This window comes from Setaria italica, chromosome IX, assembly GCF_000263155.2.
Source record: "Setaria italica strain Yugu1 chromosome IX, Setaria_italica_v2.0, whole genome shotgun sequence".
Lineage (NCBI taxonomy): Eukaryota > Viridiplantae > Streptophyta > Magnoliopsida > Poales > Poaceae > Setaria > Setaria italica.
Window position 1 is genome coordinate 8,403,120 of NC_028458.1, and position 104,004 is coordinate 8,507,123.

At 45.1% G+C, this 104,004-nt stretch overlaps 8 protein-coding genes and 1 pseudogene across 10 annotated transcripts; 7 read left to right on the forward strand and 2 right to left on the reverse strand.

The window, feature by feature from the left end:
• The first annotated feature begins 4,701 nt into the window (after window positions 1–4,701).
• Window positions 4,702–5,217, forward strand: LOC101773638. Its single transcript, XM_004982069.2, has one exon. The coding sequence runs from the start codon at window positions 4,783–4,785 to the stop codon at window positions 5,215–5,217; it is 435 nt and encodes a 144-aa protein (XP_004982126.1). The 5' UTR covers window positions 4,702–4,782.
• Window positions 5,218–13,351: 8,134 nt separating this feature from the next.
• Window positions 13,352–15,921, reverse strand: LOC101774043 (costars family protein). Its single transcript, XM_004982070.4, has 2 exons — window positions 15,699–15,921; window positions 13,352–13,751 (listed from the first exon to the last, which is right to left on the reverse strand). Exons 1-2 carry the CDS (start codon window positions 15,777–15,779, stop codon window positions 13,569–13,571), a joined length of 264 nt encoding a protein of 87 aa, XP_004982127.1. The 5' UTR covers window positions 15,780–15,921; the 3' UTR covers window positions 13,352–13,568.
• Window positions 15,922–20,579: 4,658 nt separating this feature from the next.
• LOC101774452 (tetratricopeptide repeat protein 38) lies at window positions 20,580–25,534 on the forward strand. Its single transcript, XM_012843165.2, has 13 exons — window positions 20,580–20,955; window positions 21,074–21,172; window positions 21,294–21,395; window positions 21,843–21,986; window positions 22,784–22,878; window positions 22,972–23,101; window positions 23,170–23,274; window positions 23,436–23,542; window positions 23,624–23,675; window positions 24,009–24,098; window positions 24,178–24,262; window positions 24,353–24,417; window positions 25,235–25,534. Exons 1-13 carry the CDS (start codon window positions 20,692–20,694, stop codon window positions 25,322–25,324), a joined length of 1,428 nt encoding a protein of 475 aa, XP_012698619.1. The 5' UTR covers window positions 20,580–20,691; the 3' UTR covers window positions 25,325–25,534.
• Window positions 25,535–26,474: 940 nt separating this feature from the next.
• On the reverse strand, window positions 26,475–31,699 carry LOC101774847 (polygalacturonate 4-alpha-galacturonosyltransferase-like). Its single transcript, XM_004982072.4, has 8 exons — window positions 31,524–31,699; window positions 29,734–29,765; window positions 29,590–29,650; window positions 29,450–29,493; window positions 28,910–29,247; window positions 28,479–28,836; window positions 27,779–28,366; window positions 26,475–27,115 (listed from the first exon to the last, which is right to left on the reverse strand). Exons 1-8 carry the CDS (start codon window positions 31,594–31,596, stop codon window positions 26,840–26,842), a joined length of 1,770 nt encoding a protein of 589 aa, XP_004982129.3. The 5' UTR covers window positions 31,597–31,699; the 3' UTR covers window positions 26,475–26,839.
• Window positions 31,700–41,769: 10,070 nt separating this feature from the next.
• On the forward strand, window positions 41,770–45,773 carry LOC111258419. Its single transcript, XM_022829642.1, has 6 exons — window positions 41,770–42,023; window positions 42,457–42,832; window positions 43,358–43,456; window positions 43,667–43,864; window positions 44,350–45,075; window positions 45,708–45,773. The coding sequence occupies exons 1-6, from the start codon at window positions 41,770–41,772 to the stop codon at window positions 45,771–45,773; spliced, it is 1,719 nt and encodes a 572-aa protein (XP_022685377.1).
• A 2,879-nt stretch (window positions 45,774–48,652) lies between these two features.
• LOC101775251 lies at window positions 48,653–56,860 on the forward strand. Its single transcript, XM_004982073.3, has 6 exons — window positions 48,653–51,989; window positions 52,356–52,454; window positions 52,551–52,877; window positions 54,260–55,045; window positions 55,618–55,815; window positions 56,420–56,860. Exons 1-5 carry the CDS (start codon window positions 48,750–48,752, stop codon window positions 55,813–55,815), a joined length of 4,650 nt encoding a protein of 1,549 aa, XP_004982130.3. The 5' UTR covers window positions 48,653–48,749; the 3' UTR covers window positions 56,420–56,860.
• A 461-nt stretch (window positions 56,861–57,321) lies between these two features.
• LOC101776335 (putative disease resistance RPP13-like protein 1) lies at window positions 57,322–63,428 on the forward strand. The gene is made up of 3 exons (XM_022823530.1): window positions 57,322–58,575; window positions 61,014–63,192; window positions 63,289–63,428. Exons 1-3 carry the CDS (start codon window positions 57,490–57,492, stop codon window positions 63,291–63,293), a joined length of 3,270 nt encoding a protein of 1,089 aa, XP_022679265.1. The 5' UTR covers window positions 57,322–57,489; the 3' UTR covers window positions 63,294–63,428.
• LOC101775654 lies at window positions 63,289–68,814 on the forward strand (annotated as a pseudogene).
• A 9,475-nt stretch (window positions 68,815–78,289) lies between these two features.
• On the forward strand, window positions 78,290–85,288 carry LOC101777828 (putative disease resistance RPP13-like protein 1). 3 transcript variants are annotated; one of them, XM_022823528.1, is made up of 6 exons: window positions 78,290–79,596; window positions 81,953–84,164; window positions 84,263–84,401; window positions 84,495–84,569; window positions 84,654–84,825; window positions 84,918–85,288. In XM_022823528.1, the coding sequence occupies exons 1-3, from the start codon at window positions 78,517–78,519 to the stop codon at window positions 84,265–84,267; spliced, it is 3,297 nt and encodes a 1,098-aa protein (XP_022679263.1). In that variant the 5' UTR covers window positions 78,290–78,516; the 3' UTR covers window positions 84,268–84,401; window positions 84,495–84,569; window positions 84,654–84,825; window positions 84,918–85,288. The 3 variants fall into 3 exon arrangements, with proteins under 3 accessions (XP_022679263.1, XP_022679264.1, XP_004982137.1); XM_022823529.1 differs by having other exon boundaries at window positions 84,928–85,288; XM_004982080.3 differs by having other exon boundaries at window positions 84,654–85,288.
• Window positions 85,289–104,004: the final 18,716 nt, after the last annotated feature.

Below are 104,004 nucleotides of genomic sequence, written 5' to 3' on the forward strand. Positions count from 1 at the left end.
GATGGATTAATTAGCCTTAATAGATTCGTCTCACGAATTAGACTCCATCTGTGCAATTAGTTTTGTAATTAAACTATGTTTAGTCCTCCTAATTAGCATCCGAACATCCGATATGACATGTGCTAAAGTTTAGCATGGGGTATCCAAACACCCCCTAACATCGATCAAAACACAGCCAAGAGTGCAGTTTATCCTATGCAATGTGCAGGGCTCAACATACAAGACATTATGCAAAGTTTCCAATGCCCTATCAAATCTTTCCCATGCGCATACCTTGGTTTGCCACTACATATCAGAGCCTTGAGAAGGATAGATGTACAACCACTCATTGATAAAGTTGCTGCCAGATTGCCAATATGGAAGGGGAGACTGATGAATAAATCTAAAAGAGTAGTACTGCTCAACAAAGTGCTTTCATCCATACCAGTATATTTCTTATCAGTAATTCCCCTAAAGAGGTGGGCAATAAAGAAGATTGACAAGGTGAGGAGAAATTTTCTATGGAAGGGGGAACTTGAAGCAAACGGGGGTCATTGCTTAGTAAAATGGATAAATGTACAGAAGCCAAAAGACTATGGAGGGTTGGGCACATTGGAACCTGAAAAATTTGGCAGAGCTCTCAGGCTTAGATGGATTTGGCAACAATGGGTTGATCCAAACCGACCTTGGGAAGGAAGTGAAGCACCAGTAAATGAAGTAGATCTTCAGCTTTTCAGAGCAAGTACACAGATGCATATTGGTAATGGCCAAAGGGCTGAGTTTTGGAATGCATATGGCTAAATGGACAGGCCCCAAGAGATATAGCTCCCAATCTGTTCAAGTTGGCTTGGAGAAAACACAAAAAAGTTGAGGAAGAACTAACAGCCAACAATTGGACTAGAGGTCTGTGGAGAATATCCACACACAATGAAATTGCTGAATTCATACATTTATGGAAATCGCTGTAGGACATCAACTTATCTGACCAACCTGATGAGATAGTTTGGAGATGGACACAAGATGGGACCTATACAGCAAAGTCAGCTTATAGAATTCAGTTTCAGGGATCCTACTGCAAGTTTCAGCCACAAACAATTTGGAGAGCACAAGCTGAAGGGATACATAGACTATTCACATGGCTGCTCCTCCAAAGAAAAGTATTAACTGCAGACAAACTTCAACTCAGGAACTGGCCATATAATCCGGTCTGTTCTCTCTGCCAAGGAACCCCTGAAACAGCCACACACATGTGTCTCCATTGCTCCTATACTATGCAAGTATGGCAACACGTTCATTCCTGGGCACCAAACCTAGTGACACTACCAGAACCGCATGAAGGAATCCAAAAATGGTGGAGGAGGTCCATGCAATCGACCCCTAAAGACAAAAGGAGAACGGCAGCAGCATTACTGATGTATACGTGTTGGAACGTCTGGAACGAAAGCAATCGTAGAATTTTCCAAGGCAAATTGGCTTCCCCATTCGTGGTATTCAGTTTCATTAAGGAAGAAATCAGACAAAGAGCTTGTGGCGCGCCAGTGATTACTTAGTTTCCATGTTAAGTGGCTCATGCAATCCGAGTTGTGAGTTTGATCTTTTCATGTAATAAAATTATTGTAAAATTGTACTTCCTTTCTCTACTTATATGATATGGCAGAGCTCCTGCCCTTTAACGTTCAAAAAAAAACCATCGATCGAAAGGAGCCTCATTAGTAAAAGAACGAATGCATTGACTATGACTATTGTCTCTTGGACTGGACTGACCTTTTGCTTGACTCTAGCAATCTCATTGTTCTCTCTCTTTTTCGAAATGGTAAATTAAAGTGAAACTTCAAGAGTTCTTGAGTTTTTCTTCGTACATCCTTGAACTCTTAGCACAGATCACTGTCCATTCTCCTCAACCTGCTGAGTTATCTACCTGGTGAATTCATTCTGATGCTTTTACCAGCAGTCTTGAACAGGACAGTGTATATCTTTCCCTGCGCCTCCCATTCTCATGCCAGCAGAAATGAAGAGAATTGGAAATGGCAAGGAACACGCTCCGATCCATTCCCTAAAAGCACATATTGTATCCTTCTCTCCATGCGCCCCCAGTTCATTGCTCTGTGTTTACTTCACCTACTGCTATTTGACACTTGGATATTTATAGGGCAAGACTACACCAATAGGAACAGGCACTATAGGTGCCATTATGCTAAAGTAGGTGATTGATGTATCGATGATCAAGGCGACAATAGATGTTAGTGAGAAAATTAATTATAGATAACGATTATTCCTTATAAAAGTGTAAGGAAATGGAGAAAGGCATGGAACAAGAAAGAAAACTCTCTGGAGGAAAAACACGTAGAACAGTGCCTAGTCGATGGCCCACAGCCATAACTTCCGAGTTGCCTCTTTCATGTCTCACGACAAATGCATCTTATACCAGCATCGAGTCAATTTTCAACAGAACCATATGTAAGCAAGGCAATTTCTTAAGTGTTTATCACAATTTCAGACATCACATAGTAACAGTCTTCAGGAAACGCCAAATGGTTTATGAGAATTTAGGCACCACAAGTTACAAGCCTTAGGGACCCGCGATGCTGTGCACTTCAAGATGCAGCAACCATGGGAGGAGGCAAGAGGGTAATCTCCACATTTTCATGAACGCTCTGCTTAAGCAGCTCGCCATCGTAGGTCAACTGTTCCTTTTCTTGGCGCCCTGAAAGGTTCCAAGTAGTGCTTCAAATATGATTGCACACCATTCATCATTGAAGAGGACACTGAACTCGACATGCAAATGGAACCTCAACAGTTCAGTAACGCAGCTTTGTTATCCTCTTGTAGATGTTCACAAGGCATAGGACAGGTTAGATAAAAAATTATAACATGTATAAGTTTCCATGATCTCTTTAACATCGTAAATCTATCTTATGTAGTAAACTAAGCATAACCATTGATGACCCTTCAAACAACAAGTTACTTACAGTTCGTCAAACTCAAATAAGCCCTAACTCTTTTAGCAAAGAAGATATGCAGTAAGTCAAAGATGTCTGTTTGGGCATTAAATCAGCAACAGCGACACTTGAAGGATTCCTCCTATGTAGCTGTTGCCTGAATAGGTGAAGCCAGGATTCATTGCCAGTACTTGTGCAATCCTAATTAATAGTAATAAGCAGTAGACAGGCCTGGCAGATGATTAATTTGAAAATTTTAGGAAAAAAAATTGTTGTAGTGCAAACCATTTCTTACAACTATAAGCCGCTTTGGTAGTGTATATCTTTCCCTATACTCCCATCCTCATGCCAGTAGAAACAGAAAAGTGAATGTGGCAAAAAACACTGTCCACATTAAAAAGAAACAAATTAACACCTGCTCACTTGCTCTCTGTTTATTTCACCTATTTTTATACTTGGTTGTTTATAAGACACAACCTGATAAAATGAGAATAGATATAAGTATTGTAGGTGCCATTATGCTGAAGTAGGTGATGTATTGATCAGGGTGACAACATATGCTGTTGGGAGAAGTAATTGTAGATAAGAATCCCAAGCAAAAAATTAAGGTAACTGGGAAAGTAATGGAACTAAAAAGATAAATTTCTGGAGAAAAAGGACGTCTAAAATGTTACTGCACAACCATATGCGAGCAAGCCAATTTTTTAAGCATCACAGCTTCATACATCACACAATAGCAGTCTTCTGGGAATACCAAATGGTTCATGAAAATATAGGCACAACAGTACAAGCATATCAACGATACGGAATAGGGGACTGGTGGTTCTGCGCGCCTCAAGCAGCTGCAACCGCGGGGGGGTGCGGGTGCAATAGGGTTATCTCACATTGTCATGAACACCCTGCAGAAGCAGCTCGCCATCATAGGTCAGATTTTTCCTCTTCTTGGCGGACCTCAAGGTGCCAACCAGTGCTTCAAAAATGTTTGCGCAGTGGTGATCATTGAAGAGTACACCAAACTTGACCTGCAAACCATAATAGTTCAGTAATGCAGTATTGATGTCCTCTATACAAGTTCACAAGGTATAGAGCAGTAAAGATGAAAAAACTAACATCGATAGTTTCTTATAGACTCCGTAACATCATAATGTCTCTATGTCTTATGTAAGCTACCAGTAATTTTTAACAGAAGCATGTCGTCGAGACAGAACTTTTATGAGGTATAATGAACTGTTGTTAGTGGTTTTATTCAGCATAAGGTATAAGAATTAGGGTGCTCAGATTTTCATCATCTTTATGTTTTCAGTGGAACTCTGCAGGTTATTTGTCAACACAGCTTCATTCTTTGGTGGCTAGAACGGCGACTTGCTGCCCAATGTAACTATTATGCAGATGTAGCAAATTATCAGTTTCTTTTGTTCCAAGATACATGCACAAAATTCTAATGTCTTTTTTTATAAGGAATTCTAATGTCTTTCGAGTACATGTACTGGTGCAATAGTGCGGATGTGTGATTTAGCATGCTTCTTGCTCTATTTTGATGTGTTTATTATATCTTAAATTTTAATTTAACTTGCTCGTTTCCAGAGTCAGCAGGTTCTGAAAGATGGTCATGAAGAGAAAAGGTCAATTTTGCAGTTCAGCACTCCGGACTTGATTCTTCAATACGTGTAAGCACGCCACGATGGTCCTTGTCAAATTCAGCACCCTTTTCCAATAAAATCAAACAAGACGGCCCGCCGTCTCGCACCTCTTCTCTGCATCAGCTGCCTATGTATATGTGCTGCAGCTCCATCTCCCATCACACAAACACTTTCATCACTCTCAAGAGCACCTACACAGTTCCCTACTCCATTTGCAAAGAACAATGGCGTCCCGGGCCATCGAGAGCCACCGTGCTGGTGCCGAGGTCGTCTCCGGCGGAGACGCCGCCTGCAGGAAGAAGTCCGTCGAGCTGCTGGAGGAGCTCGGCCTCCCCAAGGGCCTCCTTCCAATGGAGGACATCCAGGAGTTCGGGTACAACCGCGACACAGGGTTCATGTGGCTGGTGCAGCGGAAGAAGAAGGTCGAGCATACGTTCAAGAAGATCAAGCAGACCGTGTCTTACGCCGCCGAGGTGACGGCCTTTGCCGAGAAAGGCAAGCTGAGGAAGATCACCGGCGTGAAGACCAAGGAGCTGATGCTCTGGCTCAGCGTAGTGGAGGTGTACGTCCCTGATTCCTCGCCAGAGAAGGTCACCTTCATGACCGGCACCGGCCTCTCCGACAGCTTCGATGCTGCTGCATTTGCGCTTGGAGAATAGAGATGATGGCAAGTGCACCGGAGCGTGCTTAAAGCTGAAAAATGCTTCATGTCCCTGCATCTATCTCATGTACAGTATGTACTCCTTATGCTACACTACTGTACTTGTTTATTTGGTTCTGTAATCTGTTCGTTCTAGTGATTTGGATCACATATACTGCTAATCAACTACTCCCTCCGTTCCAAATTTTAGATCGTTTTAACTTTTTAGTTCATAGATATTATTATACATCTAGATATAATGTATAGATATTATTATACATCTAGATATAGTATATGTGTAGGTACATAATAATATATATGAATCTAGAAAAATCAAAATGATCTACAATTTGAAACGGAAGGAGTACTTACATGAGATTGAATCGAATTTGGTTCCGACAGCATTTGAGCACGACGACGGCAAGTCGGCAACTGCTTATATATGATGGTAGAGGCAGTTAGGAAAAAAAAAAGTTTGCAGTGATTAACTCTTCAATTGTATGCTCATGCTGTAATGCATGTATATCTCCCTGCAAATAAGATGACAATGAAGCCAAGACAGCTACAGGATGATAAAGCGTTAAAGACACAGGGCCCAATGCAAGCTGCTGCCATTTCCGGTGCTGTGAGGGTGTCATCGTCCGGCGAAGTTTAAGATGTAGAGAGCCGGCGACGAGGATTGAGGACAAGGTGACGCCGCCGGCAGAGCTTTGACTTCTATATGCCTCTCTCGTTGAATAGTTGTCACACCTTGAAATTTTCAAATTTTAGTATGTGAATAAAATGAATAATTAAAGAATGATTTTCTTATAATTTTAAAATTTTTCCAACATTTATTTTTCTTTACATGAAATTTAGTATAGGAAAAATAATTATTTGCTTTTCTAAATTAAATAATGTTGTTCTATGTCTGTGCATTCATGCCGATGCATCTTGGTATTTTTTGAGTGTAAAAGTTTCAAAAATTGCATTTAGACGATGTCTAGACCCTTCTGAGAAAATTTCTAGCTTTTCTAGAATTTATTCTCCTTTTCCTAGAGCTAAATCTAATGTTTGGGTGGTTATAGAATCCTTTTCTCAAGCTCCAAGTATTTTATTTGGACTCTCCATGTTCCAAACTATCTCTGGGATTTTTTCTGGAATTTTTGAGATTTTCGGAGTATTTTTTTGACTTGAAATGAATTAACATTTTTCTGTGCACGCGAGAAATGATTTCTGGAAAATAAAAACCCTTTCCTATCGTTTTGGGCTGAGCCCATGGGCTCGACCCACATCAGGCCCGCTCCCACCCACGAAAGCGCATCGGGGCCGTGCTGCCTCCCCGGCCTAGTCAGCCATGGCACCGCCGGCCTCTCTCCCTCGGCGTGCGTGTGCCCCTAGGTCTCCACGCCTATTTAAGGGCGAGCGCCGTGCGCCCTGCCTCCGTTGCTGCCTACGTCGCCTAGCCCCGTCCTCATTTAGCGAATCTTTGTAAAGGCCTCGTAGCGTTCCTATGCAATCACACCTCAGAAGTGTGGTATGGTGCCTGATCAGCACCGCATGGTTGGGTCTAAAGTTCTTTTGAACTTTTACGCAACTTGTGGGTAAAGATGTGCGACCTCTGCGGAGTGTAAAACTGATCGATCAGCCGTGCTCGCGGTCAAGAGCAGCCTGAACCCTCACACGATAATTGAACTTGAAGATGGACTTAAATCGTGGTTATGGTTGTGCCATATACCTATGGCTTATATTTATGTTTCTATTAACTGTGGGTTGGTATATACTTATACCTTAGTAATTAGGTGCTAATAAAATTTGACCAACTAAAAATACTTAATGCAGTCAACCAGCCAGCATTTCCTTGTTTAAGTCTTGCATTCATATTCTCCTCACATTTACTGAGTACGATATGTGCTCACCCTTGTTATAACCAACGTTACTCAGAAGAAGAAGCTGGTATCTAGTTTGTAGTGAAGATGGTGCTGAGTTTTAGGCGTACACAGCCCAAGTGATCTGCCTATGAAGTTTGGAGGCTACATTTCCAGGATTAAGCCTGATGGTTTCATAAATCTTTATTGTGTTTTTTTACGTGATATTGTTGCTGTTATTCGCTTATAATATCATTGTGTGTATGAAACTTGATCCTAGCATGCATATAGGCGGTCCTTGATTTTATCCATAAAACTGGGTGTAACAATAGTCAAAGTGCCAGCATCCGACGATATTTCCCTTCCGTCTTCCGCTGCGACTCTGCGAGCAGATGCAGAGCGGAGGGTGGGGGTGCGGTTTCTCTTCCGGCTGAAACGGCCGGCGGCGATGGTGGCCGGCGGCGTAAAGGTCGGAGGATCAGCCACCGGGGGTAAGAGAGACTGCCGAACTAGGAGCCGCACGAAAAATTAGTATCCGAGATTAGAGGTCTATTTGTAAATAATTGGATCGCGATTAATAGTCGCGATCCAAATCAGGTGGGTTTTGCAAAAAATAGTTCCGGGCGTGGGACATGGCGCACGGCGAGGTTACCGGCAACCTCCGCGAGCCCGCAGCCGCTCCGCCTCACCCCGTCGCACTCCAAGAATCCCGCGGTCCTCCTAGGCTTCAGACCGACCGCCGTCGTGGGCGGCCGCGGCCGCGGTGCGGGGCGGAGCCCAACAAGACGCGCGCGCTCGGGCACGGCAGTGATGAACCCCAAACCGAAGCAGCTTCATGCATTTCGGATGACAAAATTGCGCTGGTGACTGCTTCATTCTTTGTTTACAGTCAGAGAGTATCTGTTGCCTACCATGAAGCCTGTTTCAGACCTCCAATGAATCATACCATGGGAAATTGGAGGTGATAGCTTGGAAACCTCAAGTGCCTCTACATGTACCGTAGCAGTGCTTGACTTCAGGGAATGAACCAATACTAGTAAGGTTTTTTAAGAAAAGGGTGATGCATGAATGATACCACAAACACAAGAAAACTTAGTGAACCTAGCAATTATATTAGCCGAGTGAAGAGCAGATGAGAATTGAGAAAGTGGAAAAAGAAAACAACTAGTACTGGTTGTATTTGTGAAGTTAACATGATCGAAACGAGGCTCTGTAGTAAAAAAAAAAACGTATGCATTGACTATGACTGGACTGACCTTTAAACTCGTTGTTCTTTTTCCTTTTTTTTCAGAAATGGTCAAACAAAGTGACATTTCAAGAGCTCGAGTTGTTCTTGATACATCCTAAGTCTTGACGCAGATCACTGCCCATTCTCCTCAATCTGCTGAGTTATCTTCCTCAGAAGAAAGCTCCCGAATGGAGAGCCTCCTCCTGTCTGCAGTCCTGGATGGAGCTGATCACTGGATCCATAAATTTCTTCACCAGCCAATTCTCCAGGCAATTCTCCAGTCCGTAAATGCTGGATATGGAGGATCCCTCCGGTGAGTCCTGCTCCAAGCAGAGATCATTGATGACGAGGCCCTGGGATGCATCGATCCTGAGACACACCCAAGGTTTTTGCAAATGGCCATGGAAATAGCCAGGATGCAGAATGATTCCCTCAATGGCTATTGAAAGTGACGATCGATGAAGCCATTCTAGCTAGTTTTAAGCAGCCAGACATCTTTTCCTCTTTAACTGGATTGGGAAATTAGCAAAATTGAACATCTTCGATTAGCAAGAGTGACTTGGCGTAGTTCTCTTCTGCGCTGCGTTGTTCCATGGTACTCTGCTGTTGGGAATGTCCGGTCAGTGCTTGAAGCAAGTGCATCATCTACTGCATCTTTGTGGTATCCTGTACGTAACAATCAGTGGACAGGCTCACCAGATGATTTCATCAGGTAGAAAAATTAATAAGCTTCAGTGTGTACAGGAGATATCTAACTTCTTAGAATGCATTCTAGTGCAAAACGTTTCTTTCCTGCGTCCTTGCACGAGGCAGCGTATATCTTTCCCTGTGCCTCCCATCTTCATGCCAGTAGAAACGAAGAGAATTGGAAATGGCAAGGAACACTCTCCAATCCATTCCCTAAAACCACAAATTATATCTTTCTCTCCATGCACCCCCAGTTCATTGCTCTGTTTACTTCACACCTGGATATTTATAGGGAAAGACTAGACCAATAGGTACAGGTACTTATAGGTGCCATTCTGCTAAAGTAGGTGATCGATCTATTGGTGATCAAGGCGACAATAGATGTTACTGAGAAAAGTAATTGTAGATAAGATAAGGATTGTTTCCTTATAAAAGTGCAAGGAAATGGAGAAAGGAATGGAACTAGAAAGAAAACTCTCTGGGGGAAAAAACACGTAGAACGGTGCAGAGTCAATGGCCCACCGCCATAACCTTCGAGTTGCTTCTTTCATGTCTTATGGCAGATGCATTTTATACCAGCATTCAGTTAATTTGCATCACGATCATATGCAAGCAAGGCAATTTCGTAAGTGTTTATCACAATTCTAGACATCACACAATAACAATCTTCAGGGAACGCCAAATGGTTTATAAGAATCTAGACACCACAAGTTACAAGCATTAGGACCTGCGGTGCTGTGCACTTCAAGACGCAGCAACCGTGGGAGGAGGCAAGAGGGTAATCTCCACATTGTCATGAACACCCGCCCGGCTCAAGCAGTTCTCTATCGTAGGTCAAATTTTCCTTTTCTTGGAAGCCTGAAAGGTGCCAAGTAGTGCTTCGAATATGTTTGCACACCATTCATCATTGAAGAGGACACTGAACTCGACCTGCAAATGGAACGAGAATAGTTCAGTAACGCAGCTTTGTTATCCTCTTGTAGATGTTCGAAAGGCGTAGGACAGGTTAGATAAAAAGTTTTAACATGGATAAGTTTCCATGATCTCTGTAACATCATAAATCTATCTTATGTAGTACACTAAGCATAACCATTGGTGACTCTTCAAAACAAGTTGCTTATATTCGTCGAACTCAAAGAAGCCCTGACTCTTTTAAAGAAGAACTTCAGTAAGTCAAAGATGCCTGTTTGCACATTAAATCAGCAACAACGATACTTGGAGGATTCCTCCTATGCAGTTGTTTTCTGAACAGGTGCAGCCAGGATTCATCTGCCAGTGCTTCTGCAATCCTAACAAATATGTAACAATCAGTGGACAGGCCCGCCAGATGATTAATTCGAAAATTTCAGAAAAAAAGGATCATTGTAGTGCAAACCATTTCTTACCACTATAAGCCACTTTGGCAGTGTACATCTTGCCCTCTACGGCTCTACCTCCCATCCTCATGCCAGTAGAAACAAAGAAAAGTGGAAGTGGGGTAAAAACACTGTCTGCGTTCCCCCAAAGAACCAAATTATCACCTGCATTGTTGCTTGTTGTTTTTGGTTCTGTTCGTTCTAGTGATTTGGATCACATGTACTGCTAATGAACTAGAAGGGATTGAATCAAACTTGGTTCTAGCAGCATTCGAGCACGACGACAGTAACTGCTCATTATGATGGTAGAGGCAGTCATCAGGAAAAAGAGTTTACAGTGATAATTCTTCAAATTGTACGCTCACGTATTTCTCCCTGCAAAGAAAGATAAGAATAAGATGACCAAGTGCCGAAGACACAGGCCCAACGCAAGCTGCTGCCATTTTCCCGCCGGTGAGGAGGGGCTCAGGGCGGCGGGTGCTGTTCGTCGAGAGTGTCGTCGTCCGGCGAAGTCTAAAGCTATATGCAGCCGGCGACGAGGACTGAGGACAACTTGACGCCAAGGACAGAGCGTTGACTTCTCCATGCCTCAGCCTCTCTCGTTGAAAGTCGAAGTGCCAGCATCCGACGACCCCCTATCGTCTTCCCCGACGAACAGATGCAGAGCGGAGGGCCGGTGCCTGATCTCAGCGATGGCCGGGGTGTGGTTTGCGCTTCCGGCCGGGACGGAAGGCGGCGGCGGCGGCCGGAGGATGAGCCGACGGGGGCCACACGAACTATCTGAGACGGGGGCTACATGTAAATAATTGGATCGCAACTAATAATCGGGATCCAACTAGGGAGTATTCTATAAATAATCGGATGGGGGTATTCTATAAATATTTGGATCCAAATTAGGGTGGTTTTTGCAAAAAATACCTCCGGGCATGGGGGCATGGCGCACGGCGAGGTCACCGGCAACCTCCGCGAGCGCGCCGCCGCCCCGTCTCGCTCCGTCCCACCCCAAGCATCCTGCGGTCCGCGTAGGCTTCAGGCCGACTGCCGCCCGGCGGCGGTGCGCGGCGGAGCGCAACAAGACGCGCGCGCTCTGCCACGGCAGGGATGGAAACCGCCTGCCGCGTCCGGCAAGAACAGGCCGCGGATTTCACCTCCAGGTATTCATCCTCATCCATAACCTGAGCTCCAATAGTTCCTGGTTCGCGGAGGCGGTGGCGGGCGAGCCGCGCGAGCGAGGGCGGAAGGCGGAACCCGGCCGAAGAGCGCGTTGCCGTTGAGGCCCAGGTACTGGAGCGCGGCGAGGTCGCCGAAGGAGCCCGGGATGGAGCCGTTGAAGTAGCTGCCGCCGAGGTGGCGGTACGGAGGCCGGAGTCGCGCGGGCCGAACGGCGGCAGCGGTCCGGAGAGGTTGTTGTTGGAGAGGTTGAGGGTGGCGGAGCGCGGGCATGAGGCGAGCGACGGCGGGACGCGGCCGGACAGGGAGGAGGCGCCCGAGCGCGTTACTGAGGATCTTACAGGATACTTACTGAAGATCTTCAGAAAAAACAAGTTGCTTACACGATACGTTCGTGGAGATCAAAGAGCCCCAAACTTCTTTTAGCAAAGATCGTCAAAAGATGTCTGTTTGCACATAAATCATCAAGCTAGTAAAGAAAAAAGAAAGACAAAATTCCATCTAGAAGATAGCTTAATTATTCCTTCTACGACACTGGAAAATTTTTACTCCCCTATATGACACCATGTATATCTTTTATGCCACCTTTAACACTTGCGTTAGTTTTGGCTGTTAACGGTGTTAACATACATCTAAAAAGACTTTTTTACCCCTCGTGGCTCTTTGCATCAGTATTGAGTATGATACTGTGCATTTTGATTAATCCACATACTTTAATGCCGATTTGGATTTATGGGCGTTTGAGGTCAAGGAACTGCGTTGACTCATTTTTATGTATTAGCATGTAATGAAAAAAACATTAATCCTTTAGTCATATGCTGGCCCATAACAGTGCCAATTTCTGGTGCATCTGATTCCTCTCGAACCCAGTATACCCGAGGATGCGATTGTCCGGAGCCGGAGCCGAACCTGGGCAACCTCGCTCCTCACGTGGACGTGGTCACGCCCATGGGCGGCGACATGTAGAGCGGCGCGTTCAAGAGGTGGAGCTCGAGCAACGGGGCTGCGGCGGCTGCCTGCTGCCGCCGCCAGCGCGTGCAGCCCGAGCGCCAGCGGCCCGCCGATGTGGCTACCCCCGCGGCCGGAGCGCCGGTGCGGCTACCCGTGTGGCCGGAGCGCCCGCTTGCCGCCTGCCCGCGTACGCCCGCCGCCCGTCCTCCCGTGCACGCGCCGCTCGCTCGCGCGCGCGCGCGCCTACATGCCTGCGCTGCGCGCCCTCGCCGCCCATCCTCCCGCGCACGGCCGCACATGCACCGCTCTCGCGCGCGCTCCTGCCGCCCGTCCTCCCCGCAGCGGCTGTGTTGTGGCTGGAGTCGGATGGGGAAGGAGAAGCGCATGAGAGAGAAGAGACTGCGAGGATGCGGAAGGATAAGTTCCAATAAGCAAGGGTATTTTGGTCCACATGGTAACAATCTGACTGGCATACACGAGCGAAAAACGATTCAGGCTGACAGAATCGACGGCAGGGTCGTAGGAGGCACGGTAAAATGAATTCGATGTCAAATAGGAAAGATTGAAATTTTGAATGTCAAATAGGGAAATAAGCTACCTTTCGATGTCAAATAGGGAATTCTCTCGAAAAGAAAAGTGGAAGTGGTGAAAATGTCAAATAGGGAATTCTCTCGAAAAGAAAAGTAGAAGTGGTGAAAATCAGCCTGCATTCCTCAGCAACAAATTATCACTCCTCACTCTCTGTTTATTTCACCTATTTATAAACTTGGTTATTATAAGACATGTCCTGATCATAGGTGTTATTATTCTGAAGTAGGTGATGTATGGATCAGGGTGACAATATATGCTGGTGAGAGAAGTAACTGTAGTCTGTAGATAAGGATCGCAAGAAAAATATTAAGGAAAATGGTAAGGTAATGGAACTAAAACGGTAATTTTCTGGAGAAAGAAAAGTCATCTAGAATGTTACAGCACAGCCATAAGCAAGCAAGCCAATTTTTTAAGCGTCACAACTTCATACATCACACAATATAGCAGTCTTCTGGAAATACCAAATGGTTCATGAAAATATAGGCACAACAGTACAAGCATATCAACGATACAGAATAGGGGAATGGTGGTTCTGTGCGCCTCAAGCGGCAGCAACTGCAGGAGGGGGCAATAGGGTTATCTCCACATTGTCATGAACACCCTGCAGAAGCAGCTCGCCATCATAGGTCAGAATTTTCCTCTTCTTGGCGGCCCTCAAGGTGCCAACTAGTGCTTCAAAAATGTTTGCACATCGATCGTCGTTGAAGAGTACACCGAATTTGACCTGCAAAGCGTAATAAGTTCAGTAATGCAGTATTGATGTCCTCGGTACAAGTTCACAAGGTATAGAACAGTAAAGATGAAAACAATTACAATATTGTGTGTTATAAGGCTAACAATTACAATATTGCTTACAGACTCTTCAAAAGTGGAACTCTGTTAGCAAAAGGTCTGCAATAAGCAAGTCATAGCATCCTCACCTGCCACTGCCAGTAGTGTTCTCATTTAAGAATGTCATACAGCGCAAGCATAAAATGTGCAGAACTACAGAAGCTACAGTACATGGATAGTGCTAGGGACTACAGCAATGTACTATACCAGGTTATTTCTGTTTCTTTTCATCATAGCTTTTGGCTAGAGTTAGGGACTAAGATCAAATGTCAAAATATTTTAAGATGATTAGTAGGGCAATGGACCAATGTAATGAGCCAAGATTAGGATTTGGAAAGTTTGAATTAGTCACAGCAAACATGAAAACAACCAGCCTAATCTTAAGTGGTAAAAAACTAAACCTTGGAGTCACTGAGGGGGTGTTTGGATACATGCTGCTAAAGTTTAGCACCTGTCACATTGGATGTTTGGATGCTAATTAGAAGTATTAAACATAGGCTAATTACAAAACTAATTGTACAGATGGAGTCTAATTCGCGAGACGAATCTATTAAGTCTAATTAGCCCATGATTTGACAATATGGTGCTATAGTAACCATTTACTAAGGATGGATTAATTAGGCTTAATAGATTCGTCTCGCGAATTAGCACAAGGTTCTGCAATTAATTTTATAATTAGCTCATGTTTAATCCTTCTAATTAGCATCCGAACATCCGATGTGACACTGCTAAAGTTTAGCACCTAGTATCAAACACCCCCTGAATAGGAAACGAAGGAGAATCATGGTGACAAGCCGTTCTAAGCTATCATATGCACTTTATAGCCTCACGTGTTTAAGACACAACCTGGAAACGAATGGCTAGGAAAAATAATACAGAAGATTATTAGAAGGTAACAGACGATCACACAAACTGAATATTAATTTCCTCTTAATTAAGCAAACAAAAATAAAAAAGTAACCAAAATAACCAAGATGAAAGAATTCTGTTGAATTTGTTTTGAGTATTTTCAAATAAACAGGGATCCATAGTAGTTAACAAAACAAAGATTTGCAATATGAAAGAACTCTGTAAGCAATAAGTATGACTACAGTCCTTGATCAGTTACACTCTTCTTTGCACAATCACAGTGGGCACCTTCATTGAGAATGACATTTACGGATACAGCCTAACATTTAACTAGAGCAATTAGGAAACGGTAAACAGATGTTTCCATTTGTTCGAGCTTCTTTAAAATTTCAAAAATTAATCGGTTCACTGGAATACGGGATAATGTATGAATTGAATAGCTTACGGTAATCCCTGCAGAAGTGACATGCAAAGCCACCCCAAATTTAAAAGGAGTAGAATTCTAGAAATGTTGTATTTCAATTTTAATATCATTGATGCACTAGTTGACTAGGTAATTGCCAGAGGTGCACAGATTTGGGGGGATCTGTACTGGGGAAAATCAGCTTTGGCAGCGACTGGTACTGCACACATCAGTTCGAGCATCCAGCTTTTGGCAAAATAAGCATACCCTTATTTGAACAAGACCCTGCTGCAAATTCGCATCAGCAGTGCCGAAGGATGATCTCTCAAATTCCATCAAATCGACAACGCCATCTCTAGGACTCGACTAGATCGCAGCCGCCGATCAAGATTTTGGGGGAACTTCCGCAGCTTCACGCCAGGTAGGTCTGCGCGCACCATCAAACTGCACATTGTCCTAATCATCGAGAAGAGAGGAGGTATCCCGGCGCAGCCCATGCCAGAGATGGCAGCACAGAAGAAGGAAATGCGGCGGAGCAGATGGCTCAGATCTGCCTGGAGAGGGGGGCGCCAGACGGACAAGGGGTACCTTGTAGGAGCCGTCGGGTTGCTGCTGGCCGAGCCTCTGGATCTCCTCCTTGAGCTTCCCGACCTCCTCCTCGACGTTCATGGCGCCTCGCGCTGTCGGTCACTCTCACTCTCGATCTCCGGCCCTGTCCGTGCGTGGCGCGAGTTCTTGGATCTTGTCCGCGGCCGCTGGCACCTGGCAGGATATTTCAGATGCAGAGGAGCCTGCGGTAGTTATAGTTGGAGTGGCACCAACTGTCGGGCGTGGACCGTTTGATCAGGAACTGGACGTGCGAGATGGAGGCTGACTGGTCGCTACCCTCGCTTGAGCTGCTTGCGGATCAACCGGTGAACTGTGAATTTTGTGATGGGATATTCTGTGAGGTACACAGCGTCGCTTTCACCAACACTGATTCTCAAATCAACCAACCTTTTTTTTAAGGAACCGCTTAAGGGGGTTTGTTTCTTTAGTGGCTCCTAAAATTTCTGTCACGTCGAATGTTTAGATACTAATTAGAAGTATTAAATATAGATTAATTATAAAACTAATTGCACAGATAGAGACTAATTTGCAAGATGAATCTATTAAGCCTAATTAATCCATGATTTGACAATGTGATGCTACAATAAACATGTGCTAATGATGGATTAATTAGGCTTAATAGATTCGTCTCGTGAATTAGCCTCCATATGTGTAATTAGTTTTATAATTAGCTCGTATTTAGTCCTCCTAATTAGTCTCCAAATATTCGATGTGACATGAATTTTAGTCGGGACTAAAGATCCAAACACCCCCTAAGATAGTGCGTGTTTCGTTGATGTAGTAGAAAAATACAAGACTACAACCCTGGCTACAACCCTGGAAGGCCATAGGCAGGAAAAGGAAAAAGAAAAGAAAAAAAATTCGCCGGTTGGATTGGAACGTCAACACAGGTAACTACTCAACTTAAATCCATCACACCCGACCGGTTAGATTGGGATGTCAACACAGCCTTACCACTCCACTCGCCAAGGCAACAGAATCGAAACCTTTACCACGGTACCCACCAACATTCACGCTCATATATTCATCGAAACCTCTAGGCGTGGCTCTACGTCGACAGGGAACCGGTAGAAACAGACTGTACCGCACCGAGAAGGCCACTGCCATGCGGGATCCTCCATTGTAATGTTGCTGCAACACCACACTCCACTTGACAGAGTGATACCACCGAATCCGGACCTCTCGCAGGCTACCTCGCAGTCGCCACCGCGATAATACAACGCGCGGGAGCCTCGCCACATTCGTCGTTGGACTCCACCTCGCTCTCATCGCCTTGAAGAAAACACCGCGTACGGGGGGCCTCGCCACGCCCGCCACAGTACTCCACGTCACGGATCCGTTTCTTTTGTCGCCGTCAGAGTGGTGAGCAACGTTGCCCCGCTCCCCAAAATCTCCATCTATCAACCAAGCCACCGCCGCAGGTCGACTTCACCTCGTTGCTTCACCCGCGCAAAAACCTCCACCGCCATGTCACCATGCTAGAGAAGTCGTTTACACCGTTTTCCGACGATGTACCGCACCTGATAGTCCAGCCAAGCTGAGCAACCCGCCGCGATCCGCTGCAAGCCTAGTTGTCCCACAATACCGTTGCCGCAAGCACCGTCCTCTGACGCAGTCCCACGCCGCACTGACCGTTGCAAAGCAACACCAGCCGTCGCGGTCCGTTGCAAGCAGCCAAAATCGACAACCATGCAACAACCCCTGGCCACAGTTCACCATAACTGCGATCACCTCCACGTGGCCTCAGCAACACCCATCCAACTTGCCACGTGGCGGAATTGCCGCCACCAACTGCGGCCGTCCATGACCAATGGACCAGCAATGCCACAAACCGAGATGGGTGTCTAAATGCCTCCAAGGAGCGCATGATGCCAATGACGCCGCCGTCGCTCATCCAAGATCTGGACAGGTTTTTCACCCAGAGGACCTGTGCAGTAGGGTTGTAGCTCAGACATGATGCCTCCAATGGGGATAACGACGCCCTAGGGCCCCGCCATCATCTCCACTAGCAAGAAACGCCAACGAGGGATTTCGTCCGGAGCATTCCAACCCCTCATTGCACGCTCACGGCTCGGCACTCCCGGACCACATTCACGGTAGCCCATTTGGGACGGCGTCGCTGCCGTGCCTCCACACACCACGCCGTCGTACCCCACTTCTCGCACGCGGCCACTGCCGCACCGCCTCACCATCATGCGTCGTCGGGCATCTCCTCGGGGCGTCGCCACCTTACACATGTGCCTTGTCGTGCGCAGCCTCCTCCACGCCTGTCGTTGTCAAGATCAGCGGATCAAGACTTAGACTAGTAAATTTTTTTTATGCGCGTGAGCCTCAGATGGTTGCACGGGAGACACGGATTAGACTGGTTCGGGCAAAGGAAGCCCTACGTCCAGTATCGAGGATGCTCGTGTTGCCCGTGCGGGGGTTCTGTAGTAGGGGGTTACAGATGGGCGAGAGAGGGACTGGTCCCAGGTCTCTTCGGTTTTCGTGTTCTTAGGAAGAGTATTGGTGTCCTATGGTGTACGGGAGGGGAAGCTGGTTTTGTTCGATCCCGATCTGCCGATCCCCTCCTCCGGCTCTAGGTTCCTCCTTTTATATCGCAAGGGGCCGGCCGGAGTTACAATTGGGATCGGGTAAAAGGTAAAGAGTAAGATGGTAAAAAGTCAGGCAGGGAGGAGGAGGGAGAGCCTAGGCGCCCGATGTCCTGCCGACCCTAAACGCGTGCCGTCATGCATGCCGGGATGGGTGGTCGCCAGACGCCAAGTGTCGCTGCTCCCGTAGGTAGCTACTTCGGTGTTCGTAGGTACCAGGTTAGATCATGATGAGGCGGTTTCATCGTCACCCCGCCGTCCGTTAGGGAGGACGGTGGATACCGCTGCTTCGGCGATGGCTTGTAGAGAGGGGGAGCTTCACTCCTGTACTGCCGTTTGCACGGGGCCCGAGGGCGTGCAGGACCCGAGGACGGGGCCGCTCCCTCCTTTGCTCCGGTCGCCGCAGGTCATGAGTACCCTGCGACGAACAGAAACCGGCCGCCGGCACTGTAGCTCGCACAGGACGGTCGTGCACGAGTACTTGCACCGGGTTGCGTGAGGGGCGCGGTCGCCCTGCGCTCTGCCAACTCTGCGGTGCATTTATGGTGAGGCCGACGGGGGGACCCACAGGATTTGTCTTGTTTACGCGGATCATATCCGAGGGGGATTCTGACCCCGTGGACCTCAGCGCGCCCGACTCCTTCGCTCGGGGTCGGGCGAGGCGGAACTTTCGCGGTACAGGGTCGGGCGCTCCCGACCCCAGGGTTACGGTCGGGCGCTCCCGATCCTGATGCCTGGGTCTGGCGAGGCGGAGATTTGATCATGCTTTGGTGGGCCTGGGCCTTCATGTTTGTTTCTTTAAGCAGCGTATTAGGGGGTCGTTTATATTTCCCCCCAACAACGCCGCGCGAGCCCCCACCAGCGATCAGCCGCCTCCCTCTCCCCTCACCGCCTCTGCAACTCCTCAACCGAGGAGAGGTGACCCGTTGACGCCCGCAGCACCACCTCGGTGCTGCCAGCGCGCCCCTGCACCAGGTGTCCCTGCTGCGCCTCCGTGGCGTCACTGGCATGCCTTGCATAGGCCACCCCGACCGCAACACCACGTCGCCGCCATTGAAGACACAGAAGCTGTCGTGTAGAAGTGCCTCATTGACCGCCATGGAGCACCAGTCCAAATCTGGCCGGCCGTCTAGCCACACGCAACCGGCACGTCTCGCCTCCAACCACCACAGTCCAACAGCTCGCACCCGCGGCTTGACCACCTCCCCAATCCATGTGTCCGTATCCTCCGTCACTTCGCCGCTGCTGCCGCTGGAAAAAATGTCGCGCCGTCACAGGCAACCGCTTCCAGCTTCGCCATGATGTCTTTGCTCGCTACTCGCCAGCCGCGCCCTAGGCCTCCCTTCTCCTGATGGCGGGTCCCCGTGGCCGCGCTCCCATGCCAGCACTCGCCCATCACCGACCATCGCCCCCAACGCCTGGGAGTAGTCTGTCGGCGGATCTGGCCGCGGGGATGCTGGATCCGCACCCGTCGGCGCCGGATCCGACCATCCTTGCCGGCACCACCACGGGCCGCCCCTCCAACGACCGAGGCGGCCACGCCCACTTGGACGCGAAGGAGGAGAAGGCCGCTCCACCACCGCCGTCCTTGCGGGCCGCTCGGACTTCCGGCGGCCGGCTCGAGCGGTGGTGCAGTGAAGGGTAGGGCGGAGGGAGGGAGTAGGAGGCGGGCGGCGGCCTCGCCTACACGGGAGCGACGCGTGGGGTAAGCTGAATTATATAAATCAATCAAACTAAATCTACTCTGCAGATCAGAGGAAAATTCAGTAAAGGCAAGTACTATCTGTCTATAACTACATGATTATACATGGTCCAAAATAGTTCTTGAATCAACGATCGAACTCAAAACAGTTGTTTTAATGATCAAATCAAAGAGTTCTTTCAACTAGCAGGGCTACAGAGTTTCGACTGCACATTTCCTGATGCCATGAATAAACTGAAAAGATCTTCAGTTCTTCTAAACTGAAGCAAAAAGAGGACACGACTATCTTGGTTCCAATCCGATCCCACCCCTCCAAATCCGCCACCTCAGCTCGTCCTCGGATCGTCCCCAACCTCCGCGTGCCGCCGCGTCGGCACCCACGAGGCGCCTCGCCATCGAAAAAACCCCCACATGTCGCAGGGCGTGTCGCACTCACTGACGTGATGGGCCTCACGCACGCAAACGCTAGGTGTGGCCCACCTGTCATCCACCACCGAACAAACAGACGCTGACAGACGAACAACCCCCGTGTCAACGCGATAGCAACTGGCAAGCAGAGCACATCAGCAGCCGCGAGACCCCTTCCCACTCCCGACGCCCGCAGGGAACGCGACGCGACCCACCGACCAAGCAAGCGACCGAACAGCGACGCCGCCGGAAAGCGAGCGAGGCGACCGGGATGGCGGCGGCGGCGGTGGAGGGGGAGGTGAGGCGGGACATGTGGGGGCAGGAGTACCGGACGTCCTCCGCGGAGTGCGCGGCGGCGCTCGACGCCTACTACGCGGCCTTCCTGTCCTTCGGCCGCGGCCGCGTGGCGGCCGCCCTCCGCGCCGTCGCGGCCGACCCGAGCTGCGCCCTCGCCGCCGCGCACGCCGCGCACGCCGTCGCGCCCAGGGACCCCGCGGGGGCCGCCGCCTTCCTCGCCGCCGCCGCGGACAACCTCGTGAGCTGCCGTCCTACTTTTACGATTACCTTGCCCCGCGCCCCCTTTCGTTCCGTGATGATCCTGCTGCCTTAAACCTGTGGTGTGTATGTGTATGTGCTTGCTCATCTGCTTCCAGGGAAATGCGACGGATTACGAGAGGGCCGTGTTCGGGACGCTCTCCGCGATGGTGGGCGAGCAGAGGAAAGAGGAGGTGGCACTGCAGAGGCACTTCGAGGTTGCGATGGCTTTTATTTCTAGTTGATTCAGGCTTTGGATAATGGAAGCGTGTGATATTGGATTCTTTTGGTACTAGCGGACCAGTTGGTTAATTTCTGGTATGCGGTTGTCTGTGACAGTTGCTCAAGAATTTCCCCAGGGATATCCTGTCTCTCAAGAGAGCGCAGCACCTCTGCTTCTATTTAGGAAATCCGGATTTATCCCTGAAATTTGTCGAACAAGTAAGTTATACCAGATTACAGTGTATTTATGTGCTTAAGTAGTTAAATTCTTTGTATTCGACCCAAGAAAGTTGAAATTCATTCCAAAAAAAGAAAATCACCTTGGGTACATTCGTTAATTCACTTTAAGGAATTTCAAGTATGGTAGTTTTGGATGGAACATAAAATCAAATTTCGCTGAAAGAAGTCCAGTGCCAATTGTTCCCTGACAGCATGATGACCCACTGACCCAGAGCATGGAACTCAAATAGCATTGCATTCCTCTTCGCTCTGTTTTCTTTGGAACCTTTTCTTTTTGTTTGTGCCTGTGCCAAATGGTATAATGAAAAAACTTCGAATGCATCTGTTACCAAATAATTCATCAACTCAGCTCCTCTTAAAAAACACTGTAGCAATAGACTGTTTTCAATTTTTCATTAGATTTATATGATACTTGTTACTGATCAGGTTTTGCCAGAGAATCAAGATCAGAACTACATATATGGTATGCTCGCCTTCCCTTTGCTAGAGCTTGGAAAGATGGATGAAGCTGAGAGAGCTGCTCGAAAAGGCTTGGCTATAAACAAGAATGACGTCTGGTCGCAGCATAATGTATGTTCATTATCAGGTTATAGTTTCAGTAGTTCTTTTATCTTGTCTCTAACTATAACTTTAAATGCTTCCCGTGTTGGATCCATTCAGTAGAAATATGATGAAAGAATAACAATTGGATGGGTTTCTGTGCAGGATCTAGTACTAGCAATTGCAATTTGTGTTTTTTTTTCAGGAAATGCAAATTTTGATTTAGCTGGCCCATAAGTGTATGTAGGTTTGTGTTTTCAGAAACTTCTAATACTCCTGAAAATAAAAAGGTTATCATGAGCATGCTGGTCCCACTCATCAATGCATGGACATATGGAATTTAGATCATTGGTTGTTTAGCACAGTGTAACCGGTACCCACCAATAACTGAAGGCAAGCAGCAGCTGGCATGTAGAGCTTGGGATAGCAGACAATAGACATGCCTCTGGGAAATCTGAACCATGTTGCATTAGGGGGCATATAACTAAACAATTAGATTTTGTCTTAGTCAATTGGTTGAATCAGGTCCGTGCATGAGAAATCCTTATGGTTCGCTAATTGTGGGCCTACATCTCCCCACCTGCTTCTTCATTTGATTCGTCCGTTGCTTCAGAAGCCGGATACTATTTATCCTTTGTGAAGAGAGCATGATGATTGTTTCATTGCTATATGGGATAGCTCTTGCTGAGTTATGCAGGCACTCTGTGGCTTCTTTCCAGTTAGAAAAATTGTATCTTAACAATGTACTGTTCCACTTAGCTGATATGTGCACATTTCCAATAACAAAAAGTTCCACTAAAACAAACATTTTAGTTTTCTTCGTGCAGTTGTGCCACGTTTTTCAGCAGGAATGTCGCTTCAGAGAAGCTACTGAGTTCATGGAATCATGTTCTCCATCATGGATTGCATGCACATCATTTTTGTATGTAGTTTTCCACACAATTTGTGTTGTATTGTTATAATTCAAAGGTCATGCTCATGGTTTCTTAGAAAACATCATTTTCTTCTCTTACAGGCTTACTCACAACTGGTGGCATGTCGCTGTTTGTTACTTGGAAGCTGAATCCCCTTTACAGAAAGTCCTAGATGTATATGATCAAAATATCATGAAGGAACTTGAGAAAAGTGACTGTGAGGCCGCGGAGGTATTTTTGCTAGTTATTTTTCCTTAGACACAGATGTTGGGACACTGAATAGCTTATCATGCATTCAGGTGTATTTGAATGCTCTAGGGTTGCTGCTACGGTTGTATGTGCGTGGTCATGTACATCCTGCTAAAGAGAGGTTAACAACATTTCTCGATGCACTAAAGGATGAGGTACTGACATTTCTCTCAACACATTTGAAACACCTGCGGTAGGTTGGCACATAGACTACATAGTTAACTACACTAATTAGCTACCTATTCCTATTTTACTGATCTGAACTAAAGCTGTATGAAGCTCATTCTTCTAAATGACAGTTTGAACTTTTTTTCAGTCTATATGGCATGTGGAATGGCTCCTTGATTTGCTTATTTTATGGGCGCTATCAATTACGGGCGAGTTAAAAAGTGCACAAAATATGTTGGAATCTTTGAAGTCAAGGTCAGATATGGTCTTTTCTTTTAAAGGAACATAATTAGGTTCCATTATAGTTATTAATGCTGCAAATCTACCTGATTGCAGGGTCAGTTCGATGGACAAAGATAGGCAGCAAGTGATGCAGAAGGCCCTCCAGGTATGCTAATTTTTCTGTACACGTTCAAGTACAACGAGAGACACATCATATGTACTGAGTATTTACTCACCCTAGTAGTAAGCATTAACAGTATGGTGTGATTTATCTTATTTCTGCCTAAATATCACTGCACACAAATTATGCTCCATGGCATACATGCAAACTAATTTTCTGATGAGCTGCATTCCTATAGCTTGTTGTTTTTGTAATTTTCTTTGCTCATTTATTTACTTCCTTGCCTATTACAGCACTGCACAAATAAAAATTATGTCACAAATCTTCTCCAAGAACATTGATAAATGTTGCTTTTTTTTGTTACTTTCTTTCACATAGCTAGCGGAGGCTGTTTATCAATTTGGAAATGAAGAGCACAAGACGGTCTTTGACACTCTGGGTCCAGACTTTGATGCGCTTGGTTATAAGGTTGGAACCCTTTAGGACTTTAACACAAGTAAATATAAATTTGTTTATGTTTGCTAAAGGTAACAAATGGTGCAATCAGATGATCGGTGCATCAGATGAACAAGTGGATGTCTTTAATGAAGTTTGGTACGTTGTTCTAATAAGTGCTGGAGAGACTTCGAAAGGTATGTGGTCTTCTTTAGTCACTAAATTGAACTATACCTCTTTATGTTCCTCCCTGTGTTAGGAGCTAATGCAGTTTTAATGTTACACAGCAATTGATGTGCTTGGCAAACAAATAAGGAAACGAGATGGGGCACCCTTCCTGTGGCGTTTGCTGGTAACATTGCTTCCACGATTGTGTTCTTTTCATTCTGATATATTGGCCAGTGTTTCCTAACGGAAAAACTCTGAAGTATTTCTGAACTGAGCTGGTAAATATTTGAGTTTTTTTGGCTGATAATCTGTGGGATCACTTTGCAGAAAGACAAGGCATAGATAACAACAGTTTGTAGATTTAAGATAAATTTATTTTGTGCACTACAGGCTGAATTTTTGCATCAATCTTACTGTTTCTTTAGATATCACAGACGTTCTCTTGGCATATAAGCAGATGTTAAGATGTAAAATTCTGAATTTGAGTTTTATTTACCAGCCTAATAAAGATGACAGCTCTAAACTGGCCAACTGGTACAAATATTGAAATGCTTGGTCCACACATAAAGCATCGTTATTGTGAGTTATTGAAGATCCTAGCAAAATTGGGAACCTTAAGATAGGGAAGCTTCTGAGTTCTTGTAGCACCTTTCTGAAAAATGTACTTTTGTTGACAATTTTAAGCCTGGTTTTTCCCCACAGTTAGATTTACATAATGGACCAAATAAATTAATAATATTATGATATTATTGAGGCACACATGGAGTAGTGTAGGAAGATCTTTTTTTTTGTGTGTGCTTGTATGTCTCGAATTATAGAAACTGGACACTACTTTGACCATGACACTAGGATTATCATAGAGATTGCGATCCTGACAGCTGGCTTCACAGTTTATTCAGTCCATTTTTTCATCACTGGTTTTCATGAGATACTTGGATTCCATTTGTACTCCGTTTTAAGTCAAATCTATTAAAGTTTGATTTTGTTTCATTTTTTCCCAGGCGAAAGCATACTCATTGGATGGAAGAGGCGCAGATGCTTCGGTGGCATCCGAAAAGGCCGATGCTCTACAAGCTGCTTACTCCTATTAGGATCAGATATGATGTTGAATAGCCAGCTTCTGGAGGCCATGTGACTGTTGGTGCATAGTGTGCCAGTGTGCATCATAGGAAGTATAGTCAGTATACAACAATACTACATAAAATCAGCAGTTTATGGACGCTTGAGCATGTACATTGCACTAATATGCGCATACCTGGAAGCTTTATGTTCAATAAATTAATGGGTTATAGATATGGTTTTGTGCATTCCTCTGCAAATGTTTATCTTGCACAGGGTCATGCACGTAATAAGGAGATCTGATCGTGCGTTGGTGTCCAAAAAACCCAGCCTGACGAACCAGTTCTCAATATAATCGATATAACCCAAAGAAAAATAAAATCTAATCAATATGTTCCTAATAACATAAATAATCAAAAAGAAGTTTCTGGAAGAAACTCTTGACCAATATTTAGCTGGCATAATCAAGTTCGACATGATACGAGTTAAATTGCTAATCTGCTGTCACAAGGAAAAAAAACGACTAGCTTACGTACTACCTTATATGATACCCAGACTATGGGCGTGTTTGGTAGGGATCTAAATTCTCATAGAAACGTTTCGTATCTAGATTCTCTTCGAAAATGTTTTGTTTTGTATCCAGATTCTCTTCGAAAATATTTCTTGTATGAATCAGAATCACTTTTGTAGAATTGTTTCGCTAACTGGCTAGATTCAGATTCACAGTTAAAAACAATATATTTATATAAAAAATTATAGAAATTGATATATTTTAAAAAAAATATTGATTTTTTTACTGAAGAACGTTTAAATTGCGACCCATTTTAACTTGTTGCGCTTAAAAAGGACTAATAGAAATGTTTATAGATTAGACGGGAGGTAGGACAACAAGAATTGGAATCACAAGAAACTACCTGGGTGGTGATTCTGATCCATAGTAGAAAAAAGCAGAACTACCTGGGTGGTGATTCTGATCCATAGTAGAAAAAAGCAGAAACACTAGAAACGTTTCTAGCTGGAACCAATTTCTTCTGTGACCGTTTGGCAGCATTTCTAGTGATTCAAAGAAGAATCGGAACTGATTCAGCCAGCCAAACGGGGCCTATGTACCCACTGGAGCATCTCATATTAATTATTCAACTAGACTAATAATTCATATAAAATTCATGCACCAACAAGATGGCATATTTAACACCTTGTGGCAATAGAATGCTGCCATGAATGTTGAAAGGAACACTTGATACTACAGTTCAAATGAAATCATAACCACTCAAATTCAGACAGATTGCATTTATCTGCTGATGCACAAAGCTCATTTTTCTTCTTTTCATGACGAAAAGTGAAGGAATTTAAACAAGAACCAATAATGGCCTAGGGGAGAAGGCACCACAAATGGGTGACGGAACTACATACACAGGATACCTAACAATCCTAATAACACGAATAAAGAACATATTGTAGAGTTATACTACTAACAGGGGACTTCATTTGTAGCCCCATCTAAATCCAATGTTCATCACAGAAGAATACTTTACTTTAGCTGGTGTCTATTGGCTGATCTTGCATCCATGAATATAGGGATGCTCATAATTGATGTACTTTGTCCAGTAAGGTCGGTACTTTGTCATTGCGATCTCCAGCCAAGGCTTCATGTTCCCATTGTAGTGGATGACCGCGGCATTGTCTATTTCTGAGCGTTCAATGGTTGGGTTGTATCCTAGGCCAAGCACATGCCATGATTTGTCCAGAGGGTGTGTCAGCTTGTAGAAAGTTAGAAGACCTGGTGGCAGTGTCCCCAATTTCCAGAGCAGCCTGTTTTCATTCTGTAAAAAGAAAAAGGGAAGTAGTGTGAAATACAGTTGTGGAATTCGGTGAATGTACACAACGAACTGCGCATCTCAGCCAGTATATTTATGTTTTCATTATTTTTAGAAGCCCTGCATCTGTTAGGGGTTGTTTGGTTGAGGAATGGGGTGGTCCATCATCATCTCACTTCTCAAAATTCTTGTTTGGTTTGAGGAAAGGAATGGGTTGATCCATCACCACCTCATTCCTCGTATGCACATAATTAGTACAAACATGATGAATGGGGTCATCCCACCAAAATTATGGGATCAAATTGTGATGGGCAATCCTATTGATGAGGTGATTCCTCAAACCAAACACCACATTAATGAACTAATTGATGTACTAGCAGCTGAAAATGGTATGCAAAATTTAACTGCAGTTTCCTTCGACAAAGCACAGGTCATGAACTCATAAATCAATTAATTATTTACTGATGAGTATAAAATGCAATCATGCTCATGATAAAATATTCGCATGTTGCTTTGTGCATACGATTTGTTTATGTATGCATGATTATGGGAAAGATCACTTGGTGGATATCTGAAACACCAGGCTCCATACAGGCAAGCTGGAGCAGAAAATGCAATATTCAAAAGAAAAGCGAGTATGAAAGCAAGTAAACCTTATTAGCAACTCACCATGTTCTGCCATTTGTGGTAAATTCCAGTAATATCTTTCCTCTTCCATTCTTCCAGATCAAACATGTTCATTCCATAAGCCCAACCGCAAGCATTAGGATCGAAATTCTGAGAAATATTTGGATTTGAGAAGTTGAGGTACTTGTCAAATCGGTGAAAGCTCTCTCCACATGTTTCCACCGCCCCATTAACATTTCCATTAAGATCGACCTCCCAGAGTCCAGTCAGGTCCCTCTGGACAACTATGTCATCATCTAGGAAAAGGATTTTATTCAACTTGGGATAGACTTGAGGGAGGTAAAATCTTAGATGGTTGAGCATGGAAAGATATTTTGGGTTTCGATACTTCAGATTAGAGGAACCAGCAGAGAGTGTTTTCGGACGATCAGCCTTGAAATAGTACTCTTTCATAGCCGCAGACTCAAGCTGCTTCAGAACAGGACAGTAAGAGGAATTTAGCCATTTAAAGTCATCGACATTTTCAACATGGATTGTTGCATCCCCAGGTGGATTCAGCAAAAACCACATGTTCATAGCCCCAAAGTTCAGTTTGTCAGTAACAAGATGAAATACATGTTTTTCAGGCTCCTGCAAATTTATAGCAAAATCAGAAATGCTATATTGCTATATAATTGGGTCATTCAATGATACACATAATGAAGAAATTGCGCTTTCAATTTGAAGATCAGATTGTCCTAACCTTCGCATTCATGATGGTTGAGTTGACCACAACTGATGCTGCCAAAACATTGTCTGAGAAAAGAGCATAATGATAAAGATCTGGATTTTCCAAGTTTTCGCTGTTAGGGAACTTTCTTTTCTCTGGAGAGAGAAGGTAATAGTCTATTGTTAAGCGCATGGAAAGACAATGGATGCCATTTGGGATTGTCTTAGCTGCCAACTGGCTAAGGAAGGTGCTCTGCTTCTTTAAGCTCCGGACCTGTTCATCAGCTGACAGAAGCATCGCTCTTAAACGATGGGTAATAGCCTTGCAATCGTACAATAAATCCCTTGCTTTTGACAAAACTTGACTCATTGCTTTGATTCTCTCCGAAGCACTGCAAATTAGAGAAGAGAGAAATCAGTAGAGAGAGAAATATTTGGCAAAAGAACAGCTCAAGCCGGCACCACCTCTTAGGAAGTTCAGCGTCAGCAGTAGCTTCCCCAAGGGAGCGCTGGCTTTCCTTGAGCCTTGCGAGTAATTCCTGATAAAGATCAAGCTTGTCCCTGGATTTGGCAAGAACAGAATATATTCTGGCCATGATCATTTGATCTCGCATCTGACGAACCCTTGAGTCTGCCTTCTCATTTTCATTTTCACGTCTCCATATGCTATATTTTCCCAGAACAGCAGAATCAACAGCTTTCGAGCGTTCGATACCCGTGTTCTCAAGTTTCACTAGGGCTTCATCATCCTGCTGCACTACTTCCATTTTCTTCCTCACACCAGTTCTTCTATCCCTTAATTTCTACAATAGGGAAGTATCAAAATTGTCAGAGATAAATGGAGACAAGATTCTATTTCAGAATAAGCTGTGATAGTGTGATTCATGAAAAAATAACACAAGAAGGAAATTGACTGCTGATGAAAATGATGAAGTAAGCACAAATAAAATCACCCCAACTAATATTGCAATTTACACAGATAAGTACTGAAGGGGAAGATGTTACCCTGCGTGTTATTTCTTCTGGCCTTCCCAGGAGATGAAGGTCGTCTGCGTTAAAAAATTAAAGCCCCAAGTTATATGCGCTGGCCTTAGTAGATAAACTCACTTGCAACAAACAAATGGCATCAATACTCAGTTACCCACCCATTTGACTTGAGGAGAAATTTTGCAGTTCAAAGTTGTGTTTCCTACTCCAGTCGGATACCTACCATCACAGAAGCCTGACAATATAATCACATATATCTTGACACAGAAGAAAGAAACAAGGCAGGATAATATTTTACTAGCCTGTCTTCCATGATGAAGTTGATCCACTCGAGCTGCACAAAGCATAAACAATTGCATTAGCATGAGTTGAGAAAACAGATTCAACAATCAACAAAAAACCTAGAAGATATTCAAGGTTCAAGCCATAGTTCTCATGCCTTTATTGTAAATCTTCCAGTAACTTATTACTTCATGTCATTTCTTCTTAAATATGTGAACAAGTCAGAATGCTAACCAAACACTAAAATGGTTCCAACCGAAATAATGGTCCTACCAAAATAAAATGGGTGAAAGCAAACTGTTAACATCAGCAACAGAACACAGCATTATTGTTTCCAACAATTCAAAAGAGGCTCAAACTTTAGACTAAGGGTTGAGCAGTTTAGTGAAGGCTTTGCTGTTATTATCATCTAAACGGGCAAGGATAGCATTCTAATCTGAAGTACAGTTGGCACTTTCCAAAATGAAAGTGCCAAGTGTAGCATATCTAGTAGTGCCCTGTATGAGTTTTATTTACATGTCTGAGCAAACTGACAGTAAAGAGTTTCTTTGACAGCCAATTGGTCATACAAGAGTCAAACGAGTAAATGAAAATCCTTAACTTTGTTGGCATCTGCCATTGAGATGCAGCATCATAACTTAAACTGTGTGAAAATAGAGTACACACTTATTGACTACAAGAAAAGTGTATGTCTGAATTGTTTGCGATGTGCTCTAAGCCATTGAGAAATGGCACCTGCTATCGTTTTCCTCTGTAAATGTTATGTGCTTTAAAGAAATGACACAGCGAACATTGCTGCTGAAGTGCTGCCACACTCCAGGTGACACAAACGAACAAAAACCAAAAAGAATAGAACATGCCGATGCTATGCAAAATGATTGCTTGAAAGGCATTGAATAGAAGGTATAGTCTATGAAACAAATGACATCCTAGGTTGATACTAGCACAATGCTGAAGCCCAATGGCCCAGATGGCAGTAACCAAAAAACAGGTCTACTACACTGTATAATAGAAAATAGTAGACTGCATAGAAGCATGTATTTGCCTTATTTCCTTGTGCAGTACTCTAATCCTTGTTTTTAGCAGTTAGTCAGGTAACCGGGATCGAACTGTAAGGTGGGTGTAAGTGCAGCTATGATTGCTAACATGAAAAATAGGGATCACCATGGTGTCACAGAGAGGAAAACAGTCAAAATTGTCGTTTATATGAAGTTATAGTTCCAGGAAATTCCTTAGATATGCGAGAGTATGCTCTGAAATGCAAAGGGCCCTAGTGGCCGCCTACATTTCATGACACAATGATATCAACACTAGAAGATGCAACAGGACAAGGTATACTAGAACATATCAAATAACATTAGCATCGAAATCTGCTTAAGGTACTGAAACCGATCAATCAATAGAAAAATGCACCGTTCCATAATTCTACCGCGCTAGAAATTACAGTGCAGAATCTCTCGTACCAATGTACTGAGACAGTCAGAGAACCAAACTACATGTAATCCCCAGATACAAGTCGTCTCCTGTGATAACCCCATTCCGGCATTCCCACATGAAACAGTCACAGAACCAAATTTGGCGATGGAATCCTCCCAAACTCGGCAAGTGTCCCAATCTGCTGCGGCGCAACCCCACGCCGCCTCACGATCGGGACCGTTCCCGCGCCGCGGATGGGAGAAACCGCACGGATCTACAGCCACTCCGCCGCGGGATTCGCGAGAGCGGAATCCCCGGAGGCGCGGCGCAAAAGAAAGGTGGGGGGAGGTTCAGAGAGAAGGGCAGATGGGAGCTGGGTCGCGAGCGGCATTACCTTGGAGGCAGGAGGAGGCGGCGAGGAGGACGGCGAGGGCGAGGAGGGCGGAGCCGCCAGCCCTAATCGCCATGGCCGGCCGGCTCGGGTCGGATCGGAAACAGATTGGAGGAGGAAGGGGGAGGGCTCGTGCGGGCTTTCGAGGGGAGGGGACGAGTGGTGGCGGCCAGTACACTCGATACTGGCACTGCTCCGCCCTTCGGTCACTGACAAGGGTCCATTTCACACCTGTTAGTGTCGGTGCCGTACGTGTTTGACAGGTCCCGAATAAAAAGAAATTTTGAATTCTTTTTCTTTCGAGAAAAATAATTTAGAATTTAGAGAATTTTCATTGAGAAAATGTGAAGCTGTATTCATTCTAGTATTACTGATACGTAGACTTAGTGTACAAATTTAATGGCTACTCCCTATGTCCCAATTTATAAATCGTTTTGGCTTTTGAGTGTATCCAAGTGCATAACAAAATTTATAAATCTACAAAAGTTAGAACGACCAAACGATCTATAATTTGGGACGGAAGGAGTAAAAAAATAGATGAACAATAGAGTAGCAGTAATATATCGAACTTTTTATTGGCCAAAGAGAAAAGATTAAAAGAGATGAGAAAAATAGGTGTAACTCTATACATGTCCTCATTTTTAGAAATGAATTAACAATGCCCCTATTCTCGACTCATTTGTCAGCTAAATGCCTGTGTCCAAAGGTATCAATCCGTGAGATACTAATTGTTTTTCATCTTGAGGAAAACTTTGATAATCACAAGAAGTTTCTCTATGCTCAAAAGGTTGGAAAGGACTGCTTAAAAATAAAAAAGTAGAAGTTCTAGAAAAGAACCTAACGTCATTTTAAATTAGTTGCAGGATGTCACTAAGGAAAGAAAATGGGCAATGATGAATGTCCTGAATATATTTAGCTGCTTTACGCGCGCTCTTTCTCATCGTAAAAGACAAAAGGACCTAAGTTAACCACAAATTTGACAAATTACTATTTCTTATTTCCTCCACCGAATATATGATATTTAGAACAAACTAACTAATTTATTATTTTATTGGAAGAAACGAGACCGTCCTTAAAACCGGTATGGAATTTGTTTATTTTTTTGAAAGGTGGAAATTTGTTTATTTTCCTCGCCGGTCCAAAGATTTTTTTTGGCTGACTGTAGTTGTCAAAGCAAATTATCAGTTGGGCCGGAATTCGGCCCATTTAAACAGGCAAGCAGCCCCCACAATTATCCCCGGCGACTCTGGCGAGCTTCGTCACCAGCACCATGGACAGCGCCACGGCCCTGCTGCGGAGTGATCCTTTGAGGATTTATTTTTATTTTTATTTTTTTTACGATTTTGCAGAAATAAATAGTCAAATAAAAAATTTGCAAAAATGGATGTACGCAGCCGGACCAAATGGCGATAAGGCTCTTTTCTCTGTATGAAACAGCGGAAGGATGCCGGCTGCCACATGCGGGCCTGCCTCGCCGGCTGAAACGGCGGAGGGGGCCTTACCGCCATTTCGTAAGGTGGTAAGGTATATTCCACCGTTTCAACCGGCGGTAAGGCTCCCCCGCCGGATTGGCAATGCTATAGCCGGTTGAAACGGCTATAAGCACTCTTTCAATTATTTTCTTTCATTTTTGTTGACTTTTATCAATTATTTTTCCTTCATTTTTATCGATTATTTCAATAATGTAGTTTCATTGCAATACGTAACTTCTGAGGCTATACCTCTATTTTGAATATTGTTCCTTTAATTTTTTATGACATTTTTGAGAGAGCTGGAGTGATTGCAAGAAATCATTGAAAATCATTAAACTCCCGGCCTAGATAGAGTAGTCTACGAATGACCACATATCGTATGTTATATAATCGTACACATGATAGTCTGCACCGACGTACAAAAGATAAAAGAGGTCCTACGCACTAAATGTGTCCTCACTTAAAACGAGGCTAGTCACCTCGACCATGACCACACCTTACTGCCCGTTGTGCTGCTCTGGTCTACTGTTGGTCGTACGTCAAGGGCCTCCCATGGGGCCACGTCGTGAGGCGGATGTCCTGCTGCGACCACAAGTGGTGTCGCGAGCTCTTAGGTCGCGCCCTGTGTAGGAGCCTCCGGGGCGTCATGCAACTGTGAGGCACCGATCACGTCAGACTCGGGTCTGAAAAGATCGTCTCATGCATGGACGCTGGACCTCCGTCCCTCCTCCTCGACGGAGTCCTCCGAAGCCCTTCCGCAGTCTGCGAACCCTGTTATGCAACGAAGGAAATAGTATTGTTAGTCTCGTTGCATATTTAAAATGGAATAGAAAACATGTATTCATCACGCACCATAGTGGCGTAGCTCTATGCCTGTTGCAGCTAAAGAGGGTCCCGCTCCACTGTAAGCTCCGTACATCTGTGGGGCTGTGTTAAGAAATTATTAGTTAGTAAGGTAAATTGGACAACATTTCGTCAATGGTGTATGACAAAATAACGTTCACATACCTGTCAGGGTCACGTACTGCGAAAGAGTGGACGGGTCGGCGGTGGCATGCCAAAACGGTGGTGGTGCTGGTGTGCCCTAGGACGTCCCGGCCGCTGGCGCATGTGCCTGTGGTGCAGTACAAGGGCCCGGGTACGGCGGACGAACGGGTGGTTGAGAGGACATACTAGCCTTGTGCGTAGGAGCTGGAGAGGACGAAAGGGGGTAGGCAGCCCTTGGTGGAAGCACGACGTCCCCCCGACCATCACGGCAGCTGACGGCCCACAGGATCTACTGCAGGCGTCCAAGGCCCTCCTTTACAGTGTCTCGTGCTGCTGCATAGACAGCTGCTGGAAGTGGTCAACGCCGTACCTCAGCTCAGTGGTGACCTCTGCAATAACGTCGTACTTTTGACAAAAGAATAGGGTTCAAGTTAGCCACATGATGTAGTTTGAGTAATAAATGATGCAGAAGCTTACCGTGACGTCGAAGTTGACGTCCCTCGAGCGCGGGTACGTCTGCGTGACAGGCCTGGTCTCCGTCGGTGGCTGACTCAGAACGTACGTGACCCGCATTCTGGTCCTCGGCAAGAACCACCGAAGGTACGCTGCGGAAGCGTCGTCGTCATGCGCACGGTCCTCCTGCACCACCTCATCTAAAGCGGTCGTCTACATATTGACCCACTGAACCATCCTCAAAGCCCACTGGACCCCAGGCCCACCACCACCCTGACGGCTAGCCCTAACATAACCATTGTGCAGCGAGTTAGATAAACAAAAAATCCATATTGGAAGGAGAATCAAAGGGTGGGGCGTACCTGTGAACAGCGGCCGGGACTGCAGACGTAACAGGAAGTGGGGACTGCTGGTACAGGCCGAATTGCCTCGTGACACGGTGAACCGCGTAGTCCTCGACGTGGATGTCATAGACTAGTGGCCTCGTCATCCTCCAGTACTTCATGTCCTGATGGCACAGCGAAGAGAGGCCATGCAGGGCTCGAGCCTGCACCTCGTCGATGGTGTAGGGTCTCCACCTCACATCGGTATCGACAAGAGCGTTGAACTGACCGACGAAGTCCGGGTACGACTTCTTTGTCTGCACTCCAACCCACGATCCCTACAACGAATAAAATCACAATAAAGGTGATTGCTAATAACTATAGGCAATATACATTTTCCATAGCAAGTTCATGAATTTATTCCATTGTAAACAATACATTTGGGAAGATCATGAATTCAGAGTGAAATGGTGAAATACAACATAAATAATGATTGATGATAGTTCGAAAAAAATAAGAATCATAAATAATGGATATATCTTTTTGCACATAAATAACATGTTGATTTAGTTGGAAAAATTAAGCATTAGAATTTATTGGTACGATGTAGTATCTAACATGCAACTGGTATTTGGCAGCTATGAGTATAATGTATTTCTTGGTTATTTTGTATTTATTTAAACAGTCTCGTATGAAAATTGCAGAGTATGATCTGAATCAAATAATTGTAGTTGAAGCACTGTACCTTCCTCAAGCACCACAATGACCCCATCGTGGGCCTGTTGACATCGTTGTGGTCCAAAGGCAGCTCCTGGTAGGGGGACATGTCAATCCGTGGCCGCCCAATCAGGAACCGCTCGTACGACCATAGCTGAAGCAGCAACGGGCAGCCAAGGAATATTGGCTTCGCCGAGGCAACCTTGTCGCAGCCCGTGCAAAGACCCCTGTAGGTGGTCGCCAATATAGCTGAACCCCAGCTGTATTGCAGAACATCGTCGAGTGGGGCCTCCGCAATGGCCCTCACATAAGGAAAGAGGTGCTTAGGCACCGAGTTCCCCTGTGATGTGCACGACATGATCCACCCGAAGAGCCACAACAGGTACGCCTCCAAGTGTCGCGCTACTGTGGCGGCGGCGGCAGCGTCTCTCATGTAGTCGGCCTGCACAATAAAATACAATTAGTTGAAAAATTATCAATAGTTACACAAAACTATTTGGACATGCAGATAACTAAGTACTCACATTGAACTGCAAGAGCCACACCTTCGTGGGCTCGTGTGTTAAGCTAAAGGTGCGGTATGGCAGGGCACCATCTTTGCACTGAACGTTGGCAAACCGGCCCAACAGCTCATCATGCCAGCTAGGTGGGACGTCCACCACGGCAACGGCACCCCCGACACAAGGAAGGCCAAGTAGCAGGGAGACGTTCTCAAGTGTGGGGGGCCATCTCACCCACTGGGAGGTGGAAGGTGTGCATCTCCAGTCGCCACAGGTCCAACAGAGCTGCTAGCAGTGACATGTCGAAGTGGAACCGTGTAGACTTCTCCCCGGGCCGCGTAGCGCCGTCGACCATGTCCCCCTCAACCAACCTGGCTATAGGGAGAAGGCCCGAGCACGTAACCTGTACCATACATAAAATTAATTAGTTCAAACAACGTAATGTTAGAACTTAACATATAAATTGTACTAAGTACGACATACCTCAGAATTCAACGTGTGTTGATCGGCATTGTCGAAAGGGGGGTTACGTGCTCGAAACGTGCTCAGCCTCGAACCCCGTACGACTGACATGAACAACCTGTGAAGGCCGTCCAAGGTAGGATCGAGCAACTCAGGGTCTGGAACCCCTTTAGAACTGGGTGCGCCATACCTGCAACACGAAAAATATAAGTACGCGCCCGAAAAAATAATGACTTCAAAACTTAAATGAAATAAAACAAACTGCAAATGAGATATTGCAAATGAAATAGTCAACGATATTACATTACATGGTCATAATACCACAACTTAGGTTACATATTACATTACATTTCAGAAGGTTCGCCTGAATTACGAGTACAGAAACATGTATCACAACTACTTGACAAACTTAAGACACAAAGACTTCACAAACTTAAAACACAACGACTTCACTTCCATATAACACATGAATTACATAAGCCTATCATTGTTGCTACGTGCACAACGACCCCGACCACGTGCTGCAGCATTTCTGCCAACAATTGATGGACCAGCTTGGGTGCTCGCACTTCCATACGTCGTTGCCGGGCAGTTCTTGTAGGTGTGACCAGCTTCATGACACTTGGAGCAGAGGCGAATATCAGGACCTGCTTCAGATTGATCCATGTTGTTCCGGATACGTCTGTTCTTACGTGGCTCGACCCGTTGGAACATTTTTGGATCAGGGTCAGGAATATAGCATGCGGCATTACCAAGACTGTTGACGAAGTCTCCTAGTAAACGATATCCATAAATCTTGTTCCTCCAAGTATGCCATATGGTTTCCTTCAGGAAATAGTGCGACCCAAACCGATGAGGCTGAAGTCCCCCCGTCTCGATGCATGCAGTAATGACATGGGTGTAAGGCCTGTGCAGCAACCTTAGCTTGTGGCAACAGCAAACACATCCTTTATTACTGATGATGCACTCCTGTGTGTGCTTCTCGCGCCTCCTACCCATTCGAGCTTTGTCCCTGCAAACAACCTCGAACTAAGGTTCCACGGCTCCCACTTCATTCACACGATGCAAATGAGCTTTCTTAATCGCTTCCTCCATGTACTCTGTCATCTTGTACTCATATATTATGTAATTGTCGCGCATTGAGTTATCAGCCAACTGATACTTTTCCTTGAAGTATTTCATGGTGCGATACAGGAAGAATTCCACGATACCAACAAGGGGTAGTCCCCGAACACCACACAGGACCTAGTTGTAAACCTCAGCTAAGTTTGTAGTCATTATACCCCACCAAGCACCTCCTTCATCAAAGAGTAATGTCCACTTTTCCTTCGGCTCATTCTCAATCTACTATGAGAAGCTCTTGATGGATCTTCCCCGTCTTCGCCGGGCATTCAGACCATCGAGCCCAACGTCCTCCAGAGACACAGGGTGGTCGGCCTCGCTGTTGACCGCCCTTTTCGCTAGTTGTTTGCATTGTTTCTTTGTAAGGTACTCAAGTTTCTTCCACAGCAGGTTGAATTTCCTCTCTTAATTCTGGCTACATAGCCATTTGAACAATGTCATAAGGGTCTTGTTCTCTAATTTCCTATGGAAGTTTGCACCCATATGCCTCATGCACCACCTACTTTTCAAGTCCGGCCATATCGCCAACATGAAATGCTCCTGACTTCCTTCCTGTAGGTCTTTGATTGCTTGTATAATGCCTTTGTGGTGACCATGAATGAGATAAACCCCCTCCACGTCCATCATAATCATGTTTTTCACCCTCTCCAGGAACTAATACCAGCTATCTCGAGACTCCTTCTCCACAAATGCAATCGCAAGCAACAACACCTGATTGTTGCTGTTGAACCCAATGACTGTCAATATTGTTCCTTTATACCTTCCAGTCAGAAATGTGCCATCAATGCAAATGATTGGTCGACATCGCTGGAAAGCCTCAATGCAAGGACCCAACGCTAGGAATGACCATTGCAGGACCTGTTTGCCTGGAAACTGAGCACATGGATAGGTTTTCCTATCGTAGAAGCTTCCTGGGTTCCTCTGGCATATGGTGTGCAACAGGATAGGGAGGTTGTCATAGGATGCTTCGAACGTACCTCACTTCATCTCCAGCACCTTCTGCTTCGCTCGGTAAGCTTTACTGTAGCTAATCTTAAACTTGAATTTCTCCTCTATGGCACAACCAATGGACTTGGGCTCGAAGCTAGGATTCTGCACTATGTAAGGATACATGTATTGAGCAACTAAATCAACAGTGAGGTTGTGGTGTGTTCCTTCCAATTCATCCAGTAAGCATTGGTGCTCAACCACTCTAGTCACATCCCAGTAATCCTTCCATTTCTGTTCCTTCCAATTCAGCCAATAAGCATTGGTGCTCAACCACTCTATTCACATCCCAGTAATCCTTCCATTTCCCCTTGTATGCGTGCACCCTGAACGGGCAATCATTTCTCATAAAGCGGACATCATACACCGTCAGGTTGCTGTTCTCCAACCTGAACTGACGCTGCAAAGATAAAGTGGACCATCTCTTCACAGCTGCCTTCACCTCATCCCCACTTGGGTACAAAGCACCCATGCATACCTCATTCTCCCTATACTCCCAAGGGACATTTTCCCCTACATTGACCTGTAGGGTGGAATGGTCATAATTTGACCACTTCCGCAGGACAAGGTAAGCATCTTCCTCATCGGATGAGTCATCATCCACGGCACCATTAGCCTCCTCTCCTTCCCTCTTCACCTACTCAACTAACTCAGCAATTTATTCCCCCTCATCAGCCTTCCCATTTGGCTCACGGGCTGCAACATTATCATTTGCATCTCCCCCTTCTTCCCCATCATTATCAAGTTCTTCGTTTGTCCCCTCAGTACTATCCACATCTTCCTCCGCTTCAATTTCAACACCTTCCACTTCTTCTTCCACCTGACTGCTAGACCCAGCCTTCGTGAACAGTTGAACATACCATATGATCGGTAAACCCTGCCTCGTGCAACCCTTTACATAAGTCCAGTAGCTCGGGGTTCCTTCAAGCGGGAGCAGCTTCCAAAGGTTTATGTCGGGACGTCTCTTCACTACAACCTTCACAGACACATCCGCTTGATCTCTATGAACACCGAAATCCTTACAAAGCCACCTACAAATGCCCACCAAGTCCTCTCTCTTGCTCTTGGTAAGTACTTGTAGAAATACGGAAATCCACTCAAACCTACCCCTTCTAGACCATATCTAACCTTCCCCGAACCATAGAGAACACTTAGAAATATACTATCCGACATACCTGCCAACATACACAAAATGAGCAGTCCAAATTACCCTCAATAACTTAAATCAGTTAACTACAACGATACCTTCATTTCAATAAACGGTGGAATCATTTGATTCTATCATTCACTAACAACTATTTAATACTAAACCAACCTTACGAACTAAATTTATCATAGGCATGTACCCGGAATAATATACGTGACATGTACAAAGGTTCTCACTAAACCTAATAATTCCGAGTACCCCTATAAAAACTACATTGTTAATACCTAAATAAAATGTAACCCTAGCAATGCAAATAATATTCATATAAATTTAATCTACATAAAACAATAAACTAAATTTACTGTGAACTAAATACCTAAGCTAAATCTACTATACAACTAAGCTACATGTTTCTATGTCTAAAATCCGCTAGATTTTTCTAAGTATCAGATCTACTAAACTAACCACTAGATCTATGCACTACTAAATCTATCCACTGCACTATCTACATTATCTAAACTACGAGATTTAAAAAAAAATACCTGAAATGAAGCGACGACTAAAGAACTGCTCCCTCCTCCTCCCCTCCTTCCTTCCTTCTCCTCTCCTCTCCCTCCCTCCCTTTCTAGCTCACTCTGGCTCGCTCGGTCGATTTGCACGTGGGCGCTCGGTCTGGTCTGGAAGGGCGTGGCGCGTGATGTTTACATAATGGGCGACCCCGCCGGTTCGGATGCCTTCCGCCGTTTAAACTAGCGGGGCACCCTTACCGCCGGTTCAAATGGCGAAGCTTCCTCGAACCCCCCGCCATTCGAACCCGTGGGTGGCCCGCCGGATGGGGGGGCGGTAAGTCCCTTCCCGTCGGGTGAAACAACGGTAAGGACCCTAACCGCCATTTCATACGGCGATAGTGCCTTCCGCCATTTGGTGCAGCGGCATAAGACTATTTTACAATTTTTGGTTCGACTATTTATTTATGCAAAATTGTAAAAAAGTATAAAAATAAAAAAATTCTCCTTTGAGCCGTGAGCCCAAAGACACCTTGTCGCCTTGGAGCGGATTGCTTTCTTTACCTCTTCGTAAGTCAGAATAAAAAAAGCCAGCAGCAGTTTCTCATAAAAGTTCAAAAGCTGCAGTTCAAACAAAAATGTCCTGCTCTCTGGAAAAAAAATACTCTCTGCTCTGACGTTGTTGGTGATTACCCTACGAGATGATTTCTCAAAAAATAAAATAAACGAGATGTGCACGCGTGTTTAGACTACTTTTAGACTATAACCTAAAAAAATGTTAATTTTAGACTATTTAACATATCCATGTCTGTTGGCTAAAGGATACTACATGTTGCTTTAATCATGGAAAGGAATGCTTTTCTTCAAATTTTTATTAGCGCATGTTACTACATGATCAAGATAAGAAATGGTCAGTCTAGCATTATACATGTGTTTGTGAACTCGGGGGAAAAAGTGGTCAATAGCATCAAGGGGGTGGTTTCTCCTAGAGTGGTTGGAAATGCACTTTAATCTCCATCCTCAAGGGAAAAAGTTAAGCGTGTGTGTTTCGGCTTGAATTTGTTCCCACATGTTGCTGTCTAGTTGAGTTGGCCTCTACTGTTAGATGATGTCACTGCAACTTTGCTAGTAAGCTTCCTGCATGTCTCTGCCAAACTACTCTGCAGTCTGCTGATTGATCCTGCAGATCTCAGGTCTCTGTCAACAACTCTCCACTGATTCGGGCGTTTGGTGGTCTATGGTCAGTCAGAATCTTTCTGTGATACGAAGCAATCTCCGGTAGTTTACATTTGCTCTTACTACCAATCTTGACTTGATTGGTGAAAGGAAACATGGTACAAAAGTTTCATGAAGCTAGCCGACCAAACAAAATACCACCACTTGCCATGACAAAATACAGGCTGAAACATGTCTCTGTCAATTGGTACTGCTGATAGATGACCACTCGAAGTTGAGCACTACTTTCTTTACTAGTGCTAGAGCTCCACTGTAAAAGCTCACATTTTGGAATCTGCAGCGTTCATTCACACATAATTTTCTAATCTGTTACCTAGTTCCTGACTCTGCAGTGGCGATGCTGGAAGCATTTGCATTGAGGTTGGCTGCCATGCTTTTCCACATAGTCAGGCAAGAAACTGATATACTCTTGGGTGTGCCTGGAGAGATCGGCAAGCTTCAGAGGATATTCAGTGATCTCAGCAGCATATTGGTCGATGCTGAGAGGAACCACATCTTCAACGGCAATGCTACTTTGGGAAATTGGGTGAGTGAGCTCCGAGACGCCATGTATGACATGGACAACGTAATTGACAAGTGGCAGATCCTGCAGTGGGAAAAGGAACCTTCAACCTCATCCATGTTCAAGTGTTGCAAAATCTCTATCCTCTTCTGTCATTGCAACCCGGCGGTACATACAAAATTGGAAGGAAGATCCAAGCACTTAACAAGAGGCTGGAGGGCATTATGGAAAGGAGCAAACACTTTGATTTCATCTCGAAGGTGGTAGGCTCATCCAGGTATCACGACCACAAGGCTGTTAAATACCATCAAAAGTCTGGATCATCGATCATCCGCTCTGATATTGTTGGAGAGAAGATTGAGCAAGATACGAGAATGCTTGTGAATTACCTCTTCAGCCAAGTGGGTACTAGTGCCAAATGTTTGGACAATTCCATAGTTGTCGTTAGCATTGCTATCGTTGGCCCTGGAGGTATAGCCGTATAGGTAAAACCACTCTAGCTCGTATGATTTTTAATGACAGTGCTGTGGAGGAAATGTTCGACATGAGGATATGGCTTAGTGTTAACCAGGATGTGGATGAAACTGATGTTCTTCAGAGGGTTTTAGCTGCTCTTGATGGTAAGTCTGAGAACAGGGGTTCTGTTGGAGACAAGGACCAACTTGAATGTGCGGTGAAACGTGCAGCGAGACACAAGAAGTTTTTGCTGGTGATGGATGATGTGTGGAGCGATAGCATCTGGAATGAACTTCTTAGGGTCCCACTTAATGATGGTGCTCCAGGTAGCCAGGTGTTGGTGACTACGAGAAATCATGGAGTTGCATGTAGGATGAAAACACGATTCTTCCACCATGTTGACAAGCTAAATCCTGAAGACTGTTGCTCCTTGCTTAAGAAGGTTAGTAGCTCTATGCTTGTATATTCCTAGTATGTGCTCCCTCCGTTTTTTTGCACGGTATGACTTGGTATGGTCTTCCAAACTGCACTTTGATCATTTATTTATCATATATATTGTTTATGCTTATAAACTTATGATTCATTGTAGAGTATATTTGATTACAAATCCAACCATATAAAGTTCACGTTATAAAAATAAAACTTATTGTTAAATTATTGGTCAAAGATTGTAAAGTTTGAATCTTGATATGCTTGTGCGCCTTACAAATAAAAATGGAGGGAGTAATAGTTTATGTGGTCCTCGAGTTATAAAAAATACTCCACCCTTCAGTAGAAAATTTGTTGTCCAACACTTTTAAGTGGAAAACAAGCGATACATTGTACATCACCTTGACATCTCATTTAAATTGTTCGATGATTGCTCTATTTTTATCTTGCAAGTTATTGGCTCAAACCATATGTTTCAAGAGTTTTTATTTATACTGTATACATTGTTTACTATACCCATTCCTTTTTTTTCAAGCAGGTAATTTTCAACGATGAGGATAAATCCGAGATTGTTGGGTTAGAGGATATCGGTATGGATATTGTGAAAAGATGTGATGGATTGCCACTTGCAGTTAAGGTTGTTGGAGGACTTCTACTCAGCAGAAGCAGAAGAAGAGGTGCTTGGATGGACATTCTTGACCACTCTGCATGGTCCTTAATGAGTGACGATCTTAACAATGCAGTCTTCTTGAGCTACCAAGAATTGTCTCCTCCTTTGAAGCAGTGTTTTTTACAATGTTCGCTAATTCCTAAGAGCAAAGTAATTCGGCGTAGAACTATTGTCCAGATGTGGATTGCAGAAGGTTTTGTAAGAGATGACACTGGTTCTCAGCTACCGGAAGATTTAGGAATAGAGTACTATAAAGAGTTGATCTCAAGGAACCTTTTAGAATATGATACTCAAATCAAGGATCAGTCAGGATGGATCATGCATGATGTTGTTCGCTCCTTTGCACAGTATGTAATAAGAGATGAAGGGTTGCTGGTAAGTGAGGGAAAAGGCAGTTCCATGGGCGACCTGAAGTTCCGCCGCTTATCCGTGTCAAAGAAAGAAGTAGACTGTGCATCTTTAAAAAACAAAAGTCACTGAGAACCTTGATGCTATTTGGGACCACCACAGTTGAGCTGAAGTTTTTACTGAATAAATTTTCTTATCTACGTGTATTACATCTGCAAGATGCAGATCTTGATGAACTGCCAGAGTCTATTTGTGACTTGAGGCATTTGAGATACTTGGGACTTGAAGGCACAGGCATAACGACAATCCCACGAGGTATAGGAAATTTGAAATTCCTACAGCATATGGCCCTTAATAGATGTAAAAATTTGATGCAACTACCAGACAGCATCGTGAAGCTGCAACATCTGATGTCACTAGACATAAGAGGAACCAAGATATCATCAATAGTTAGGGGTTTCGGAAATCTACAAAATTTGGTCCAGTTCTGGGGGTTTCCTACCAACTTACAGGACAATATAGGTGAACGGTGTAGCTTGGGAGAATTGGGATCTCTGTCAAATCTCAAGTTGCTGACCATAGAGGGTTTGGAGAAGGCATTTCCTGGTTCTATGGTGGCTGAAGCTAAGCTAAGCAGTAAATCCCACCTCACACAGTTGGGGCTTAAATGTGGCAGTATGCTCAAAGACAAGAATGAAGTAGAAGACTGCAAAGAGTATCATACTACACAAATCGAAGAAGTGTTGGATGATCTACGCCCTCCACCTTGCATACAAGACATTGTTCTTACTGGCTACCTTGGACATCAGGTGCCTAAGTGGATGGCAAGGATGGCAGCATTCCAGAACTTAAGGCTGCTGGTGATACAGGATTACCCATGCTGTAAGCAGCTGCCGTCTGGTTTAGGCCAGATACCCTTCCTTGACTATCTTCAGATCCTTCATGCTCCATCAATTGAGTCTATCGGACATGCATTCCTCCTCCCCTCCTTAGGTGGTGATGCAACCGGCACAGATGCATCAGAGATAACAGAAACAAGCACTGGCACAACGCAACCTTGTCATCTTTCTTGTGGTGTTGGTGTTGCATTTTCCAAGCTGAGGGAACTTATTTTTGACAAGGTGATGGAATGGAGGGAATGGGATTGGGACGAGCAAGTCCGAGCAATGCCTGTTCTTCAGTCGCTTAGAATTGACAGCTGCAAGCTGAGGCGTCTTCCTCCAGGACTTGCATGCCAGGCAAGATCCCTTAGAAAGTTGTGTCTGATGAATATCCTGCACCTAGTCTCTATCGAGAATTTTCCATCGCTTGTCGAGCTTCATTTGAGTCAGAACCCAGAACTTTGGAGGGTCAGTAACAATTCAAGTTTGCAAAAGATTGAAATTATGAATTGCCCAGCGCTAGAGGTCTTGGAGGATTTGCCAGTGCTACGGAGCATCTCTTGGGATGACTTGGATGCTGAAACACTCCCAGAATACCTGCGAGAGGTGGAAATAAACAAGTTGGACATTAAATGCAGCCTAAGATTGCTCCAAATGATATACTCGCGAGATGCCACCTCGGAGTGGGGTAAGATCCAGCATGTCCAACGACTGAATGCTCGTGGAGGCAGACAGCCTGATGGAACATACAAGCACTATGTCCTCTATACCAAGTCAACATCTTGCTTTGACACGAACATCACCAAGGCCTGCAGATTGCAGGTACATCATACATGCACTCAATAAGTTTGCATCCATTCTTGTTTAGATCTTCATGTTGGATACCTGCAGACAGCAGATACATGACATCACTGTTCAGGCTTTTAAAATCAGGGCACATGATGATGATGGTGCATCTTTCTCCTCTAATCTTACTTGCATGCCTGCAGGGTGCCTATGATACGGAGGTGGTGCAAGAACAGGGGAACCGAAGAACACGAGGAATGCATGAATGATTCTAACGGTAAGCCTTCAGGTGGTTACTAACTTCCTATAGAACCCTTCGTACCAGCCAGCACCTTGGCACGGCATTTCCTGACGAGGGTCATCTGTTTGTTGATGATGTAAAGGTCTAGTTCAGATCAGTGCTTATATTCTCCAACCTTCGTAAGGCAGCCTTCAAATTGAAGCACCGTTTATACCATCTACTGCTTCCAAACAGAGTTTTCAGGAGCTGGGAATATTGAAGCAAAACTAGTCGGTTGCAGATTGCAGTATGGTTCCATGTTCCCTCCGGTCAAAATACATCGTTTTGGACAAGCCATAGTCTCCAATCACTATTTATTATTAGAAATATGTTTATAAAGTCTGACAAATTTATGAGATTGTGAAAACATCCTTTAAGGTAAATCTACATATAGGCACATAGCTAGACATCGACCTCCTCTTAGATCCCATTAATTGTGTAAACATGGATGTAATGAGCATGGTGAAAATCAACTTTTCTGAAATTTCTTTTTTCTTACAAAAAACTTCCTTGAAATATCCAAGAATTTAATTCCAAGCAATGGTGAAGCCACTGGAAACTTGTATATTCAGTTACTCTAGGGGCAGATAAATTCAGCAACTATTCTAACAACTTCCCACTATTAAAATTTCTTCTTTGACGGTTTGCCACCCCTTGTTTCCTCCCGAATACAGATCTTGGCACTGGCGCTGCTTCTGATTATTAAACAAGGTGATTGTTTTCGAAAAAGAAAACAGTAAGCTAGAATTGCGCACGCAATTGAGACTACAGCCTAAAAAAGAGGAATGCTAACTGTGATTCTGCGTTAACTGGCTACAGAACAACAGCAACACGAGTAGCTGTAATCATAGCTAATGCATCCGTCCTGTGCATTTCTTCTTCAGTTCCTCCTAATTAGGACACGCTACATGACACGGAATAAATTGCCAAATTATCATCACTCTGCTTTCTCCTAAGTGGAGGTTAGGAACGCAAACTTAAATCTCCGTCATTGGAAAAAAAAAATGCGTGTGTGTTTCGGCTAGAATTTGTTCCCACATTTGAGGGTGCATCTACTGCCAGATGACAAGTGATGAAGTGATTGTTCAGCAATTAATTTACCATGTCTTTGCAGTAAGCTTCCTACATGTCTCTGTCCAACTACTCTGCACCGATTCCTCCTGCAGGTCTCAGGTCTCTGTCAAGAAAACCCTCCATTGATTCAGGCGCTCAGTTGTCAAGTTCTATTCTACCGCTAACACTTTTTTACATTGTTGATCAAGGAACCAAGGATCAGAAGTTGCATGGAGCTAGCCGACCAACCAAAAATACTACCACTTGCCAAGACCCCGGGATATACTGGCCGAAACATGTCACTGTCAAATGGGGCCCTCATACATACTCACAGCTACACGCAAAATCGGAAGAAATGTCCAGGAGCTGAACAAGAGGATGGAGGTCATGAAGCAGATGAGCACCCTGATGTTTTAAGGCCACCAAATACTGTCAGAAAACCGGGCCATCGATTATCTGCTCTGATGTTTTTGACTCAGGGAAGTGGATGGCTGTGCCAAAATCTTAGGAAATCGCCACAATAGCCTTTGATATTGATGTCATCGGGAAGGAAAAATTCAATGACAGGGTATGGTAGAATGCTAACATGGAATTTGATGAGATGGATATGCTGTGCAGAGTGATAGCTGCTTGGTGCGTGGTAGCTGTCGCCTGTCGGGGCATTTCAGGAGACGAGGGCACGCTCGAACCTGAATTGTGAAGCGAGCAGTGAGCCACGGGAATTGAATTGGGAGGAATTTTAGAGTGCCTGAAAAAAAGAAAATGAGAGCCGTTCATCCGACGAAATCGAACGTTTACAAAATAAGTACCAAGGATCAAATATAAAAATATGAGAAATTATTATGATGTCTTTTCAATTATGTGTAAATCTATTTAATTTTTTTAAAAAAAGATAAGAAAGGGAAGTACATGCCAGTACCACTGGTACTTTAAAAATATTGTAACAAAACTCTTGAATTGAACATGATATTTTTATAGAAAAAGGCAAAAAGATTTCCATTGCTTAGGCGTTACATTGCGCAACTTCTTTTCCTTACGTTACCTTTATGTGCCGGCTTGCTGCTAGTCTGCACTTTGATGCGTGCCATTACAATTATCACGTTTTGGAAATATGCCGATATAATTCAACATATTAGAAGTGTGCCATCACAATTCGTCACACCTAATATTCGATTTTCCACGCCATGGTTGTTGGGCCTACGCGCAACAGCGCAGGCCATCATATATTTTATTGATGGAATGGCCCCCAGCTATGGTATTATTCTCTCCTCTCTCAATCTCGTTGATACCAAATCCCTGGTCATTTTCCGTATAAAAAAAATTTTCTGGACACTTCATTCAAGTAGAAATATAAGAGCATAAAAAATATCGATAGTGTCTACAAAGTGGCATTTGGCTAACAATATCCATAAAAATATCTATCTTAAATAAAAATACTTGTATATTAATGAAACTATTGTTCCATAATGAAACTTAGTATTGTCAATCCTTAGTCAAAGATAAAAAAATTTGGTTTAGGAGGCTCATAAATCCGATCAGAAGCAATAGCAAACGAAGCTAATCAAACTAAAAGACCCGAATCCGAGATGAAGCATGCATTTTGAAATTAAATAATCCAAGCCCTAGACATACAAGTCACAAGTTTAGCTTACCAAGGCGACAGATCCAAGACGATCTCGTGGTGACAACATTCCATACAAATCCCTATACAACCAATACGAAACCGCGGCCCACGGCCCACGAAGCCCATTCGCTGTGCTCTCCTTCCTACAAAAGTAACCGAGGAGAGGAAAGCGTGAGTGGGTGACAGCCAGACGAGGGGTGGTTGCGTGTTGTGAGCTTCCACACTGATCGAGGGTTTAGGGTTTTGTCCTCCCTCCCCTCCTCTCTCCGCGCTCCCCCCGCCGCCGCCATGGCTGGGGTGGAGGACGAGGACGAGTACAAGGACGCCCTGGGGGCCGCGGATCCGCCGCCTTCGTCGCCGTCGCCCACCTCCAAGCCCAAGCCCGCCGCTGCTGCTGGTGGCGGTGGCGGTGGCCTCGGGAGGAGGCTCTTCGCCTCCATTCCTCTCCCCGCCTCTCTCTCCGCGGCGATCGGCCGGTTCTCCAGCCCCAAGCCGCCGGCGCCCAACGTGGGCCTCGGGCTCCTGCTCCACGCGGGCCCCGCTACCCCCGCCGACGGCAGCGGCACCCCTGCCTCCGACGCGGCGTCGGCCATCAGCAGCCCCCACCTGCCCCCATTGGTTTCTCTCCAGCCTCAGCACGGGGAGGATCGGGTTGCTGGGCTTGGCGCAGGTATGGGGGAGGAGGATCTAGGGCTAGTACCGGCGGAGGAGCAAGTGTGGCCTACAGCTGAAGATCGGGAGAAGGAAGGTCTTGCTGTTGATGAGTGCTCTGCGAACAGAAATGATTTCTCTTTGCTTGGTCAGGAGGAGGGGGAGCAGTGCCAAGGTGATGAATTGGGGACAGCCGTGGACGGTTGCATGGTCCAAGATCAAGAGGAGGTGGTGGAGCAAGAAGGGGCCACTGAGGATTGTGCTGCTGTAGTGGAAGATCAGAGTAACAACGCTGCAGTAGAGCAATGTGCTGGTAATGAAACAAGGGCAGTCAAGGATGACAATGCTGTGGAAGTAAATGAGAAGGTGACAGAGCAAGAAGGTGCTGTTAGCATACTGGATGCTGCCGAGGATGGTGTTGCTGTGGCATCGCAAGAGGAAGAGGAGGATGTGGTGGTGGCAGAGCAAGGTGAGGATGTCATTTCTGTACAAGATCAACTTGAGGTGGTGGAGCTGTGCACTGGTGATCAATTGAGAACAACCACAGAGGATAATGCTGGGCGAGATCAAGATTTGGTGAAGCAGGAAGAGGCAACCGAGTATTACACTACTCTGGAAGCTGTAGAACAATGCACCAATGATGGGTCAAAAGAAGTGAAAGATGGCAATATCGTGGAAGAAGTGGAGAGGGCGGTGGAACTAGAAGGTGCTCCTGGCTTACTGGATGCAGCCAAGGATGGTACTCCTGTGGAATTGCAAGAGGAGGATGTGGTGGTTGCAGAGCAAGAGGAGGATGAGGATGTCATTTCTGTACAAGATCAGCATAAGGTGGTGGATCAGTGCTCTGGTGATCAATTGATAACAGCCACAGATGATAATGCTGCACAGGATCAAGACGTGATGAAGCATGAAGGTGCAACTGAGTATTACATTGCTGTGGAAGCTGTAGAACAATGCACTAATGATGGATCAAGAGCAGTCAAGGATGGCAATGTTGTGGAAGAAAAGGACAAGGTGGCGGAGCAAGTAGTTGCTGTTGGCATTCTGTATGCAGCTAAGGATTGTGCTACTGGGGAATCACAAGAGGAGGGGGATGTGGTGGTGGCAGAGCAAAGTGAGGACAGCATTTCTGTGCAAGATCAACATAAGGTGGTGGAGCTGTTCACTGGTAATCAATTGAAAGCATCCGCAGATGATAATGCTGCGCAAGATCAAGAAGTACTGGAGCAAGAAGGGGCAACTGAGTATTACACTACTTTGGAAGCTGTAGAAGAATGCACCAATGATGAATCAAGAGTAGCCAAGGATGGCAATGTTGTGGAAGAAAAGGAGAGGCCGGTGAAGCAAGAAGGTGCTGTTGGCGTACTGAATGCAGCCAAGGATGACATTATTGTGGAATTGCAAGAGGAGGATGTAATGGTGGCAGAGCAATGTGAGGGTGACATTTTTGTACATAATCAAGATAAGGTGGTGGAGCTATGCACCAGTGGTCAAATAAAAACAACCGTGGTTGATAACGCTGCAGAAGGTCAAGAGGTGGTGGAGGAAGAATGTGCCATTGTTGATAGGGATGTGGCAACAGATGACATTGCTGTTGAAGATCAAGAGAAGGAAGTGAAACAATCTGCTGGTGACGAATCAAGAGCAACCAAGGATGGAAATGCTGTGGAAGTTAACGAGAAGATGGTGGATCAAGAAGATGTCATTGACAAACATGGTGTGATCAAGGATGGCAATGGTGTGGTGTTACTAGAGGAGAACATCGTAGTGGTTGTAGAGCAAGGTGGGGATGCCATGTCTCTACCAGACGTGAGTAATGTGGTGGAACAGTACACCATTGATCAACCGAGAGCAACCACTGATGATAATGCTGCAGAAAATCAAGAGATTGGGGAGCAAGGTGCTGTTGTTGAAAGGGTTGTGACCACGGATGGCATTGATATTGAAGATCAAGAGAAGGAAGTAGAGCACTCTTCTGGTGACGAATTGACATCAACCAAGAATGAGAATGGTGTGGAAGATAACGAGAAGGTGGATCAAGAAGATATAATTGACAAACAAGGTGTAATCAAAGATGGCAGTGGTGTGGATTCACAAGAGGAGGACGTGGTGGTTACAGAGCAAGGTGGGGATGGCATCTCCGTACGAGATGTGGGTAATGTGAAGCAATACACCAGTGATCAAAGAACAACCATGGAAGATAATGTGGTAGAATGCCAAGAGGTGGTGGAGAAAGAAGGTTCCATTTTTGAAAGGGGTGCGACTGCAGGTGGCACTACTGTTGAAGATCAAGACAAGGAAGTGGAGCAATCTGCAGGCGACGAATCAAGAGCAACCAACGATGAGAATGGTGTGGAAGATGCCACTGACAAACAAGGTACAGCTAAGGATGGCAGTGGTGTGGAGTCACAAGAGGATGAGGATGTGGTGCCTGCAGAGCAAGGTGGGGATGACATTTCTGTACGAGATGAGGGTAATGTGATGGAGCAATGCACCAGTGATCAACAGAGAACAACCCCAGATGATAATGCTGCAGAAGATCAGGAAGTGGTGGAGCAAGAAGGTGTTGTTAGCATATTGGGTGCAGCCAAGGTTGACATTGCTGTGGAATCTTTGCAAGAGGAGGACATTGTGGTGGCAGATCAAGTTGAGGATGGTGTTTCTGTACAAGATCAAGATAAGGTGGTGGAGCAATGCACCAGTGATCAACTGAGAACAAGCACGTATGGTTATGCTGAGGAAGATCAGGAGGCAAGGAGGGAGAATATTGGTTTCTCTGCAGGATACCCACAGAGGCCTGGTAAACTGAACTGCCGTTTTTACATGTTAAACGGGAGCTGCTCATATGGGTCATCATGCCACTTCAATCATCCACAGGTAAACTTGGCGTCAACTTCTTCTCTCTTTTGGCTTTTCAGTGACATCCTTATTTCATCTTGTTAATGAGATAACAACCAACCATCTGATATAATGGACATATCTCTCTACTTGACTTGTTCTACATGTTCGCATGCATCTTTGTCCTTCCATATTTATTTTCTTCATCTAAATTTGAAGGGCATGATATTAAGATTTCAGTGGTGATCAGTATTTGCAGGACGTGTGATATACTGATATATACTGATGTGGACATCAGAAAGTTGGGATGTATCTGTTTAGTGCTTTGTTTTTCATTTGCTTATCTGGTATTATCTGCCATACTTGTCCTGTTTTTGACATTGAAATGTGTTTTCATCACTGCAGCTCAAAGCAAAACTGGAAGTTTCAAATTTCCCATCTGAACAAAGAAATCGTGAAGTTGAATTTCTGGAACTGAATCGTGTTGGCCTTCCCATTCGAGAAGTATGGTTTTCCTGTTCCCCTGTATTAATCTAAGTTGGTTGAGAAACTTATGCTCGCATTTAAAGCTGCTCAAGCTAAATTTTATTCTTTGATCAGGGAGCAAGGAAGTGTACCTATTACATGCGTAATGGTACGTGCAGATATGGAAAGAAATGTTGTTTCAACCATCCAGAGCAAGTCCTTGATGCTCAACTTCACATGCCAACAGGGTGGGATGATACTAACTTGCAATCGTCACCGCACTCAAAGAAATCAACTGAACATGCAACCATAAATGATGTATCATCTGGCTCAGAGATTCTTCCTTCGGAGATTCTTCCTCCAAATGGCTCAGAGATTCTTCCTCCAAACATACTTCGAATGCTTTTACCTCCTCAGAATGTGCCTCCTTGTACAGAAGAAAAAGAAATGAAGGTGAAGAAGGTACATCCATACATTCTATAGCTATTGTACATTATATGTCATGGTAGATTTAAGAATTTATCTCTCCGTATCTTGGAATGCAGCTATATGTTTTTGAGAAAGAGCAGATGTTTCTTTATTTTTCTATCGCAGCATATCTGCTTATATATGGATCCAAAACCAAGCCACATGACCAAAAAACCATGCCATACTGCTCACATGTATTTTTATGATGCTGTTGATCGTACAAACATTTGGCTGTGTATCTTCCTATATTTGTTGAATCGGGAAAATTAATATGTTATTTTCAGTCGATGCTTGAGTTGAACATATAGGCCTGAACTTTTATTTAAAAAGGCATTCTGAATATCTGATATGACTAATCTTAGGTCTCTCCAAGTTCATTTTCTTAATAGGCTACCACCACCCTTGTATAGTTGTATGCTGTTTCTGTATGACATTCTTTTAGGAAGAAGTTTAGATATTAGATATGCTCTCCAAGTTCATTTTCTTAATAGGCTACCATCATCCTTGAGTTTATATTGGTGCAAATTTGCAAATCTTTTTAATGTGGGCTAGTGCAAACATGATGGATTGCTCTACTACCCTTTACAGTTGCAGGTTCAATGCCTAAGTTTGGGGTGGGTGGGGTTTTATTTTATAGTCTGAGGGACTTCTTACTTGTGTTTTCCTTACCTTAACACTGGTTGAATTTGATGTAGTGCATTAGGGTATATTTAGTTAAGAACTGCCGTAGGATGTTACGGACTGATGAACAAGTAGATGGGTAGGAATCTGAGAACTCGGGTAGATTGGATTCTGTGCAGCAATCTAGCAGAGGGAGAAGCCTGCAGCAGGGATACAATTTCTGGTGTGTGGGAATAGAATCTATTATCTACATGAAAAACAGATGGAGATACATGAGGACAGAGGGGGTTAAAAGGGATCCTTGTCTTCCTCCTGAACAGGAGCCCCCCTAACAATCCATATTTTAGCTAAGGAGATAGCATATCTCCTCTGAACAGACTATAATACTCGAAAATTTGGGCAGGTTATCTAGGCTCCTATCTCTAATCCACTACCTTGCTATTATTCTCATGTGGTGTATGGTATGCCATGCATCGCCTAAGGTCCATGATGCAGCAAATGGACTTTTGCATTTTTTTTTTGAACCATCTTAGGGACTTGCTGTTTCTTCTTCATATGGATTTGGCACCTGAGCCAATGCGTTTCACAATTTTGCATGCTTCTATTAGATCATTGCATTAGACATAGATTCTTTATAATCAATTGAAAAGTAGATTTATCGCTGTTGCAATTTTGGAAGGCCACCTGATACTCTTGTAAACTATGGCTATGGCAATGCATTCTTAACAGTTTTTTTTCTCATCTGCTTCGAGTAGGATCCTGATTGGTCATCTGCTTCAGATGATTCTGATGGCTGCTGTTCGGCAGACAGTTCAGGTGGGCCTTTGTGCAAGCAGGAACACGTGGACTATCCTGAGAGGCCTGAATGCCCTTTCCTTCAGAGATTTGGTAATTGTAAGTTTGAATCAGCATGCCAATATTACCATCCAAAAGACAAATTCCCAAGTAGACACCATCCAAAAGACAAATTCCCAAGTAGATACCATTCAAAAGACAAGTTCCAAAGTAGATACCTTCCAAAAAGAGACCCGCCACTGGCAGAACTGAAGGTTTATCCTGACAGACCTGGTGAACCTGAATGCCCCTTCTATATAAAAACTGGGTCCTGTAAATTTAGGGCAGACTGTAAATTTCATCACCCAAAGGATTTAACCCCAAGCATGCAGGGCTCAGCAAGTCCAAAAAGGTCTGTTGCTGCTAACGAACACCATCCAGCAGCTAGAATCCCAAGCATGCAGGGCGCAGCAAGTCCAAAAAGGTTGGTTGCTAACGAACACCATCCAGCAGCTAGAATCATGCTACAGGACCATATGTACCAGCAACAAAAATGTCCTGAGAGGCCTGGTGAACCAGATTGCCGGTACTACATGCAATTTGGGAAATGTAAATTTCAATCAGCATGCATATTCAATCATCCAAAAGATATACTTTCAAGTGGGTGGCGTCCGGCAGCATGCCCATTCTACATGAAAACTGGGACATGCCAATTTGGATCAGCTTGTGAATTTTCTCATCCGAAAGATCGGTGTGCAACCACAGGGGTATGTATTTTTTAGTGATGGTTAGTTCATTCAGTCATGTTTTTTTACATGAACGTGCAGGAGACCTACGGGTCATTGTATTAGCAATATAGTAGTTCTTTTATCTTCCCTTTTATTTGGTAATAGTTCTTCTCTCTTCCCTTTTATTTGGCAGTAGTACCTATTGATAATATTATTTTTTCTGAAGCATTGAAAAAGGCACAAGCTAATAATTGAACACCTTTTGAAATTATCTTAGGAATTCTGAGTTCCTTTAATTGGTTGCTCAAAAAAAAAAAATGGTTTCCAACTATAGCTATACTGATGATTTGATTATCTGTAATGGGGATAAGAAAGCATACACGAGCTTCTTTTTCAAGCATTATGATCTGTACTTTCATTCCTGATTTGATGTTTATGCAAAGAATAACAAATCTTATTCCTAAATGGCATCTAAGGGTTGTAGAATTAGTGCTCACAAATTGTCACATTGTGATTTCAACTAACATACATGTTTTATCGTTCCTTTCTGGTATCTGAACTGTGGCACCGTGCTGTTCTGGTATCTGAATTGTGGCTCTGTGTTGTTTCAGGAAGCCATTGATGATGGTACTGACAATGAGCATGATTTTGACACAAAGTCTGAGAATGTTCTGCAACAACAGGAAAAGACAATATATCCTCAAAGGCCTGGTGAACCTGAGTGTTCTCACTACATGAAGCATGGCTACTGTAAATTTCAGAAGAGCTGCATATTCCATCATCCGACAGATCATCTTTCAAACAAATAGGTACACACCAATATGTGGTTCTTTTTTTCCCCTTGGTATCAAATGTTCACATAAATATGGTTACACCCTTGGGGGTTTGTTTTGTGTATGAAATTTTCATATAAATACAGCCTAGCAGTTAAGGAAAAAGATGAAATGGATGGAGGCAGGTGTGTGTTTGGGAAAAAAGTATATATGCATGGATTAAATCAATTCTACTTTGTGGCAAGTGGTTACTATTACCCTAATATTGGCAACTACCTTAAATTATTGCATGATAATGTAGGCACATAGCATCTGAGTTTATTACTCTCTTGTAGTGTCCCTTTCTGGGTCCTGCATATGCTATTTACCTGGCAACTGGCATACAAGAATGGCACTAGGAATTCGAAATCCCTTTTGGCATTGCTGGTTTGGACACCTTGTCTCGTCTTTTATGCAACATGGCCCATAATTAAAGTTGGTCTCCGTTTGTATTGCGTTTGAATCATCAGAGGGCGGTAGCTGATGTTTGCACAGCAAATAAGCTGCTGCAACTGACCTGTGGAAACTGCACGGCAGCCTTCATTGTTTTGCCCCCTCATCTGACTGGTTACCCTGGTGTTTTTGATTGCCTTGTTTGCAGGACCGTTTCACCACTACCACTTCTGTAGCTGACTCAGGTGGGGGATATGACTGGCTGTGGCTGATGAGTGGAGGAAGTTCTGATGATGGAACAGAAAATGATTGTAGGGAGCTTCAACCCTAGTCTTCTGTGAAGAGATTGATTATTCTACCACGTTTGCGTCGAATTTCTGCGCCCTATCTGTCGTTAGAGTTCTCGTACCAGATGTGAACTGTGGTGGCTCCCAACTCCCAGTCGCTCATATGCCATATAACGTTGCTGCGACCTCCCTGTGTTGTTAACTTGAGGTTGCGAACCACGTACTTAGCATGCAGCTCTAGATGCCTGCACTGACCGACCGAAGATTGTGATCATGGCAAGATTAAAATATCAGACCATCTTTTGTAACGTGCGATCTCCATCGTTTTATTTGTCGTTTGGATCTTCAAGTCGCGGCCTTTACTTTCTGTTGTCCCCTGATAAGCATGCATGTGTTGGACTGTTGGTTATGGTTGGGTCAGGCTGCTGGCCAAACCGAACGGTGGTCAAGCCGTTCGATCGATGCTGCGAGTTCAAGAGTCTTCTGCGCGTGTCCAGGCTTGGAGCTCTGGTCTTGCCTAAGGGTATGGTAGTATTACGCTGTGCGGAATAATTTGATTTGGTCTGATTGATTCCCAATTTTCAAATGGTTGTTAGGTATCGTCGTCGTCGTCGTGCACAGCATTCATGAGACGCACGTTGGCGACACGCACCTGCACATTGCCCAAGTTCCAAGGAAAGTAAAGATGCTCGCAATCATGTGAGAGACGGTGCTCCTCAAAAGATCGATACCTAAACCATGAACGATCATGCGAACCTGAATTATTGCGGTTGCAAGTGGCTACGGCGGAATCAGATCCCTCGGCCTGAGAATTCAGATTACAAATAATCCTGGGACCCGGGTTGGCCGTTCGCATTTGCAGTCACGCATCAAGCGATTAGGATCACCTCTCTACAAAGCATTCCGCAATCAGCACGGAGTAGAAGCATACACTTTGGAACCCCCCACCCCTCATTTTTTCTTGTCGCTAATAGTACCCCATCCCCCGGTCATGGCGGCGGTTCTGGACGCGTTCGCGTCCAAGCTGGCGAGCATCCTAGCCGGCATGGCGAAGGGCGAAGTGGAGATGCTTCTTGGCGTACCCGGTGAGATCACCAAGCTTGAGACCACGCTCGGCGACCTGAGCAGCATTCTGGCAGATGCTGAGAGGAGGCGCATCCGTGACTCGACTGTGGAGCGGTGGGTGAGGGAGCTCAAGGATGTCATGTACGACGCCGATGACATCCTTGACCTCTGCCAGATCATGGAGGGCGGAGAAGATCCCTCTTCTTCAGCTGCTGCTCGAAAAGCCACTTCAGGGTGCTGGAACATCCCCGCGATGTTCTTTTGCTTCCGCAACCCCGTGGTTGCACACGAGATCGGGAAGAAGATCCAAGCGCTCAACAAGCGACTGGAAGATCTTGAGAAGAGAAGCTCCCGCTTTGGATTCATCAAGCAAGCAATTAACTCCTCAGGTTATTCCATCAACAATGCCATCAATCCTTGGTCCAATAGTAATACAAAGACTGGATCGATCATTATCAAGTCTGATGTTGTCGGCGAGAAGATCGAGGAGGATACCAAGAAAATCGTTGATCTACTCATCAGGAATGTGGACTCTCGCGTAGGATTAAATAGCAACAATGTGATTGTTGATCTTGCAATCACAGGAATGGGTGGGATAGGTAAAACCACTCTTGCTCGGATGGTCTTCGGTGATAGTAGGGTGGAGGAGAACTTTGAGGACAGGATCTGGTTGAGCGTTAACCAGGAGGTCAATGAGATTAGTGTCCTACAAAGTCTTCTAGCTTCTTTTCGTGCCAAACATGAAGGCTTTGTTGGAAATAAGGACTTGCTCGAGCGTGCTTTGAAGGACACGGTTCGGCAAAAGAAAAAGTTTTTGTTGGTGATGGATGATGTGTGGAGCGAAAAGGTGTGGAATGACCTGCTGAGAGTGCCACTCAGTCATGGTGCTTCAGGTAGTCGTGTCATGGTGACCACAAGAAACGATGGAGTTGCTTATGGGATGAAAGCTCAACATCTTCATCGAGTTGACAAGCTGCAAACAGAAGATGCTTGGATTTTACTAAAGAACCAGGTCAGTAATAACTCACATATAGCATCACTTTTAGTCTTCTTCCTTTTCTTTTTCTTTTTCTCCCTTGGAGTTTCGGCATCCTTTCTCTTTTCCGCTCTCCGCTGCAATTTTTATTGAAACGAGGCAGGAGAGCTGCCCATCATATTAATTGAGAAGAGAAGACGGCCAATGGCCGGAGATTTACAGCGGGGTATGTAAGTTCAAAAAGATCACGCTCTACACAATAAGCGTGCCAAATTCTTAGCCCAGCTAGAACCCATGCCAAAAAAAATGGAACTACATTGCTCAAAAATATTACCATAAGCTACCTCTCGTTTGTTAAATATTCAAACACAATAGATATATACTTATTATCTTCATCTAATTGTCATAGATTTTAGTTAGTAATTACTCTATAATATTTTCATCCACATTTATAATCTTTAACTTTTCACTTTGCATCGCAGGTATGCGTTTGAATTTGTTTAATGAACCCTAAGTTTGTGATACAATTTTAACATAGAAATCTATATTCTCATCACTTCCTCTATATCTTTATAAATGGTGACACATCATGTGTATAGACCTTAATTTTATATCATATACCAATAGTGCAAGATATAGACGATTTAGAATCATATATTGTTGTATATTTTAATTAAGGTTATTTGATTCAAACGTAGGGTTATCATGTTACTTTTAATGATGGCATGTGTGGGTAATATAGATGCAAATTTAACAGGTTACTTTAAGTTTTTAAGTAATAGTGGTGGGCAATTTGGTTGCAAATTAGGGGGTTATTTTAAATATTGTTTATAATGGCATAAGTGAGTAATTTTGATGAAGATTAGGGGGTTACTTTAGTTTATTTTATATAATGGCAGAGGTGGGTAATTTATATATAGATTTAAGGGGTTACTTTAGGTTATTTTCATAATGGTATAGGTGGGTAATTTTTTAGAAAACATAATAGATTTAATGGCTATGATGATTTGAATCTATAGATCAATGGTCGGATGTTTTGCTTTTTTGTGAGAATTTCTAGAATTTCTCTCTTTTTCCAGAGTGTCCACCTAGGAATCCTAGGTGGCTTCACCTGAAGGCTTCAAAAGGAGCCTCCAATTAGTAATAGTAAGATAAGATTGAGAAGAGAAGACGGCCAATGGCCGGAGATTTACAGCGGGGTATGTAAGTTCAAAAAGGTCACGCTCTACACAATAAGCGTGCCAAATTCTTAGCCCAGCTAGAACCCATGTCTTAGCTTCGTCTCTGATCTTTGTGGCAATCCTAAACGGCGGTGCTTCAACTCTCTAAAATATGCGGGAGTTGCATTCTAACCACACTTCCCAGCAAACTAAAATGATTAAAGAGTGCAGACCTTTGTGCGAGATCCCTGTCGTTCTTGCCCTGTCCTCCCACCATACTTGAAGTGACGCATAAGGTTAAGGTTGAGGTTGCAGTTATTCTTGTCACTGGCTTTGTAGATGAGATTAAAATCTTCAAGCAGAAGCCAAGGAGTTCCATTCAGGGGCTTGATGTTTGTGAGTTCCTGGAGAAAAGCTTGTTTTTTGGTTTGTCTTGAGGGCCATATTTAGCCGGAAGTTAATTGGTTGTTCGCGTAAGTTGGCTGTTGCAGTTATGTGAAATTCGCTAAGGTCCCGTTTGGATCATTGGAATTGAATTCCATTCTAATAATCATAATTTACATATAAATTAATTAAGCTAATATAATTGTATGTGGAATATATTTGTATATTATTATTGGCGATATGGGAAAGATACTTATGTGCTGCACTTCTACTATAGGGAAGCGAGTTCAAGAGCGTGCTATAAGAATTGAATTCCATTCTAATAATCATAATATATAGATTGAATTTAAGATAGGCTTATATCTAAATTTTGAAAAGTTGTGGAATACCACATTCCAAAATAAATTAGCCCACTCCATTAAGTAGATTCCAATTCCTTCAAATGAAGGGATCCAAACGGGGCCTAACTGAAATGTCACTTATGTCGACATAGTTGTCATTCCATAGTAGTAGGATGCCCCCTCTAGTGCCGCTCCGTCTTTCTGCAGGCTTGTATTCAAATTTGTTCAGATGATGCCTACCCAGGTAGGCTGCCGTGAATTGGTCGATGTTACTTAACTTGGTCTCCTGCACGCATGCTATGTGGCATAGCGTTGATGCCATTGTCTTGTGAGCCTTTATCGTTCGCTCTTAACCTACCAAAACATGCCTCATGTGTAATGATCGAACATTCTACTGACGTCGCGTGAAGTTCTGTTTGGTTGCTCTAGCGCACCCACTTTATTTTTACCTACTATGACAACCTCTGTTTAAGTTATTGCTACATGGGAAAATCCAATGCGTTATAACACAGCATAGTTTGTATACGCTTGAGTTTTTTTAATTGTAGCGCCACTTTCTCTCTCACACACGCTACAATTTTTCTAATAGGTAGTTTTGAATGAGAGTGATGAAGCTGATGTCGATGAATTGAGGAGTATCGGGATGGAAATTGTTAAAAGATGTGACCGCTTGCCGTTAGCAGTTAAGGTCCTTGGAGGACTCTTGCGCTGCAAAAGTAGAACAAGAGATGCTTGGACAGATGTTACTAGCCACAACACTTGGTCGACAACAGGAATCGATGAAGATATTAATAAAGCGGTCTATTTGAGTTATGAAGACTTGCCCTCACACCTGAAGCAATGTTTTGTGTATTGTTCGCTAATCCCTAAAGGTAAATTAATAATGAGAGGAACAATGGTCCAGCTTTGGATTGCAGCAGGTCATGTACACAACAAGATGAGCGCACCAGAAAAGTTGGCGAAAGAATACTACAAAGAATTGGTTTCAAGAAATCTTCTAGAACCAAACAAAAATTACTATAGTAGAGCAGCATGCAGCATGCACGATGTTGTCCGTTCCTTCACTCAGTATATAATTAAAGATGAAGGGATACTTGTTAGTGATGGGCAGGATGTCAATAGAAGTCTTAGCACTGCAAAGCTTCGGCACCTATCTATCTCAAACAAGGCAGTAGGGCATGATACTTTGCAAAAACAAGCCTTACTTAGAACATTAATGTTATTCGGAAGCAGCACCATTGTTGAGCTAAAGGATCTGTTGAACAACCTTTCTTGCCTAAGAGTACTACATCTAGAAGATATAAATCTAGTCGAGCTGCCAGACTCCATATGCCACCTCAAACATTTAAGATCCTTGTGTCTTCCTGGCACAAGCATATCCACAATTCCTCAAGGCATAGGAGATCTAAAATTTCTACAAGCTATTGACCTTCGTGGGTGTGCAAATATTCATCAACTTCCTAACAGCATCCTAAAGCTACGGAAGCTAAGGTCACTCAACTTGAACAACACGGCAATCACTTCAGTTCCTCGTGGCTTGGGAAAACTCGAAGATTTGGTCAAAATATGGGGGTTTCCAACACATTATTCAGATGAGAGCACAGGTGGCTGGTGCAGCATAGAAGAACTCAGACCTCTGTCGAAGCTCCAAAGCCTTGAAATAAGATGTCTGGAGAAGGCACCTTCCGGTTCTATGGCTGCTAAAGCAAACCTTAGCAGTAAACATCACCTGACATGGCTAGATTTGGTATTTACCAGCAGGCTAGGAGACAACGGGGTGGTCGAAGGCAACATTAGCGAGGAGGAACACAGGAGAACAGAGGAGGTGCTGGATAATCTGTGTCCTCCAACTTGCATGGAAGAACTTGATATCAAAGGCTACTTTGCACGTGGGCTACCGCAGTGGATGAGAACCATGTCAGCCTTTGGGAGCTTAAGGCGGTTGGTGCTACATGACCACGCATGCTGCCCGCATCTACCTAATGGATTGGGGCAGCTCCCCTTTCTTGATTATTTTTGGGTCAACCGTGCTCCGTCTGTCCAGTGCGTTGGGCATGATTTCCTCTTCCCCTCCTTGGGTGGTCAAGCCGATGGCAAAGTAACACGGAACAATAACAGGCAGCCTCATCATACTTCGCGTGGTGCTGGTGTTGCTTTTCCCAAGCTGAGAAAAGTGGGTTTTGAAGGCATGCTGGGATGGACGGAGTGGGAGTGGGAGCATCACGTCCCAGCGATGCCTGCATTAGAGGAGCTTACAATCAGAAACGGCAAACTGCAACGCCTTCCTGCAGGGCTTGCACAACATGCATGCCGGTTGAGAGAGTTGCGCCTGACACATGTCCATCACTTGGTCTCTGTGGATAACTTCCCTTCACTAGTCAAGCTTTGGTCATATGACAACCCAAGGCTGGAGAGGATCAGCAACAACCCAAGCTTGCAATGGATTGACATTAGCAATTGCCGAGCACTAAAGGAATTGGATCGTTTGCCATCCTTCCGAAGCCTCGAGTGGTGGGATTTCAGTGCTGAAGCACTCCCAGAATACTTGCGAGAGGCAAAGCTAAAGAAATTGCGTGTAGATTGCAGCCGAAGATTGCTCAAACTGATAGCACTACAAGATGAATCCTCCGAATGGGGAAAGATCCAGCATGTCCAACAAGTAAAGGCGTATGGACACAAGAAAAAAGGAGAAGATGAGGATGCCGAGTGGTACATCTACTATACGAAGGAGCCGTATTCATTCGACGCATACCTGGGCAAGTCCACGGGTGAGTTCATCTTCGACCTACTCGGTGGTTTTATAACTGTATGTGTGTACACTCATGTAAAAATGGATTTCTAACTGTATATTCTCCTGCGCACAGGATGAAGATGAAGCAGAAGTAGACGAGGTGAACGAAGAGCAGAGTCCAGGAATAGAACATAGTAAGAATGCAAGGAACAGAGGAAGCTCTCAGGCTGTTACGACAGGAGGAGCATTCGAATCCATCCACCAAATACTAGGTATGAATTGCCCAAATACTAATGGTCTTGTAGTTGTACACGCCAAATTGGCTGTGACTATTCTAACTGGAAAGCATTGTCGTGTTAACGCAGGAGAAGAACACATCGCAATTGGCATACTGTCCCTCAAATTCGTAAGTTGTATATGTTTGTGTGCGAAAAATATAATACATCAGTAAGGCGCGAGCGTCTCTCTAACCAGTTGTTGTGACGCTCAGGAAGGGAGCGCCAGCACGGGCGGCCTTGGACTCGTTGGAGCGAATACGCGTCGGGGACGAGCGATGGGCTGAGAGCTGAAGCACTGAACGTGCGCGCGAAGGGCAGCAGGGAAGGGATTTGCACATTTAGCTCCCAGGATTTGCACTTCTTGTTGGCGTATTTGTAGGCAGGTCTGCACTCCATCTCTTCTTTTTGGTTGGTCTGTGCTAGCTCGTCAGACTTTCTACAGTGTTTTTGAATGTTCGATAACAAATGAGTGTAGGAATTTGCAGACGTGCTCTATGATGCCGAGATAACAATTGCATCCCCCCCTCATGGATCCTCTGGAAAGCTGAAGCTACTCTGCAAGACTGCAACGATTGCAGCAACACGGACGTGCCTACTAAAAACATGGTGCAATAAAACTGCGAAATGCTAAACAAGGTCAAGCCGGCAGCCAGGTGAGCAACATTCCAGGCAGCAGGCATATTCTGAGCCGTTCAGCGTGGACCGGAGCCAACAACGGGGATAAGAAGTCCCAACTAGTAGTAGTTGGCAGCCAATGCGGTGGCCAAAATTTGACCAAGCCAAGGCTAGTAAACAGCAAATTTTGTAGCAAACCAAAATTAAAATGCGACGTAACCAAAGCGCTGGCGTAACCATGTCGACATTAGACCTGATTTGTTAATACGTGCTGAGATGGCGAGGCATATCTTGTAACCAGCGACGAAGAGAAGAGTTCAAGCTGCATTGGATACATGTGCTCCTGCCTCCTGGGGGTTAGTTGAGGCGTCTCTCTTTTGCACCTCATCAATAGAGACAAATAATTTGAGTTGCATATTTTTTGACTACTGACTGGACACCCAAGCGTACTCTTCTGGTCCTCCTATGCGTTGAACTTCTTCGCCTCGCCATCTCATCTGCCCATCCGTGATTTTCCATCGCCTTCCTTCTGTATAAAGCGTCTCCTAAATCACCGCAGAGTGTACACCCACACATATCTGAAACCTAGTCATCTTCCTTTTGCTCTCTGCTTTGCTAACCTGTTCCCCGACCATGGCAGAGCTGCTGGACGAGTTCGCGTCCAAGCTTGTGGGCATCCTGGCAGGCATGGTGAAGGAGGAGGTGGAGATGCTCCTCGGCGTGCCGGGTGAGGTCACCAAGCTCGAGACCACGCTCCGTGACCTGAGCGACATCTTGGGTGATGCGGAGAGGAAGCGCATCCGTGACAAGGCTACGGAGGGTTGGGTGAGGGAGCTCAAGGACGTCATGTACGACGCCGATGACGTCCTTGACCTCTGCCAGCTCATGGAGGGCGGAGAAGATCCTCCCGCACCAACATCTGCTCCGAAAACCACCTCAAGGTGCTGGGACATCCCCAAGATGTTCTTTTGCTTCCGCAACCCTGTTGCGGCACATGAGATTGGAACGAAGATCCAAGCGATCAGCCAGCGACTGGAAGACCTGGCAAAGAGGAGCTCCCGTTTCGGATTCATCACCCAAGCCATCCATTCCTCAGCTGATTCAATCAACAAAGCTTCCAATTCTTTGTCCGACGAGACTGGATCGGTTTTTATCCGGTCTGATGTTGTCGGCGAGAATGTTGAGGATGACACGAAAAAAATTGTTGATCTACTCATCAAGAAGGTGGATGCTCCTGTAGGATCAAGGGCCAATAATGATGTGGTTGTTGCTGTTGCTATCACAGGGACAGGTGGGATAGGCAAAACCACTCTTGCTAAGATGGTCTTCGGTGATAGTAGGGTGGAGGAAAACTTCGAGGAAAGGATCTGGTTGAGCGTTAACCGTGAGTTCAATGAGATCAATGTCCTACAAAGTCTTATAGCTTCTTTTGGCGCCAAACATGAAGGCTGTGCGGGAAACCAGGACCTACTTCAGCGTGCCCTACGATCCGGCAAAAGAAGTTTTTGTTGGTGATGGATGATGTGTGGAGCGAAAATATGTGGTATAAGCTGCTTAGAGAGCCGCTCAGTCATGGTGCTTCTGGCAGTCGAGTCTTGGTGACCACAAGAAATGATGGAGTTGCTCGTGGGATGAAAGCTCAACATCTCCATCGAGTTGACAAGCTAACAACGGAAGATGCTTGGATTTTGCTAAAGAACCAGGTCAGTAATAACTTTTATTTATTACAGTAATTATTTATGCGGTAATTTGAATTTACAGGAACAACTTTTATCTCTTCTTAATTGCTTTCTCTCCCTTGGAGTAATGCACGATAGCCCATTGCTCGTTATTTCTCTTGTCGCTCTCGTCCGATCTGATTACGCAAAGGACCATGTAATTTCACTACGAGCCTTTTATCATACTTTCATAAGCTCTTGGCTTAGCAAAACATGTCTCATGGTTATATTTAGTTGAACATATTCTATTGACGTTGAGGGAAGTTTTGTTTAGCGCAAGGAATCGGGTATTGTAGTCTAAGAGGCAGAGGGAGTGAATTAGACAACTTAAAATCTTAACCTATGGTTTTCACTACTTTTGCATCAAACTTAAACTAGATCATCCTACCAAGATGTGCAACTATGGTTGATCTAGTGTGAAATCCTCATCCTAACATAAGTTTTGCAACCTAGAAGCAATCCTAGCAAGATACTACACTAAGAAAGTAAAGACGAACAAATTGCAAGTATGAAATGTGGAAATGTAAAGGAGGGGATGAGGGGAAGCAAACTCTTGACACGATGATTTATCCCGTTGTATCGGTAGGCACTAAACCACCACTAGTCCACGTTGTTGAAGCACTCACACAAGAGTATTGCTTTCCGGTGACCAAGTCTCTCCCTCGACACTCCTTGATTTGCCACAAAGGCTCGGCTACTAAGGCTCACGTCAAATTCCCAGGTTACCTTGATGCCATCTCCACTAAGGAGCTTCTCCACGAAGGAAGAGGGTCTCCACGTTCCCTGCACATTGTCGTCGACGCCACTCCACACCAAGCCGGAGGGTCGAAGGCTTGCCGGCGAACCACCAAGGCTCCAAGGTTTCAGCACACCTTGTACAGCTATGGTTCACTCCTAGAACCGATCACAAGGCAGGCACACCTTGCACTCTCTCTTCTCTAGTCTATCCTAGCACAAAACATTCTTCTAAGCTTGCGCTAAGCCTTGATTAATCACTTATGCACTTTCGGTGGCTTGGATGTGTTCTTGATAAGTCTTGATCACCAATGGACTTCTGCATACTCCAGCTTCATCCAGCAACTCCAAATGGGTGAGTGGAGGGGGTATAAATAGTCCAAGAACTCAAAGAGTAGTTGCTCCAACGGCTAGTTAAAGTATACCATTGGATGTTCCAATGGTATCATTTGGGGTAGCATCGGAACATCCGGTTCTACCAGCCGTTGCCTCCCCGCGCCCAGATTCTACTCAAGTTCCTTACCGACGCAACCCATCGATTGATCCGGTGGTCCGTCTAGCACCCATCGGATCATCCGGTGCAGTAGCTTCCTATGCCAAAACGTCTCTGTTAGTTTCTAAAATAAATATGCTTCGTCCGATGCCCCCGCGACACATAGCGTCAGATCATCTGGTGCCTCCTTCTTTCTTCTCTTTGCTCCGGTGATTCATCTGATGGGTACAAAACTTAGGCCATCAGATCATCCGATGGTCCTGCTTTGACTTGGTCTCCACACAGCGTACCAAAAGCTCCGATGCTTGCACCGACACTTTTCCAGCTGGCCATCGGAACGTTCGATGGTCTCAAAAACCTTTTTCACCCTTGTCACCGACTGATTCGGTGGGCACCTTCTTCTTGTCACCAGATGAATTGGTGGCTATAATGATTCCTGTTTTTCTTTGATTTCTTTGATTCTTTGCTTATCTTTGGTTGTGGTTGCTTCTTTAGGACCTAGAATACCTTCAAGATATGCTCTCCATGCTTTGCTAGTCATAATGACCGTGTTGTCATATTAATCACCAAAATCACAAACAAATAGCCTATTCGGGGCCATATTTGCTACATTTAGGCTATTCCCAATGGGGATTTCATAAGAGTTTCATTTAATAATGTGACACATCAACAATTTTGATGATATGGCATGCTAATAATCATGAAGAGAGATCCTGATTAAACTTCGTATACATTGTTTCCAAGACTACGAAACCTGATGAAACTAGCCCTGATGAAACTAGCATTGAGGATTAGAGAGTTTCATTTCATCTTATACCATCCAATCACATACCTCGCAATTAAATGTTATGTCCAGCCTATGAAATCGTGAAATGAAACTCTCCATTGAGAGATCTTTTTTCATGCATCCACTCAAACATCTTTCGATGACATACCACTACTGAAAACCGTAATATGAAATTCCCCACTGGGAATAGCCATGGTTGCTCTAGAGTCTAGACTCTACTGAAGTCACTTCAACTTTTTCCCTACACACAACCCCTGCACAAGTTATGATACAACATAAAATCCATTGGGAGCTTTTCGATTCTAGCACCATTTCCTCTCTCAAACTTGCTGCATTTTTTTCCAATACTAGGTAGTTTTGAATGAGAGTGATCAAACCGATGTCGATGAATGTAAGAGTATCGGGATGGAAATTGTTGAAAGATGTGACTGCTTGCCGTTAGCAGTTAAGATCCTTGGAGGACTCTTGCGTCGCAAAAGTAGAACAAGAGATGCCTGGACGGATGTTAGTAGCCACGGCACTTGGTCGACAACAGGAATCGCTGAAGATATTAATAAAGCGGTCTATTCTAACTGGAAAGCATTGTCGTGTTAATGCAGGAGAAAGAAACCCAAGAAGGAGAAGAACACATTGCAATTGGGTGGTGGCAATGTGGCATACTGTCCCTCAAATTCGTAAGTTGTCTATGTTTGTGTGCAAAAAATATAATACAGCAGTAAGGCGCGAGCTTCTCTCTAACCAGTTGTTGTGACGCTCAGGAAGGGAGCGCCAGCACGGGCGGCCTTGGACTCGTTGGAGCGAATACGCGTCGGGGACGAGCGATGTGCTGAGAGCTGAAGCACTGAACGTGCGCACGCAGGGCAGCAGGGAAGGGATTTGCACATTTAGCTCCTAGGATTTGCACTTTCTTGTTGCCGTATTTGTAGGCAGGTCTGCACTCCATCCCTTCTTTTTGGTTGGTCCGTGCTAGCTCGTCAGACTTTCTACAGTGTTTTTGAATGTTCGATAACAAATGAGTGTAGGAATTTGCAGACGTGCTCTATGATGCCGAGATAACAATTGCATCCCCCCCTCATGGATCCTCTGGAAAGCTGAAGCTACTCTGCAAGACTGCAACGATTCATTTGCACTGCCAAACAAACGAGCATGACAAATCGTAGGTCTCCCCTGCTAGCATGGTATAGGAGCTGATGGACCACCTCTGAAGCTACTATATACTATATTCATGTCCATTATGGTGTGGACATGGACTGATGGACCACCTCTGAAGATATATTTCACGTGGAGTTTATTAATGAAAGTGTCTTTTTTTTTTACTACGTCGATCTCCTAGAACGTATTTAAATTTATAATAAATGTAATCTGATATATATGTTTCAGACTTGTTTGGTCCATCAGTCCATGTCCACACCATAATTAAGCTAGGCGTGTCACACTTGTTTAGGTGTGAGTTTAGTTTACGCCACAACTAGAACGTGCTAAAACTTTCTAAACCCTATGCACCGTGTTTCATAGAACCAAAGTAGGAGTACTCCGTATATGACTAGTTACGAAACAGGACCTTCCTACTTTGGTTGCTATAATTTATAATTAGAAGACTATCCCTTAATTCTAATAACTTGCCATCCGAATCATCTCGATCAGCGTGATGATTATGATCACGAGTTTACTCCCTCCATCCATATGTGTTTGATCGGCGTATTTGTCACACGAAAAGATCCAAGATTTTTCTTGCGGTCGCACGCTGACTGAGATCATGCGTTTGGGTGAAAATCGTTCAAAGACTGAGGACGATGGGCAATGAAGCGTTGAATGATTTGCGTGGGAGTGTTTCTTCTTCCTTAGTCTCCGTGAAGCTAACAAATACGCTGCTCGAATAGGATGGAGGGAGCATCTGCTTGCATTTTCGGCGGATCATCATCGGCGGCTTGTTTCGGCCCTTGGGTCCTGTGCTGATTCGGTGGACCCCACATGCATAGAATCCAAGCAAAATCTCCTCCAGATTTCTAGCTTATGCAAATATCTTCCCCGTTATTAGCCATTTTCAGTCAGTTATTATATATATACGTATAGAAAAAGATCTACGTGGATTAACTTGTACGGCAACAGGCTAAGAAGGAATATCTGTATTGCATGGTCAGTCAATCATTGGCCTAGCTAAACCGCTGATCGAAATGTTATTTACTTTATTTATGCCGATGAAATTTTTTTAATGTTAGGGTCTTTTACTAAGGAAAAAAAATCTGGTTGAGGAATAGATTTTTTTTAATGCTAGGGTCTTTCTCTTCATCAGGTCGCTACTTCCCGGACAGGGCTATCGATTTGGTCGACGAGGCGTGCGCGGCCGTGAGGCTGCAAAAGAACGGCGAAAGAGGCAACAAGGAAGCGACAGCAGGATGCCCATGGACGACGACAATGTCGTCGCACCGGACCTCATAGCGCAGGTGTGGCGGAACCATCCAACTTAAACTGGTTTAAATGCGCCTAATTGCTGCCGACGCAGCAACTATCCGAAACGCATTTAAAACAGTATAAGTCCGGTCGTCCGTTGAGTGTCCCTAGGACTCCTCGAAAGATCTACATCGTGTCTCATATCTATACATCAGGATAGTATCCGCGATGGGATAGCATCAACAAATATTACATTTTTATAAACATATTAAAGGTACGATATATTACAACCATAGATTGAAGAAAACTTAATAGTGCAAGTTAATCCTTTGCTAAGAGTTAAATATAAACCAGTCCGGGGTAAGTAATTAAACATCTAAGTTTATTCTAGAGTATCATGAGACTCATAAGATACCCTAGATCTTCGGGGCTTCCTCTTCGGTGGGTCCCTGCTGGGTTTCTGAAAACAACAACAAGGATCCCCTGAGTACGAAGTACTCAGCAAGTCTGACCCGTCTAACCAATATAATAGCTTTTCTGGAACTGTATGAAAGTTGTTTAGTGTACTGGCTGACTCACTTTTTGCCGAAAGAGCTTACTAAAAGTGAAACCTTAACTTTGTCTTTTATTTCAATTGAGTTATTACTTAACCAGTTTAGGTGATGAAAAAGAAATACCTTTGCAACAGTAGGAAATTAAGTCATACAACAAATTAATTTGGAAAGACATTGCATTCATGAGATTACATTACGATGCTCAACAGTGATCAAGTGCATTCATAACCGAGAATTGCGGCGATCCGGATCAATTTACATCCTGCAGGAGAGTACCCTGATCACCAGCCATATACGACTGTACAGGTCGTACGTAACGACTTTTCGATTAGCAAATCCAATGATTGGGAATAAGACTACCCAGACCCAGGGACGCACCCCCACATGGGACCCCACGTCTGGCCCGATCACCATGTGAGTTTCAGGCTACGCCCCTGCCAATCTCCAGCACGTCAAGCGCGGGTACGAAGTATTCCTGATCAGAGGGTTTACTAACCTACTGGGCTTTACTGGTCCCAGACCCAGTAAGTGATCAGATGTCTTTCACTTGATCAAAGGTTAAGACAACGAATTGGGCCTTAACCAGATTAGACTAGCAGACAGAACTACATCCTTAGCTTTTGTCCGCTTCTTAAATTCCAAGTCATCTTTCCATAATTAACATGCATGACTCAATATTTACCTTAAGGTTTGGTAAACCAAGTATTTAAGCAACTAAGCAATTTTAGACTTGGGTTATCTACTAAAGGTTTGAACAAGTGGCAAAGATGTCCTTAAAACAAGGTATGATAATGCACAAGGATGGGTTTCAAGCAACTCCTAGACTTAGTGCATACATATAGCAAATAACCGATAATGGACACATGAAATATCGACTCCAAAATAATGGGTATAATGCACCAGGGCTTGCCTGGGATCAACAAAGGTTAGTTCTTCGGAAAACCTCTTTAGTAAAAGAGGCACTTCACATTTCGCGAACGCTGTCCATCTCCAGCTGAATTCCACGAATTCCACTTCAGGAGTTGTGACGTCTATGATTCAGTATATGCAAGAGTTAGAGATGCAAACTTTTGAATACAAGACTATACAACTTTCCTTCATGATAAAGTTGCAAGCCAACAGTGACTACACAATTTATCATGATAAAGTTGCAAGCCGACACACAAAAACCCGAAAAGATTAACCCACCATTTTTATTTTCTTTACTAATCCTACCTGAGACCTTTTATTTTATTTTTAAAAGCATTATAATAATTTTCTAATCTCAAAACTTATTTCCTATGACTTAATAATGATTTGTGGATAATAAAGCATTTTTCAAGTTTTATACATTTAATAATGTTTAAGCATTTATTTAAATACCTTAACTAAAAAGGCATTAAATAAATACCTAAATTTTTATTATTTTTCCTAGGATTTAAGATTTTTAATGCATAAAGGAAAATAAAACAATCCTAATAAAATTGGTTTCACTAATTTTGGGCACTTCTACAATTTCCTGTGAATTAAATGGTGAAAACCGGATTTAATCTATTTAGCTAATAAAAGAAAAACCTAAAGTTTATTCAAAACCCCGGTTCAAACTTTTCTTACCCAGCATTCTACTACCCACCATCACTTCCACATAGGGCCCGCAAACTGGTCTCTTTACAAGCAAAAAGGCCCACCCGGCCTCCTACTCTCCTCCCCTTCTTCTTACTGATAAGCGGGGCCCACGGCTAGTACCTCTCCTCGGGCCGAAAAGTGGCCCGCCAGCTCTTAACCTGCGACGCATGGGCCTCCTTGCGGCAGGCCCTTTTGGGCCGGCTCTCTCCTCTCTCCTCCTTCTTAACCATCGGCCGGCCCATCTTTCTTTTTCCTTTTTCTTTCTCCGACGATCGGCCTGCTAATCCGGCCCATGGCCTATCTTTCAACCGCCGGCCCACCTTTCCCCCCCTTCTTTCTTCTTCACTCCCACCTGGGCCTCTTGGCCCACTTCTTTTCCAAGCCGATAAACGGCCCACCTGCTCCCTTTCTCCTTTTACGCCGCGCGGGCCAGCTAGGCCGGTGCCTTCCCCTAGCCCAAGATGGGCGGCTGGCCCTTTTTCCTTTTTGTTGCCCCCCCTCTTGCGGTTGTCGTGCGGGCCCCCTTGGTTAGGGGCTTCTTCCTCCCCTGGCCAAGAACAGAGGCGCACGCCGACGGGGGAAGAACAGGGCGGCCCGGCCGACGGCGGCTCTCCGGCGGCTGAGCGGGACGGGGTGGCGGCGCCCAGGCCAGGCGCACCCGCGCCCAGCCACAGCTCGCCGAGAGGCGGCCCGAGCCGGCCCCTCCACGGGCGGTCACGACTCGGCCAGCGATCGGCCCTGGCGGCGCACGAAGGTGGCGCAAGCGCCTTCCACGACTCCTCCTTTATCTCCAACACGCTCGCAGGACGCCCCTAGACCTGCCAATTGAGAAGAAATGGCCGGTTCAGAAGCTCACCTCGTGGATTTGGTGATGGCGGCCGGCGGATTAAAACAGCGGCACACCGGAGCTTGACGGCGGGGAGCTGGGAAACGGAGGGGCGTGGGGCGTTGAGGAGGAGCTGGCGGACCCTTGGGCAGGTGGAATCGCAAAGAGGAGCGACGGCGTGGGTGAATCGGCCGGCAGTGGCATTGCTTGACCGAGCTTTGGCTCGCATGGCAGAAGAAAAGGCGGAGGGTTAAACGAATAAGGGCAGGGCGGTAGTAATGTAAACTTTTACCGTGCATGCGTGCCACCTCGACAACCTGCACGCCTGCGTGAGCGCGGACGTGGCCGTTGTGCTGGCCGGCGAGCAGAAGTGCCGGCGGCGGCACGTCTCTGCTGCTCTGCTCGTTTCCCTCTTCCTTCTTCTTCTTTAACTCCGAATTTTAGATCTCAAAATTGACCAATTCGAATCCAATCTCTCGAAAATCCCTTAAGCAATCTTGTAGAGTAGTCTAAGAACTTCAATTGATAGATTGGCCTCCAACCGAAATAAGCACCCTAAGATCGAGATTTTGAAGCTCAAAGTTCCTGTCAACATTTCCTGTTAATTGAACCTCCACGATTCAGTTTCGACAGTCCTCAAATGTGGTCATTTACCCTCCTTTGGACCCAATTTCAGTGGCCCAAACTTATGCCATATAGTCCAACAACTCACCATTCGTGCTCTACAACTAATAAGGATTCCATTTTGCACAAGAAACCATATAACTTTTACACTAGATTTTTCTGAATGTGGCTCCAAACATTGCTAACCAATGCTGTTTTCCAGACTTAGAATTATTTCAGCAAGGAGCCCGAAATCTGCTCATTTGCTGACTTTTGGCTCCAATTTGAATTCAAACCTTCCACTTTCTCTGGACAACAACAATTCATTTACCTTCTCCATAGCCTATATTTCACTAATGTCCAAAAACATCTGCTCACTTACAAGGAAATTTTTCCAGAAATTGGCTCCAAAGTCATGTACTCAACATCATTTTCAGACTTAGAAATTTCTCGCGTCTTCTCGGCTGAAATCAGCTCAACCTGCCATCTTTGGACTTCAGTATAAATGTGAATTCTCCACTCTCTCTGGCCCACAACATCCTACTCGGCTTGTCTAAAGACCATATTTCATTAATGTTCAGAAACGTTTACTCCCTTACATGAAAATTTATGCAGAAACCCATTTCGAAGTTGGGTACTCGTTATGATTTCCAGATTCGCACATTTTCGGACGGAAAATAGTAACTTTGTCGATTTCTTCTTCGATTATATTTCCGCGAGGTCTAGGACTTGAATTAGATCCCAAGCTTCACCCTTTTGAGTTCTAAATACTCTCGAGTCTCCATTTCATATCTTAGCCAAATCTATCCAAATTTGAAACTCCAATTTGCAAATTTGCTCAAATTTGACTTTGGCTCAATTTACCTTCCCCTAATCCAACTTTTCCATTAACTTCTTAATGTTATTCTTAAGCTATCATTAACACGGGGTGTTACAGCAGGTGCTGGCAATGTTGGGCGATTCAGCATTCTCAATTGCTTCGATCATCACACATGTATAAATAGAACGCGATGTTCCGAATGTATGCCGTGCATATTGTGAGCAAATGGACGGGCATCCCGGTGACGGCCCTGGGCCGGGATGACCGGAAGAGGCTGCTCGACCTGACGCGGTGCTGCGCTCGCGGTCAGGCCTCGCCAACCCCGACCAGCCGTCCGGCTCCTTCCTCTTCCTCGGCCCACGGGCGTCGTCGGCAAGACCGAGCTCGCCAAGGCCCTCGCCGAGGAGCTTTTCGGCAACGAGAAGGCGTTCCTCCGCATCGACATGTCCGAGTACATCGGCGCAAGCTCCGTCACAAGCCTCATCGGCTCACCTCCAGGGTATATATGTTCACAAATATCTCACGACATGCTCCAGTACTTGCACGTAAGAGCAACTCTAAAAAGTTCCCTTATATTACCCCAAAATCTGATTTAGGAGAAAAATGAAAAAAACAAGGTCCAACACTCCCATATTTTCTCCGCAAGGATACAACATCGCGAAAAACTCCCCAATCACCCCACGTGTATCCACGTCGCCATTCCTCCCCCAATCGGCCACAGGTCTTCCTTTCCCGCCTGCAGAGCCAGTCCCGCCAAATTTTTTCCCCGCGCGCGTGAGGCAAGCGTCGGAGGCGCGAGCAGCTTCCTTGGCGGCGCGAACGGGCCTGCGATGCATCGACCATGTTCATATGCTCCGGTCCGGCAGGGCAGAACGGTGCGCGGCACAAGGTGCGGCAGGTCCTGTCTGTCAGCGGCCACCTACACCAATGGCCTGTCGGGGACCAAAATTTGCACGGGTCCATTGGTGGCCGAACTTGGCCAGACCGGCGGCGGCAACTTGGGAAGTGATCTGCAAGGTCGAGGACCTGCGGCGGCATCAGCATTTGGTCTTACCTTTTTCTGAATCCAGGGATACTTTGTATAGTTTCTGAATCAATTCCTGATGAAAAATTTGCCCAACATGATGATTTGTCAGTTGTCGGAGTCGTTTGCCTTTTGGGAATCAAACATACATCAGCTTCCAATCGTGGGTCTCCTGCCATGCTCGAGATTACTAGGGTAAGTACGTTGGTATCGTCTAATAGATAGTCTCATGCATTGACACATAATCTTGAGATGACTTAACAGGCAACCCATACAATGGATTGTCTTATAAGTTGTCTGGTATAGCTATATAATTTCTTAATATGTGCATATGAAAAAAAGGAAATATTATGAGTTGCATGGTCGGGAAAGGTCGTCTCCATCTGCAAGTATTTCTGCAAATAGGTAAATTTGCAAGTTAAATCTAAAATACATTTGATAATAGACATAATGATATATATTTTACTTTAATTAACTAACTTGTTCAATAGATATTGATGGTCAAAGTTGGAGTAAAAAGTCAATAGTATCATCTATTTAAGAACAGAGGGAGTACGTGCTGAGATGGCGAGGCATATCCTGTAACTAATTTATACGTACTCGAGTCTGTCAAGTTGGTACTGTAGGCGCGCTATTGTATAGCGGAAGCAACTGAAGTTATATAAATATTAGTTATGGATAATAAAGAGTGGGAACTAATCAGGACGCCGAAGCCGCCACAGCGTAGACTTTGGCAGCCTCCTAGCTGGCGATGCTTCTAGTTGATCCATCATTGATTATCATCATTTATGATAATCAGTGATGATTAAATCTACCAACTTGGTGGACAAACCAGTGCCCGTGCAACCGCCGCGCCTGTGCCGCCGCATCGCCGTCGCCCGCGTCCTGTCCGGCCGTCGTGCCGTGAGCGTGTCCTGCAGATGCCTCGCCGGAGCCACGCATGCCGTCTGTGTGCCGCCGCTTTGCTGCCGACCCGCTCGCCGCCTCGCAACCCGCAGCCATGCGCGCTGCGGCTCTGGACTCCCAGACGCACGGCCGTGGCCAGACCACGCGCACGCGCCAGCCCCGCCGGAACCCATGTGAAGCCAAAGGCTTCACCTTTAGGGAGTGTTTGGGAGAGGGGTGCTAAACTTTAGCACCCCCACTTTAATCCATTTTAGTCACTTATATTCTCAAACAGGTGAGCTAAAACTGGTGGACTAAATTTTAACCCCCACTAATCCCTTAGTCACTTGGGGGTAGCTAAAATTGACTAAATGGACTAAAAAGTGATCCCTTAGGACCACTTTCCCCCTGCCCCCTCCCCTCTCTCTCCTCCTCTCAGTCTCTCTCTCTCTCCCCGCCTCCTTCACCCGAACCGCTCAGGGGCCGGCTCCTCACCTCCGGCGCTGGTCCCGCCGCCTCCGCCTCGCCGCCGCCGCCGCCTCCGCCTCTGGCCCGCCCCGCCGCCTCCACCTCGCCCGCCGCCGCCGCCTCACAGCCGCCGCCTCTGCCTCGCCGCCGCCGTGGCCTCCACGAGCCGGGCGCCCTCGCCGTTGAGGAGGATGGCCCGGTTCCCATAGCCGTCCACGCCGAGTCGCCCCGCCCACTCGAGGTACTCGGCGAGCGCCCTGGCGAGGTCCGCCTCGAGTGCGGTGTTGGGATGTGCCACGAGCAGGAAGAGGACGGTGCTTTGAGAAGGAAGAGGAGGGGTGAAGGAGAGAGAGAAAGCAGGGATAAATCTGTCTTTTGTCAACACATGTGCTAAAATTTAGCCTCCTTCCTAAACATCCTGAAGAGCTAAAGTTTAGCACCCCATTTGATAGTGCTAAAATTTAACCCAAGGCTAAATTTTAGCACCTTCCTCCCAAACAGGCCCTTAGCCTCATCGTGCCGCTACCGCACGCACCCCAGCCGCGCACCGCCATCCTTCGCCGTCAACACCGGCCTCCCGCCATGTCGCCGCCTAAACCCAGGTCTTTTGACCGAGCCTTTCGAGCGGCCACACCGGTGGCCACACGGGCCACAGAGGGCCAAGGCTAGTAAACAGCAAATTTGGTAGCAAACCAAAATTAAAATGCGACGTAACCAAAGCGCTGGCGTAACCATGTCGACCTTAGACCTGATTTGTTAATACATGCTGAGATGGTGCTGCCATATCTTGTAACTAACATATACGTACTCCAGTCTGTCCAGTTGGTACTGCAGGCGCGCTATTATATAGCGGAAGCAACCGAAGTTATATAAATATTAATTATGGATAATAAAGAGGGAGAACTAATCAGGACGCTGAAGCCGCCACAGCGTAGACTTTGCAGCCTCCTAGGTGGCGATGCTTCTAATTGATCCATCATGCTCCAAAATCTTTCTGCAAGTCAGGAGCTGCAGGATATAAGTACAGAACTGACTGCCGATTTCAAAAAATTAAAAAAAATAAAGAAAAAAGAACTGACTGCCGATGGCCAAACATATAACGCCGCCAGCTTGAGCAACACCACTCAAGGTAGCTGGTCAGCTGATGATCTGGACCGAGTAAAAACTATCGGAATGCTATTAGTAGTTCCAGTGTTCCACTGGTAGCTGGTAGGTGCGGAGCCAGCGACGAAGAGAAGAGTTGAAGCTGCATTGGATACATGTGCTCCTGCCTCCTGGGGGTTAGTTGAGACAAATAATTTGAGTTGCATATTTTTTGACTACAGACTGGACACCCAATCGAGGTCCACAAAAATATGGAGTAGCGTACTCTTCTGGCACTCCTATGCGTTGAACTTCGCCTCGCCATCTCATCTGCCCATCCGTGATTTTCCATCGACCGGCCAGGCCTTCCTTCTGTATAAAGCGTCTCCTAAATCACCGCAGAGTGTACACCCCCACATATCTGAAACCCAGTCATCTTCCTTTTGCTCTCTGCTTTGCTACCCTGTTCCCCGACCATGGCGGCGCTGCTGGACGAGTTCGCGTCCAAGCTTGTGGGCATCCTGGCAGGCATGGTGAAGGAGGAGGTGGAGATGCTCCTCGGCGTGCCGGGTGAGGTCACCAAGCTCGAGACCACGCTCCGTGACCTGAGCGACATCTTGGGTGATGCGGAGAGGAAGCGCATCCGTGACAAGGCTACGGAGGGTTGGGTGAGGGAGCTCAAGGACGTCATGTACGACGCCGATGACGTCCTTGACCTCTGCCAGCTCATGGAGGGCGGAGAAGATCCTCCCGCACCAACATCTGCTCCGAAAACCACCTCAAGGTGCTGGGACATGCCCAAGATGTTCTTTTGCTTCCGCAACCCTGTTGCGGCACATGAGATTGGAACGAAGATCCAAGCGATCAACCAGCGACTGGAAGACCTGGCAAAGAGGAGCTCCCGTTTCGGATTCATCACCCAAGCCATCCATTCCTCAGCTGATTCAATCAACAAAGCTTCCAATTCTTTGTCCGACGAGACTGGATCGGTTTTTATCCGGTCTGATGTTGTCGGCGAGAAGGTTGAGGATGACACGAAGAAAATTGTTGATCTACTCATCAAGAAGGTGGATGCTCCTATAGGATCAAGGGCCAATAGTGATGTGGTTGTTGCTGTTGCTATCACAGGCACAGGTGGGATAGGCAAAACCACTCTTGCTAAGATGGTCTTCGGTGATAGTAGGGTGGAGGACAACTTCGAGGAAAGGATCTGGTTGAGCGTTAACCGTGAGTTCAATGAGATCAATGTCCTACAAAGTCTTATAGCTTCTTTTGGTGCAAAACATGAGGGCTGTGCGGGAAACAAGGACCTACTTCAGCGTGCCATGAAGGATACGATCCGGCAAAAGAAGAAGTTTTTGTTGGTGATGGATGATGTGTGGAGCGAAGATGTGTGGTATAAGCTGCTTAGAGAGCCGCTCAATCATGGTGCTTCTGGCAGTCGAGTCTTGGTGACCACAAGAAATGATGGAGTTGCTCGTGGGATGAAAGCTCAACATCTCCATCGAGTTGACAAGCTAACAACGGAAGATGCTTGGATTTTGCTAAAGAACCAGGTCAGTAATAACTTTTATTTATTACAGTAATTATTTATGCGGTAATTTGAATTTACAGTAACAACTTTTATCTCTTCTTAATTACTTTCTCTCCCTTGGAGGAATGCACGATAGCCCATTGCTCGTTATTTCTCTTGTCGCTCTTGTCCGATCTGATTACGCAAAGGACCATGTAATTTGACTACAAGCCTTTTATCATACTTTCATAAGCTCTTGGCTTAGCAAAACATGTCTCATGGTTATATTTAATTGAACATATCTTATTGACGTTGAGGGAAGTTTTGTTTAGTGCAAGGAATCGGGTATCGTAGCCTAAGAAGGGGAGGAGGTGAATTAGTCAACTTAAAATCTTAACCTATGGCTTCCACTACTTTTCCATCAAACTTAAACTAGATCATGCTATCAAGATGTGCAACTATGGTTGATCTAGTGTGAAATCCTCATCCTAAAATAAGTTTTGCAACCTAGAGGCAATCCTAGCAAGATACTACACTAAGAAAGTAAAGGTACACAAGTTGCAAGTATGAAATGCGGAAATGTAAAGGAGGGGATGAGGGGAAGCAAACTCTTGACACGATGATTTATCCTGCTATATCGGTAGGCACTAAACCACCACTAGTCCACGTTGTTGAAGCACTCACACAAGAGTATTGCTTTCCGATCACCAAGTCTCTCCTGGGACACTCCTTGATTTGCCACTAAGGCTCACGCCAAATTCCCAGGTCACCTTGATACCATCTCCACTAAGGAGCTTCTCCATGAAGGAAGGGGGTCTCCACATTCCCCGCACATGGTCATCGACGCCACTCCACACCAAGCCGGAGGGTTGAAGACTTGCCGGCGAGCCACCAAGGCTCCAAGGTTCCAGCACACCTTGTACAGCTGTGGTTCACTCCTAGAACCAATCACATGGCAGGCACACCTTGCACTCTCTTTTCTCTAGGCCTATCCTAGCACTAAACATTCTTCTAAGCTTGCACTAAGCCTTTGATTAATCACTTATATACTTTTAATGGCTTGGATGTGTTCTTGATGAGTCTTGGTCTCCAATGGACTTTTACACACTCCAGCTTCATCCAACAACTCCAAATGGGTGAGTGGAGGGGGTATAAATAGCCCAAGAACTCAAAGAGCTGTTGCTCCAATGGCTAGTTAAAATATACCATCGGATGTTCCGATGGTATCATTTGGGGTAGCATCGGAACATCCGGTTCTATCCGATGCTACCAGCCGTTGCCTCCCCGCGCCCAGATTCTGCTCAAGTTCCTCCGGTGCTCCCTCTACCACCCATCGGAACATCCGGTGCAGTAGCTTCCTGTGCCAAAACGTCTCTGTTAGATTCTAAATAAATATGCTTCGTCCGATGCCCCCGCGACACATAGCGTCGGATCATCCAGTGCCTCCTTCTTTCTTCTCTTTGCTCCGGCGATTCATACGATGGGTACGAAACTTAGACCATCGGATCATCCGATGGTCCTGCTTGGACTTGGTCTCCACACAACGTACCAAAAGCTTCGATGCTTGCACCGACGCTTTTCCAGCTGGCCATCGGAACATCCAATGGTCTCAAAAACCTTCTTCACACTTGTCACCGACTGATTCGGTGGGCACCTTCTTCTTGTCACCAGATGAATCGGTGGCTATAATGATTCCTGTTTTTCTTTGATTTCTTTGATTCTTTGCTTATCTTTGGTCGTGGTTGCTTCCTTACGACCTATAATACCTTCAAGATATGTTCTCAATGCTTTGTTAGTCATAATGATCGTGTTGTCACATTAATCACCAAAATCACAAACAAATGGCCTATTCGGGGCCATGTTTGCTACATTTAGGCTACTCCCAATGTGGTTTTTATAAGAGTTTCATTTAATGATGTGACACATCAACAATTTTGATGATATGGCATCCTAATAATCATGAAGAGAGAGAGGGAAGGAGTATCATCCTGATTAAACTTTGTATACATTGTTTCCAAGACTATGAAACCTGATGAAACTAGCATTAGGGATTAGAGAGTTTCATTTCATCTCATAACATCCAATCACATACCTCACAATTAAACGTTATGTCCAACCTATGAAATCGCGAAATGAAACTCTCCATTGGGAGATCTTGTTTCATACATCCACTCAAACATCTTTCGATGACATACCACTCTTGAAAATTGTAATATGAAATTCCCCACTGGGAGTAGCCATGGTTGCTCCAGAGTCTAGACTCTATTGAAGTCACTTCAACTTTTTCCCTACACACAACCCCTGCACAAGTTATGATACAACATAAAATCCATTGGGAGCTTTTCGATTCTAGCACCATTTCCTCTCTCAAACTTGCTGCATTTTTTTTCCAATACTAGGTAGTTTTGAATGAGAGTGATGAAGCTGATGTCGATGAATTGAAGAGTATCGGGATGGAAATTGTTGAAAGATGTGACTGCTTGCCATTAGCAGTTAAGGTCCTTGGAGGACTCTTGCGCCGCAAAAGTAGAACAAGAGATGACTGGACGGATGTTAGTAGCCATGGCACTTGGTCGACAACTGGAATCCATGAAGATATTAATAAAGCGGTCTATTTGAGTTATGAAGACTTGCCTTCACACCTGAAGCAATGTTTTGTGTATTGTTCGCTAATCCCTAAAGGTTACTTGATTTTGAGTGCAGAAATAGTCAAGGTTTGGATTGCAGCAGGTCATGTACACAACAAGATGAGCTGTAAGGCACCAGAAGAGTTGGGGGAAGAATACTACAAAGAATTGGTTTCAAGAAATCTTCTAGAACCAGACAAACGTTACTATAGTACAATAGCATGCAGCATGCACGATGTTGTCCGTTCCTTCGCTCAGTATATAATTAAAGATGAAGGGATACTTATTAGTGATGGGCAGGATGTCAATAGAACTCTTAGCACTGCAAAGCTTCGGCACCTATCTATCTCAAACAAGGCAGTAGGGCATGACACTTTGCAAACACAAGCCTTGCTTAGAACATTAATGTTATTCGGAAGCAGCACCACTGTTGAGTTGAAGGATATGTTGAACAACCTTTCTTGCCTAAGAGTACTACGTCTGATAGAAGTAGATCTAGTTGAGCTGCCAGACTCCATATGCCACCTCAAACATTTAAGATCCTTGTGTCTTTCTGGCACAAGCATATCCACAATTCCTCAAGGCATAGGAGATCTAAAATTTCTACAATCTATTGACCTTGATGGGTGTGCAAATATTCATCAACTTCCTAACAGCATCCTAAAGCTGCGGAAGCTAAGGTCACTCAACTTGAGCGACACGGCAATCACTTCAATTCCTCGTGGCTTGGGAAAACTAGAAGATTTGTTCCACATAAGCGGGTTTCCAACACATTATTCAGATGAGAGCACAGGTGGCTGGTGCAGCTTAGAAGAACTCAGACCTCTGTCGAAGCTCCAACGCCTTAAAATAAGTTGTCTGGAGAAGGCACCTTCCGGTTCTATGGCTGCTAAAGCAAACCTTAGCAGTAAACATCACCTGAAATGGTTATATTTGGAATTTACCAGCAGGCTAGGAGACAACGGGGAGGTCGAAGGCAACATTAGCGAGGAGGAACACAGGAGAACAGAGGAGGTGCTGGATAATTTGTGTCCTCCAACTTGCATGGAAGAACTTGATATCACAGGCTACTTTGCACGTGGGCTACCGCAGTGGATGAGAACCATGTCAGCCTTTGGGAGCTTAAGGCGGTTGCAGCTAGATGACTACGCATGCTGCACGCATCTACCTAATGGATTGGGGCAGCTCCCCTTTCTTGATTATTTTTGGGTCGATCGTGCTCCGTCTGTCCAGTGCGTTGGGCACGATTTCCTCTTCCCCTCCTTGGGTGGTCAAGCCGATGGCAAAGTAACACGGAACAATAAGAGGCAGCCTCATCATACTTCGCGTGGTGCTGGTGTTGCTTTTCCCAAGCTGATAACATTGGGTTTTGTAGGCATGCTGGGATGGATAGAGTGGGAGTGGGAGCAGCACGTCCTAGCGATGCCTGCACTAGAGGAGCTTACAATCAGAAACTGCAAACTGCAACGCCTTCCTGCAGGGCTTGCACAACATGCATGCCGGTTGAGACAGTTGAGCCTGACAGATGTCCAGCACTTGGTCTCTGTGGATAACTTCCCTTCACTAGTCAAGCTTCGGTCATATGACAACCCAAGGCTGGAGAGGATCAGCAACAACCCAAGCTTGCAATTGATTGACATTAGCTATTGCCGAGCACTAAAGGAATTGGATCGTTTGCCATCCCTTCGAAGCCTCCTGTGGTGGGATTTGCGTGCTGAAGCACTCCCAAAATACTTGCGAGAGGCAACGCTAAAGAAATTGCGTGTAGATTGTAGCCGAAGTTTGCTCAAACTGATAGCACTACAAGATGAATCCTCCGAATGGGGAAAGATCCAGCATGTCCAGCAACTAAAGGCGTATGGACGCAAGATAGAAGGAGAAGCGGAGGAAGCCGACCAATCGCACGAAGATGAGGATGCCGAGTGGTACATCTACTGTACCAAGGAGCCGTATTCATTCGACGCATACCTGGGCAAGTCCACGGGTGAGTTCATCTTCGACCTACTCGGTGGTTTTATAACTGTATGTGTGTGTACACTCATGTAAAAATGGATTTCTAACTGTATATTCACCTGCGCACAGGATGAAGATGAAGCAGAAGTAGACGAGGTGAACGAAGAACAAAGTCCAGGAATAGAACATAGTAAGAATGCAAGGAACAGAGGAAGCTCTCAGGCTGTTACGACAGGACGAGCATTCGAATCAATCCACCAAATACTAGGTATGAATTGCCCAAATACTGATGGTCTTGTAGTTGTACACGCCAAATTGGCTGTGACTATTCTAACTGGAAAGCATTGTCGTGTTAACGCAGGAGAAAGAAACCCAAGAAGGAGAAGAACACATCGCAATTGGGTGGTGGCAATGTGGCATACTGTCCCTCAAATTCGTAAGTTGTATATGTTTTTGTGCGAAAAATATAATACAGCAGTAAGGCGCGAGCGTCTCTCTAACCAGTTGTTGTGACGCTCAGGAAGGGAGCGCCAGCACGGGCGGCCTTGGACTCGTTGGAGCGAATACGCGTCGGGGACGAGCGATGTGCTGAGAGCTGAAGCACTGAACGTGCGCACGCAGGGCAGCAGGGAAGGGATTTGCACATTTAGCTCCTAGGATTTGCACTTTCTTGTTGCCGTATTTGTAGGCAGGTCTGCACTCCATCCCTTCTTTTTGGTTGGTCCGTGCTAGCTCGTCAGACTTTCTACAGTGTTTTTGAATGTTCGATAACAAATGAGTGTAGGAATTTGCAGACGTGCTCTATGATGCCGAGATAACAATTGCATCCCCCCCTCATGGATCCTCTGGAAAGCTGAAGCTACTCTGCAAGACTGCAACGATTCATTTGCACTGCCAAACAAACGAGCATGACAAATCGTAGGTCTCCCCTGCTAGCATGGCATAGGAGCTGATGGACCACCTCTGAAGCTACTATATACTATATTCATGTCCATTATGGTGTGGACATGGACTGATGGACCACCTCTGAAGATATATTTCACGTGGAGTTTATTAATGAAAGTGTCTTTTTTTTTACTACGTCGATATCCTAGAACGTATTTAAATTTATAATAAATGTAATCTGATATATATGTTTCAGACTTGTTTGGTCCATCAGTCCATGTCCACACCATAATTAAGCTAGGCGTGTCACACTTGTTTAGGTGTGAGTTTAGTTTACGCCACAACTAGAACGTGCTAAAACTTTCTAAACCCTATGCACCGTGTTTCATAGAACCAAAGTAGGAGTACTCCGTATATGACTAGTTACGAAACAGGACCTTCCTACTTTGGTTGCTATAATTTATAATTAGAAGACTATCCCTTAATTCTAATAACTTGCCATCCGAATCATCTCGATCAGCGTGATGATTATGATCACGAGTTTACTCCCTCCATCCATATGTGTTTGATCGGCGTATTTGTCACACGAAAAGATCCAAGATTTTTCTTGCGGTCGCACGCTGACTGAGATCATGCGTTTGGGTGAAAATCGTTCAAAGACTGAGGACGATGGGCAATGAAGCGTTGAATGATTTGCGTGGGAGTGTTTCTTCTTCCTTAGTCTCCGTGAAGCTAACAAATACGCTGCTCGAATAGGATGGAGGGAGCATCTGCTTGCATTTTCGGCGGATCATCATCGGCGGCTTGTTTCGGCCCTTGGGTCCTGTGCTGATTCGGTGGACCCCACATGCATAGAATCCAAGCAAAATCTCCTCCAGATTTCTAGCTTATGCAAATATCTTCCCCGTTATTAGCCATTTTCAGTCAGTTATTATATATATACGTATAGAAAAAGATCTACGTGGATTAACTTGTACGGCAACAGGCTGAGAAGGAATATCTGTATTGCATGATCAGTCAATCATTGGCCTAGCTAAACCGCTGATCGAAATGTTATTTACTTTATTTATGCCGATGAAATTTTTTTAATGTTAGGGTCTTTTACTAAGGAAAAAAAATCTGGTTGAGGAATAGATTTTTTTTAATGCTAGGGTCTTTCTCTTCATCAGGTCGCTACTTCCCGGACAGGGCTATCGATTTGGTCGACGAGGCGTGCGCGGCCGTGAGGCTGCAAAAGAACGGCGAAAGAGGCAACAAGGAAGCAACAGCAGGATGCCCATGGACAACGACAACGTCGTCGCACCGGACCTCATAGCGCAGGTGCTGGCAATGTTGGGCGATTCAGCATTCTCAATTGCTTCGATCATCACACATGTATAAATAGAACGTGATGTTCCGAATGTATGCTGTGCATATCGTGAGCAAATGGACGGGTATCCGGTGACGGCCCTGGGGCGGGATGATCGGAAGAGGCTGCTCGACCTAACGCGGTGCTGCGCTCGCGGTCGGGCCTCGCCAACCCCGACCAGCCGTCCGGCTCCTTCCTCTTCCTCGGCCCACGAGCGTCGGCAAGACCGATCTCGCCAAGGCCCTCGCCGAGGAGCTCTTCAGCAACGAGAAGGCGCTCGTCCGCATCGACATGTCCGAGCACGTCGGCGCAAGCTCCGTCACGAGCCTCATCGGCTCGCCTCCAGGGAATATATGTTTACAAATATCTCATGACATGCTCCAGTACTTGCACGTAAGAGCAACTCTAAAAAGTTCCCTTATATTACCCCCAAAATCTGATTTAGGAGAAAAATGAAAAAAACAAGGTCCAACACTCCCATATTTTCTCCGCAAAGATACAACAACGCGAAAAACTCCCCGATCACCTTGTGTGTATCCGCCTCGCCATTCCTCCCCCAATCAGCCACAGGTCTTCCTTTCCCGCCCGCAGAGCCAGTCCCGCCAAATTTTTTCCCCACGAACGTGAGGCAAGCGTCGGAGGCGCGAGCGGCGTTGCGGCGGCGGCGTGAGCAGGCTTTCGCGGCGGCGCGAACGGGCCTGCAATGCATCGACCACGTTCATATGCTCGGTCCGGCAGGGGCAAGAACAGTGCGGCGGCAACAAGGTGCGGCAGGTCCCGTTTGTCGGCGGCCACCTACACCATTGGCCCGTCGAGGACCGAAATTTGCACGGGTCCATTGGTGGCCGAACTTGGCCAGACCGGCGGCGGCAACTTGGGAAGTGATCTGCAAGGTCGAGGACCAACTTGGGAAGTGATCTACATGGTCGAGGACCGGCGGTGGCATCAGTATTTGGTCTTACCTTTTTCTGAATCCAGGGATACTTTGCATAGTTTCTGAATCAATTCCTGATGAAAAATTTGCCCAACATGATGATTTGTCAGTTGTTGGAGTCGTTTGCCTTTTGGGAATCAAACATACATCAGCTTCCAATCGTGGGTCTCCAGCCATGCTCGAGATTATTAGGGTAAGTACGTTGGTATCGTCTAATAGGTGGTCTCAGGTATTGACACGTAATCTTAAGATGACTTAACAGACACAACCCGTACAATGGATTGTCTTATAAGTTATCTGGTAGAACTATATAATTTCTTAATTTGTGCATATGAAAAAAGGAAATATTATGAGTTGCATGGCAACAATAACTCGTACAATGGTCCTCTTTCTCTCTCCTTACTCTCTCTCTCTTTCACATCATCAAAAATCCTACGTGGCACTGTATGAGACGACCTATGAGACCGTTGACGTGTAACAATATACTTGCTGATTGGACAATTATCTTTCTATTGATACATATTAACCCCTTAATGGTTTGCATCGTTTCTAAATCCATGCATTCCTGTAGAAAAATGAGCGCAACATGGTGTGCAACTGATTTGTCAATTGTTGTGCTGTGATTTTCCTGATGGGATTATTGGAATTGTTGAACCCAACGGCAGGTTTGACGGGCGGAGGCGGCAGCAAACTACTGTGCGGCACAATGAGGGGCGATGGGAGGAAGGACTGGCGGCAGCGTTGGAGGGTGGTAGGAGAAAAACGTTAGGAGAGAGGGAGTTCAGGTGAGGAGGAGAGAGGTTGGCCCAACTGATGGGCCCATTAATACTGATGTGGTCTATTTCGAAATATTGGTAAGCTAGAGTTTCCAAAAAGTTTTTCCCCAAAACTATGTATTGAGGGGCTCTTTCAAAAAAAAATTCCTCTAAAAACATATCAATCCATATCAGATCGCTAATAACTATCCAAATATTTCAAAATAGGCCAACCTTCTTTGACTTTTGCTCACATTCACCGAATCCGGACCGACTAACCGTAATATACAGTTAAATTTCAAAAAATGTTTCAAGCCAAAAGAAAAGCCGGATCTTTTCGTGTTCATCTCACTCACAGGTTCTTGATTTCCTCCCAACGTTTACTGCAGGTACTACTACAGACGCACCTACAAGGACAACATGAACTGCCCGGCAACGAACCAGGTACAACAGAAGGACCACAGCGACCCGCCATTGTACGCAGTCACCTACTACAACGAGCACTCGTGCAACAGCACCTTCCTCACGCTCTCCCCCTCTGAGTTCCAGCTCCAGACCTCCTCGGGAAAGGTCGTCTCCATCTGCTTCAACTCGTCATCCGGGCCGGCGGCGCAACAACCGCTGTCCGCGGCGGCGGCAACAGCCACCAATGCCAGCGGCGGCTCGCCCTCCTCCAGCGCTGCGACGCGACGAGGCACGCCCTCGAGATCAGCAACCCACCCATGCTACGGCGCGACGAGGCACGCCCCCAAGATCAGCAACCCACCCATGCTACGGCGCTCGGAGACGTACCCATGGGTCGTGGGTGCCGTGGAGCAGAAGCCGGCGTCCTGCAGCACCAAGTCCCACGTCGCGTTCCCGGCTAGTGCCAGCGCGGTGCCGGAGGAGGTGGTAGATGCAGGCAGATTTGGGTCCATCAGGTACGCATGCCAGGTGATTGGGAAATGATCGGACCTCCGCATATTTGCGGGGCGACGGAGGTGTTTTTAGCGTCCGCGCATTTTCATAGAATGGATTAAGGAGTTGTTGGAGGTAAGTTTTGTTTGTTTTTCCCTAAATAAGATTTTGGGGTAAGTGAGCTTTTGGAGTTGCTCTGAGATGGTATGATTTTGGGGGGAAAATATTTTATAAAAAACCCTAATATTTGTTTTTGGGGAGAAATTTTAGAGATTACTCTAATCCCTTATAATTAATGATTCCGTAACTGCGTGCAGGGCGCCTGGGTACGAGAATGGAGGGCAGCTCACGGAGCAGGAGATGCGGCGGCCGTACAGCGTGGTGCTGTTCGACGAGATGGAGAGAAGGGGGACGACGCCTTGTTCAACCTGTTCCTGCAGATCCTCGACGACGGCAGGCTCACCGACGCCAAGGGCCGCGCCGTCGACTTCACCAACACCATCATCATCATGACCTCCAACCTCGGGGCGCACCACCTCGACGGCTACCCGGACAACGACGCCGCTCGCGAGCGCATCCTCGCCGACGTGAGGAGGCACTTCCGGCCGGAGCTCGTGAACCGGCTTGACGAGATGGTGGTGTTCCAGCCCCTGTCGTCGTCGTCCGCCGGCGACCAGCTGCTGCGGAAGGTGGCTAGGCTGCAGCTCAAGGGCGTCGCCTTGCGCCTCGCCGGCAAGGGCATCGACCTCGACGTCACCGACGCCGCCCTCGACGTAATGCTGTCGGAGACACGCGGCGAGGTGAAGATGTACGGCGCTAGGCCGATCAGACGGTTCGTGCAGAAGGTCGTCGTGACAAGGATTTCCAATATGGTGGTGCGGGAGGAGGTGCACGAGGACTGCTGCATCTCCATCGACGCAGACGAGGAGGTGAAGGAACTGGTGTTCACCGTCACCAAGAAGCCGGCGGACCAAAAGAAGTAGCTGATGTGCGTAGTCGTCGAGAACCCTGTCGACGAGGTGAAGAATCCGGTGATCACGGCCGAGAAGACTGCAGACGAGAAAAGGGAGGAGCCGGTGTTCACTACCGAGAAGCCTGGAGATGAGAAAAAGCAGGATCCGGTGTTCACCGTCGAGAAGCCTGCAGACGAGAACATGGGGCCAGTGTTGATCGTCGAGAAGCCTGCAGATGAGAACAGGGAGGAACCGGTAGTCATCATCGATCAGAAGCCTGAAAGTGAGAACAGGAAGGTCACCTTTGAAAAGTCTGTAGACAATGGCAAGAAGCATCCGGTAGTCACCATCGAGAATTCTGCAAACGAGGACATGGAGCCGGTGTTCTCCGTCGAGAAGCCGGCGGACGAGGAGGAGGAGCCGGTGTTCACTGCCGAGAAGCCTGCAGAAGAGGAGGAGCCGGTGTTCACCACCGAGAACCTCGCAGACCAGGAGAAGATGGAAGCTGGGGTTTACCGTCCTGAAGCCGAACTCGGACGAAAACAAAAGCATCGTATGCCTTCTCTGATGTAAACAACACAGAATGACAGGCACAAAGATTGACAAGAATGGTAGATGGTGCTTAGTTTCCCTTCTTTCTTCTTGTTTTTTTTTTTTTGAGGGCGTAGATCGTAGTTTCCAAAGGATACCGCTATTATATACAAATGTGTCTTTCAGCACGCACATACATACGTTCACATTTTACCAAAACTTTGTCTATTCAAATTTCAAAATACCCATTAGCTTGTACTTCCTCCGTCCCAAATTGTAATTGTAAGTCATTCCAAGAATCTTGGAGAGTCAAAGCATCTCAAGTTTGACTAAAATTATAGAGAAAAATATAAAGATTTATGACATCAAATAGATATACTATGAAAATATAATTGATAAAGAATCTAATGATACTTAGTTAACATCATAAATGTTATTATATTATCATATAAATTTGGTCAAACTTGAGATATTTTGTCTCTCCAAGATTTTTGAAATGACTTACAATTTGGAAAACGGAGGGAGTATCTAACATCTCAAGGACCCAACATTTTGGTTTAAGGCTCTGCACTGCTATTATATAGCATTGATATTACCAGGATGATCAGTGCTAGGATCCTCCTGAATTATCAGACAACGATGACTGAAAAATGCATGAATGATCGTTGGAGGCCGAGAGCTAGAAGATCAATTCTCCAGCACAGCGAGCCCATCTGAAATTCGGCCCGATCTATAATGCATCCTTTCACACCACAACAAACGGACTGCCTATTACCCAGTTTCAGCCCACAAATTGTATGTCCCACAAACAAGGCCGTCTAGAATACACGGATACTTCCAGCAGCAGCCTTGGACAGTATTGTAATGAACCCGTCGATTCAGAGCTTTTTAAGTTAATCGTGATTGTGATGCGCGAGGCAGGATAGAATAAGGCTCTGCTGTATGAAAGCAAGACTGTAGACAGGTCATCCCCTCGGGCCTGAATTTTCATTAGTCCCCAGTTGATCCGATCCGATGGCCATCCCGTGCACGTTATACAATGGGCTCTCGGGCTCTATTCTATTGCGCTGCTGATACATGAGATCTTCTGCTATGGCCTTGTCCGTAGGCTACACAACGGCATCACTCGATCGATTGATTTGCTAACAATTTATATGCGAGCTGGCTTGCTTGCATCCTCCCTTTGATTTGCTTTCGGGGAAAAAGCATCAGTTACTAGCAGAACAATATAGAATAAAAAACATCAGCATCCTGAACCAGCGATATGCCTGTAGTTCGCTTTTATTTCCCAGGAGGGGCAAGGCCTGATGGCCACTTGTTTTTAGATGATGCATCTGCAGATTTGCTCTGCTAAAGAGATCGATCTGGGGCTGGGTCAAATAATCATGGAGTTTTGCTGAAATTTGTGAGTTTTGCTGCTGAGATTGCTTTTGGGAGATTGATATGGCTTTTGATTCACTTTGGGGAGAGTGAATTTCTGTCTTGATTGTGTCGAGCCTAGCTTTTTCGCTAGCCCATGTCTTTGGGGATTAAGATCGTTTCTTTTTCTTTCTTTTTATTTTTTCTTTTTCAGTACGAATAAATTTGTGCGGTGTGGTGTTGTCAATGCACTCATCAAGGGGGAGATTGAGATGCCGGTGGGCTAGCACCTTGGTGATGAGCGATTGACAACACGGTGTGCGTGTGACGTGTCTCTTGGCAGGTTGTGGTTGCAGGTGACAGGTGGAGACAAGGTACATGCGGCGACGAGTGAAGAACGAAGATAGGATGCCGCGTCGAAAAACCGCGGGGGCGGAGAAGGGCGGATCGAGGCTTGCGTTCGAGGGACAGGCGATCGTGCGGTGTACGTCTACTGTACCTGGCTACACGGCGGGAGGACGTCGATGGAGGTTTCCGGATTATGCCACAAAATCCGGGGTTCGCTGGTTGAGCCACAAAGCCATGCATCGTACCGGGACGCTCGTGCGGCGTGCGAAGATGGAAATTCTGGCGATCGCGATACGATTTCGGATGGTTGTGCGGCGACATCGCGAGGATCACATCGCGGAGATGGAGGGATCGCGGACATCGCGGAATTTGCCATGGAGGACGTAATTGGAATTTACGCCCCTACGTTGGATTTATTTAGCGTAGGGGGTTATGTGAAAATAGGTCGTGCCACCCTTTGGAGATATAAATATGTGGCACCTAGGGTTGAGGGAAAAGTGGACGTTTTGGACTCCCGGCGAGTTACTATTCACGCGTGAACAGTACCCGTGAACAGTACTCGTGCCCTGGGGTTCCACGGTTCAATTTTCCTCTCTCCGGTCTAGCCTAGGGTTTGAATTCTAGTGAGAGGTTTTTGTTGATCTCTCCGATTAAGAGAGGGAGGATGTTCGGGCGGAGGCTAGATGCACTTTTGTAAGTTCAATTACTCGATTTAATCTTTCATCTATAATGATTGATCTTGTGCATCTCGATTGGTTCTTTACAATTCTCGTCAGCATCTGACATAGTCTGCTTGTTTTATTTTTATCTCAAGATCCGTAAGTCCGATTGACGTGATTCCAGTTGGGTTAGTTTCGTAATTTCATCTAGTTTAATCTGACAAATTTTTAGGTCGATCGGAGTTACGGATTTTCGTCCACATCAGGTTTACTAGGTACATAGAGTTCTGTCCAGATTTGAAAAACGTGATTTATTCAGGTTTTGTGTTTAGGGGAAGGGTTAGAAATATTTGTTAGAAAGTTTTGGCTTCTGCGACCATTCACCCCCCCTCTGGTCGCCCGTTACGATCCTTCAATTGGTACCAGAGCCGGTTTAGGTTTTCTATAGCTTAATCGGTGCTGAAAGCTATGGCGACCAATGAAAAGTTTGATGTTCGCGCTCCGTTTTTTGATGGGACTGATTATGATTACTGGAAGGCACGTATGACCAACTATCTCAAAGGCAAGTCGCTGAAGCTATGGAAAATCACACAAAATGCCACATATGTGATTCCAGCTGAGGAACCGACTGACGCCGCTGAGATCGGGCTTCTTGAAACAAATCATCGTGCTGTTGCTATTTTACAGGCTTCTATTTGTAAAACTGAATATGATCGGGTTTCTAGTGAAGATCTCGCTTATCAGATCTGGGAGAAACTTAGAAAATATCATGAAGGCTCAAACACTGTGAAAAACCGAAAATTTGAGATTCACCGAAAAGAGTTTGATGCTTTTTGCCAATTGCCTAGTGAGTCTATTGATGACATGTTTGCACGTTTTCAAGTGATTGTTAATAAGATGAAGGCCATGAATAGAAATATACCTTATGATGATCATGCTAGGGCTCTCAGATTATTACATTCACTTAATGATGAATGGGATATGAAAGTTGAGGCGATCGTTGAATCTGTAGGTTATGAAACTCTCACCACTGATGAGCTTTACAGTAAGCTCAAATCAAAAGAGATTGAAATTGTTTCTAAGCGTAAATTGAAAAATCCCACAGCTGCTTCTTCTTCTGACGTTCCAATGGCTTTGGTTTCTGGAAATAAGACTAACACTAATGCTAATCCAAATGTTTCCAGTTTTGCTTTGTCTTCTTTGTGTCATGTTGCAGATGAGGAGTTGGAGGTGCTAGATGATGATCAGCTTGTACTGCTCTCCAACAAGTTTAAGCGTGTGTATGACAACAGGCGTAATAGAAGACGTTCAGATGGTTGCTTCAACTGTGGTGAGCGAGGACACTTTGCTGCTGATTGCCCAAACAAGCAGAGATCTTTTGAGCAGGGCAATAACTCCTCCAGGCGCCAGGAGAAGTTCAGGGAGAGGAAGAAGAAGAAGGATAAGCAATGGAAGAAAGGCGGACAAAAATACTCTGACAAGCAAGTCGCTAAGGCTGCAAATGTTTTGTTATCTTCTCTTGGACAGTATGTTTCAGGTGGCTCGTCAGACTCCAGCGATTCAGATTCCGAGGATGAGACACCCAAGAAGAAGACAGACGGACTTTGCTTCATCACTGACGCCGGCATCAATGATGGGATATGTACTATGGCCTTGGAGGGTGATGCATCAACCGACAGCAACGATGAAACTTCTGATGATGAGGTAGATACTTCTGCAGAACAAAGAATAGCTAATTTAACTAAAATTGTTCATAAGCAAAATAAAGTGTTGGCTAAACTTAAAACTGATTATGATAAAACTTGTGCTGAACTAGCTACTCTCAAAAATGCTGCATCTAATCCTGCTGAACCTGATGAATGTGAAGAATGCTCAATTCATATGATTTCGTTGTCTAAATTGCAAACCAAGTATTCTTCCATTGTTGATGATCGAGATAAACTTTACGCTGAACTAAATGAACTTCGTTCTCGGTCGAATTTGCTTGGTACTTGTGTTTCTTGCCCGCTTTTGAAAGTTGACTTGGATAATGCTTTATGTCGGGTAAAAAATTTTGAAGAACACACTTGTCCTGATTTGCCGGATTGTTTGATTTGTCCAACTTTACGATCTGAATTAAATGTTGCTAAATCACATATTGTTGAGTTGGAAAAACACACTTGTCCGGTTCTTCCTTCATGCCTAACTTGTCCTAATTTTGTTGTTGAAAATAATGATTTAAGGGCCAAACTTGCTGATTTGGAAGAAGAAAATAAGCATTTGAGAACTATTCTTGGTTGGTGTTCTATTCGTGAGCCTCAAATTGGTATGGCTATTGCTCAAATTAAACGGGGTGAGCGTTTTGGTCCCGGTTATGACTTGAAACATGTTTTTGGTGAAAAAAGTGGACCGCCTGTTGATGAGAAGAATCCACCTTTGGCTAAATATACTGGACCACCTCCTAGGAAGGGTTCAGGTGTCACCTCTGATGGGTTGCTGGTTGAGACATCTAGATCTGCTCCTAAAAAGCAGGTTTGGGCGCCTAAGCCAAAACACTTCAAGGGTATACAAAATACTAAGCCAAATGGTTCTTCTTGTGATCATTTTGCTAAGCCTGTTTTTGTTGCTTCTAGTTCTAATGCTGAGGCTTCTGTCGCTCCTGCACGCAAGCTTTATCATTGTGATTTTTGCAGTCATGATGGTCATCTTTATGAGTTCTGTTATCGGAGGATGCGTGCTGAACGACGTGAGCACCCCACACGTGGTACTCATGATCTTCGTGTTTTTAGATGTGAGCAGTACCCTGTACGTGGTACTCATGATTGTCCTATTTTGAGACGTGAGCCATTTGTTCGCTCTTCTGGTTTTCGCTCACGTACTCGTGCTCTTGCACAACATCGGGATGACAGACCACGTTTTCCCCCTCGTGGTTCTCATCGTTTTCATTACATTATCCTAACCCCAGTGTTGAGTCATTAGCTCACCCTCGCTCTCGTTGTTGATTGCAGGTTGGAGGCGAGGAGGACATATGGATAATGGACTCCGGTTGTTCGCGCCACATGACCGGAGATGATAAATGGTTCTCCAGCCTCACCCCCACGAGCGTAAAGGAAAACATCACTTTTGGGGATAAAAGTCAAGGTAAGGTAATGGCGCATGGCTGCATCAAGGTAACAGATAAATACACGTTAAAGGATGTCGCATTGGTAAAGAATTTGCATTATAATTTGCTGTCTGTTTCGCAACTTCTTGAGGATGATTTTGAGGTTCGTTTTAAGAAAGGAAATTCGCGTGTTCTTGATTCTGCTGGTAACCTTGTTTGCAAGATTTCTCCTTTTAGACGGATTTTTAAAGCTGATTTTTCTAAATCTTTTGGTGAAACTCGCTGTTTAGTTGCTCATGGTTCCCCCCTGATTTGGAAGTGGCATCGTCGGTTGGGCCACTTGAGCTTTGATTTGCTTTGTCGTTTGAGTTCATTGGATTTAATTGATGGTTTACCGAAACTCAAGTTTGAAAAGGATTTGATTTGTGCTCCCTGCAAGCATGGAAAAATGGTTGCTGCTTCTCATTCACCTGTGACTCAGGTGATGACGAGACGACCAGGTGAACTGTTACATATGGACACTGTTGGTCCAGCCCGTGTTCGGTCTGCTGGTGGGAAGTGGTATGTGCTCGTCGTTGTGGACGATTTTTCTCGATATTCATGGGTGTTCTTTTTGGAATCTAAGGATGAGGCTTTCTCACATGTTCATGATCTTGTTCTAAAGCTGAAAAATGAGTTGTCAAATAATGCCGTTAGAGCAATTCGCAGTGACAACGGTACGGAATTCAAGAATTCTCGCATGAAAGCTTTCTGTTCAGAACAAGGTTTAGATCATCAGTTTTCCTCACCTTACGTTCCTCCCCAGAACGGTGTTGTTGAGCGTAAAAATCGTACGCTTGTTGAGATGGCTAGGACAATGCTTGATGAACATAAAACTCCTAGACGTTTTTGGGCTGAGGCTATCAACACCGCTTGCTATGTTGCTAATCGCATTTTTCTGAGAGCTTTTCTAGGAAAAACATCTTATGAGTTGAGATTTGGTCGACCTCCCAAAGTTTTCCACCTTCGAGTTTTTGGCTGCAAGTGTTTTATATTGAAAAAGGGAAATTTGGATAAATTTGAATCGCGTTCTTCCGATGGGTTATTTTTGGGGTATGCCTTGCAAGGGCGAGCGTACCGTGTGCTTAATCTTGATACTAACCGCATCGATGAGACATGTGAGGTCAGCTTCGACGAGACAATGCCTTGTTTTTCTTCTGCTTTTGAGTGTGCAGGTGATGACGAGATCGGGCAGGATATTTTTGAGGATGAGAAAGAGGACGATGGATGTGACGACGACGATGACGATGATGCCCAGCCTGCGATGCAGGGGGAGCCTGGCGCCCAGCCTGAGCAGGCGCCCTCCACCACTTTGGAGGATGGACCATCGCCGACACGTATATCTACAGCAGAGTCTGCAGCTTCACCGACTGTTGATCATGTACCGGCTGTAGTTGAGGGGGAGGCGATTTCAGAACGTACAGCACCACGACACATTCAGAATCGTCATCCTGCCAAGAACATAATAGGTAATTTGGATGAACGCACGACAAGGAACAGAGGTACGAAAAATAAAAATTATTGTGTCTTTGCGCATACTGCCTTTGTTGCCTCTTTTGAACCCCGAGATGTTGGACATGCTTTATCTGATTCTAACTGGGTCAATGCCATGCATGAGGAGTTAGAAAATTTTGCACGGAATCAGGTTTGGGTTTTGGTTGATCCTCCTCCTTCTTGTAAACCAATTGGAACTAAATGGATCTTTAAGAACAAACAAGGGGAAGATGGTCATGTTGTTAGAAATAAAGCTAGGTTGGTTGCTCAGGGCTTTTCTCAAAAAGAGGGTATTGATTATGGTGAAACTTTTGCTCCTGTTGCTCGTTTAGAAGCCATTCGTATTTTGCTTGCATTTGCTGCTTCACGTGGATATAAGCTTTATCAAATGGACGTGAAAAGTGTTTTTCTGAATGGTTTTATAGAAGAAGAAGTTTATGTTAAACAACCGCCTGGTTTTGAACATCCCAATTTTCCTGATCGTGTTTTTAAGTTGCAAAAGGCTTTATATGGTTTGAAGCAAGCACCTCGTGCTTGGTATGCTAGATTGAAAACTTTTCTGCTTAAAAACGGGTTCAAAATGGGTTCAGTTGATAAAACTCTTTTTCTCCTCAGGCAAGGCAATGACACTTTAATAGTTCAGATTTATGTGGATGATATCATTTTCGGTGGTTCCTCTCATGCTCTTGTGAAAAAGTTTGCAGATGTGATGAGTAAAGAATTTGAGATGTCTATGATGGGCGAGCTGCATTTCTTTCTTGGCTTACAAATAAAACAAACTTCGGAAGGTACATTTGTGCATCAGGGAAAGTACACGAAGGATGTCCTGAAGAAGTTTGCGATGGATGATGCGAAGCCAATTTCTACACCCATGCCGACTAGCGCTACTTTGGATGCTGATGAGGACGGAGAGCCCGTGGATCAGAAGGAATATCGAAGCATGATGGGGTCGCTGCTGTACTTGACTGCTACGAGGCCAGATATACACTTTGCTGTGTGTATGTGTGCTCGTTTTCAGGCGTCCCCCAGGACTTCTCACCGTCAGGTGGTGAAGCGCATAATGAGGTATCTTCGATTTACTCCTGCATTTGGCCTTTGGTACTCTGCTGCTTCAACTCTCAGTTTGTGTGGTTATTCGGATGCTGATTTTGCTGGGTGTCGTTTGGATAGAAAGTCTACATCGGGTACTTGCCAATTTTTGGGTTCTTCGCTTGTTTCTTGGTCCTCTAGAAAACAATCTAATGTTGCTCAATCTACTACAGAGGCTGAGTATGTTGCTGCTGCTAGTTGTTGTTCTCAACTTTTATGGATGATAGCTACCCTTCGCGATTTTGGTTTGTCGTTTTCTCGCGTTCCTCTCTTGTGTGACAGCACTAGCGCTATAAGTGTTGCAAAGAATCCTGTGCTTCACTCTAAGACAAAACACATTGAGGTTCGTCATCATTTTCTGAGGGATCATGTTGAGAAGGGTGATATTAAGCTTAAATACATTGATACTAGTCAGCAACTTGCTGATATTCTGACTAAACCACTCGATCAAACCACGTTTGCACGTTTGCGTGGTGAGTTTGGGGTGTGTTACCCATTCTAGTATCATTGTAAGTTGCTTCAGTTACATATGCCTTATACTTATTTTGGCTAGTTTGCGATCGATGCTTTTGGAGAGGTTTGAATGCTTTGCTTGACCAATTTTTATTTTGAAAACAGCACAGATATATACTTAAAAAATTATGTTGGGCTATGCTTGCTTTTCTGAATCTAGTGACTTGTTGAATACTTGACATATATCTTGCTCATGGTTCGGTAGTCAGCTTCTTTTAATGGGTTTTCACTGCAAATGTAACTCACAATCCAAGTTTTAACTCGGGAGTGCATAGTATGGTTGTGAGCAAAAACTCTGAATTCCCATATCTCTGCTATTTAGCTCATGATCTGCTTGCCTTACTGAGAATTTAAATATGGGCGCAACTCTGTTTTTCCCATGTCCCTGCTGGTTCTCGCTCATAAAAAAAATTAAACAAATTGGCTGGGCACAACTCTTGCTTCCCATATCCCTGCTTATCATGCTCACAAAAGTCAGACTTAAATATGACAAGTGAATGCATTTGTGGGCGTTGCAGTGAACTTTGACTGAAGCTGTGTATCTGTCGTGTGAGCTCGCTATATGTTTTGTCTTCAGCTTTGCACTGAGTTTGGAATGTGCATGTTTTTGCCTGGCACATTAGTTTTCAAACAGATTTCAGTTCTAAATTTTTATTGGTCATGGCATTGTATTGTTCCTTCTCTGGATAGCTAGTGTTGTTGGTTAGCTTTTATAAGTATTTGGCATATGTCTCAGAAGCTTCAACTTGTGCTTTCTCACATGCTTTTCTCTAAATTGGTTCCTTGCATTTTATCTTGATGGAGTGCTTTGTCAACAAGGGGGAGAGTGAGTAGCGCACAAATTCATTCTTGCAGGGGGAGTTCGTTCATTCAGGGGGAGTTTTGCTGAAATTTGTGAGTTTTGCTGCTGAGATTGCTTTTGGGAGATTGATATGGCTTTTGATTCACTTTGGGGAGAGTGAATTTCTGTCTTGATTGTGTCGAGCCTAGCTTTTTCGCTAGCCCATGTCTTTGGGGATTAAGATCGTTTCTTTTTCTTTCTTTTTATTTTTTCTTTTTCAGTACGAATAAATTTGTGCGGTGTGGTGTTGTCAATGCACTCATCAAGGGGGAGATTGAGATGCCGGTGGGCTAGCACCTTGGTGATGAGCGATTGACAACACGGTGTGCGTGTGACGTGTCTCTTGGCAGGTTGTGGTTGCAGGTGACAGGTGGAGACAAGGTACATGCGGCGACGAGTGAAGAACGAAGATAGGATGCCGCGTCGAAAAACCGCGGGGGCGGAGAAGGGCGGATCGAGGCTTGCGTTCGAGGGACAGGCGATCGTGCGGTGTACGTCTACTGTACCTGGCTACACGGCGGGAGGACGTCGATGGAGGTTTCCGGATTATGCCACAAAATCCGGGGTTCGCTGGTTGAGCCACAAAGCCATGCATCGTACCGGGACGCTCGTGCGGCGTGCGAAGATGGAAATTCTGGCGATCGCGATACGATTTCGGATGGTTGTGCGGCGACATCGCGAGGATCACATCGCGGAGATGGAGGGATCGCGGACATCGCGGAATTTGCCATGGAGGACGTAATTGGAATTTACGCCCCTACGTTGGATTTATTTAGCGTAGGGGGTTATGTGAAAATAGGTCGTGCCACCCTTTGGAGATATAAATATGTGGCACCTAGGGTTGAGGGAAAAGTGGACGTTTTGGACTCCCGGCGAGTTACTATTCACGCGTGAACAGTACCCGTGAACAGTACTCGTGCCCTGGGGTTCCACGGTTCAATTTTCCTCTCTCCGGTCTAGCCTAGGGTTTGAATTCTAGTGAGAGGTTTTTGTTGATCTCTCCGATTAAGAGAGGGAGGATGTTCGGGCGGAGGCTAGATGCACTTTTGTAAGTTCAATTACTCGATTTAATCTTTCATCTATAATGATTGATCTTGTGCATCTCGATTGGTTCTTTACAATTCTCGTCAGCATCTGACATAGTCTGCTTGTTTTATTTTTATCTCAAGATCCGTAAGTCCGATTGACGTGATTCCAGTTGGGTTAGTTTCGTAATTTCATCTAGTTTAATCTGACAAATTTTTAGGTCGATCGGAGTTACGGATTTTCGTCCACATCAGGTTTACTAGGTACATAGAGTTCTGTCCAGATTTGAAAAACGTGATTTATTCAGGTTTTGTGTTTAGGGGAAGGGTTAGAAATATTTGTTAGAAAGTTTTGGCTTCTGCGACCATTCACCCCCCCTCTGGTCGCCCGTTACGATCCTTCACAAAGGAAAAAGGAAAAGATGTCACCCACTACAATGAGTGCCATCATGGCGATCAACTCTCGAATCGCTATCAGTACTGCTTTGATTGTGCTAACTAAACCAATTGAGGAACAATATCATTAGTGGTACAGTCGGGAAAAGCGGGATGAGAGCATCCATATCGATTGTGAGTTGGACACGGGTAAATAATTCATGGACTCGCAGGTGTGCCACTAGTTAGAGGTTTGGTTGCCCCTTTTGTTTCTACAAATGTGCGGTAAAATTCCTTTCACTTGGTTTTCGATCAAGCTTCCATGTATACTGCTCCCTCCATCCTAAATTATAGATCATTTCATGTTTTCTAGATTCGTACCTTTCACTGTGCATCCAGATATAATATATATCTAGGTGCATAGCAAAATCTATGAATCTACAAAAACCAAAATGATCTATAATTTAGGACGGGGAGGAAGTCCGAAAGATTGATGGCGTCCTTCGTAAAAAGTCCTGCCATGTACCATTTATGTTCTACGAATGGGCTATATGAATCTTATTATTATTATTCCAAGAATTTTAGCTGCATGGTCATTCAGAAGATGGGCATGAGTGCTCGTGCCTAACAATAAATAAACTTCGCTAAAACTCCAGAATATCAACTACAGTTGTATACTTTATATGCATGGTATAAACTTACAGTAATGAAGCAAAAAGTCCATTTTCTGTTGAACAAACGACAAGAGGATTGGTAAAATGGTAAAAGTGTTGTGAAAGTGTTAATTCTCCAGTATGGATGGTAAACTGGTAAAAAGTGGTAACAAGGATGAATCTCAGCTCACGGGGGAGTAGATGACATCAACAACTAACCTCCCTCGCGCTAGCTGCTGCGGCAACAATGAATTGCTTGCAGTCACTTGTCTGTACAGCAGGATAGTGGCCACCATTATTTGTAGTCATTCTGCCTAAGGAGACGACGCTAGCAGTGAGTGTGAGCAGGGCAGCAGCTTTATGGCTCGTCTCGCCATGGCCCCAATAATTGGTCCACTTGTATTGATTTCACTGCACAGGATTCACATGCTGGAGGCTGCGCCTTGTGCCGACACTTTTGTGTGAACTCATAGGCCGACGACTCCAAGTCTCCGCTGCTTGCCACCCACTAATGAATGTCGACTTGGCGCTGGTTCCACGGAGATGCTAATACATGTGAAGGATAGGACATAAGACCAAAGGAAAGAACAACTAACAATAACAAGTGGGCATGCTTACTCAGAGACTTAAAAGACTTAGCTGCACATCAAGAACTAGTCGGCTATACTAATTGCATCTGAAAATGATCTTAGGGTTCATGTTTAGATGTATTGGCTTAACTGATACCAAATGTAGGAAACTACATTACTTAGCTTAATCTAAATAGTATCTTTCCTTTGGTCTCTTTAATTTCTTTGCCTCAGGTCACTTTCTAGCTAATGCTAATGCACAAGTAGATTTATTTACTGGAAAAACGTGCTTATGCAGATCAATATTTACCTTCACCGGCTTCACCGTTTGCTGTTGGGATCGTCTTGGATTCCTCTGCTTCTCTGCCATTCGGGCACCTAGGTAACAGAGGTCCTGTCTAGTTCCCCAAAATTCCAACTTTATCACTATACAAAAAGAAGATTCTCCATCACATCAAACTTGCGATACATGCATGGAGTACTGAATGTAGATGAAATTAAAAACTAATTGCACAGTTTTGTTGTACTTTGCGAGACGAATCTTTTGAGCCTAATTAGTCAATATTTGGACAATAATTCATAAATACAAACGAAATGCTACAGTTGCGCTATAGTAATTTTGGTTGTCCAAAGTTGGACAACTAAACAACACCGAGGTCTGAAACGCACTAATCGTCCACTGTACACTGGTAGCGACCGTACACAGACTGAACCCCTGCTTCCTGTTGGAGAACCATTGAACGCGTCGTCAGAGCTAAATCATTGAGCCTTGACACATTTCTTTGCCCCAACGTCATTTTCTGACCACTGCTAATGGGCAGTTGGTTTCCTTTCTTATTTTGAAAAAATAATAAAAAATCGAGATTTCCGCTACTAATCATTAGACAACGGCTAGTATACAGTGGCGCAGGATCAAGGCTTGTGGGCCCACAACCCGTGGGACCCAGCCGCTCGTGACGACAGTGCAGGGGAAATTATGAATATACAGTGAACGTAGTACTACACCTCACCTACTCCTGTCGTTTTCCAGCCGTGCCACGCGGGCCCCGCAGCGCGCTGCGCTCGTACTCGCTACGTTTTCTGGTCACGCCCCTGAATTTCACGTAAGTGCCGGCTAAAATACATGTTTTATCGTTCCTTTCTGGTATCTGAACTGTGGCACCGTGCTGTTCTGGTATCTGAGGCCTAGTTGGCTAAGGCCATGTTTAGTTACTCCCAACTTCCAACTTTGACACTATGCAAAAAGAAGATTCCCCATCACATCAAACTTGCGGTACATGCATGGAGTACTAAATGTAGATGAAATTAAAAAGTAATTGCACAGTTTTGTTGTACTTTGCGAGACGAATCTTTTGAGCCTAATTAGTCAATATTTGGACAATAATTCACAAATACAAACGAAACGCTACAGTGTGCTACAGTGCTGTAACAGTAATTTGGCACCTCCCAAATTGGCCAACTAAACAAGGCCTAAATTGGAAGGTGCCAAATTACTGTAGGAAGCCATTGATGATGGTACTGA

Excerpts from the sequence above, each read along its gene's own strand:
- LOC101776335 (XM_022823530.1), top strand. The coding sequence starts at position 57,490 with ATGGCGGCGGTTCTGGACGCGTTCGCGTCCAAGCTGGCGAGCATCCTA. Across the intron at positions 58,576-61,013 it reads GGATTTTACTAAAGAACCAG|GTAGTTTTGAATGAGAGTGA; the intron begins GTCAGTAATAAC and ends TTTTTCTAATAG.
- LOC101777828 (XM_004982080.3), top strand. The coding sequence starts at position 78,517 with ATGGCGGCGCTGCTGGACGAGTTCGCGTCCAAGCTTGTGGGCATCCTG. Across the intron at positions 79,597-81,952 it reads GGATTTTGCTAAAGAACCAG|GTAGTTTTGAATGAGAGTGA; the intron begins GTCAGTAATAAC and ends TTCCAATACTAG.
- LOC101774452 (XM_012843165.2), top strand. The coding sequence starts at position 20,692 with ATGGCGGCGGCGGCGGTGGAGGGGGAGGTGAGGCGGGACATGTGGGGG. Across the intron at positions 21,173-21,293 it reads CACTGCAGAGGCACTTCGAG|TTGCTCAAGAATTTCCCCAG; the intron begins GTTGCGATGGCT and ends TGTCTGTGACAG. Across the intron at positions 21,396-21,842 it reads CCCTGAAATTTGTCGAACAA|GTTTTGCCAGAGAATCAAGA; the intron begins GTAAGTTATACC and ends GTTACTGATCAG.
- LOC101775251 (XM_004982073.3), top strand. The coding sequence starts at position 48,750 with ATGGCTGGGGTGGAGGACGAGGACGAGTACAAGGACGCCCTGGGGGCC. Across the intron at positions 51,990-52,355 it reads GCCACTTCAATCATCCACAG|CTCAAAGCAAAACTGGAAGT; the intron begins GTAAACTTGGCG and ends TCATCACTGCAG. Across the intron at positions 55,046-55,617 it reads ATCGGTGTGCAACCACAGGG|GAAGCCATTGATGATGGTAC; the intron begins GTATGTATTTTT and ends GTGTTGTTTCAG.
- LOC101773638 (XM_004982069.2), top strand. The coding sequence starts at position 4,783 with ATGGCGTCCCGGGCCATCGAGAGCCACCGTGCTGGTGCCGAGGTCGTC.
- LOC111258419 (XM_022829642.1), top strand. The coding sequence starts at position 41,770 with ATGCTGGAAGCATTTGCATTGAGGTTGGCTGCCATGCTTTTCCACATA. Across the intron at positions 43,865-44,349 it reads TAAGAGATGAAGGGTTGCTG|GACAATATAGGTGAACGGTG; the intron begins GTAAGTGAGGGA and ends ACCAACTTACAG. Across the intron at positions 45,076-45,707 it reads CTCCAGGACTTGCATGCCAG|GGTGCCTATGATACGGAGGT; the intron begins GCAAGATCCCTT and ends GCATGCCTGCAG.
- LOC101774043 (XM_004982070.4), bottom strand. The coding sequence starts at position 15,779 with ATGAACGTCGAGGAGGAGGTCGGGAAGCTCAAGGAGGAGATCCAGAGG. Across the intron at positions 13,752-15,698 it reads AACCCGACGGCTCCTACAAG|GTCAAATTCGGTGTACTCTT; the intron begins GTACCCCTTGTC and ends TACGCTTTGCAG.
- LOC101774847 (XM_004982072.4), bottom strand. The coding sequence starts at position 31,596 with ATGGCGATTAGGGCTGGCGGCTCCGCCCTCCTCGCCCTCGCCGTCCTC. Across the intron at positions 29,651-29,733 it reads AACTTCATCATGGAAGACAG|GTATCCGACTGGAGTAGGAA; the intron begins GCTAGTAAAATA and ends CTGTGATGGTAG. Across the intron at positions 29,494-29,589 it reads TTTCTCCTCAAGTCAAATGG|ACGACCTTCATCTCCTGGGA; the intron begins GTGGGTAACTGA and ends TTTTTAACGCAG.